Genomic DNA, 109,293 nt, shown 5'->3' with positions numbered 1-109,293 from the left:
GTTTTAGACTACCTAAATACTTCACGATAGTGTGTTCATTTAAAAAAAATTTTTTTTCCTCCAAAATGTTGGTTAGTTTCTCCTCCTCCTTCTCCCCCACATCCCCACTTTTTTTTTTTTTTTGTCCTGGGGTTGAGCCCAGGGGCACTTTACCACTGAGCTACAGCCTTAGTCCTTTTTATTTTTTTATTTTGAGACAAGTTCTCTCTAGGCTGCTGAGACAGGCCTGGAATTTGCAATCCTCCTGCCTCATCTTTCCGAGTTGCTGGGATGACAGGTGTGAAACTCCATGTCCAGCTTCGGTTCTACTCTGTCTTCAAGTTCACTGATGATTTCTTTGGCCATAGCCAACCTACCATTCACCCCATTCCTTGTTTATCTCCTCATTGCCTTTTCATCTTTAGAAAATTGGATTTCACTTTTTTTCTATTTCCCATGTCTCTGCTTACCTTTTGAATGTATGGAAAACAGTTATGATAGCTTTCAACGCCCTTTTCAGTTCATTCTAACACGTGTCACTTGTGGTCAGTTTCAATTGATTCATTTTTCTCCTTTGGGTGTCCCATAATATTATCATTCACTGTGTACCTCATAATCTTTGATTGTATGTCAAACATTGTGATTTTACCTTGTTGGGCATAACCAATTTTTGCATCCCTATGAATACCCATGAGCTTTGTTCCAGGATGTAGTTACTTGGAAACTGTTTCTTTTGGATTTTCCTTTAAAGATTTGTTAGTAGAAACTCAAGCCCAACTTACACCAAAACCAATTATTTCCCACTGTTGATGCCAAGACCTTTTGTGTATCCCAGCCAAGCCCTGAGAATCAGGAAGTTTTCTAGGCTAGCTAGTGAGAATAGGCACTTTCCTCAGCCCCTGGTGGCATGTTTCTTCTTGTTCTTTTTCTTGACTTTTCCCCCAGTCTTGTATATATTTGGCTGTCTGTGAATTCAACCAACCATAGATGAAAAACAGTCAGAGAAAAAAATGCATCTATACTGAACAGGTACAGAATATTTTTCTTGTCATTAGCCCCTAAAAATGCAGTACAGCAAATATTTACCTAGCATGCACATCTGGAGACTTAAAAGCATACAGGAGGATGTGTGTCATATCTGCCAACAGCAGGCCAGCTTATCCAAGGCCCTGGGACATACAGGGATTTGGTCTCCAATGAGGCTTGGAACCAATCCCCATGAGTACCGAGGGACAGGGATGACTGCAGCTTCTTCACATGCAATAGCTGGAAATGGGACCTTCTGCAGATCTCAGGATCTCTTCCTGCAGGCATGCTCCTCCCTGTGGCTCATCTCTCGCTCCCTCACACCCAACTCTCAGCTCTGTCTTCTCAGAATCTTCAAGGCTCTGGATTCTTCTTCTTGATGCTGTGGTCTGAAAATTTTCTAAATCTAGTAAACCAGGGCACTCATAGGACTCAAGAAGAATTCTCCCCTCTCTCATGGATAGCTGTCTACCCAAATAAACTATTTCCTCTAGAATCCTTATTTCAGGGGCTGCTTCTGATGAAGGAAATTGATAAAAAAGAAGGATTCAGAAAAATAACCAAATTGTTTCTAGAACATTCCTAATATCCACACTGGGTCACTTCACTCTTTCTACCTTGTGCCATGAACTCTTTCCTGTGTGTCCCCCTGCCACAGTCATGGCAGAACTGTTCGACGGATCCTGTTACCTAGGCTGCGCTTTGGACGTAGCACATACCAAATGCTACTTCATTTGTTTAATGAGTGATGTTAGTTCTAATCTTCCTCAGAAATTAAGTTATAGAATAGACACAAATCTAAATGACAAAGAAATAGCTCTAAATAGGTAAAATCCCTGTTGATTCTATTACCAGCAATTTATGCAATCATGCAATCCCTAGCACCAGAAAGGTGCACAAGATTTTCCAAGTAAATTACTTAATTTATGTATTTATTTATGGTACCGGGGATTGAACTTAACCACTGAACCACATTCCCAGCCATTTTTATTTTTTTATTTACAGACAGGGTCTCACTGAGCTGCTTAGGGCTTCGCTGAGTTGCTGAGGCTGGCTTTGAACTCACGATCCTCCTGCCTCAGCCTTCCAAGATGCTGAGATTACAGGCGTGTGCTACTGCGACTAGCTCAAATAATGTTTAATGGTTTAAAGTGGACATATTCACTGTAGTGTGAGATATTGATAGTGGACGAAGGAGGTGGGCAGGGGACAAGGAGGATATGAAAACTCTGTACATTGCCCTAAATTTTGTTTTGAACTTAAAAAGTACTTGAGAAATATAATTTATTAATTTTTAAAAATAAATAAATAAATGAAAGATACATATAGCAACACTAATTGAAGTTAGTAGTTGATAACCAGATTTAAAGGGGGAAAACTACAACTTTATACGAAATCACATCAATCTCTTAGTGCCACCTCCTGGTGAGAATTGGTCACTGTTCTAGAAACAATTTTGGTGCTCTTGATTTTGATGGTTGTTCTATGTGAGGATATCTTAAATAAAAATTTGACACAATAGGAAAATATTTATACATGTCATTGCAAGCTGCGTGTGAGGAGCAGTCTCTGGTTTTATACATATATGTCTTAAGCCCAAACTAAAATCAGAAATTATTGATTTAGAGGAAAAAAGTTAAATGAAGTATTTAGAAATGGTATATAATAATCCTTCAAAATTTCTCCTGAATTCAAATTAAGGCGAAATGGTAAAAATAAAAATCAAATATATAGAGTTCATCCATCGTCCTCGGTTGGTGAGCCTTCTGGGTCGTGCGGTGTGGCAGAGGCTGCAGAAACCGGAGCCTGGATGCTAGGCGAGTTTCTGGAAACCTTCAGGGACACTTCAAATCTACAGAGTAGAAACTATCCTGCCTCAGATCCACACGGCTAGATGGGAAGACACACAAACAAAATGAAAAAAACAAGGGAATAAAGTGCTCCAAACAAACCAAGCTGCTCCCATAAGAGAATCCATCGAAGAAATGTCAGAGAAGGAGTTCAGGATGTATTTAGTAAAACTGTTCTACAACTTAAAGAATTATATAAGAGAGCAGGCACAGAAGTTAAGCAGTAAAATAAGAGATTCACTTCAGGAGATGAAAGATCACTTCTGTAAAGATAAATTAGAGGTCCTGAAAAGAAATAAAGAAGAAATCCTTGAAGTGAAGGAATCACTAAATCAACTTAAAAGTTCAATGGAAAGTATCACCAACAGACAAGACCATTTGGAAGATGGAACCTCAGGCAATGAAGACAAAATATATAATAATGAAAATAAAGTTGACCCCACAGAGAAGATGATAAATTGCGTGACATTCCCTCACCCAGACACCATGCCTGAACAGCAACTGCTAAAGCCAACCAAGTGGAGCTACTGTGACTACTTCTGGGCTGATAAGAAGGATCCCCAAGGCAATGGCACGGTGGCTGGGTTCGAACTGCTGCTCCAAAAGCAACTGAAAGGCAAACAAATGCAGAAAGAAACGTCTGCATTCGTCCGAGAGAGGATAAAGATTGAAGATGAATATGCAAAGAACTTGGCTAAGCTCTCTCAGAACTCCTTGGCTGCACAGGAGGAAGGCTCCTTGGGAGAAGCCTGGGCCCAGGTGAAGAAGAGTCTGGCAGATGAAGCAGAGGTTCATCTCAAGTTCTCCGCCAAGCTTCACAGCGAGGTAGAGAAGCCCCTAATGAACTTTCGTGAGAACTTCAAGAAAGACATGAAAAAGTGTGACCACCATATCGCTGACCTCCGCAAGCAGCTCGCCAGCCGCTACGCGTCGGTGGAGAAGGCCCGGAAAGCCCTCACAGAGCGGCAGAGAGACATGGAGATGAAGACCCAGCAGCTGGAGATTAAGCTGAGCAACAAGACAGAGGAGGACATCAAGAGGGCTCGGAGAAAGTCCACACAGGCTGGTGATGACCTCATGCGCTGTGTGGACCTCTACAACCAGGCCCAGTCCAAGTGGTTTGAAGAGATGGTGACCACCACTTTGGAGTTGGAGCGGCTGGAGGTGGAGAGGGTGGAGATGATCCGGCAACATCTGTGTCAGTACACACAGCTGCGGCATGAGACAGACATGTTCAACCAAAGCACAGTCGAGCCTGTGGACCAACTGCTTCGAAAAGTGGACCTGGCCAAAGACAGAGAGCTGTGGGTCAGAGAGCACAAAACGGGCAACATTTGCCCAGTGGACATGGAGATCTAGACACGCCTGTGCAGCCCTGGGGGTCCTGCCCAGGAGAGGGGCTGGGGGGTCCCATGGAGAGAGGGTGGTGGCTCACGCTGGGTGAAGCTGCCCTCCCACCCACTCTCCTGTCCACTGAGGAGAGAGGAGAGAGCTGGCAATTCCAGAAGGGTGATCTGGATGGCTCAGCTGGGGAATCCCAAATATTCCCAGGCCAAGAAGACAGACCTGCAACCCTGCCCTTGTCTCCAAGACTGAAGCCCCCCCAAACCCCTTGCCGTGCTTGTTGCTCTGAGAACAAACTGAGGCTGGAACTTTGTAGTCCCTGCTGAGTTCCATAGGGGTGGCCATCACACACTTGTGTCTTTGGATGCCCCAAAGCCCATCCTCCAGCTGGTCCCTTTTTCTCGGGGGCTTTGGAAGAACAGGGAAGGGCTGTCTCTGCCTCCAAGCCAATGTCAGGATCAGAATCATGGATAGAAGGCGCTGTCAGCTCAGCCTGCACCTAGAATCCTTTACGGCCCTCTCTCTATTTTTCTCATTGCATTCTGGGAGTCCAAATCTGGCTTTTCTTGGCCACTTTTCATCCCTGTGGGTCTTGGGAAGGCCTGTCTTCTGTCTTCCCTGACCAACCCTGCCCAGAGAGGTCAGGATGGAACTACCTCATTCGGCAAATTAGCCCCAAGTCGGAGCATTGATTCACGGTTCCTATCAGACCAGGCATCATCTCTGAAGTCTCTGGAAATCCTGATCCCTCCATTCCTCAGCTGCTTTCTCAAGGCCGTCCCCACCCCCACCCTGCCACCCCTGCCCAGTCTCACTAGAGGGAGCTTTCCAAAGTTCTCTGCCAGGGAGACCACCTCCAGCTGTGTGCATGTCCAAAAGCTTTGAGGGATGGAGATGAGCCAGAAACCACATGGGGTCTGTCTCCTATGGTGTCCTGTCCAACACTGGGCTACCCTGACCCCCGCTCTCTCAGGCTGCCCACCAAGGGCTTAATAGAGCTAGGTCAATCCCACATGAGAGACAGGTTAGGGCAAGTCTTTGTCAGACTCCATCTGCTTATGCAAGATAGGGTTTGGACTGCTGTCCCTTGTATGAGCATTGCAGACTCTCTCTTTGCTATCCAGGCGTGTCCTGCCACCTGGGCCTCCAGCTCCTCTGAACTTTCCAGAGCCCTGCACCGAGCCCTCACTTGGTGCCAGCACCTCTTTTCCCTCTGTCCATCTTCCCTGGAGAAGCCTGAGCCAAGTGTGACTCTGGAAGCTTTTCAGCACTACCCCTGGGTTCAGCCCACCACTTTCTTTCTCTACTACAGCAAACACCATCTACCCAATCTTAGCCTAGAGAATCAGCCTGAGGAGGCTGGGAGGAAAAAATTGACACAGTGAGCAAGGAACAGCTTCTAGCCAGAAACCCCTGCTCTGAGAGCCCATCTTTCCCATTGATGGCTTTTGGCTTGACCCTTCCGTCTCCCATGGCGGCAGAATTCTACGAGCACAATTCAGGGATCTTTCCCTCCATTTTACATTGCTAATAATGGATGTTAATCTTGAATTCTTCAGCATCTCTTCCATTGAATTAGAATGGCTTTCTCATAGTTTATTTTAGAAAGATGTTCAATATACTAAAGCAAACCAGAAAAAAAATCAAATATATAGCTTTGATGAATTCTATCACTTTTCTCCCTGAGTTTTCAACTCTTAATTTTTGTTGCTTATTCACGACCCCTATCATGTTCTTAATTTCTTTCAATGCCTTTTCTTTCAGTTCTTTGGTGGGCATGGTTTTTAGACATGCTTTCATTTTTCTGAAGGAATGTATTCTGTTCCATATTCTCTTTTTAAAAAAATATTGTTTGGGGGGGGCTGGGGTAGTGGAGTAGTGGTAGAGCACTCACCTAGCATGTGTGAGGTCCTGAGTTTGATCCTCAGCACCACATAAAAATAAATAAAGGCATAAGAAAAAAAATATTTTTTTAGTTGTTCCTAGACCTTTCTTTTTTTTTTTTTAATTTATGTATATGTATTGCTGAGAATCGAACAAGTGACTCACACAAGCTGGGCAAGTGCGCTATCACTGAGCCCAGCCCATATTCTCTTTTTTATAGAGATTTTATATATCTTTACTATTGCTTATCTCATGTGAAGCTAGTTTTACTGAACTTGGATGAACGGCCGAGCTGAACACACTCTCTAGCCTCACCCTGCAGTGGTTTAACAGCTTTGAGCCTGCTCAGGTCTCTGGGCTCTGCTCAGGTCTGTTGGCCCCGCTCAGCTCCTGTGCTTGCTGGGTGTGCTCCTTTGCCTTCTCTTCTATTGGCCCTGTCCTGCTGAACTTTAATTCCTCTTCTGATGAACTCTCGGCTGCTGGACTTTGCTTTAGATGGAAACTTCATTTGTCAGGTGAAGAATTTCCAAGGCCCAGGACAATTGGCCCTTTTCTTATGCCCCTCTGTCCTCCCTCCCTGGGTCCCGCTGACTTCCCTCTCCAGGCTCAGGCTGCCGTTTTTTGGATTTCCAGAATATGGGCTGGCAGGCGGGATTCTTCTGTGTTCAGGTCCATCTGATTATTTGTTTCCCCTGATTCTTCCTTTCTAAATGCTGATAGCACCCAATTAGATTTGAGATTTCTTGGGTATATGTTGTCCTGACTGTGAGGAACATACTGTCTATGTTTTTTTTTTTTAATATTTATTTTTTAGTTTTTGGTGGACACAACATCTTTGTTTGTATGTGGTGCTGAGGATCGAACCCGGGCCGCATGCATGCCAGGCGAGCGCGCTACCGCTTGAGCCACATCCCCAGCCCTGTCTATGGGTTTTTGGTTGCACTATCCTGGTGGAGGTTTAAGGGAGAATTCAGGTAGATTAAACACTACACAGTCTGTGTGATAATTTCACACATGTATATAATGTGCATTAGTCAAACCAGTCTAATGAGCATTTCCACCTTCGTAAATATTTTCAGTTATTTGTGTTGGGAACCTTTAAATTCTTCTCTTCTAGTTTTTCATATCCCATTATCCAATCTCCCTTTCTGCCCACTCTTCCCTATGCTTCCCAGCCTCTGGTAACCACTATTATTCTATTTTTATGAGATCAATTTTTTTAGCTTCCATATATGAGTGACAAGACAAGATATTGATCTTTCTATGCCAGATTTATTTTCCTTAATGTCCATCAGTTCCATCCATGTTGCTGCAAACAAAGGATTTCATCCTTAAATTACTGGACTATTCTTACCCAGCCATCCCATTGCCCATCTTAGCACAGGTTTCATATGACAACCAAAATGATTTTTCTGGTCATCTCATCCCTTTTTATCAAAAATCATCATTGCCTTCCCAATATTCTTAGACTAAAGCTCCACCTTTGTGACTTTGTGCAGGGATCCCTGTATGCTACGGTACTTTTAAAGATGCCCAGTCTTGCCCCTCCCATCTAACACCAACTCCAGCCTCCTGGAAGGTCTTTCCATTCCTCCCGCCCTTGGTACAGGCCGTTCTCTCTTCAGTGTAACACATCAAACCTACCACAGGCTCCCAGTTAACTAATCCTGAACTATTCCCACACTTAACTCTTGCTGCAGCCTTAACTTAAATGTTATATTGTCTTCTCTTATTCGAGTTACCTCCTCAGTCTCTAGCGGATGTTCCCATGTGATCCCGTGACTCAGTTTCCCCTGCCAACTTAGAATTGATTGCATTGCTTGCTGGAAGGGCACATGTGCACAGGCAATCTCTAGGATGTGGCAGGTAATTACTGAAAATGACTCTGAGTCTCATCATTACTGAGAGTGATTTGGGTGACTAGTAAGGCAGTCAGTGCTTCTTGACAATAAACAAACCCTACTTTATGTAAATGACAATTGGTAGACCAGGATTCTGTCATCCTACTGGATGTTACTTACATCTGATAATGTATGAGCTAGTTCTCATTGACACCAAGCCAAGAATTCGGTTTTCACAGTAGAAATCCCAGGCAAGGTGCACAATAAGGCAGATCTGAGCCCTGCCGTGCATTTTTTCTATGCTATCCAAATCAATGCTCACAACACAATGGCTTGTGTTCAACTGGCCCCGGCCTCAAAGCAATTTGCTGGTTCTTCCTACATAAATTTCCAAAAGGGTTTGCTTGCCTAGAGCTGAGAGAGTCGGAGCAGGGGCAGGGGAATAGGATGCAAGAGACTGAGACACCTGGAGCAGAACTTGAACCCACACTCCATCCACAGCCCTCCTTGACAGGACAGGAGCGTGGGATCTCTGGCGGGCTCCGCCTCCACACCCCGGTCTTGTCCCCACGACCGTACCGTCTCACACCTCAATCCATGCTCCCGCCCCGCCCCGCCAGCACGCAGGTCCCCGCCCCCCTCCGTCGCCCCGCCCCCACGGCGCGGCCCGCCCCTGCGCTCCTGTCGCCCCGCCCCGTCCGCTCGGGTCGGCCGGAGCCCGCCTCCCCCCTCGTCTTAGCTGCCGGGTTCCTCGCGCTGGCCCGGCCCCGGCCCCGGCCCCGGTCCCGGGCTCGAGCCTCGCCTCCCCACGTCCCGGCCCGAGCCCCGCTTGCCCGCCGCAGGCCCGCCCGCCTGGGGCGGAGCTGCGGCAGGTGCCGGCGCGGGGCGTGGCGGGCGTCCGGGGCGCCAGGTGCGCCCCCGCGCCAAGATGGCCGACCGCCGCCCGCCCGCTGCGGCCCCGCTGCTGCGCGCAGCCCTCTGCCTGCTGTGCTGCGCCCCGGCGGCCGTGCGCGCCGTCCCGGAGCTCGGGCTCTGGACCCAGGCGGTCGACGACGTAAGTGGGCGGTGGGGGCCGCGTCCGGGTCCCGGCCCTCGCGGGGCGCGCTCGCCACGGGCCGGGGCTGCTCCCCTGGCCCCGCCGAGCCCCAGGCGCCCGGGGCCTCTGTCCGCGGCAGCGGCGGCCAGGGGCGCCCGACCCGCGCCCAGGAAGAGCAGGCTGGCCCTGCCGGGCGGTTGTCCCTGCCCAGCGCCCCCAGGCCTGGGGCCACGTCCTGGTTACTCGAACCGGAGCCCGAGTCTCGGCGACCCGGTGCACCTGGGCCACCGACCCGCCGGGCGGGCGCAGTGTCTGCGGCCTGCTTGTTCAGACTGAGCCGAGCGCGCTGGCCGCCGCCTTTCCTTCTCAGATCAGAGAGGGGTCGCGCAGGTCACCCCTCCTCCCCGGCCTTTCCCTGGCTGTCGGGTCAGTTCCGGGACCTTGTGGCGCGGGGCGGGGCCGTGGTTCTGGAGCCTTGGAGGGGCCGGCTGCAGGAATGGGTGGGTGGACACGTCCCTGTTGCAGAACTGGCGTCCTGTGGTTAGGGGAGATGCTGTGGGAGGAAAGCAGGGGTAGAATTATGGAAAATCTTGCAAAAGAGAGACAGAAAGTCGGGAAGAAGCATTATTTCCTTTTCTGGAATCAGATGACTCATCCAGCTCTGTTTGTGATGAGTATTTTCCACATGCATCGAAATGATGTCCAACTAAAGATGAAATTTACATTTTAATTTCCTCAAACCGCCCCCCACCCCCGCCATGAACAAAAGCTACACAGAGGAACAAATGTGGGCATTTTTCTGTCTTTCAGACCCAATGCAACTATTTCTTCCAGGGTTTTTCTAAGTTTGTGCTCTGTGTTGTGCACCTGTATGTATCTGCTTTTTTGAATTTCTCTGGACAGTAAGAAACAAAATTTAGTAGACCACACTTATGGTTTCCTGCTGTTCCTATAGTGGAAGCAATTAAGAAAGTCATCATAAACTGAAGCAAATTTACTGTGCACACTGTTAATCTGCTTGAGCATATCTCCAAAGCTATTTGCCTGTGTGTTGGATGGTGACAATCCAAAGGCCACAGGGGAAGAGTGACTTTGATCCATGAAGAGAAGTTTTGTTTCTTGGATGCCACATAATTCAATTAGGCTAACATTATTCTTATGTAACTGGCAAGTAGTGGTGGGTCCATAGGGCCATCTTTGCAAAAAGTGGGCTGATTTTTTCCCCCATTTTAGGTGGTCAAAATTCTCCCCTCAGAAAAGGAAAAAGGAGTGGGGCTTTCTTTGATTTGTACTGCAAATCCATCAAGAAATGTTCTTTTGATTAAGTTTAGCAAACAGCTAGTGTGCCTTGCACTAGACTGGTCATTGTTGTTACAAAGATGAATTTTACACACTGCCCCATATCTTAAGAAGCTCATGCAATATTAGGGACAACTGATTCATGAGTGGATAATTATGTATGTGGCAGCATGCCCAGGATAGGAACGTCAAGTTTGGGTATGTTGAAATTACAACAGGAAGCCATAACAGTTTGGGAAGGAGATAGTTTATCAAAAGTACATTCACTTTGATGCAGGCTGGGGTTATGGCTCAGTGATAGAGTGCTTGCCTCGCATATGTGAGGTACTGGGTTCAATTCTCAGTACCGCATATAAATACATGATTAAAATAAAGGCCCATCAGCAACTTTCACTTTGAAACCAAGCCAGCAGCATGCAGTTGCATAGACCCTGCATGTCACATCCCAGTCGTACTAATTGCGCAGTGCCCCAGCTCTGCCCCCACCCCAGCAGGGGCACTTCTGATTCTCACTGAGGGCAAGTGCAGAATAGGCTTGCTGGACAGGATTTTAAGCAAGTGAGTGATGTGATCAGACTTAAATTTTAAAAGATTCTCTCTGGTCAGACAAAGGAGTTCAAGGATCAGAGATCTCTACTTTGTAGGGTAAAACTATTCAAACAGTAGAGGAAAAAAATTTAACCAGATCTTTTTATGTTTGTTTTTCATTTTAGAAATCAGGACCCTTGATATTTAGGAAAACTATGTTTAACTCTACTGAGATCAGGTTTTCTGGTAAGCATAACTAAATAATATACTAATATAAACATCTATATTATAAGTTAATCCATTAATTTAATGTAAACTAATGTAACAGCATATATAGAAAGCTAAGCAAATATTTTGTTTTTAAGTGATCCTGACATTTTAGAGTTTGGTTTCAGTCAAGACTTTGGTTATTACTGAATGGTTTTTTCTCATCCTTCAGAAAATGGAATATGAATCATTCTTTAAAAATTATAATTAAGGTCTAATAAAGTAGCCTTCAGCAAAAAAATATTTGTTTTATGTGATATTTGACTGAGTCCCAGATTTCAAAAGATAAAAATCCAGGCTCGGGTTTTGCTCAGTTGGTAGAGTGTTTGCCTTGCATACACAAGGCCCTGGGTTCCAGCACCACCACAAAAAAAAAAAAAAGGTAAAAATCCTTTGAATACGTGAAATGTGATTGTGATAAGCCCTTAATAGTCCTGAAATTTTCTAAGTATGCATGGTTCAGTACAAAAAAAAATAGCTGGACACTACCATTTTAACTATGAGTTCTAGGACTTATGAAAATGAAAATATTTGTTAAGTGCTGTCTTCTCTGTGTAATTGCTGTTGTACCCATATTTTTGTATACTTTTAATGGATCCTATTTACTGTGGTTGAATTCTAGGAAAGTTCGTTACCAGGATAAAGCATATTCTTAGGGTAAAGCAAACTGGCTTCCCCGAGATCCAAAACTAGGCCCCTTTCCTCTATCGTGTGTTAGGGGTGAGTCTGCAACTCGTGGGTGTCTCCCCCGGAAGCTAGGCCAGCCAGCAGACAGGGAACAGAGGTGGTTTAGAGAAGTTCTGGTTTCATAGTCATCCAGGTGACCAGCATGTGAGGAGGAACTTGAAGTCTTGGGCCGGTGAGAAAAAGTTCTGCCCTCTGTTTGCTTCAGTGAATTTATGTCTCCGACTAGACAAACAGGCTTTCAACCTCTGACTGGGGCTGACAGAGACTATATGGGGGAGGAAATAATGTGGTCTACTGCAGGTGTCTTAAAACTTCTCTGCATAATGCCTAAGACAGTTTAAGAATAGACTGTAGTCAAAAAGTGATTTTAGCATATCTGAAGAAGGAATGGGGCAGGACAGAGGATGCAAGAGCAGAGTGTAACCCTGCTGGGATTTAGTCAAACTCTGAGTGACTCTGTCCAGCAGCGCTGTAAGGAGAGAGAGTGCTGGGCTACGGCTAGAGCTATAATGTGGCTGGCCTGTGTGGGGGAAGCACCCACCTGAACCTTTGTCCTGGTGCCACGCTCACCAGGCAGCCTTCCTGTCACCAGGGTGCTTCCAGGGAAGGAATTGGCCATCAATGCATGTCCAGTCTGCAGCTCCTCGTTGTTGAGAGTGAGTAAACGGCAGTCTAGTTTATCCGTTGACAGGATGGGATCCAGTGTTGGTGTTCTCACAGAACAAGTTTTAGTGCCTGCAGAATTAAGTGTGGTCTCAGCTCTTAGATGTGTTCTTGCTGTTATGGGACATCAGACATCTGGCTTTCTCTTAGGTGACTCCTCTTCTGCTACCCAGTTCAGGATGCAGTCATGTGGAGCATGTGTTGAAAATATCTCAGTGCAATTCACCAGCTGTTGACCTCATTATATCTAGAAAAAGCATTTGAAAAAATTCAACACCCATTCATGATAAAAACTCAGAAAACTAGAGATAGAAGGAAACTTCTTCAACCTGATAAAGGGCATCTATGAGAAGCCTGTAGCTAGCATGGCACTGTCAGTTCTCTCCAGATTGATCAATCAAGTCAGTTTAATCCCAATCAAAGCTGAGAAGGCTCTTTTACAGAATTAACTACGTGTTTCTAAAATTTATATTAAAATACAGAAGACCTGGAATGGCCAATACAGTTTTGAAAATGAACCAGGTTGAAGGGCTTTTGTTGTCTGATTTCAAAACTGTAGATTCATGGTGTAATTCTGGAGTAGGAATGGGTGTATAGACCGTGAAACAGACCAGAGAGCCCAGAGACAAACCTGAGCACAAGGGTTTGATTTTCTTCTAAGGTGCAGGGTTGTTCCTAGGAGAAGGGAGCATCTGGTTAACAGTGGCTGCTGCAACGAGTGGACATCCACATGGGAAAAGGCCTCTCCACTCTTCAGACATGGCACCCATCTCTCTCCAGAGCTTCCATTGCACACTACATCACTCTTCATTCAGTGCTTCATTTTGAATATTCTTCTGCTTTCCTCCTGGGTTCCTTTCTGCATCCCGTTCCTTCTCAGCAGTCTATACTTTTCCTTGATATCTTCGAGCTAGTGAAACACTCTGTCACATGCTTGTTTGCTCGTCCCTCATCTTTGTCATTTGGACTGATTTATCCATGAAGGCTACAGGACAGCTCTTCCTGTATTGTGTGTCTAGAGTCTTTGTTTCAATGATGGGTGTTGTGAATTGTACACTTGGAGTGCTGCATGAGGTTGTGGCAGGGTGTAAGAGCTCTCCTGAGCTTCCCCCACCTCTACTCTTCCCTTTTTCCATCTGTGTGCTGATCCTAGCAACCCTTCTTGAGGTGGTCAGGTCATGCTCACGCTCACCTGGGCATTTGCATGTACCGCCTCCCCTCCTCTCTGGGTCTGCTCCAGTTCTCCTCCCCCTCCAGCTCACCTCCACATAACTATACTTCAAGCTTTGTTGAATGGCATCAGGTGCCCTGCCCAGTGCTCCTCCACACCCTTTTGTCAGCCTCTGAGACTGTCCCAAGTACCTGCTTGTTGATCCTTCCCTCCCCAGCACCTCCTAGGTCATGGATAAGAATTATTCTTTTTTACCATTACCACCCTATTGTACAAGTGCCCTGTACAACAAGGCACTTAAGTATATTTTGAATGACTGAGTAATAACATTTTAGACTGATGTAGGTTCTGCCTTCACATAGCAGGCTAGTGGGTTGATTCTGACGTTGGAGTTACAGTGACAGTGGTATAGTAACTTTTGGTTAGCTGTAATAATTCAATGAATGTATCTGTGATTTCACAATGACTTTCTGGGGAAGTTAATGTTTTACTCATTGTTACATTAAAGTCTCCTATTTAAAATCGCATTCTCAAAGCCTTAAGTTTATGCTAGACTATACATTATTAATATAATATGAAACTTTCTTTTTCTAAACAGTTAAGTCATTCAGTTGTCTGAGGCCTGTGAAGTTTACCATAGAGTGGACCTTGAAGTATCATACCTGTCACAACGAGTACCCTGAGCTGGAAGTAAGTAAAGCGCAGTCTCGGTGTGAGCAAAGCTATGAGGGGCTGCCTCTTCCTCTGCAGGTGGCCCACGTACTCCCTGGAATGTGTCTCTACTTTCCTAAGTAAGACTTGCATCTCTGAAAAAAAGCTACAAAAGAAAAATTTTAAGTATAAAAATTTATTAGCTCATCAGGAGGAGGCTAGAAAAAGAGATTGTAATTTTAGAAGTGCCCCAGGTTAATGTTGGGACTTAAGCAACAAGTCGGAAGTGTATGCATTCTGAGAGGACTATATGCCTTATGGTTGCCTTGTCTCTTACCAAAAATGTCAGTAAATGTTGAAGGTAGGCTTGTAGGGGCCATGGATAGAGGGACTGTGGGTTACACACAAGTGAAAATCAACTGACACTTGAGAAAGAAATTTTAAATTTTACTTCTCTTAAAATACTAGCTTTAGGGAACCTAGAACTTTGTGAGAACAAGTAGGTTCAGTGAGTTCAAGTCTATCTCAGAGAAGGGCGAGGAGGAGAAGGAAACATGGGAAGATGGGAGGGAGAGGGAGGAAGAGGCCACACTCAGGAAGGCCTCCGCGCCTGGTTCTTCCCGCCTGAGGGCCCAGGACCCTGGTGTCTCCCTGACGGATGGGTCCTAGGTGGCTCTCTTGATGGTCACCTGGAATCATTTCATTTTAGCTTCATTTTCATTTTCACCTTCTCCAGTATCTGTTTGGCTTGTATCATGAACAATGCTTGTGTTCCCATATTTTATTTGTATTCTCTTTTCATTCAGAATAAATGTCCCTTTCCTTGAATACTGCCTTTTTTACTTTAACTCCCAGTTTTTTATCCCTTCACACTAAACTCTTCAATGTATTTCTTAGGAACAGGTATTCACGTAGATTATACAGTATAATTATTTAATTTGGGAAATTTAACATGGATGTGGTGCCACCTGATGTATTATTAGACCTTGCTTGCACTTCCCCTGTGTCCCAGTCGTGTCTTTGTGGTTTGGGGAGAAGCCGGAAAGGGCCATGTCCAGCATCACAGCGCATCATCCTTCCTTGTTTTTGTTTTTCGTTGCTGATAATCTAGAATGACATTTTATTTTTGAAGCGTGTGAACACATTTATTTTTACAAAATACCCCTTAGTTTGTATATTTCTGATACTACCTTATCAGATTCAGATTATTTACTTGTGGCCAGAATGCCATAGAATCCTGCTTTGTCCATTTTTGGTGATGTTATTTGGTCAGTTGATTAAGGAGGCATCTGCCAGCCTTCTTCAGTATAAAGTTACTACTTTTCTCTTTGTTATTAGCAATAATTTGTAGGGACACTTTTTTCCTTTGGTATTGGGGTGCTTTACCACTGAGCTACATTCCCAGCACTTTTTAAATTTGATTTTGACACAGGGTCTCTCTAAGTTGCTCAGGCTATCTTCAAACTTTGCAGTCCTCTGGTCTTAGCCTCATGAGTTGCTGGAATTACAGGCGTGTACCAGTATGTCTGATTGGGAAAGTGATTTTGACACTGTAAATACCCTATCTTTTCATCAAACATTCGTCATTTACTTTAGCATTCTTTTTACTTGCCTGTCAATAACCCAGTCATCAGAATGTACATAATAATTTTCTTTTGTTATATAGGTTATAATCTATTACTACTTTTTAAAAATTTATTTTCTCAAATTGGCCTATATTTGGTCTGTGAGAACCTTTTTTTTTGTACTGGTGTTTGAACCCTGGAGCACTTTACCACTGAGCTATATCACCAGCCCTTTTGTATTTTTTTTAGTTTGAGACAGGTTCTTGATAAGTTGCTAAGGGGCTCACTGAATTGGTGAGGCTGGCCTCAAACTCTGGATGCATCTGCCTCAAGCTCTGTGATTCTAGGTGAGCACCATGTGCCAGATGAGAACCAGCATTCTCAGTGGCTGAGCGCTGCCATCAGGAGCTTGGCTTATGCCTTTGTTCAGGATGCAGGGAACCTCAGGCTGTTGACTTGTAAGCACCTCCTCTGTGTTCGGTTGGGTTATACCTTTGCTTTGGGTGGCTGTTTGTTTTACCTTTCTTTGTAATTTAGTGCTATTTTCTTTGTAAAATCTCTTATACATAGGATAAGGTAGAAGTTGGCCCAGGACAAATTATGCTCTAGTTTCCTATGAACGATTTCTTTGTGGTGGCATCCTAATCAGTCATTTTCATACAGCAAGATTATGATTATGCAATGAATTCCATCAGTATGTACAACTACAATGTGCCAATAAAAATGGGAAAAAATTGATTATAGTTCTGTGCAGTGGCATGCACCTGTAATCCCAGCTATTTAGGAGGTGAACACAGGGGGATTAAAAGTTCAAGACCAGCTTGGACAATATTGCAAGACTCTATCTGAAAATAAAATAAAAAGGCTGGAGCTCAATAGTAGAGCACTCATTTTCAAGGCCATATGTAATCTATTTATGTAGGTATGTAATGGGATACCCATCACATACCTACATAAATAGGTTACATATTATTGTATCTGAATACATTGGATGGCTAAAATGTTGTGTGTAACCTCAGTTGTACTTAGAATTATATTCAAAACTTTATCTCTTTGGCTTTTTTTTTTTCTCTGCATATTTCCAAGTCTTCCAAACTGAATAAACGCTTGGTATTATGTATATATTAAGTGTTGATTATCTTCTAGGAAAAGAAGCATTGAAATAAATTATAACATAGAATTTTACCTTGGGTAGGAGATGTCCCAAAAACACGAACTTGAAGAAGACTTTTGTGCTTATTTGAAGAACATCAACTGCTGGACAACAAAAAATGAAAACTTAGATTGCAACAGTGATTTACAGGTGTTTCCCTCATTGAACGTGAGTAACAGCTGTGTTAAACAGATTTAGATTACAACAATGATTTACAGGTGTTTCCCTCATTGAATTTGAATATCAGCTGTGTTAAAGCAGAGTCTTATTTGTAGTAAACAGTTTTGTCAGTAATAAGTTCTGTCAGTATCTTGATGGAGGAACTTGATTCTAGTTTTAGACATTCTGTGTGTAGTAGTGTTACGTGGAAAGATCCTGTTCCTTTCTCTGTAGCCCTTTGTAGCAACAGTCTTGCAGAGCCTTTTATGATCCGCTGGATTCAATTTACCTCCCATTTGTTCTTCTCACTGTCATCAGTCCTTTGCGCCTGTCCTTCCATGGGATAAGCCCTCGACAAGGTCACCAGTGACCTCTGTGCTGTTAAATCAGTGATCCGTCATGGCCTGTCAGCAGCACTTCACACACAGGCACCCTCCTCTTCATATCCCCTCTCCTGTGGGGCATTAGAGGGCAAATGTTAATAGTAGTCTTCATGGATCAGGAGGTTATGGGGTAATTTTGTTCTGAAAATCCAAAAATGAAGATGTGTCTTTAGTAAATCTTTGAAGAAGAGTTCTTTTTAAAATGTGTGCAAGAATATAAACAGAGAAAAGTTCACATAAGGACACGTGGATGAATTTTCAAAACTGAATACACCTTTATACTCCCAGATCAAGAACAGAATATTTTAGTACCCAGAACCCGCTTTTATTTTGTGTAGGTTATATGTAAACACCATGTTATTTTATATGAGGGATATACAGATCTGTGGATTTGGTATCCACTGGGTGGGTGGTGAGGTCCTGAACCAGTACCCCCCACGATAACCACTATCCAGCAGTAACCACTCTGTGAAAAAAGTGTTTGTAAAAGCAGAATTTTGTTATTTATTTTCAGAGGATGTTCTCCGATGTTTGGTTTTCAAATCTTTATTCTAACATATTTTTCTTACTTCCTAAAATTACTTTTACCCATAGACGTGCAACAATATATAATGGGGTTATTTTACTTTTTTCCCCTTTTTCCAGAATAAAGAACTAACAGGTATCAGAAATGCTTCAAATCAGGAAGGATCGATGGTAAACCATTTTATTTGTTTTTAAATCAAAAGTGCAAAACTTATAGTAAGATTGAGGAAAAAAAAGATGGTAAACAGATAGTGTTATTAAAATCAGAAAGAAAAGCATCTATATAAATTGGCATATGCTGTTTCTGTCTTTGTTTAAAGATCTCTTTACAGTTGTGATTTAAGATTAACTTCTCTGCAGCCTTTCTTTTCTTGAAGAGTAGAATCCCCCTTCTCAATGTGTAAGACAGCATAGCAGGGGACTGCTGTCCTCATTAAGGACACACAGACAGGAACCACGGACAGACGTGAGGGCTGGGCGCGTGGCTCAGTGGTGGAAAGCTCACCTGTTGATCCCAGGAGGGAGGGAGAGGAGGAGAGACTGTGGAGGGAGTCAGGCAGTGTGGGTATTTTGGGGTGGCCAGGATACTACACAAACCACCTTGCGTGGAGAAGAGAAGGAATAGGAGCTGCTCAGGAGTGGCATGTGTGCGATTGTGTGCAGCCATCGGGAGGTTCCTAGTGAGTACAGTGGGCAGTGTTGTTCCTTAGCAGGCTGCTGACCTCGGAATCCTTTAGCCTACATGTGGTTGGTCCTCACATCAACTGCAGATCAAAAATATTTGTAAAAATGAATTTTGTACTGAATATGTACAGAGTTTTTTTTGTCATTTTCCCCTAAACAATACATTAGAACAACTATTTGCATAGCGTTTACATTTCATTAGGCATCATAAATCATATAGAGATGATTTTTAAGCATGCAGAAAGATGTATGTAGGTTATATGCAAACACCATGCCATTTTATATAAGGGCTATATGGACCCATGGATTTTTGTGTCCCTTGGTTGTGAGGTCCCCCGTAAGGGGCCACAATACTCAGTCTGACTCCTTTTAGACAATGTTATCTGACTTCCTTTCTTCCTCAATTCAGTGTTTAAAGAACACATTTAATTCAAACAATGCTTGATGATACTAGAGCAAAATATGAGAAGTTATATTAAGAAAAAATATTCATGATAATATTAAATAAACAGATCAAATTTTTTTATTTTATTTTATTTTTTTGGTACTGGGAATTGAACTCGGGGGCCCTCCACTGCTGAGCCACATCCCCAGCCCTATTTTATTTAGAGACAGGGTCTCACTGAGTTGCTTAGTGCCTCACTTTTGCTGAGGCTGGCTTTGAATCCTGTCTCAGCCTCCCAAACAGCCGGGATGACAGGCGTGCACCACCACACCTGGCAACAGATCATAATTTAAGGGGAGCCTATAGAAATAAGAGGTAGAGTAGGTTGAAGAGTGAGAAAAGCCTTTTTTTTCCCTCTGCCCCTTTTGAGTCTGGGAAGATAGTGGTTTAAAAAAAAAAAGGGGAGCAATATTTGTCATTTGCTGCCTACCCCTCCTTTTTGCTGTTTTATCTGTTTGTGTTTTTAAAAAGTGAACCAACTTAGTTACCAGGAACTGTTTTAATGTATGGTGAACAACTGTTCAACTCTGTCTTACACAGTAGCTTGTTAAGAATAACCTCAAGGATTTTTTCCCCCCATTTCAGGATATTGTAGCCAGAACACAGAGAGATGGGTTTCACATCTTTATTGTTTCTATTAAAACGGAAAAAGCAGACGCCAGCTGGAATTTGAATGGTAAATTACAGCATACACATTTCTTTACTGTCTGCGTTTTCTGTATTCTTCATCATCACTGATCTGAATCTACATTCTCCGTTAAAAATCTCTCTTTCAGAATTGGATCTGTTAGGCATGCATTTTGAGGATTTAAAATTTCGTACTTAATGTACCTTTTTTTAATGGATTGAAAATTTTATTGTTAACAAAAGATACTTTTTAAAAAAACATTTAGTTTTAGATGGACATAATACCTTTATTTTATTTATTTATGTGGTGCTTAGGGTTCAACCCAGTGCTCCACGCATGTGAGGCAAGCACCCTACAATTGAGCCATAACTCTAGCCCAGGAAATAACTTTTTATAAAATGAATTTTTCTTTAATTGACAAATAATTGTATATATTTCAGGGTTTTTTGTTTGTTTGTTTGTTTGTTGGTGCTAGGGGTTGAACTCAGGTATGCTCCACCACTGAGCCACATCCCCATATCCTTTTTTTATGTTTTATTTAGAGACAAGGTCTTGCTGAGTTGCTTAGGACCTTGTTAGGTTGCTGAGGCTGGCTTTGAACTCACGATCCTCCTGGGATCCCTCCCAAGCCACTGGAATTACAGGCATGCACCACTACTTAGAGCTATTTCAGATAAGAAATTTCAAACTTCAAAGAGCAATATAAATTTTTCCATCCTGTCAGATCAAAAAAAATCTTAACATATGGAAATGGGTATGCAACTTCTAACAGTTGTCATCTGTTATTTGAAAAATGTATTTTAAAGGATCCATTTTCTGGGGGGGGGGTACACACTCTAATCCCACCAACGTGGGAGGCCAAGGCAGGAGGATTGTGGGTTCAAACACAGCCTAGGTAACTTAGTGAGACTTGTGTCAAAAAATAACAAGGGCTGGGGATGTAGCTCAGTGGTGGAGTACTTCCCTAGAGTGCATGAGGCCCTGGGTTTGATCCCCAGTACTGCCAAAAAATAAATGTATCTCAAGAGAGGCTCTGTCTGCAGCCTAAGAGTGGAAGTAGCCTGTCAGCTGTGGCTTCTACAATCTGTGACACCCGCCTTTGCCCCGACCCTGAGTGCCTCTTAAAGCTCTAGTTCCCTGGTGCCCCATGAGAGCAGGCTCACAATAAACTGTTTTCTAGGGAGTGGACACTGGCCAGAATGACCTTGGCTAATGTTCTCCAGAGTGGGTGTCTGCTGGGTCACAATGGTAGCTAATAGCCTGTGGCAGCCCTGGGCACATTACTCTGATTCTGCCACTGGGGACCTGGAAGGGCTTATTCCAGTGGGAAGAGAGGAGCAGGTGAAGTCAGTGAAGCAAAGTGTCCACCAGCACTGAGGAGGCACTCACCCAGAGGCTGGAGCAGTGGCTTCCTGATGGGGACCGCATCCTGGGCAGATAGTCCAGGCAGAAAGAGCAGGGACCTTGACCCTGCCCTGCCCCCCAGCTACAATAGAATACCCAATGTTGGATGATTCACAAAAAATAATAGTGGTTCCTTTCCTCATAGTCTCGGAGGCTGGGAGGCTGGGAAGTCGCAGATCAAGGCCGTAGTAGGTTTGGTGCCTGGTGAGGGTCTACATCTGCGTGTAGGGTGGCATCTTGCTCTGCCCTCATCTGGCAGGAGGGAGCGAATGCCTCCTCCTCTCCTGGAGTGGGCAGAACAGCTAGAGGGGCCTCACCTGTTCCCCCCCCACCCTTTTCCAAGGTGTCAATCCATTGAGTGATGCCTACCCTCTTCTTTTTTGGTGCTGGAGATGGATTCCAGGGCCTTGCGGCTGAACTGCACCTCAGCTCACCACCCCGCTTCTTAGTGTCCCAACAGGGGGGAGTAGGTTTCAGCACATGGATTTTGGGGGGCATTAACACACCAGCCCTTCGCCCCTTTCCCAGGTGTTGTCCCTTTTCCCTGACACCATGGGCAGCATGGAGTCCCCGAAGGCTGGGAGCTGGAACCCCGCCTGGCCCTGGGTCCTGCACTGTACACGGCATGCTGCTCATCTCCTCAGGCAGAACCCAACCCAGGCGCTTGAGCTCAGCAGCTTATGCCACATTGCGTGAAGGGAGGGGTCCTCAGTGAGTTCGGCCATCACGAGGGGCCAGTGGCGGGTCTGGTTTGTAACTAGTACTACTTTGCTTTCTGTATAGGATCAGTTTTAGTTCAAGTTAAAGGTGTTTTGCTTGATAAGATTACATAATCAAATAGTTACTAATTATCCATACATCCAACATATGAGAAGGTAAAAATTGAGCATTTGTTGGCATGGTTTGCGTTTTTAAAGCCTTTTTGGAAGTGATCTTTGTTTGTTTGTTTTTGGCACTGGATATTGAACTCAGGGGAACTCGACCACTGAGCCACATCCCCAGCCCTATTTTGTATTTTACTTAGAGACAGGGTTTCACTGAGTTGCTAAGTGCCTCGCTTTTGCTGAGGCTGGCTTTGAACTCACAATCCTCCTGCCTCAGCCTCTCTAGACACTGGGATTACAGGGGTACGCCACTTCACCCAGCTATCTTTATTTATTTATTTATTTATTATAATTGGTGCATGATTGTATTTTAAGAGTTAAGATTGTTAACTAATTTTTAAATTTCTTCTTCTCTGATCCTATTGTTACCAGTTTCTCTTTCAATGATGGGACCTCATGGATATATCTCTGCATCAGATTGGCCTCTGATGATTGTAAGTATTTCTCTTTTTTTTTCTTTTGAAAAATGAATTTTGTGTCCTAATTGGGAAGTAAAAATTTTAAGAGTGTAGGGATACTATCATTGGTAGCTAATGCTTTTGTTTTGTTTTGTTTTTGTTTTTGGTGCTGGGGATTGAACCCAGGGCCTTATGCATGTGAGGCAAGCACACTACCACTGAGCTCTATCCCCAGCCCTGGTAGCTAATGCTTTGACATATCCTCTATTTCTGGTTCCAAAGTGACTGGAAAGTAAAGGATTGAATATTCAAATGTAGAAACGTCAACTTCCAAGTGGTTAGAAGCTATAACTGACTAAAATTGCTTTTCTTTCTACAGTTTTACATGGTGATGTGTATTGTTTATATATTATATGGTATACTCTGGCTGACGTGGTCTGCCTGTTACTGGAAAGATATATTAAGAATTCAGTTCTGGATTGCAGCTGTGATTTTCCTAGGAATGCTTGAAAAAGCAGTTTTTTATTCGGAATACCAAAACATCAACAGCACCGGACTATCAAGTAAGTTTTGAGGGTTGAGGGTCTCCATACCTATAGTCCTGCCTAGGAGTTGCCCAGCATCTGGGAGCAGAGCCTGGCAGGTGTCCCTTCCTGCAGGGGTGGGGAGGAGCCGTATTGTAGATGAGGAGGAGGGAAGCCAAGAAGAGGCAGTCGCTTGTGGGTCCTTGGTCTGGGCGAGCACGCCTCTTCGTTTTCTGTTTTCCTTCTTAATAGCTTTCCCTCCTGGAAAAAAGAAGATTCCCTTATTCCCTTTCTCTAAGGTTCAGCTTAGATTAAAACAACACCAAGTTCTGGACAGGAGGATTGAGAAAAGAGGCTGGTCCTTTTAAAATAGCCCCTTTTCCCATCCATCTTCTTTTCCCTTTTCTAAAAAAGAACAAAGGACACGTGACCACAGGGAATAAAGTCAGTGACATCAAGGTGGACAATGCCTGGACCTTGCTGTGTCCTTTCCCACTTCTTCACTCCTGCGGGAGTGTCACCATCACTGTGTACACAGTGGGACGTGTGAGGAAGGGATGGCGTGTGCTAGGCTTCCCCAGGTGGCCTCCACGAGGCCAGGGAAATAGAGGCTCAGTTCCCTCACTGAAGCTGTGGAAAGGGGGAAGAGCTCAGGATGGTTGGATGTACTCCAAAATGTACTTCTTTTGTTTGTTTGTTTTGTTTTGTTTTGTAATTGTAGACAGAATGCCTTTATTTTATTTGTTTTATTTTTATGTGGTGCTAAGGATTGAATCCAGTGCCTCACACATGCTAGGCAAGTGCTCTGCCTCTGAACTACAGCCCCAGCCCCGAAATGTACTTCTGTATCAGTTATAAGTGATCCTGGTACAGAGTTTCGTGGACATCATTGTCTGCTGTTTATTTAAAAATACTCCAGGAAAAAAAAACAGATGAAACATTTGTGATAACATTGATAATTACTGAAGCTGAGCTGGGGTTCATGGGAATTCACTCTACTGGTTTTTCCTTTTTGGGAATATGTGAAATTTGCCAAAATATGGCATTTAAAAGGGTTATGGAAGAGAATAAAGAAAGGCCAAGCGTGCAGGGTTGCCTGGTGGGGGAATTGCTGCTGTAGAAGCATTTGTGGTGTGGTGTGGTGTGGTGTGGTGTTCACACGCACATGCTCTAGCTCAGGATGAGGGACCGGTGGGTCTGCTGCTTACGGTGAAGCATTGCAGACTGCCAGAGAGGGCAGGTCAGCTGTGGTCATGCAGAGCTGAGAGTACAAAGGGTGGCCTGAACCTGGATGAGGAGCAGCGGAGGATGGAGGTCCGTGAAGAGATGAGAGGTCATTCGCCATCCTCAGGAATGCCAGGTCCTCCTGTGATGTTGCACCAGAAGGCTTGGAAGAGAAACCCTGTGCTGCCGTTCAGTGTCCTGTCGCATAGCAGAGGTGCCTGGAAATTAGGCATGGGCTGGTGTCCCTTCTGATGTTCCCAAGAGGGGATTCTGTAAAGTGAGCTGTCTTGCTCAGCATTGTTCTGGAAAAGCCACTAACAGGGTAGGAAGCAGTGGTTGTCAGGGCCCCTGAAAATAGGTTGTGTCAGGCTGATTTCTATCTTGTGAGCAGCTGGACTGGCAGCTGAGAAAATGTAATAAACTTAAGATAGCTAGGTTTTCCCAATGTATTTGTGGGGGTCTCTTGTGATTTCTTACAGACAAGATAGGAATATGAACTGAAACTGGTTATCAGAAAAGGTCATGCAGTCAGTCTTGTCCATTCTATTCAGTTCTTTTCAGTTTTGTCACATTCTATTCAGTTTTGTGGATAATGAGAGCCTGGCAGGAGAATAAATACTTAGAGGCCTAGAGAGTCATTTTAAGTAGACCCTTTTCACCTGGAGATACATGATGTGACACAAAGAGACATGACATCTGAACGGGAAAGTGGAATTTAATGGGTAAGATCTTAAATTCGGGGTTGGAGTGCAGATTGCAGAAATATGGATGGCAAAGTTTTTAGAAGGATTTGAAGGTTGAGGCTGACGCAAAACAAACTCGGCATAGGCAGTTGAGAGGGCGGTTGCCTCCCACAAGCTCCTGTGGCCCTAGACTGATGTGAGAGCAGTCACTGGGGCGGAACTGAGAACAAACATGCTATAGGTCAGGCTGTTCCAGGAAGGTGTATCTGCACTGCTTGGGAAGGTGTATCTGCACTACTTCAGAAGGGGCAGACGGTTCCGATGGAGCAGCGGGGGATTTGAAAGCACACCTCTCTTCCAACCTTTGTGTCTAACCCCTTCCTCACATTCTGGCCTCTCCTGGAGGCCTCCTTTCTGGTTTCTTGTAAAGCTGTGTCTCCTATCAGGATCTCTGTCCCCAATATACAGACTGCATGTCACCTACCAACCCCTGAGGGCCTTACCAGCTTGCTAGCCTCTGTGTGCAGAAATGACATTCATCCTGCCTGTGAACCTGCCTTGTCTAATCCCAAGCTCACTGCCCGTCCAGGCTTTTCTCCTGCTGCTGCTAGACCTCGGCCGCCTCCTTGCCTTCTTCCTTGCCCTCCAGTTCCCCACCTATCTGAGATGTTGGAAAGGCTCTTTTTGGGCTTCGTGCAGGACAGAGCTGAAAACACCAAGAGAGAAAGTGTCCGGGGCCTTGTTACTGGCCTTGAGCCCCGGCTGCTCTCTGAACATTTGCCTGCTTCTCTCCATCTTTGCTGCCAGGACTCGCCCTCTCTCGCTGAGGTTTCAGGATTGACCAGTCGAGTGTTTTTCTTGCCCTCAGCCTCTGCCCCGCCCCCTCACCCCAGCCCCTGACCCCTACCCCCGACCCCATTGTGGGCCGAGCATCTTGGGAGGTCAAGCTGTCCCTTTTGTTGCAGTAGTCTGCCGATGTTTTCTGAGTGGCCAAATGAGTACATCGTCTTGGCTCTGCAGCCTGTATCTGTTCTGACTTCTCAGTTCTGCTGTGGAGGGTCAGGCCTCCTCAGAGGACACGCAGGCAAGGGGCGTGGCTTTTCAATAGAACTTTACCAAAATAGACGCAAGGCTGGCTTTGCCCCTCTCACTCCCCGGTCCACTCGCCATTACTGAGTTCCCACTGCCCAAGCCCAGACTCCATAACAGGGCCCAGACCTGCATGAGGGGTCGTGCTTTGTCGCTAGGCTCTTTTCCCGGCATGCACATTCCATGCCTCCTGTCGGCATGCCTGTGTGCTAGCTTCTCCTCCTCCCTCCTGCTCGCCTGGTGCATGCCGTTATCTCTGGGTCACCCTTTCTTTTCCCATCTACTTATGCTTAGCCTTCAAGTCCTATTGTAGATGTCACTTCTGTCACTTTTATCTGAGCTGTTCTGGACCCACTTCTGCCTCCCTGAGAGTGGATCAGATTGGGCTTCCTCCAGTCCCAGGGTTACTGTGTCACGTCCACCATGCAGGAAATAGGGTGAATTCTGTTTACTTGGGCAGAGTACAGGTCCCATGCAGGTAGGGATCAAGGTGTCTGTTCTGTTATAGCCACCCAGTGGGAGCATAACATGCGTATGTGCATGCACACGTGTGTATGTGATGCTGGAGTTCGAACCCAGGGCCTCAACACGGTGGCCAAGTGCTGGACTCCTAACAGATGCATTTTACATTAGTAAGTGATGAAGGCATCCTGAGAAAGAATTCCGGTGGGTGTTATGACTTTCAGGTAGTCACAGGACAGGAAGAGGGAGAGTTGTGGGTAACCTCCAGGGGAAAGAACTGAGGATGCTCAGGAGACAGGCATCGGGTGACAGAAGAGCACTGCCAGCAGAGCTGAGCACATTTGGAGCGAATTCTTCAGGAGACTATGGCTTCTCCATCCCTGAGGTTTCAAACATCAGTTGGCTTGGAGAAGAACTTTTAAAGAAAATCTGGCTAATTGTTCTGAGTTCAGACTGTGGTTGTTCATAGTACACGTCTAACATCTTGGGTGGAAGGCCTTCAAGGTACACACAGTGAAGTACTTTCTTTTTTCCCCCTCAGCCCAAGGCTTATTGATATTCGCCGAGTTGATATCTGCAGTTAAGAGGACGTTGGCCCGCCTCCTGGTGATCATTGTGAGCTTGGGCTATGGTATTGTAAAGTAAGTAGTGGGGCATGGGAAACATACCCTGTCTCTTACCTAGTACACATTATGATCTTGGTAGAACTGGAACCTTCTCTGTATCATTATGCAAATCCCCAAGGGGAAAATCTGCAAGAAAATGGTTTTAAGAGACTTCCTGGACTGGGGCTGTAGCTTAGTGGTAGAACATTTGCCTAGCATACGCAGGATCCTAGGTCCCATCCTCGGCCAAAAAAAGTAAAAAGATTCCCATGTACTAATTATTTTATGTTATTTTCAAATAAGTATTCTGAATTTGAATTCTAATAACTTTATAGTTAGGTTAACAAAGTGTTAACTTGAAGGATGATGGAAAATCTAAAATGATTCTTGAAGTTTAAGCCATTTTGTTTTCTAGCCAGTACAGGAAAGCTTTTAAAATCACATTTGAGTGTTATAGAGTTGATTAGACACCGTGTCAGCAGGATTTCTAATGAACCTGCCCGTTCCCTGAGGACCTCACTAGCCTGGAGCCCCCAACAGGCCTTTCCTCTCCTGTCTGTGACTCCCTGGGTGTGAGTCGGGAGAACTCGTCCTCTTTATCCTCACTGCTGTTTTCAGACCATTGTTCTCCCTGCTTTCCTAAATTCTCTTACTCCCAGAAGCTCACGCCTTCAGATGGTCCCCTGGGTCCCCTTCTGCATCTTCTCAAGGTGCTCTGTGGGCTGCCAGACTCCTGCCCTTCATCTTCCTCCCCAGCGCCTCCCCTGCTGGAGTTCCCTGTGCTTCCTGGTCCTGGGCAGATGGGCTCATGCCCTCCTCTCCTGTCCTTGGTTTCAGCTCCTCCCACTGCTGGTCTCCGTGGTCTTTTTCTAAACTTGACTGTCATGGTTAAGCGCACCCTCTTCATAGTTTTAATTTTAATTTTGAACAATACCTTTTCAACTGCCGTCTCCTCTTTCCTGTCTCTCATAAATTGGCTTCTGTTCTTTCTGTCCCCAGTGTGCCCTCTGACCTTTGGGCCCTAGCACCTTCAGTGTCCCTTTCCCTGTGTGTCCTCACTTGGCTTCTCTGGCTTAGCTTCCTTGGTCCCTCAGGGTTCTTGCCCCTCCTGCTGCCCTTTCTCTTGGTCAGCCTTCTCGACAGCAGCCCAGTCCAGCCGGGTAAGTCCAGTTTTGCGACTGTGTCAGACTCACCCCTGCACAGGGACATCTGCCTGGGACGGCACTGGCCCTCACTGCCCTGTGCACTTGAGCTACTGCTGGGGTCTCTCCTAGACCCCGTTGCAGAGCAGCTTCACCCCTCTTCTCAAGTCTCCACCCTTGCCCACCCCCTCACAGCTGCCCCTGGCTCTCTTCTAGCTGAGAGTCTTCTGACTGTGGTCCTCAGGTCCTGGCTTGCTGGGACACCCACTACACGCTCCTTCTCTTGGCCATGCACACATCTCTGCCCTGTGTCCCTGCAGCAGTTCCAGTTTCCCTGTCTTGATTTTCCTCCCCAGTGGGTAGCTCTGTTTCTACCATTTATAAAAGCAAGGTCCCCAAATCCCCCCATGATCCTCCCTGCTCCTACCTCACTTCTCGTCACCATGTGCGGTGCGACTTCTCCTGTGAGCATCCTGCACTTGTCACTCCAACTTCCCATGTACTCTTGACATCCCCAGGGGAGGTTCTGCCCCCACTGATCCACTGAGACCCCTCTTGTCAGGTCACCATGACCTCCCCTTGCCTGTCCACGTGGCCCTGCTTAGGCTGGTCAGGGGTCCAGCTGTTAGCTTCTGTTCGAGCCCTGGCTTTGCTCAGTTTGCAGAGTGCCTTGGGAGTTCTGTCCTCAGTCACTGGCTGTTCCTTCCTCAGCTCCCTTGCTGAGCCCCAGCCTTGGAGTGCCCACATTGGGCTTCCGACTCCACTCGATTTTGCCTTGGTCGGCCTCTTGACAAAATCCCAGCCTTGACAGGTCCAGCTTTCCCTCTGCACCAGACTCCAGTGCTTCCTCCCCATCCAGACCTGTGCTCCTCCGCCATCTCCCAGGACTCCAGTACTGCATGCTGGGTGGCCCCCGGCCCTTCACCTTTTTTATAAAGCCACCCAGTGTGGCCATTAATATTTATTGCCTGTCCCCCCACACTTAAGTGTGAGTCCCAGGGGGCAGGAGCCTTGCTGGTCTTGGGTCCTTGACCCTGAGCCAAGTGTAGTCCTTAGCAGGTACTCAGTAACCTGCACCGAATGCCTGCTTGTGCGTGTGAGCTTGGGTTTCAGGGAGTTGAAAAGGCTGTAGGCAGGAGGCCTTTTTTTTCACTGGGGTCACTAAGATTCCTTCTCAAATGCTCTGTGTGGCCTGTACGGTAGACAGCATAGACCCCGTGGTCAGGGTCCGGCCCTGCAGTGCAGGTCTGGCTGTGAGCTTCAGCACCATCAGTGTGTTGGAGCTTGGGTGGGGCGGGGCACAGGCCCTTGCTGAATAGCCCTCCACTGCTGGCTTCTCCTGTTGGACTCTCCACTCTGGTTTGCTGGTTATAACTAGAAGATTCACTAAATTAGGTAAATAATTTTAAAGATTAATTATGGACTTTAATCTTTATTTAGATTTTATTTCAAAATGACTGCCTTATTTTTTTCAAAATCAGGTTTTATTCTGGTAGATTCAGAAGAGGGTTTTTTGTATTCTAAATGTATGTACTGCAGTCAATTCTGACTTATAAATGTCATGAAATGTTCTTTATTTTCATATTATTGATTATAAAAAAACACTACCTTTGCATTTCTCTAGTTCATTTGTGTTTTACAAGTCAGAAATGTTATTTTTAACTTCTCAGTTTAAAGAATGAAACTAGATTCTGTTAGTGCTCCTGTTCCAAGTGGCACAGGCAGAGATCAGAGGAAAGCCCTGGAGTCCATCTGTCCTTCAAGTCAGAAGAGCAATGAGTGGCCTCCAGGCAGACCTTTCTCACAACAGTTTGTAGTAGGGGTCCTGCCAGTGGCCATTGGAAGTGGTCACTTAGCTTCTCAGTTTCCATAGCCTTCTGGTCCACTTGACAGAAACAGTATCCGATTGTGGTCATTGTGTTGCTTGAAGTTGAGCAGAGTCCTCTGGCACTCTGCTGTTCTCGAGCTGCGCTTCCCTGGCGCCTGTGCAGCTTCAGGTCCTACAGGAAGGGACCGATAGGAAGACCACTGCATCCTGGGACAGTGCCTCCCAGGCTGGGGCAGAACTGAGCTGCTTAGAGGTGCCCTACCCGTGTGCCATGCTCTCACGGCCTTCCCTTCCTCTGTCTCCCTTGGCTGCAGGCCACGTCTAGGAACCGTCATGCACCGGGTGATTGGACTGGGACTGCTCTACTTCATCTTTGCTGCTCTGGAGGGTGTGATGAGAGTCATTGGGGTAAGAACTGCATGATTCCCACCACCTCTTTTATTCTTTTTAATACTTATTTTGTTTTTTCAGTTGGACACAATAGTTTTTTGTTTTTTGTTTATTTTTATGTGGTGCTGAGGATCAAACCCAGGGCCTCGAATGTGCTAGGCAAGTGCTCTACCGCTGAACCAGAACCCCAGCCCTCCCACCAACCCTTTTTTATTGTTGCTGTGAAACATGTTTTAGCTCCTGAGATGATTTTTTTTTTTTTTTAAAGATCCCAGAAATTTTATTAAGAAAGACCCCAGCAGAGCTTTTTTCCCTGAGATATTTACCTTTTTGGGTACTTCCTAAAGGAGAAGTCTAAACAGAGTCCTTTTTAAGATGACATGATGTTCTCCCCAGAATCAGCTCCATCTCAGACTGTCCAGTGGTTCTTCATAAAGAACATTGTCTGTGCCATTTTCAGTCTGTACACATTCATATCTTCCTTCATTCTGGATTTTAAGATGTGTCAAGTGGACAAAGTCAATGACATCTTCCAGGCATATCAGCATGACATCTCATCACTTCCCTAAGTCTTACTGGTTGTGAGATTTCTCTGTCTCTTGTGGCTATTTTGGGGGTTCAGCAGGCCCCATTGTTAGGCCCAGGAGATACGTTGGGAACAGAGACTTGAGCGACGTGGGCAGCAGTGCTGCTGGTGAGGAAGGGGTGATGTCTTCATCTGTGAGGACCTCTCCATGTCCCGCTTTGGCTTTTCTTAATATTCAACTGGGCTGGGTGATTAAGGTGACTGTACCCTACCTTGTGATGCCACCCAGAGTGACCTTTGGGTTAAATGTGTGAAATCAGATCATTGTGCATAGGGGAGCGTGTGTGTGTCACCACAGAAGCTTCTCTCACATACTGAATCTGACCCCAAAGCAGGACATCTGTCCAGTGAATGTCAAAGCCTCATTTCTCTTCCTCTTATGTGGTACATCCATACCTGTTAAATACACCTGCTCTTTTTTTCTTTTAGTAGATTTATTTTTTCATAATAATAATGAACTCTGAATTTACATTTATGTAATTCACACAAAATTTTTCTTTGCTAAAAAGAAAATAGAGAAGATACCTACTCCACATTTAAGTGGAGCACATAAATTGCATTTCCTTAACCTTCTACCTAACATTTTAGTGACTGTTTTAAATATGGCTCATATTTATGGCTCATATGGCTCAGGGTGAAGTCTCGGTTTGTGTTTGCCTCAGGTGCAGCCCTTCTTGTTTTACTTCCTGTGCCTCTTCACACAGTGGGGGGTCTGGTTCATTAGCAGTCCTGGCCGGAGGTTTGCTGAGAGGGAGGAGATTGGCAGCTGCTCAGGCGAGACTTGGGACTCAGTGCTTTTTATTTGCTAGCCCATAATAGTTTTGCATTGCTATTATCAAGTGAGCTGGTGACCAGTTGATATTTGTTACTGCCAAACAGATCATTTTCACATGCTAAACACAGTTCTCTCAAAAGAGAAAATTTTTTATGTGACATCACACAGTGATAAAATAAACTGGATTGTTTTCCTTTATCAGATAATAATTGCTAAACTGTGATGAAACTTACATTCAGGCTTCCCTGTTTTTATCTTCCAGGGTTCTAACCACTTAGCTGTTGTCTTGGGTGACATTATTTTAGCAGTTATTGACTCCATTTTTGTGTGGTTCATATCCTTTACTGTGTCCTTCTAAAACAGTTTGTTGTATCATTAAAATCAGATTACTTTTAATTCGTAATAATGATAGAATGAAATGTGGTTATGAATTATTGTTATCTTAGTATATAAGTTTAGTTGAAGGTGAAGAAGTAATAACTCCCCAGATAAGGACTGTCTTTGTATTTTCTATTTAATTCCACCAGAATTTAGATGCTTTGTGTGTACCTTGTACTGACGAGACATGGGTGAAGAAGACTGTCCCTGCATCCCTTAAGAGGGGACAGATATATAACTAGCAGCAATACTGCAGTAGCAATGGCCTTTTTAGAGTGGTTAATATGAACAGAGGGAGGAGAAATTAATTCTGGCGTAAAACCAAGGAAGCCTTCACAGGAACGATAACACTGACTTTGAAACCAACAGGACAGGGGCACTTATCAGGAGGACTGGGAAAGGCTTTCAGGAAGAAATGAGGGGAATAGATCGTAGGAAGAGGACAGTGGCAGACTGTCCAGGCAGCTTTCCTGCTGGGCACGTGTGTTGTGAATTGAGCAGGTGGGACAGAGGAAGGACAGCACGGGGTGCAAGTCCCTCTAGCAGCTGCCGTGGAGAGCAGGAAAGTCACGACAAGCGGGTGGCATGACTCGGGAGTGCTGCGAGGTGACCTGGAGGAGGAGACAGGAAGTCTGGTCAGGAGTCACTTGCAGGGCCCTCAAGACCTACTAAGGGTCAGAAAGATGTAAGCCCAGCAGTAGCGTTGCTAGAAATGGGTTCTCAAAGGTCTCACGTGTATCCTTGGGGCTACTGGCAGCAGTGTGGCAGTTCTCGGGGTGGTGAAATTGGAGAATGAGCCAAAATGAAGGTGGTTTGGGCAGCCCAGGGAAGAGAGTTGGCGGTATCAGCCCGGGCTGGACGCAGCTCTGAGGTGGAGTGCTGGGCCTGGTGTGCAGGAAGCCCTGGGTCCCACCCCGGCACTGCCAGAAGTACAAATAAAAACATCACAGCTTTGATTTGCAGAGGGGTCGAGCTGGAGCCAAGGGTCAGATCAGAAGTCGTGTGGTGGGAGAAGGTGGCAGCTGTGACATCACCCAAGGAGAATAGGCGGCCCAGTGAAGTAAGGAGCTGGGCTGGTGCCTCGCTGCAGGGGAAGACAAGGCAAAAAGGGGGAGCAGAGCTGAGGGAGGTGGCAGGGCAGGGGACCACACTGGGGAGACAGACCTGTGCTGTTGAGATTGCCGTGCCACGTGCAGGGCTGGGAAGGGCAGGCATGGAGTAGGCTCTGGTGGAGGGGCTGCGGCGTGTGGCAGTGGGGGCACTGTGGGGACAGTGGCAACTGGGTCCTGCAGGGACCCGAGTCATAGGTTAAGGGTGAAGATCCCTGTCTTTTTTTCCTCTGTGGTGAGACTGGGGGAAATGGGAGGAATTCTAGAGAAAATGTGAGCTGGTCAGAGCAGAGTTGAGGTTGTGCGTACCCTGGACGTGGTCTGTCTCTCCCACCTTACAACCTTGTTGACGCTGTCCTGGTCGATAGGTTTCATGTTTTACCATGTTCTTTTTGTTTCCACTCTGTAACACTTTCATCTTTCGCCATTTAATTTTTTTTTTACTGTTTCCCTTGCATTCTTTTCATTTTCTCATCTGTTTCTCACAGGAAGGCCCAGAGGGCTTGAGCTTGCCTATGTCTCTTCTCTACAGGGAAGACCTCCTTCTCCCAGGTTTGCTGGCAGAGGGAGCCCTGCCCATGGCTTCTCTGAGCCCCATGTGGGATGTTTTCTAAGCCTGGCCTGTCTATTCTTTAAAGTCCCTATTTGTGAACTCTAAGTGTTTTTGTGAACTTTCAAATTGAAAAAAACAGTTATGTATATGTGAACTTCCAAGTTGAAAAAACAACTCTGGACTTAATTCATTATCCTTTCTCTTCAGAGCAGTGGTTCTTGACCTTCTTTGAGTACTGGATCAGAAATGGCTTTGGAAATACATGAAAGCCGTAGGAGGTCCCCCACAGAACATGCCCCACTCCAGGAGCCCTGCCCACAGGGGCTGTTGCAGGCTCCTGAATTATGCTCACAGGCCCTCTGAGGTGCCTCCTTAAGAAGTAGCACCCTCTGGGCTTGGGGCACACTCCTGCTACTCGGGAGGCTGAGACAGGAGCAGTGCAAGTTCCAGGCTACCCTGGGCACTTACTCGAGGCCCTGTCTCAGTCTCTGTCTCAGGCCCTGCCAAAATGTGCTCATGGGTTCAACCCCCAGTACCAGGAAAAAGAAAACAGAAGTCCAGAAATTAGAATTGCCTTGGTGAGAGGAAGGAAATCTAGTATCCATTTCTGCTGGATCCTGAACTTTTGAGGTTCGCCTTCAGATTGCTGTTGGCTAATTTCCACTATTAAAGCAGAAAGTCTGCTGTATGTATAAAACCAAAAACAGAAGAGACCCCAGCGTATGTTCCCAATGATCACAGATGACAAATGAGAAGTAGGGCACGATAGATACAGAACTGAATGCTTCGACCAAAGACTTTGCTTCCTCTGAATCTGAGGAACTTACGTGGATACTCCTGTAAGAACTTGACCCTCAAGGAATACAGGAGAGCCGCGACTCTCCGAAGCCCAGCTTTTCTCATGTGTGCTCCCACTTTCTCTGCTGTTGTGTTTTGCTGTTTTGCTGCAGGCGAGTGATTCTGACCTTGTCCTTCTGGCCAGCCTGCCTCTCTCCCTGCTCGACTCGGGCTTGTGCTGGTGGATATCCTTTCCTAGCACAAGCTGGGACCTTACTGGGGACAAGCCTGTTGCTCTTGCTGCTGCTTTCCTATCACGGGAGGAGTGGTTTAAACTGTACCCAAAATAGCAGTGTGTTGGTAAGTGAAGGCTTAGGCAGCTTCCCTTTTACTTTTGATATTTTTATTCCCTGGCTTTTAAAAAACATTTCCAAATGATTAAACAAGGCCAGGTTTTTTCATCTTGCTGTTTAAGGAATAAAAGCATTTTTGTAAGTTCTGACAGTAGCTCTGGTAGATTGGGTTATGTTACTTTAGAAATTGATGTTCTTTGTAACATTCACCATTCAGGAACACTGAAAAGCAGTTTTGTGGCTTTACCAACTACTTTAGTTTTCATATGAAAACCAAGTTTTTGATTTATGAAATATTTAGAATTTAAAATAGGCATAAACGCTCCCTTCTAGTGCCCAGCTCTGCCCTGGCAATGTTCAGTTCACAAGCAACGCTGGCTGGTCTGCTCCAGAGGGAACCAGGGTCAAGGCAGAGATCTGGCTGCAATCCTTGCTTCTGAAAGGCGACATTACCTGAATCCAGGTTCAGAAATCCCTGCATTTGTGTTCTGGGAAAAGTCTGCTACAGAGAAGCCCCCTCCACACAGGATGTGAATGCCTAGCTGACCTCTTGGTATCCGCTGACCAGTCTGCACCAGATACTGTCTGGACCACACTTTAAGCCCTCTTCTTCCTGACTGCCCTGAACTTTGACCCATAGCCCGAGCCTGCATAGCCCTCTGGAAGGCCTTCTCTCACCTGCTGACCTCAAGGAAATCCCCAGTCAAATCCAGTCCCACACCCACTCCTGTTCCCTTCTTGCTGGCCTCACCCTTCTCTGCCTGACCTTTGTGACTCTTAGAGACCTGTAGTCTTCCTCCTCCCGTACAGTAGCCCTCCCCTCTTTGGTTGTGTGTCCAGGAAGGTCTCCACCTACTGAAGTTCTAGTTTATACTGCATACTTTTTTTAATCTATAGAATGGAGCTGGTAGATGACCTAACTTCCCAATTGTGGTCTTTCAGAAAATAAAAGAATAGACCAGAAAAAAAAAAACAAAACAGGAGAGAAGCAAACAGGCAAGCTTGAGCCAAACAGCACATCCAGGGACATCTGTGGTGTGTCTGACCTGGGGTCTCAGTGTGCACAACTTTCTCCTGCGCTGCACACATTTGGCTTGGAATGAGCATGAACCAGGTGTCTTTGCCAGCGGCTGTCTCTTGAAGTCTGTTCATCCTTCTCAGTTGTGGTGAATTTTAAAGCAAATTCTGTATAATATGTCAGGATTATATACCATTGGTTGCAGTCACATTTTCTGTGATAAAATTTCTTCAAATTAATAGTGTTTAGCACTATTAATTTTGGAATATATAAGATTCTTATTATGGTTTTTAGCTATTCGTTACTATTTAAAATGTTTTCCCTTAACTATTCTCACATTTTTATAAGTTTGGCACAAACGATGAAGACCCTGAGGCTAAGAAAAAACACAGTGAAATTTTCCTTATATAGGCACTTTACAAATACTCTCATATTTGCTGTGTTGGGTAAGTGATTGACTTTTTCTCATTATGATAAAGCATTTCAATATTTCATGTTCTGTCCTCCAAAGGTGACTTTTTAATGTGTGTTTCAGCTTCCATAGTGTTTATGGTGTGGACAACCAAGACATTTAGAATTGCAAAATGCCAATCAGTAAGTAAATCTTCCTAGTTAAATTGCCATTAATTTTAGTTATACTATTTTGTGGAATTTTGAAGAATTTAGTTTGTTTACAAATAAAGGTAATTTTGATGGAAAATTTCCTTTTACTTTGAATGATATTGTATAGAATTACCACGACTTTACCTCTTTTAAATGAATCTGAAAAAGGAATTTCCCCTAAATCTCCTTTTTCTATCATCTAAACTTCTTATATGTTTCAAAAAGAATTTCCTTCCTGTAGTTTAAAATAATAGGAAAGGACTATAGCCGTAACTCAGTGGTAGTGTTTGCCTGGGTTCATCCAAGCACAAAAAGTAATAAATAAATAAAAAGACAGGAAAATTTTTTCTCCTTGCATGCATACCATGAAGTTGGGTGGACTTTTGTCTTTTTTTTTTTTTTTGGTGCTTGGGATTGAATCCAGAGACTTTCGCATGCTAAGCCCACACTCTGCACTGAGTTACACAGCAGCCCAGGTCTGTGTCATGGTGGGCTGGAGTCCTTAAGCCGGGCGTGTGTCTGTGATGGTGTTTTCAATGTGAGCCTTCAGGAGCTGCTCCCGATGAGTGTTTTAGTTGGAAGAAAATGCCTTTCTTAGACTTGCAATGTGAAAGACCCTCTTTTAGGGGTCTCTTGAGATTTGGAGCTAGTCTCTAGTTCTGCATAAATAATCACAAAGTGCCCCCTCAAGTCCTGAGCTGCTGCTGGCTTAAGGACAATGTAATGAAATAAGAGGTAACTTTTTTCTTTCTTCCCTCATCTTAATATTTTATACTCAAAGTTCTAAGTGTATTTTTAGGATCTTTTGTTTTCTAAATCTTTCTGTTCACCCTAAAATTTCATGGAAAGGCATGAAAGAGAAAGTAGCCCTTTATAAACACTTCAAACAATATAGGTTGCTTAAAAAATAGGCACTTGTTTATTTGGAAGACTTACTTGTTGGAGAGATGCCATTAGTCCTCGTCATGGTGCACTGTTTGGATGGGAAATCTGTATGTTTATCAGAAAATTAACTTCTCCTGTTTGACGTGTTCTTCTTGTAGGACTGGATGGAACTCTGGGTGGATGAGGCCTTTTGGAGCTTCCTGTTCTCACTTATCCTTATTGTAATAATGTTTTTGTGGAGACCATCGGCAAATAATCAGAGGTACCTAGCATACGTAGTTGAAGTTGGCAGGCATTTGTTGACCCCTCCTAGAGTCAAAAACACTGAGAAACTGGGGAAGTAGTCTTTGCTTTTAAGCGGTATATAGTCAAGTGGGGCGACAAACATAAAAAATGCGAGACAGTGAAATAAGAGGTGTGTAAACCAGTCCAGAGGGGAGAGGGACGAGGACGATACCAGGAAGAGGCATGCTGCTCCTTTAGGAAAGGAGCAGACGGTGGAGGATTGAGCTGGGGAAGAATGTGCATCTTCTGGGTGGGGGAAGGCGAATCAGACAGTTTGGTCAGAATTGAGGTTGAGTGTCTCCTCTCTCTTTTTTCTGTTTTCACATGGTACTGGGCTTGAACTCAGGCCCTCATGTGTGCTAGGCAAGTGCACTATCACTGAGCTACAGCCCAGATGAAAGGTTGAGTATCTCTTATCCAACACGCTTGGGACAGGAATGTTTCAGATTTTGGATTTTTTCAGTTATTAAGCATTTGCATAGATTTTACCAGTTGAACTTCCCTAACCTGATTATCTGAAATCCAAAATCTGAAACTTTCTGGAGCACTGACATGATGTTCAGAACATTTTTAGATCTTTGGATTTGGGGTGCTCCACCTGTGCTTGTAGGGGAGTAAAGCTGGAAAGGAAGGGTGGGACCAGAGTGGTGCAGGCTTCAGTGCCACGTTCAGAAACTCATGCCTTGGGCTGCAGTGACGGGAAGCCCACTTCCTGCCTCACCTCTCAGCCTAAGGAAACAACTATTATATTCCTTGTCTGTCCTTCAAGGAAAAAAGGAAAAAGTATGTGTGTTGCTCTCCCCCTTTTAAAAATGGCAGTCATACACACATGGCTCTGTTTCACACCTTTTTGTGTAAGACGTGTCTTTCCATGTTGTCATTTGTAGGTCCAGTACTTTTTAAAAACTTTTTGTTACTGGGGATTGAACCCAGAGGTGCTTTACTACTGAGCCACATCCCTAGCCTTTTTTACTTTTTGATACAGGGTCTCACTAAGTTGCTTAGGCTCTCACTGAGTTGCTGAGGCTGGCCTTGAACTTGTGATCCTCCTGCCTCAGCCTCCCAAGCCACTGGGACTGCAGGCATGCGCCATCATAGCTTACCACATTATTTTTTAAAGGCTCTATGGCATTCCACAGTATGCATACAGCAGTTTATATAAGCAGTTCTCGTTATTAGACATTTTGTCTTTAGACTTTTGCTGTTATCAAGAGCAAGAATGCTGTTGGACATCTGTCTGGGTAAACTCTTGTTAGTGGAATGAATGGCAGGTGGAACTGTGATAGCTAGTACCAGAAGGTCTTGGGGAAAGGAGGCTTTGATTAACCCCCATCAGCAGGATGTTTGCGTCCACGAAAGTGTGACTCCACCAGGGGTTTTATTTTCACCAGTCAGACTTTCTCTTCATTAGGGGACAAGCTGGAAAGCTGCGGGCAGGAAGGAGAACCTTGCGGGGAGACAGAAGTACTGCAGGGCATAACCTACTTGAGCACATAGATTGTATAGATTGTGGAATTGCTTTCCAGAAAGATTTTATCCACTTCTACTTTCACCAGCATAGCTTCACGGTGATTCTTGCTGACTCGAGAATAAAATAATTAAAATTTACATTTCTTATTAAAGAACCTTTCAAGATGTAGGGTTTTTTTTTAATTAATTTACTTTTTTTATACTTTTATTTTATTTATTTGTTTGTTTGTTTGTTTATTTATTTATTTATTTTTATGTGGTGCTGAGGATTGAACCCAGGGCCTCCCACATACTAGGCGAATGTTCTACCGCTGAGCCACAACCCCAGTCCCAAGATGTAGGTTTTTATATATAATGACTACTTGAGATATAAACTAAAAATTGAACAGGTTTAAGCACACTAGTGACACTATCCTCCTTCTTTATACAGATATGCATTCATGCCCTTAATAGATGATTCTGATGATGAAGTTGAAGAATTCATGGTAACGTCTGAAAATTTAAGTGAGTGTTATGTTTTCTCTTTAAGTGACGGTTGTACTTGCTGTAGCAGGTCAGATCCTTCCCTGATGTGATACATAGCCACATGCATCATTTTAAATTCTCCTGTAAATATTTGTAAACATTATCTAAAGGAACCCTTTCTTATGATAGGCGCTCATAAAAAGAAAAGTCAGCGATTAAATTTGGGGATTGCCAAATGTAGTTGGAGCCTTTATTCCTTATTTGCACTTAAAGCATTACAGTGGGCACATGGTTCTCACATCGTGTTCCCGACGTGTAGTGCTTAGTCTGGAGAGGTGCTGGTCTTACGTGGTGGCTGGGTTTCTGTGCCTTATCTCTTCTTGCTCTTTTAAAAGCATGCACACCTATCGTTTCCCAGTTATTTCCACAGCATGTCTAATATGGTTCCAGTACCATGTCCATTCTCTCTGTTGGTCTCTGCATCACATTTTGCACTCTGGTTTGTCTGCCATGTGCTCTAATGAAGCCCTCAATAAGGCAGCATCAGGGTGTAATTCAGATACTGAGAGTGACTCTACCTGTTCTGTCTTGCTTTCCTCCTGCTTTGATTTCTCTTATTAGTAACATTCTTTCTCATAATTTATTTTGATTCTTGCCTCATTGTCTAAAATTCTTTGAAAATGCCTGGTCAGCAAACATCATAGCATGACCAGCATGCCTCCAGTGCCCCTTCCTTTACCTCTTCTCATCTTCCTCTCACCAGCAACCCACTCTTTCATGGTTTTTTTTGAGCCTCCTGTTAAGAAAGTTCAGAAACCTGAAAAGCTAATTCACCATTAAATTATTATTATTAGAATTAATTAAATTATTAGTATTAGAATTCCATGCACTGAAGTTCCAGCTTCCGGAATGATGGGGTGAACTGTAGCGACACACCTTTGTGTTGATGTCTGACCAGTATCGACTCAGTGGACACTGGCAACATGGAGCACTGGAGAGCAACCAAACTCAGAGCAGAACCCGGGCAGTGGCCCTCTTCAGAGTCCCCGTTGACAGAACCTGTCCTGACACATGGCCTCTGGGGACGCTGCCCTGCCCACGAAGGGGGAGTGGAGAGTGGAGAGTGGGGCTGTGCAATGCCTGAAGACCGCAGGGGGAACTCTGTGAAGGGGAGAGCACATGTCTTTCAAGCCTCCACTGATGCTGAACTGGGCCTGTGCTGAGCAGGACTCCAGGATGCCAGAGAGGGAGGCCATTTGCCTGAGGAGCAGAGCAGAGATGTGGGGGTTGCCCACTGCGGCTTTCGAAAAGTGAGTCTCAGCAAGTGAAAGGGGTTAGATGAACACCTTGGGCTTTCCTCGAAACCCCTGAACAAACCATGCTCTGGGATCTTCGGTATTCACCTAAAACTAAAGCAGAGCTGGAGAAAACCACCCTACTGAAATCTAGTGAGGTCACCACAGGTCAGTGATCCATGGGAAGTTCAGGAGAGAGGGAACCTGGGAGAAAGGCATAGGAAGGAGAGGAGAAGCGAGAACCAGAGCACTACAACTGAAGATCGAATGTCTGACGTCACTCGCTGGGTTAGATTAACAGGAGATGCGCAGGTTGGACGCACAGAAGGGAAGGGTGAACATTTGGAGACAGATCAAAAGACATAAACTGAAAATTAGAGAGAAAGGCTAGAAACAAAGTGAATGTGACCTGAGTGACCCATGGCCTTATTGAACATTCTGCACGTGCGTAACTGAGCTCCAGAGGAAGAGGGGATGGGGAATAAAAATATTTGCAAAAACACAGAAATGATTAATAACACTAACCCTGGATCGGCAAAGCTCTAATGAGAGGCACAGAGGCAGTGTTCAGAGACCTTAGAGGCAGACTACTGAAAACCAATACAGAGCTTTCAAAAGAAGCCATTGGAAGAAGGTACTTTACACCCAGATACTAGTGACAGCAGACTGGAAGTCTTAAAAAGACAGTGGAATGACATTTTTAAAGTAGTTTTAAAAAATTGCCAACCCAGAATTCTGTATCGACAAAAATATTTTTCAAACATGAGAGTGAAAAAGGGTATTTTCAAGTAAATTAAAGCTCTAAGAATTGGTCATCAGCAGAGCTGGCCTAAGAAAAATGCTAAGGGAAATTCCTTAGATTGAAGAGAAGTAGTATCAATTTAAAAACTAGCTATAAGAGAAACAGAAGGAAAAGTCAATTGATCTTTTGAAGCAAAAATAGTGAAGGTACATTGTGAGGTTTGTAAGATATGCGGAAGTAAAATATATGAATGTCACATGAAGGACAGGCTAGGTGTAAATGAAATCCACAATATGTTACAGTTTCTATGTGCAGAGTAGATTGCGATAGTATGAAACATTTTGGAATCTTTGGAGCATCCAGTTAAAAAGCAGCCAACAGAAGGGATAGAACAGAATATTAAAACAACCCAAAAGAAAATAGGAAGGAAAAGACAGAAGGGACCAACATAAAACAAATTACAGTGTGGTTGATATAAATCTGTTTTAATAATTAAATGCAGGTGGACTGAATATTCAAGTTCAGAGATTGTTAAACTGTTCTTTAAAAAAAAAAAAGTGAAATCAGGTTATGGGATATCTGTAGGAGATGCTTTAAAAATAACACCTGGTTGTGAAAAGTGTATAAAGTGAAAAAAGGTGTACAACGAAAACACTAAGCATAGGAGAGTCAGAGTGGGTTCTGATGAAGTACACCTCAAGGCAGAACCACCAGGATTTTAAAAAGCATCTTTTCAGCCAGGCACAGTAGTGAACCCCTGTAATCCCAGTGACTCAGGAGGCTAAAGCAGGAGTGTTGCAATTTTGATGCCATCATCAGCAACTTAGTGAGGCCCTGTCTCAAAATAAAAAAAATACTGGGGATGTAATTTAGCACCCCTGGGTTCAGTCCCCAGTACCTAAACAAATAAAAGTTTAAAAGCATAATTTCTAAATGGTAAAATGTTGAATTTACCAAGAAGCCATAATAATCAAATTTTATTTCACATATTTTAAAGTTACATAGACAAATTTGGTCATAATTATCTATTTGAACATTCCTTTTTCAGTCACTAATAATGCAAGTGGACATATCAGTTATGAGTTGAACAAAGCCTTAATTGACCTGTTCAAGTCCACATTGAAAAAGATAGACTATATATATGGCTTTGAAAAGTCTTTTCAATATTCCCAGAAGGGCTGGTGGTTTAACTCAGCAGTAGAGCACTTGCCTATCATGTATAACGGCCTGGGTGCAGTCCCCAGCACAGCAAAAGCCGAAAATTCAAAGATTGCATTCCTGCGGAGAGGGAACTGTAACCATGATGGAATTAAACTAAGCACTATTGATAGTAGATATCTAAAAAGAATCCAACATTTGGAAGTTGGTAGCACGCTCCTGAGTAACAGGTAGAAGAAATCACAAGTGCTAATCTAAAATGTTTTCTATTAAATGATAAAAATAGCATATCAAACTTTGTGGGTCTAGCAAGTCCCCAGAGAACGGATGGCTTCAGTGGCTGGCAGTTTTTACTAAGAAAGGAAGCATGTAAGACTAGTGACTTGTATGTCTAAGAACTAAAAAAGTAAAAAAGAAGGGCAGATCAACCTAGAGTAGTTAATGAAAAGGAAAGGAATTTGAAGGTTAAGTGCCTATATCATGAAATGGAAAGCAGGGAGAACAGAGGAAATCAACAGAGCCCTCCAAAGGGGCTTAGTAGAAACCGCATTTACTGCCATCTATTGTCAATGAGAGAGGGGACAATAAATACCAGTGTAGGGAGAGACTTCCAGTGTTGGGAGCAGTATTTGGGGTACACAGGTAATGTCACCACCAGCTCTGTGGTAGTCAGTGGGCACCTTGAATGGAGTAGACAAAGTCCTTGAAAAAGAACACACAACAAAACTACCCTAATCTTAGTTCTAAACTTATGCCACCAATTCTGAGTAGCCCTTTATCAAAGAAATTTGGTTTATAATTTAAAATCTTCCTAAAGAATACTAGATCCCTGGTGAATCTTTCAAATATTTCATTGAGGAAGAAATATTTCAATCCTATACAAACTCTAGGATGTAGAGGAGATGAGAAACTTTCCAATTTGTTTTATAAAGCCAGCACAACTAAGATGCCAAAATCTTTAAAAATATTAACGAATAAAATCTAGCAAAGTATGGAAAGGCAATCATCATCAAGGGATCTTATCCCAGGGTTGTTAGCCTGTTTTAACATTTTGGAAATCACTTAGTGTAATTCATCATATTAAAAGAACGAAGAGGCCAAGTACAGTGTCGCTCACCTGTAATCCCAGCTCCTGAGGAGGCTAGGCAGGAGGATCGCCAAGTTCAAGGCCAGCCTTGGCCACTTAGTGAGGCCCTGTTTCAAAAAAGTGATAAAAGGAGCCAAGGAGTAGCTCAGTGGTAAAATGCCTCTGGGTTCAATCCCCAGCACCAAAAAAGAAAGAAAAGTATCTCATTAGATGCAGATTTTATAAAAACTAACTCAACAAATTAATTTTGAAATGGCATGAAAAGACATATACAGTAGCCATACTCCCAGGCTGGCGAGCACAAGGGTGCTGGAGAGCAGGAAAGGCAGGGGTGCGGGGGGAGTGTTGAGACTCCTTGTTTGTACACTTAGAAAACCCTGCAGCGTCTGTACAGGTAGAGGAGAATCAGTAAGTGACGACACAAAATCTCACCAGTTGTTTTTCTGTATACTGACTGAAAGCAGGAAAGTTAAATCTTCAAAAGTTAATGCTTCAAAAATAAAATATTTAGGAACAAGTTTATTGAAAAAATGCAAAGAATCTCTGCACTGAAGACCACAAAATAATGCAGAAAGAAATTTTAGGATAAAGAAATACAGAGATCTAACACATCTATGAATTGGAACTTTTGATATTAAACTGTCAGTACACCAAACTGATAAGTAGATTCAGGGCAATCTGAGTCATAATTCTAGCTGACAAAAAAATAGACACAAAGGTTAAGCTGAGGGCTGGGGCTGGGGCTCAGTGGCAGAGCGCTTGCCTAGCATGTGTGAGTCACTGGGTTCCATCCCAGCACCACGTAAAAATAAACAAAGGCATTTGTCCATTTACAACTACAAAAATTAAAAAGGGTTAAGCTGATTTTAAAATGCATATGGAAAAGCAAAAGACCTGAAGGAGCTTAAACCTTCTTGAGTCATGATGTGGATACACCTTGAAAACTCATTAAGTGAAAGAGACCAGTGACAGAAGTGAGCCCACCCACGGGTCAGTTGACTGGCCCAGGCATTGGGGCTTTTATTAGGAGAGGCAGTCTTTTCCACAGAAAGTGCTGGAACAACTGTTGGAACATATGGAGAAGTTACCTGGATGGCTCGCACACATCTAACCATAATTAGTTCAAGGTGGATCACAGACCTAAGAGTAAATCCTTAAATTATAAATCTTCCAGATAAAAACAGATGCTGTCTTCATGACCTTGGATGTGGTAATTTCTTAGTACACAAAAGACAGTAACCATAAAATTTTTAAAAATCAATAAAATAAGCTTCATTGAAATTAAAATTTTATGCTCATCAGTAGAAACTTAAGAAAATGAAGACTACCTATAGTGTGTGGGATAAAATATTCTCAATAGATGTGCCTGACAGGACTTACATCTATAAGGTAAGAATTCCTGCAAATCAGTCAAAGAAACCCCACGTTGTAAACAGGGACAGGAGACTTGAATGGACATTTCACCAGAGAAGACAGCAGTAGCGTTAAGGTACAGGTACTCCATGTCCTTGTCACCAGGGAAACAGCTCATGCTGTAATACGATGGCACCACACCTCCCTTAGAGGGCTGAAAATACAAGGCCTGCAGCAGCTGGGTGTCTCCTGCACCACTAAAAGGAAGGGAAGGCGGGAAGAGTGCTCCAGAAGCAGCCCCACAGTTTCTTAAAAGCCCAAACTTAGAGCTGTCAGGCAGTCCAGCCATTCCACTCCAAGAGGAAATGAACCAGGTGTCCACAGAAGGACAGGACTGTTTACAGCCACTTGATTATTCCTCATCATTCAAAGCTGGAAATAACAGACCTCTATCAACAGGTGAATGGATGAAGATACTGGGCTGGGGATGTGGCTCAAGCGGTAATGCGTTCGCCTGGCATGTGCGGGGCGCTGGGTTCGATCCTCAGCACCACATAAAAATAAAATAAAGATGTTGTGTCCACTGAAAACTAAAAAATAAATATTAAAAAATTCTCTCTCTCTCTCTCTTTAAAAAAAAAAAGAAAAAAGAAATTCAGTACTATCCAGTAACAGAAGAAATTCAATACTATCCAGTAATATTCTATACAGGAGTGAATCTAAGAACTTTACACTGCACAAAAATACCCAAATCTAAAAGAGCATAGATGGTAGTTCTGTATATGACATTATAGGAGAGGCAAAAGGAGCCACGTGATCTTCTCAGAACAGGATTGCTAGGATTGATTGGAAAGGAACATAAAGAACCTTTTGTGATGTATTCAATGTCTTGATTGGGATGGTAGTTACATAAGGTTATGTGTTTGTCAAACCTCTTTAGTCTGTACACTTAAAATTTGTGTATTGTTATATAAGTGTACCTCAATTTTTAGGGATTTGCATATTGTACCTCTTAAAGAAATGCTGGAATTTACAGTGCCCCATGGAAACATTTTTTAGATTCTAGAACTTCATCTAATTTCATTATATCATCTTACACTGTTTTTTTATTAATATATTTTTTACTCGTCGATGGACTTTTTTTTTTTTTAACGAGGTACTGAGAATCGAACCTAGTACCTCACACATGCTAGGCAAGTGCTCTACCACTGAGCTACAACGCCCCCATTTTACACTGTAGATCTCACAATAATGTACCAGTTGTCCTAGATTATGGAGAAGCAATATTTGTAAATTACTGTAATAACAAATGTGAATTCTTACTGGGCATAAGTAAGTATTTGTGTGTCAGGTACTTTTTATGTGCTAAGTTGTGTAATGCTCCCAGAACTCTATGAGAGAGAGAGACATTGTAATCCTCATTTTAGAGTTGGAAACACCAAGTCATCAATTTACCCAAGGTTACATAAGAAGCGCCAGATTATAAGTGAGACAGTTTAGTTCAAGATCCAAGCTCTTGACCTTTGCCACACTGAAACTGCTGACATAAAGAAGAATCTAGGTCATATATGAACAAAATGTTTTTCTTCCTCATCTTATTTCTACCATAAGCATGTTCCAACAACTTATTTATCAGCAAAGTAAAAATACCCAAATGTGTGTTTTATTCTTGAACATGATGCTGCAGATTCTACAGACGTCCAAGTCCGGAAACTAAAGTGTATTGACAGGAAATAACGCGAGCGTGTGCGCGTTGCACTCTAAAGCTAGGTTTCAGACTAGCAACTTGTACCTTGTTGTTCTGTTGAACAGTTGTCAAAAAAACCCAGCCTGGAGGACACCGTGAAGTGAAATCCGCCCGGGCAGAGGTCACACCACGAGGCCTCACTCACAGGAGAAAGCTAGAAAGGCTGGTCCTGCAGGGGTGGAGAGTGGGCTGAGGTTGCTGGAGGGGAGGGGAGGTTGTGGACGGCTGGTTAACAGGTGCAAACTACAGGCAGGTGGAGGGAGTTCCGGAGGGACTGCAGTTGGCCACAGTCACTGCGTGTTTCACAGTGGCTAGAAGAGAGGACACCAGTGTGTCCAGCAAAGAAATAGTGACTGTCTGAGAGCATAGATGTACCTGTCACTCTGGCCGATCACAACAAATTATACACGTGTATTGAAATGTCCCTGCCATCCATAAATATACATTATATCAATTATTGAAAACTATTAACTTTTTCCATAACTCTTTCCTATATCTTCAAATGGCATAGTAAAGCTAGCACTCTGCTCAGAGTTTCCACTGTTAACTTTCCTTTAGGGGAAAAAATCCTTTTTCTTAATGGGTTATTAAATGTGAAGTAATAAAGGAAAATATTATTTTATAATTTACATATATGTATAATGTTTCTCTTCACAGCTGAAGGAATAAAATTAAGAGCCTCAAAAACTGTTTCTAATGGAGCAGCTAAACCTGCTACTTCTGATAATTTTGTGAGTATAGTATATATTTAATAGAATCTCAGTCTTTAATGCTTCAGAATCTGTGAGTGTGCTATTCATTGATTCTCAGAACAGTTTCAGCCATGGTTTTTGATGTAACTGTTACCATATGGCAATACTAGTTCAGGCCCATAACTATGATACTTGTCAAAAGTGCTGTCCTGGGGCCAGCAGCAATGAGCATCACCTGGAGCTTTTAGAAATTCAGAGTCTCAGGCCTGCCCCAGACCTGCAATGCTGAATCTGCTTTCTAACAAGATTCCATGACTGATTTTGTGCATTAAAGATTGAGAAGTAGGGGCTGGAGATGTGGCTCAGTCAACAGCGTGCTTGCCTGGCATGCGCGGGGTGGTGGGTTCGATCCTCAGCACCACGTAAAAATAAAAATAAAGATGTTGTGTCCACCGAAAACTAAAAAAAAGATTGAAGCTTTTTATAATTATAGGTTGTGTTGACTTTTCAATGTATTAAAGTGATTCTTGAATCCATCTTTTTTTTTAACATTTATTTTTTAGAAGTAGTTGGACATAATACATTTATTTTGTTTATTTTTTTATGTGGTGCTGAGGATTGAACTCAAGGCCTTGTACGTGCTAGACGATTGCTGTACCACTGAGCCACATTCCTAGCCCCTCTTGAATCCATCTTAATAGCATGTGTTATCTGTTGAGAAAAGAATTGTGTGTTATATGCAGTTAGCAAAATCAATAGATTTTTAAAAAATGAATTATGGAAGTTTGAATAAAATGGTATGATATATAATAGGGATATTTTGTGCATAAAAGTAATGATTTTGAAGATAAGCAGGTTTACACTCTTAGAATTATATCGGCTACAGATAATACTATGTAAAAAAAAGCATATGCATATAAGTTCTAACAGGACAGATGATGTATGAAAATGTTCTCTGTTGGATTTGGTAAATTCTCTGATTTTTATATTTGGTAATTTTTTAATCCTTTAAAATATGTTCTTTGAGTAGTTTCATGGCAATTTAACTAAGCATTCAAAATATACTATAGTTTTCTTTATCTGGTGTTAGAACTACAGAGTGAACATCAGTAAGCCAAACATTCAAAATCTAGAATACTCCAAAGCAACTGTGACACAAATGGAAAAGTCCACACCATCACACTTTGTTTCATGCTCAAAATTGTTAACAAACATTGTATGAAGTTACTTCAGGGCTGGTGTATAAAGTGCATACAAATCGTAAATGAATTTGGTGTTTGGACTTGGTTCCATCTCTAAGCTGTCTTATCATGCATATGCAAGTATCACAAAATCTGAAAAGTCTGAAGTCTGAAACACTTCTGGTCTCAACCATTTTGGATAGGGATACTCAACCTGTATCACAATTTCAAATTTCTTAGTTTTTTTCTATTTTAGTTATGTATCTCAGTGTATTTTTAAATTCATTATTTGCAAACATAGCCAGTCCTGATGGTGCACACCTGTAATCCCAGCAAGTTGGGAGGCTGAGGCAAAAGGATCACTGACTCATTTGAGGCCAGTTTGGGCAACTTAGTGAGATTCTGTCTCAAAATAAAAATTAAAAAGGGTGGGGCTAGGGCTGGGATTGTGGCTCAGCGGTAGAGCGCCCGCCTAGCGCATGCGAGGCCCTGGGTTCGATCCTCAGCACCACATATAAATGAATAAATAAAAACAAAGGTATTGTGTACAACTAAAATAAATAAATATTTTTTAAAAAGGGTGGGGCTAGTTCAGTGGTAGGGTGCCCCTGGGTTCAATCCCCAGTACCACAAAGAAAGAAAGAAAAGTTTTTGCAAATGTGTTAAGAAAATAGTTTTTCATTTCTGTAAGTTAAGTGCGGTCGGGGCTCGATCAGAGATTGTGGGCTTACTCTCACTGGTCTATTTCTGCTCAAGACCCACTCAGAGAACAGGGTTCCTATTCATCCTGGCTATTGCTTTGTCTCTCTGTTGGTAAGCATTTCATGTAGCCAGGTAGATAATGAAGAAAATTTTGATTTGTTTTACATTATAAAATAAAATATTCAGTATTCCTTATATTTTCTCTTCTCTCTGAAATGATTATGAGCAAGTTCCCATTTGGGAAAAATTGTAGCTACCCCAGCCGGCCTGCTTCTTTTCTGGTCTCTCTAGGGATGTGAGCATGTGCACAGTGACACTTAGTCGTTGCTAAGGTAGATTATTTGGCCCATCATCCTTTTCTGTTGAAAAATTATTAGCTCATCAGAACTTTCGGGGGGATGGGGAGTACTGGGGCTCTAACCCAGAGGTGCTTTACCACTGAGCTACATCCCCAGCCCTTTTTATTACTTGAGACGGGGTCTCACTAAGTTTCTGAGACTGGCCTCAAACTTGATATCTTTCTGTCTCTGCCTCCAAGTTGCTGGGAGTACAGCTGTGTACCACAACACCGAGCTAATTCATAAGAACTACAACAAATAAGGAAGCATCAGAGTGTGGAGAAGGAAAAAAAAAAACAATGCAAATCATGCTCTTGCTGTTTTCTATCATATATATCAACTTTGTTGTATTGTGGTTTCTTAGGACAAAACAATAACATGGATATATCTGACTAAAACCAAGAAGTGAAAAAACCTGAAATCAGCATTTTATTTGCCTATTTATGAAACCACTGTCTTAACTTCTGTGTGGCATATGTACCAACTTATTAGGACATGGCAACTAAAAGAATGTCATGGATTTGAACTTGAATATTTACACATTTATCCTTCTAAAATATTCTTTCAAGTGATATTAAGCAAATGCTAAATATAAATATTTATTTCTACAGGATGAAGATTTGAAGTGGGTGGAAGAAAACATCCCCTCTTCATTCACCGATGTGTAAGTATTCTCTGTTACAGTCTTAGTGTAGGCTGTGGTTTAAAGGGTCATTCTGCTGTCTCGTGCTTCTCAAACCTCACCGCTCCATGGGTTTTGTGGGCTCCTCGCCTGGACATGGCTGTTTATTTCTTAAGAAAAATCAACAAAAACAAAGTTCTGGCTTAGTTTCTCTTTCCTTTTTTCACTGAACAGGAAGTTTAATACCAGTGACCTGTGACAAATGCCCACTTTTTCTGATCTAGTTATCAGTATCATTATTTTGACTTAATTTTTGTGATGGAAAAGTTCAAACTCATGTAAAAACTTTTTATGAACATAACTCACAACACCGAGTATCGTGGGGAAGCTTTTGGAGGAATGATGTGACCGTGGAAAAAGTAATCCATAGGAATCCCTTTGGGGAATTTTGAGCTGTTGACATTCCTCTATATCTTTGTCCTGTTAACACGAGAATTCCACATAGCCGTTTCCCCAGTCAAGACAGGACAGCCAAGCATGGGGATGTTTCCTCATACTGTTCTGTCTCCGCTGCTCCCATCTGTCCCTCTCAAACAGTTCTGTCTGGTCTGATATTCCCTTTACCTGAAGAGTGTCCTATTTCTTGTAATGCAGCTGTGCTGGAAGAGAATCTGTCAAATTTTTGTTTATCTGAATAAGTCTTTGTTTCTTTTTTTTTTTAACAGTATTTTTCTAGGTATAGAATTCTTGGTCAATAATGTTTTTCTTTTAACACTTTAAATGTTGTCACTTGCATGTCTTCTAGGTTTCAGAGTTTCAGAAAAAGTCTACTTTAGTTTTTTTCCTTGTTCCTTCATGTTATATGGGTTTTGTTTGGTGGTTTTAGTTTTTGTTTTTGGTAGCCCTAGACTTCCTCTTTAGTGTGTTTTTAGAATATGATGACTCTGTGTGTGTGTGTATGTATATGTGTGTGTACACATAGATTTCATTTGTCTTGGCTATATACCTAGAAGTGAAATTGATGGATCGTGATAAAGTAGTGTTCAGCATTCTGAGAAATGGAAAGCTGCTGTGTTATTTTACATTCCTATTAGGGATATATGAAGGTAACAGTTTGTCTGTGTCCTTGCCAGTGCTTGTTATTGTTCATATTTTTTATGTTATCTCTTTCAGTGGCTATGAAATAGCATTTCATTTTGCTTTGAGAGATTGATGTTATTTAAACTTTGGTAATTGAAATTGATGCATATCAGGTCTATGAAAAATAGGAACTACAACCAACTATTATATTTTTTCTTTTAACAGAAAAGAAAATGTGTATATATTCTTTTATATTTACTTACGTATTTAGTATTTCTTCTTCCTAACATGAAACATGAGCTAAGAGCCTTCTCCTATGGGTCTCTATTATTCCTTACAGTATGGGTTTGCTGGCAAAAATTCTGTTTTATTTATATGAAAATATTTGTTTTGCCTTCCTTTTTAAAGGATGGTTTTGCTGGATATAGAAATCTCTGTTGACTTTTGAGCACCTTCATGACTTTCACATTGTAACTTTAGCATATTGACTTCCTTCATCTTTAAGCTCTACCACACATCAAGGCTTGGTTAAGCTTGCTGAACATTTTTATACATGTGTCTTTTCTTTTTATACATACTGTCTCTCCTAGGCAAAGGATATAGGTCTTTTATTTTTCCTTTTTTTTTTTGGTACCAGAGATTGAACTCAGGGGCACCTGAACACTGAACCACATCCCCAGTCCTATTTTGTATTTTATGTAGAGACAGGGTCTCACTGAGTTGCTTAGTGCCTTGCTTTTGCTGAGGCTGGCTTTGAACTCGCAATCCTCCTGCCTCGGCCTCCCAAGCCGCTGGGATTACAGACGTGTGCCACCACACCCAGCTATTTTTCCATATTTTTTTATCGGCACATTATAGTTGTACGTAATGGTGGGATTCGCTGTTCTATATTCATACATGCACACAATATAACAATATAATTTGGCCAGTATTATTCTCAGTAAGTCCCGTTTCCTCTCCTTCCCCTGCTCCCTTTTCTTTATTGATCTCCCTTGCACCTTTATTTTTTTTTCCTCTCTTGTTTCCTTGTATGAGAGAAAACACACTACCCTTGACTGATTTGTCTTTTGTTGCTTAATATAATCTTCTCAAGTTCCATTCCATTTTCCTGCAAATGACATAATTTTATTTTTATTTATGGCTTAATAAAGCTCCATTGTGTATATATACTACATTTTCTTTATCCATTCATCCATTGAGCAACACCTAGGCGGGTTCCATAGTTCAGCTGTTGTGCTACTATAATATGGGTAAGCACGGATCACTGTAGTATGAACACTTTAATTCTTTAGAATAAATAATGAGGGGGCTGGGGCTGTAGCTCAGTGTAGAGCGCCGGCCTCACATATGTGAGGCCCTGGGTTTGATCCTCAGCACCACATAAAAATAAATAAAGATACTGTATCCAACTTCAACTAAAATATATGTGTGTGTGTGTGTGTGTGTGTGATTTTTTTTAAAGAATAAAAAACAGGAATGGTATAATGAGCTATAATGAGCTCCTGTTTCTCCACATTCTTCCCAGCATTTATTGTTTGTATTCTTGATGGCTGCCATTCTAACTGGAGGGAGATGAAATGCAGTGTAGTTTTGATTGTGTTTCCCTAATTGCTAATGATGTTGAACATTTTTTCATATTTTTGTTGGCCATTTATGTTTCTTTTGAGAAGTGTCTCTTTAGTTCTTTTGCCCATTTATTAATTGGGTTATTTTGGGGGTGTTAAATTTTGAGTTCTTTGTACCATCTGAATATTAATTCTCTATTAGAAGAGCAGCTAGCAAAGATTTTCTCCCATTCAGTAGGTTCTCCTTTGCCACGCAGAAACTTTTTAATTTGATGCCATCCCTTTATTAACTTGGCACTATTTCCTGAGGTTAGGGGTCTTATTGAGAATGTCATTGGCTGTGTCTACACGTCAGTGCTGACCCTACATTTTCTTCTAGGAGTTGCATAGTTTCTGGTCCAGTCCTAGGTCCTTGATCCACTTTGTGTTTTCTTAAGTGCAGGTTAAGTGCCGGTGATCTAGTCTCATTCTTCCACATATGGATAACTAGCGTCCAGCACCCTTGGTTCTTTTCTCCAGTGTATGGTTTGTCAGGAATCAGATGATTTTATCTGTGTGGGTTTGTCTTCTAGTCTGTACCATTGGTCTGTGGCTGTTTGGATGCCAGGACCATGCAGTTTTTGTCACGGTAGCTCTGTTGAATTCAGCTATTTTGATTCCTCTACCATGGCTTAGAATTGTTTGGCTATTCTGTCTCTTATTCTTTCAAATTAATTTTAGGACTTTTTTTCTAGTTCTGTGAAGAAAGCTGGTATTTTAATGAGGATTGCATTGAATTGGTTTATTATTTTTGGTTATATGTCCATTTTAACAATGTTAATTTCTGCCTATCCAAGAACATGGGAGGTATTTCTATCTTCTAAGAACTTCTTCAGTTTCTTTCTTCAATGATAGTTTTTATTGTAGAAGTCCTTCATCTCCATGTTTAGATTTATTCCTAGGTATTTTTTTCCTGATTTCTTTTTCAGCAGATTCATTATTGGTGTTTAGGAAAGCTGTTGATTTTGTATGTTAATTTATACCTGCTACTTTACTGAATTTGTTTGTTAGCTCTAGAAGTCTCTTGGTGGGGCTTTTGGATCTTCTACGTAGAGAATCCTATCATCTGCAAACAGTGGTAATTTTACTTCTTCCTATCTAATTCTTATTCCTTTTATTCTCCTCCCTTGACTAATGCTTCGACTAGAATTTCTAGTGCTATATTGAATAGGAGTGATGAAAGTGGACATCCTTGTCTTGTTCAGATTTTAAAGGAAATGCTTTGATTTTTTCCCCCTTTTACTATGAAGTTAGCTTTAAGGGGGTTTGTATATAGCCTCTGTAATGTTGAGGTCAGTTCTTCTATCCCTAATATCAGTTTGTTGCTTTCTCTGTATCTTTTGAGATGATTGTGATTTTTTTATGTCTTTATTTCTATTCATGTGGTGAATTAATTTGTTGATTTGCATGTATTAAACCATTCTTGCATCCCTGGGGGGAAAAAACTTGAGCATGACACACAATCTTCTTAATATGTTGTTGAATATGATGTGCTAAGACTTTTAAAGGATTTTTGCATCTAAGTTCATTAGGGAAGTTGATCTATAGTTTTCCTTCCTTGATGTGTCCTTATCTGGTTTTGGTATGAGGGTGATCCTGGCTTCATGAAATGAATTTTTGTGTTCCAGCCCTTCCTAGTTTATGGAATAGTGTGAGGAGAATTGGCATTAGTTCTTCCTTAAAGTACTGGTAGAATTCAGCCGAGAATCCATCTGGTTGTTGGCTTTTCTTTGTTGGAAGACTTTTTATTACTCTTCTGTCTTATTTCTAGTTGTGGGTCTGTTTGGGTTTTCTCTGTTCTCCTGATTCACTTTTGGCAGGTTGCATGTGTTTAGAAGTGTATTCATTTCTTCTAGGTTTTCCAATTTATCGGAGTTTTCAAAAGAAATCTCTAATGATCTGAATTTCTATGATGTCTGTAGTGATTTCTTCCTTTTCATCTCTAATTTTATTAATTTCGGTCTTTTGTTTTGATTTTGGTTATTTGGCTAAGGATTTATCAATCTTTTTATCTTTGTTTCACTGATCCTTGTATTTTTCTTAATTTTCAATTTCATCGATTTCAGCTCTGATCTTAATTATTTTCTTTCCTCTACTGGTTTTGGAACGGGTTTATTTTTCTTTTTCTCAAGGACCTTGATTTTCTCACATGGCCCTCATAGCTGTAAACCTGCCTCTTACCAACTGCCTTTGGAGTGTCCCAGGGTTCTGGTGTGTTGAATCAGGATTCTCATTCGAGTCTAGGATTTTTAAATTTTTTAATGTTTCCCCTGATTTCTTCTATCACTGATTCATCATTCAAAAGTGTTTTGTTCAATCTCTGTGTGTTCATGTAGTTTCTATATGGTTTTTTTGGTGTTGATTTCTATTTTCTTTCCATTATCATCAGATAAAATGTAAGGAATTATATCAGGGTTTGTTTTTTTGTTTTTGTTTTTTAATTTCCTTAGTTGCCTATGGCCTAAAATATTATCTGTTTTGGAGACTTTTCCATGAACCCCTGAAAAGAAAGTGTATTTGTCAGATGAACTATTCCATAGATGTCTGTGGAGTCCATTTTACTTCTAATATTTTACTGAGTTTCTGTCTGGATGACTCTGTGTGGTAGTGAGAGGTGTGCTGCAATCACCCAGGATCATATATGCGGGGTCTCACTGAGCCTTAATTTGAGTGGTGTCTGTTTTATGTGATGAGGTGCACCCACCTTGAGGCATAAATGCGTACCATCGAAGTGTTTTCTTGTTAAATGTTTCCTTTGCCAGCGTGGTGTGACTGTGTCTTCTGATTAGCTTGGTCTGTCTGCTGCGTCATGTGAGAGTATCGGCTCCTGCCTGTCTGTAGCTTTCCTGAGCATGTCCAGGCAGCATGGGAGACTCTCTCCAGCACCTTTCCCAACGTGTTGACCCTTTGCCCTAAGAGAGCACTAACACACGTGAGAGGAGTGTTCTGACTAGATGGCAGATCACCACTCGGGTAGTTTCCCAGCTGTTCAGAAAAAAACATAGCAAGGAAGTGACAATAAATCTGAACTTGGATGTCAGTCATGTTTGGAATTACTCATTTGTGTATTTTTAGTCATTGATATTTCTTCACCGTATTAAGCTCTAGGATTGCTTATCTTATATTGAACCCAGGGCCTTGTACAGTTTCCTTTCTGTTTTAGAAATAGCCTGTGGTCCACTTCCTTTCTGAAGTTAAGATTATTCAAATTTTTCAGTTAAACTTTTGACAAAACAGTTTTTTGTTTTGTTTTGTTTTGTTTTTGGTACTGGGGTTGGAACTCAGGGGCACTCAATCACTGAGCCACATCCCAGCCTTCTTTTGTATTTTATTTAGAGACAGGGTCTCACTGAGTTGCTTAGCGCCTTGCTTTTGCTGAGGCTGGCTTTGAACTCGAAATCCTCCTGCCTCAGCCTCCCGAGCCACTGGGATTACATATAGGCATGTGCTACTGTGCCTGGCAACAAAACAGTTTTTAAAGGAACACACATTCCGAAAAGTGCTCATATCCTAAGTAAGTGTATAACCCACTAAATTTTTTAAATGAGTACATTTGAGTAATCAGCATCCAGATCAAAAAGTGGAACATGACTAAGCCCTAGAAGCCCATGTTCCTTTCCACATAGGGGGCCACCTTCCCATAGGTTCTGTCGTCCCAACATCTGAAACTGTAGAGCCTGTTCATTTTTAAAATTTTCTCCCTCAGTAGCTCGTCCATCTTCTTGGCTGTATGGTATTCCATTGTTTGAACATGCCAGTTTCTCCAGCTGGGCTGTTTCTAGCTTAGGGCTGTTGAGCACAGTGCTGCTATGAAAACCCTCCTCCTCGTCTGCTAGGGAACCTGGGTGTCTCCGTGTCTCAGCTGAGCGTCTGCAGTGGGAATTGTGGACCACAGGCTATTTCTATATCATTTTTCTAGATTCATTGGCCTACTTTTAATAACACTGTCACTTTTTTTTTTTTTTAGAGCACTTCCAGTGTTGGTGGATTCAGATGAGGTAAAATATGTTTTTGCTTATTTCCTTAGAGCTGGTATTGTCACAAAATAGAAATGTACTTCTGAAAGTCGCTTTTTAAAATGAGTATGGGTTGAAGAGACAGAAGGACATTACGAATTGACTTATGATGAGGCGTAAAGGACTTCTGGGTGAGGTCCTCCTTTAGCCAGAAGCAAGATTAATGCTTGTTGGTAGGAAAGAAGAGGGGGGTCTCACTTTATGAGACGTTCAGTGAATGATTCACTAAACCCATTTCTAGATAGGGTTGAGAGGATTTGAAGGGGCAGCTTAACCTCTGACGCTGTGCATATTTTGTTGGGGTAGTAAATAGTGTTTCTGTTTGGTCTCCTCATTCTTCACTTACCAAGCAGGAAGTCTGCGTCAGGGGTATGGCCTAGGAAGTTCAGGGGGAGGGTTGGGGTCACAGGATGTTGAAGGTTGCCTCAAGTTTGAAGTGCCAGAATGAAGGCTGGAGGGGGGAGGCCAAGTTCAGGTGGCTGTGGGAGATGAGCTGCTGCTCTGTGTTCACTGAGATGCAGGAAATAACTTTGCATCAGTGTCATTCGGGTTGGCGGCAGGGGAAAGTTTGAGAAGGCTGTAACTTCAGGCCTTAGGACTCTGCTGAAAGACATGCCTAGAATTACTTTAAGAAGATGTTTGAATTATTCACTTGATGGCAACTGATTCGTGATCTCAAAAAGACCTGGATTCCGTGAGGCCAGGCAGATCCAGGCAGATCCCGGTGGGCTGTGCTGCGATCCGCCAGCTCCTGCCTCCTCTCCCGGGGCTCTGAGCTTGTGTTTTCTGGGCAGCCGAGGGCTGGTGCTTTGTGGCCATCAGCAGGTCCCTGGGCATTCTGAGTGTGTGTGGACTGTACTTTCACTATCTACATCTGATACTTTCCCAACATGGAAAATGTAAATCGTGATTTTTGAAAGATTAAAAAATTCCATCACAGTCTTGGAAGCAGCATTTTGACAGTTTTTCTTCTCCCCCCAGGAAATTATGACCAGATCTGAAATAGCTGAAAAAATGTTCTCTTCAGAAAAGATTATGTGATCGGAATGAGTATAAATAAAACCAAGGTCACGGCCTCAGACTGTGATGGGTGGGAGCTTGTTAGGGGGCAGCCAGCAAGCTCTGTTCCTGCTGCCCTGGACATCACACGATAAAGGAAGGACTCAGTGGAGGCTGTGCGTCCTCGACAGCTGACTTCTCTGTGTCTGCCGGAGTGAGTGGCTGGACTTGGAAGTCATCTGAGAAGAGCACGAGGAGGAAGCCGTGTGCACAGACGCCTGCTGGTGACGTGCCAGCATCGGATTGGGGTTCTCTCTTTTCTCTGGAAAAAAGGATCATTCCAGGTTTCTTTAAATTATATAAAGTCTCCTGCTGTTCTTTCTATTCACTTTGAGATAGATAATGTGATTCTTCTGAAGTATAGCGTGTCCGTGTCCCCATCTTTGGGATTTATAATTACTAGAAGCAGTAATGATTTTTTGTTTTACTTTTATACTGAAGTGACTTAACATTGGAATGTGGGCATGTTGATATGTCTCATTTTGCTTTTTTTTTGGTCTGCACAATGCCATTGTTTGTGAATACCACCATGAGCATCAGATCATGGAGTTAGGTAGGTCTTCTCTGAGCTCAGGGGAACACATGTGCACAAAGAGAAAAGTCTTAAGGGTTCCTTCCACAGATTTGCTCTGCCACTGCCCCACCTTGGGCCACGGGTACGCGAGCTACTGCTGAATCTGCTGGGCAGGTGGTGGACAGCTGGCCACGTGGTGCCCCACAGCACCTCCTGCCTGGCAGGTTGGGAGGCCCACTACTGCTGAGCCTGGTGGAAACTAGATCTGTGTCTTGTACACAATCTTGGCATCTTCGTCTTATAATAAAGGCACACTGAACTGCAGAGTACATCACTGCTGATCTGGTAATTGCTTTGTTAATCTTCAGCCATGTTTTGCTGCTTATTTGTCACATTTGTTGGTGACATATGGGTTGGCAGGGGTTTTTTTTAGTGTCTTTCTTTAAAATAGTGTGGACATATGCAGTTGGACATAGTGTGATGAAATTGTGAATGTGCCACTCCTTGCATGACCAAAGATAGAGGGCTGGCGACCTGTGAGGCGGTGATGAGGGGCGCATCTCGCCTGTCCTCTGCAGGAGTCCAGCCTGTGAACTGAGAGTGACTTCAGAGCATTTGAGAAGACAGGAAAATCTTGACCATCGCAAACCTTTTTTCTTCACTGTGAAGCCTCAGAATGGTTTCCTTTCCTCTCAGAAGCCTTTCTGACCTGCCTCCTGTGGTCAGAAAGGAGGTTAGTAAGAAGACTGCCTTCAGGCAGCAGCTTCTCCTGGGAGGCCTCGCCTCACAGCGGTGCTCAGCGGGGACCCTGGCAGGACAGCGTTGCTGGCCCCTCTGGAGACAGGCAGGTTTGCCAAGTGGTGCTCGCTCTGGACACCCTTCCTGGGAGGAGGGGGGCTAGTTGAAGGGTTCTGGTTCCGTCCTTCGCTCAGTTTGTGCCAGGGTGATGGCTGCCCACCGAGTTTCCCAGCACCTGGGTCTGCTCTGGTTTGGGTGCTCTGCCTTTGGCCCAGCTGGTTCAGGACTGGAGGTGTCTGCTGACCTCCTACCCCACGATTTGCGGTGGGTTGACCCCTGACTCGGCACACAGCTGGGGTTGATCTGAGAGGCCGAGTCTTGGGCCTGCAGCCAGGAGGCACGTGAGCATGGTGGGTGGGAGTGGGGGCCGATGGCAGGTGTCACACTGAGGGGAACCAGCCCCCACAGGCCTTGCTGCTGTTCATAGGGACAGTTCTTTCTCCCGCCATGTAGCTCAGCAAGGGCTGAAGGGCAGCCGCTGCTCTGCGCCCTCAGGAGGCAGGTTCCCTCCTGCCGCTGCTGCTGAAGAGCATGTGCAATGTCTGTCCCTCCTGGTGGTGGTGTCATCTGTATTTCTGGGGAGCAGGAGGGGTCTGCTCTGGCACTTGGCTTCCAGGTCCAGGGAGGATGGCGGAATGTCCCCAGGGCGCACAACTCCTTCCTCAGGGCCTCGAGGCCTGGGGCCTGCTCTAGGGGTTACTTTAGGAAGCCTTGGCGAGGCCTAAGGGAAGGGCTCACTTTGGTATGAAGTGTGAAATTTGCCTAAGAGGAAATTTTCATGATTTGAAGTAGATTAAATATCTCCTTTAAAGTGTAGACACTTTATTGCAAAAACTAAGGAAAAATAGCTGATTATTTTATGCCTAGAGGTAATTTTCCCTTACTTTCTTGTAAAGGAAATATTTTTTTCTAATCTTTCATATCCCTTCCTCTCTGTATTACAGAACATTAGATTTGCACTACTATAACGTCGACTCAAAGTATAAAAGTGTATAGATAAGTTTGATTTTATATCTTCCTTTTGAAATCGGTCTGGGGAGCCTCCCTGGCTGTCACGCTAGGGAGGTCTCTGCTCCTAGTCCTTGTCTTTTGTGGCAGCAGCAGGAGGCAGCCCTGCCCAGCACCGCCCTGCACGACAGAAGCTTGACACAGGCACGTTTTGAACATATCAGCTGTATGTATGTAAGTGACAGAAGTCGATTTTTTAAGGAAGTGTATGTTATGCCACAGGAACTCATGGCTGGGTTAAGAATCTTCTTTAGAACTAGGAAAGTGTTTTATTCATATATTTGGGGAGAAAGTTTGGGGGCTTAAAAATTGTATTTTTTATATAAAAAACTTAAATTATTCTATAACTTGAAAGAAATTTATTTGAATATAGGACATGACTATTTGAAGGATTTTTGTTTGAAATATTAATGTATTTTTGTGCCTTAAAATTGGTTCTTTTAATAAAATGCTTTCTGAAAGTTTAGATGATTGATGATTGATAATATTTGAACGATAGACTACATGACTCTATAGGAAAAACAGACTTCAGTAGACGGCAGGACTGAAATCCTTCAAAGAGGAGGGATATTCCATTAAACAAGAAACTATTCAACCTCAGTAGTGATACAGAAATGCAAAACAAAAGGTTGGGGGAATTTCTAAAAATCTGGTTAACCTAAATTTACGTTCTTTATAGACATCTGTAAAATCCCTTTGCTATCAAGGTCTGGTGAACTGAGCAGACTCATTAATGATGGTGAGAAATGACTCATTAATGATGGTCTTTGTGAGAAGAAGTTCATGAAGTTTGGATGGTATCAATTTTGGTGATATTTTAAAGGACGGCTCAAAATATAGAATAAAGTTTCCGCACAAGCGTGTATTGTAGTATTCAAGATGAAACTAGAGGCAAGTTTAAATGTGAACAATAGGAAAATTATTGCATTATGGTTTAACTGGCTACTTTGGGGACACTGTGCAGTCATGAAGTTATCACAAAGAATTTATAACAACAGACGACTACGTGTTACTTACATAAAAACAAAATCAAGGATTGAATAGCAGTGAACCAAAGTGGCACTGTGGTCAGTGCTGTTGGGGTTCTACCCCAAAGTGGTCCCCATGTGATCCCAACCCTTCAGAAGACTGAGATGAAAAGAGGCCAACTCTTGTCCCAGCCCAGATGGGCACAGAGGTGGGGAGGCTGGCCTTCCAGGTGGCACCTCAGGACCCCCAGTTTATTTCCATCCAAGGCCACCATTTGTACCCAGCCAGCGGAAGGAGGAGGGACCGCTCAGAAGGTTCTGGGACTGGAGCAGGAAGTGGCGAGCATTGCTTCTGAGCGGTCCCTTGGCAAAACCTGGTCCTGTGGTCACACCAGACTGCCAGCAGGCAGAGTAGTGCCAGCAGCCCGGCTGCCTCCTTCCTGAGAGGGGGACCCCTGGCCTCCTGCCTTGTGGAGCAGTGGACGGCGGCAGGCCTAGGAGCTTCTCCTGCCTTCGCATTACCTAACTTTCTAAAGCTAAGGTGTGAGCTTTGCCTAGGCTGCATGGGAAAGGCTGTGTGGCTTCAGGTCACAGCTGGATCCCTGAGAGCCCCACCCTGCTGGGACATGTGGTGCAACATGGGGACATTTCTTCAGGGACCTTCTCCCAGCCTGATGTTGGGGGCCAGGACGGGAGCCTGGAGGAGGGCAGGGGCATGTGATGACTCTGGGCCATTCACAGGGCACCAGGCTTAGCCATTGTCCCCACAGGAGAGGCTTAGTAGCCTGCCTTAGGTAACCCACCCAGGAAAGTGACCAGACTGGCCTATTATTAGCAGGAGTCCTCCTTGAAGGATTGTCCTCAAGTCCTGAGGGGAGTGGAGGCTCCATTTACCACGTCCATGTTTGCTTATTGGAGGGTTGATAACGTGTCTGAGGAACCTGGGGCACTGCCCTCCTCGGCCAGCTGACATCAAGGTGGAAGGTGCATGGGAAACCCTCTGAAGTTCAGGTACATCACCTTAAGAATAAGTTGCCCAGAGGTTCCCCATGAGTGATCTGGGCTTACAGCCGAACACCTGGGCTGTGTCACGTAGGCTGGCGTGATAACTCAGATGGGAATAACTTGGGTAGCATTTCCTTAAAATTATTTTGAAGAAAAAGAAACTGCAGTTTATATACAGAAAAAAATTCAAAAGCCATCCAGTAGAGGGTGCCAAAGTCATGTCTCCTAGAATTCCTAATCTCGACTCTTTGTCCTTAAATCTTGCCTTTAAAAAAATAAATACAAATATATTTTTTCTTATAAAATGCCATTAAACAGATTTGGGGAGTAAAGAAAATAAACCTTAAAGACATAACTTTTAGGGGCTGGGGTTGTGGCTCAGAGGTAGAGAGCTTGCCTAGCATGAGGCATTGGGTACAATCCTCAGCACCACATAAAAATAAAATAAAAGATATTGTGTCCACCTATAACTAAAAAGTAAATATAAAAAATAGGCTCAGTGAGGTTGTACGTACATTGACATTTACAAACAATAATATTAAAAAAATAACTTTTGAAATGTTATAAACTAAACATGTGCGTGGGGTCTGGGGGTGTAGCTCTGTGGTGAAGCTCTTGCCTGACCTCTGCAAGGGCCTGCTTCAAACCCCACCATCCTAAGAAAGAAACTTACAAGCAGCCAGAGAGGTGGGACTGCACCCGCAGGACTGAGGCGCGCATTGTGTGCTGGTCATCCTTGCTGCCTCATTTCCTATGACCTCATTGTCATTCTAGCCTCCAAATTCAGCTCTTAATGCTGGTGCTCTGCTTTGAGTCCATCAGTAGGGACCTCCTTGGGGTAGAGTGGAGCCCAGAGGGTTAGCGGCAGTGTCTGTCTTACATTGTCCCTACTGAAAATAAAATATCCAATTCCATGAATTTTGGTATCTTTCTTTTTTAAAAAAATAAAGTCTGGGCATAGATGCATCTGCATCCAAGAAATTATTTTAGATATTTATATCAAGAAGGAAAGAACAGGTTGCCTTTTTCACTACCTGTACACTTGGAAACAATATCCTTATAAAAGGCAGTTGCAGATTTCCCCTTCTGACAATGGAGGAGTGCCTCTGTGGGACCTGCCCTTCCCACAGACTGCTCTAGACAATTAGAGTCACAGCTACCTGGAGACAACTGGACTGAGGAGGCCCAGGGCACCAGAGGGAAGGCAAGGCTTGCGTGAAGGAAACTGCAGGCTCCAGTTCACAGGGAAATGAAATCCAGACTTAAAACCGGGTTCACTGGTTTGAAGAACTGGAAGAGCTCAGGAGCAGCACAGGGGCTGGGAAGTACAAGAGGAATTGCTGAAGAAGAATGCTAGCCATGTCCCCAGGGGATGATGGCATTGGGATGGGAGGTCTGGGGAAGGTGATCAGCTGATGAGGGTGGGGCCCTCAGGAGTAGATTAGTGCCCTTATGAGAGATGCCCCTGAACTCCCTGTTCCTTCTGCCATGTGCGGACACATGGGGAAAAGAGCTGCCTGAGAAGGGAAAGCAGGCCCTCGCCAGACAGCACCTGGACCTCAAGCCTCCTGGCCTCCAGAGCTGTAAGAAACACACGCTTGTTGTGAAGACCCTCTCCTTGTTATAGCAGTACACACTGGTCTAACCAGAGCCAAAGCAGGTAAGCACCAAATTCTGGATATAAAATCTTCCCTCGGCTGCATCACGGGCTCTCCCTCAGCTGTGTGTGTTTGGGGATGACTGCATCCATCTCCGGCTGACAAGTGGAACCTGGAGATCTGTTCACACCACAGGAAACAAAACTAGACCTTGATTCCAACCAAGTAAATTGCCTACTAAACAAGAATGTGAGGATGACATCAGAGAAAATGGCAGAATAAAGACCTGAAAGTTTGCCCCTTTATTAGGAAAAAAAAAAAAAATGCTCACTGAGACCCTGTCTCAAAATTTAATAAAAATAAGAACTGGCAGCTGGGTGAGGTGGTGTATGTCCATAATCCCAGCAGCTTGGGAGGCTGAGGCAGGAGGATTGTGAGTTCAAAGCCAACCTCAGCTGAAGCCATAAGGGACTCTGTGAGAAACTTGTCTCAGAATATTTTAAAAAGGCTGGGGATGTGGCTCGGTGGTTAAGTACTCCTGGATTGAATCATCCTCTGTACCAAAAAAATAACTCTCAGAATCAACGTTTTTCAAAACTTTAGAAATTAACTAATAGCAATCTGAGGAGCATTTACTCAAGAAAAATGGCTGAACCTCAGTAAGAAGAGCAAACACTGTGGTGTTTTAATATGTCGAGTCCAGAGCTCAGTAGCAGCCTTGAAGAATAATAATGTGCTCAGGACCTGAATGGTTTCAGAAAACAAAATCTTCAAAAATGAATATTGGAATATAACCAACAGAACACTGTCAATGAATTGAACAACTTGGGTGAAATAGAAAAATTTCTAGAAGACACAAATAACTGGAACTGACTCAAGAATAAACAGTCTCAATAGACCCATAATAAGTTATGAGATTCAATTAGGAATTGTTTTTATGACTTCACAGAAGTCCAGGCCCAGATGGCTTCACCACTGAACTCTACAGACATATAAAGAAAATTATTATTATTCAAAAACTCTTCCGAAAAACAGAAGGGGGAACACTTTCCAACTTATTCTATAAGGTCAGTATCACTCTGATGCCAAAACTAACCAACGGCAACACAAGAGGGGAAAATAAAAACTGCAGACCAGTGTCTTGCATTAATTACATGGAAACAAATATCAGCGACATATATACAGCAACACATAAAAAGATTTATACACCTAATACAGTTATCGGTAGATCAGGAAAAACATTTACCAAAATCGAACGCCAAATAAATACTCAACAAACCAGCAAGAAGGCAATTTCCTTAGCATGATAAAAGGCATCTACAAAAAAAGAAAAAAAAAAAAACTTCATAGTTAACATGATACTCAAAGAAAAAAGACTGGTGCTCTTCTTCTGCTGAGGTCTGAATGTTTGTGTCTGCAATATTATGATGAAATCTCATCCCCAGTGTAGCAGTATCAAGAGGTGAGGCCTTTACAGGTAATTAGATCCTGAGAGTGGAGCCTCATGAATGGGATTAATGCCCTTGAAAAGAGGCGCCTCTTCCACCGGGGAGGACACAGCAAGCAGGTACCATCCTGGAGGCAGAGTTTGAGCCTCACCAGAGACTGAATCTGCTGGCATCTCGATCATGGAATTCCCAGTCTCTGGAACTGTGAACAGTAAATGTCTGTTATTGATATACCAAGTCCAAGATATTTTGTTACAGCAGCCTGAGTGGACTCAGACACCCCCTCAGCTCTGGAACAAAACAGGATGTCCACTCTCACGTCTATTCAACACTGCACTGGAGCTCCTTGTCAGGACAACCAGATAAGAAAAAGGAAGAAAAGTTATTGAGATTAGAATGGAGAAAGTATCTCTATTTGCAGATTACATTATCTTGTATATAGTAAACAACAAGGAATCTACTAAAAAACTGTTAGAACAATAATGAATTCAGGGAAGGTGCAGGATGTGAGATCAATGTACAAACATCAATTTATATTCATATATTTACAGTTAATAATTCAAAAATGAAAGGTTAAAAACATCCACTTACAGTTGCATCAAAAGAAGACAATACAGGGCTGAAATATAGTCAGTGTTAGAGAGCATGTCAAGCTGTATGAAGCCCTGGGTTCTTTCCCCAGCAGCACACAAAAAAAAGGTTCCTTTAAAGGAATAAAATACTTAGGAATGAATCTGACAAAAGAAGTGCAAAACTGTATAAAACATTTTTGAAAGAAATTGAAAAGATATATGAACTAAAAAGCTTATGGTAAGATGACCTACCATTATTAAGAGGGTAATAGTCCCCAGATTGACCTACAGATATAAGAAGACCCCATCAGAATCTCAGCTGACTTTTGTAGAAACTGAGAAACCAATTCTAAAATTTATATGGAATTTCAAGGAACCCAGTTAGCTAATTCCTAGATACAGTGGTGGAGGACTTGCTTATACGCGCACCCCTTTGATATATAAACAACCAATCCTGAACCCACTCTCCCACCTACCTCCTTTTATGGAACTCCTGCCTCCTTTAATTGAGGACACTATCCTGCCCAAATCACCATAGGAAGTAGACAATTAGGGAATTCCCTGAAGCCCAGACCCCACCACGCTACTCCAACCATCCCATCAGCCTGCTTAGCTTGCTTACCTTGCTGGGCCCATTTCTGCAGAGGTCACTGTAAAGTCTCTGGCCCACAGTTCTCTCTGCCTGCCCCTCTGTCTTGAGCACTTGCCCTTGTGGCCTTTCATCGTGTGCCACGCCTCTTGCATGGGAGACGAGTATAATAAACACTCCTTCCTCCATAGCAATTGTTTTCGTGTCTATGTGTTACCATAACTGTTAAATCCCAGGTCCCATTCAAAGATAAGGGGCAGAAACCAATGAAATTGAAAACAGACAATGGAGAAAGTGAACAACGTCAAAAGTTAGCTCTTTGAAAAGATAAACACCATTGATAAATGACTAGCTATGATCATTAAGAGACCACATAAATCAAGGAATGAAATTGGGGCTATAACTACAGACCCAATAGACAGTAAAAAGATAATAAGGAAATACTACTACTTTATGCCAATAAGCTTGACAAATTAGATAAAATGAGAAAATTCCTTAAAAATAACAATGTGGGGGCTGGGGTTGTGGCTCAATGGTAGAGTGCTTGCCTAGCATGTGTGAGGTACTGGGTTCGATCCTCAGCACCACATAAAAAAATAAATCTATAAAATAAATAAAAATATATTGAAAAAATGATCATTTGTCATAACTGAGATGGAACAATTTATCATGACAGGATGAAAGAAAATATCCAATTATACATATTACTTAGTGATGATTTTAGACTTACAAAAAAGTTGCACATTAGAACAGTGTTCTTCCACTTTTCTTTTTTTAAAGAGAGAGAATCTTTTAATATTTATTTTCTTTTTAGTTTTCGGCAGACACAACATCTTTGTTTGTATGTGGTGCAGAGGATCGAACCCGGGCTGCACACATGCCAGGCGAGCATGCTACCGCTTGAGCCACATCCCCAGCTCCTGTGTTCTTCCACCTTTATCCAGGACCCTTCTGTTCAGCATTCGTTCAAACTTCAGCTTGATATTGGGAAACTCCCTGAAGCACTCTAAGCCTCAGCTTGCCCATCTGTAGAGTGGGAATAAGGGGACCCAATTCACCAGGTTGCCATGAAGACCACGTGGATACTTGTGAAGTGCTTAGCACAGGGATTGGCATGGAATGGGCGCTTGGGAATGTGTGTTCCCTTCTTATACCTGCATGAAAGACCATCAGAGTCAGTGTTGGCAATGGCCCCTTACCTGTGTGCCTACTGTGTGCTGAGGCTTGTTAGGCACTTGATTATTTTGAAATCTCATAATGACTTTTTTTTTCTTTTTTTCTTTTTGGTACTGGGGATTGAACCAGGGCACTTAACCACTGAACCACATCCCCAGAAAGAAAAATATATCTATATTTTATTTAGAGACAGGGTCTCACTAAGTTGCTGAGGCTGGCTTTGAACTCGATCCTCCTGCCTCAGCCTCCTGAGCCACTGGGATTACAGGCGTGCACCACTGTGCCCGCTGATAAGCATTTTTTATTCATTACCTAGATGAGGAAGCTGAGAGTTGCAGGTCCACGCTGGCAGCATGGAGGGAGCGAGGCTCGCCCAGCCAGGTCTGACTTCAAGGATTGTGTTCTCGCCTGCTTCCACCATCTGTCCCTTCCTGAGGCGTTTGGACTTCTATGCACAATGACATTTGTGGATTTTCAAAGTTGTCCTCCTTTTGACAGATATTAACTGATGTTTGGTCTTTAATTATGGCACAGTGAAATCTGTCTTTCTCCAGGCTTTATCTTCTGAATTGGGAGGGTTTTCTGGGGGAGGTTTCTTCTGGCTGTCTTGACATCATGCACAAGCAGACAGTCTCTTCAGTGTTCGCTGTGGGACTGCAAGGTCTCGTTGGCTGGAGCTCCAAAGACAATGCCAGAGCATAATGTAGCGCCTGGCACGGGGCCGCGCCTGGCACAGGGCCATGCCTCGAGTGGGCACTCGGTAAATATTTGTGTAATGAATGAATGGGATGAAGTCACTGCTCTCCTGCTGAATGATCCCTCCCACCCCCTCCCTGCTGTCCCTCGTCTGTTACCCTGGGTTAGCCTAACATGCTGGGCTTTGTTCCTGGGGCCCCTCGTGGGTGTTTGTGGGGCTGATGACATTTACAGCCACAGATACAAGTGGGATAGAGGAGGTAAGAGGAGAAGATCTGCAAACAAGATTCAGCCATAGGGAGGCAAAACAGTAAGAAGTCCCTGAACCCCAAAAGGGTGGACAGCATTAGCAGGGCCACCAAGAGGGACCCAGAGCATGCTGCGGGACTGCTCCAGAGTGGCTGGTTCCCCCGGGATGCCACCTCTGGTCCAGGCTTAAGCCCAGATTTCTACAAATCTTCCCCTGTTGCTTCGCATTCCTGAGCTACCCGGAGAATATGAGTGAATCCGAGAGCTCCTCCCAGGACACGGCAAGGGGTCCTGCCAAAAAACCTTTGGAACTATTTTCTTTGTGCTGATCCCCCTCCCACCACCGCCAAAACCAATCCTCCAGCATTCCAGAATATTCTTCTGAAAGTTAAATAGGAAATAGAAGGAACAGAACAGTTGATAGGTCCATCCAATTAGCTTATATTCACAGACCGTCTACTTTTAGACAGCTGGCCAAGTTTCAACTGTGGAGAGCCTGCCTCAGTCTGCAGATCCAGGGTGGTTGAGGACAGAGACAAAAGAGACATCAGACCTTATGCCAGCCCAAACAGCAAAGCACTAAACAGAAGGCAGTCATAGGGTAACACATGAAGTTAGTAAGTAATAACAACAAATCCCTGTTGAAACTTAGAAACATTTGAAATTTAAAATATAAAATTCCTGAAATCCTATAATCACAGATTTGATATAAGTAATATTACTGCACCCCAATAGTGAAAGAGGGCTAAGGTCTCCCCTGGGAGCAGCATTCTGGGAGGGGCCAAATTTGCATACCTTGGGACATCACTCGATCAGTTCATTCTGATGCAGGAAGCCAAGAGTTTCCTCCAACTTCATGACTGTAGGAAAGGCAGGAGAAGAGAAAAGGAGAATTATCTCCACCAATGTCTGGCTCCCACGGGACAGCGCTGGACCTTCCAGTGGAGCTTTCCATGTAAATACAAGATGGGGTAAAACACAAACAGCCACACTGACCAGAATGGAACCTTTCATTCACAGAGGGAGAGTACTGCCAGGGAGGGGGATGCTGGGCTTTTGGCATGGATGGCATACACATGGGAGAAGGAGGCTCAAAACCACAGTCTCCACAGGCTGCCTTGGATGGGGCCATCGCTGTCCCCTTCTCTCCGTCTGGACAGGGAGAAGCAGTGTTCTGACCAGGACTCTCTTCAGGAATGCAAGACAAGGGAACACAAGCTCTGCTCTGCTTCCCCAAACAGGGGGCAGGAAGGAGAAGCTCAGCAGATTTTCTGGGTAGCCAAGGCTCCGGTGGCCAGCCTGCGCCAGTGAGGTTCCGATTGGTTCCCGAGGACAGGCTATGGGCTGAATGTTTTTGGTCCCCATCCCCACCACCATTCCATATGTTGAAAATCGAATCCCCAACATGATGGTATTAGGAGGTTGGGCTTCTGGGAGATGATTAGTGCTATGGTCCCCAAAGTCCCTATGTTCATTCAGGACTGTTCAGAGGGGAAATGATCAGATCATGAGAGCTATGAACTGATCAGTCCATCCTAGTTTGAATGGATTGGGTGTTAACTCAAGGCACGTGGGTCATGGCTGGAGGAGATGGATCACTGGGGGTGTGCCCTGGAAAGGTTCATTTCCCTACGGTCCCCTCCCCTTTCTCTCTCTGCTTTCTGGTCACCATGAGTGGGGCAGCTTTTCCTGTTTCCCACCCTTCCGCCATGATGTTCTGCCTCATCCCTGGGCCAGAGCAATGGAGTCAGCCTACCAAGGACTAAATCCCCGAAAATGAGAGCCAAAATAAATTTGCCCTCCTCTGAGTTGTTCTTGTCAGGTATTTTGGTCACAGCAATGCAAAGCTGACTAACAGGTCACATGGGCTCCACCTTTATGAGTGGGGTTAGTGCAGTCTGCTTATAAAAGGGGCCCCAGAGAGCTCCTCTGTCTATTCCACCAGGCGAGGATGCCACAAGAAGCTGCCTCTATGGAGCCAGGAAGTGGCCCTCCCCAGCGCAGGACTTTTCCATGCCTTGCTTTTGGACTCCCCAGCCTACAGAACTGAGAGAAATACCAAGACCAGGAGAGGGTGCCAACCTTCCTTTCCGGCTGCCAGTGGGAAATCTTCTGAACCCCTTCCTTGAGCTCTTGAGCTCAATGAAATGTGGAGGAGGAGACAGATTCAGGCCTGGCCAGACTTGGTATGCACCACAAGTGGCATCCTGGGTTGCCTTCTTCCCTAAGAGCTAAATCATGTTTTCTAGGAGCTAAGTGGGAGACATCTGGTTCCCCCACAGCTCTTGGGTGCAGGGGACCTGGGACTGCTCCTGCCTGCCCTTCCCAGCTGTTTCCTTTTCGCCTTTACAAGGTTCTAGAACCCGACTTCTATTTTAAACTGTTTCCCCTTCCCTTGGGAGGTCAGTGGAAACCAGGAGAAGGCTGTAGATTCTTAGTTTCTCTGGGTGCCCTTAAACTCCCAGAGGCGTCATTTAGGGAATTCTAGACTCCTCTCGGTTGGAGAGCTTATTCTAACCTATGCCACGTTTAGGAAGCCCATCACCTGTCCTCACAGTGTCGCGGAGAAAGGTGTCCTTGTTGGGGCTGTGAAGTAGGACCGACCTAGATTTGGATCTTCACTCTGCTCCCTGTCCCTGGGTGACATCAGCCTCTGTCTCCCCGATTGGGAAATGAGGATGGTCTCGCGTGGACCAGCCCAGGATGGGCTACTGGTCTCCGGCACGTGTGCGGGACCCCGGCCGCCCTTTCCCGCGAAGGTCCTGAGGATGCCCGTGCTCGTCCTCGGCGTCGCGCCCGGCCTCCTCGGGGCGCCGCGGCTTGGGCGCGCTCCCAGGCGCATTCCTGGCCGGGCAGCCCCTCCTCCCTCGGTCTTGGCCAAGGGGCTGGCGCCTCCCCGCCTCGCCGGGGCCGTCTCGTGCCGGCGGCTGCGGACGCTGGTGGCCGCGGGGGCTGCAGGGTCCGGCGCGCCGCGCACCTGGCCCCGAGACTGCGCCTCGGCAGCGCGGCGCCGATCCCCGAGGGGCCGCGCTGCTCCCGGCGCCTCCCGGGTCCCCGCGCGCCCGCCTCTCCGGGCCCTGCAGGGGCAGCTGCGGCATCTCCGGGACAGGCTCGGCAGGGAGGGCGCCGAGTGATCTCCCTTCCCAGGCAGCGAGGTTCCGATTGGCAAGATGGTGCCCCACTCTTGGCGCGCGCTCTTCCTTCTCCTGCTGCTCCTCGCCTGCCCTGCGTCGCGGGCTTCCCAGGTCAGTGTCCCTGCAGCCCGCCGCTCCCTGTCCGGCTCACGGGAGAGGCACCGCTGAGGCGGGAGGGACCGGGCTTGCCACATGGCACTCGGACGCTCGGGGCGGGGGCTTGGAGCGAGTATCGGCTGCGCTTCAGTTTTCGGAGAGGCGCAGAGTCCCCCATCTGTCATCTCAGATGCGTCTCGGGCCAGGCGCCTGGGAGGACCCGGGCGGGTCTAGCGGGGCAGTTTGTGCGAAGCGTCGATCCGCGGGGAGAGGGCTCCGCGTGAGAACCGGGGAGGAGGCAGAGGTCTCCCGGACTTCGGAGACCGGGGTCTTTCTGGGTCTCCGTGAGCGCTCCCAGCCACCCTGTAGGTTGGAGGGCGGGAGGCTCTCCAACCCGGCATTCACACTGTGACTGGAGTGTTCCTGGCGCCACACACCTCAAACCCCACAGAACTTTCTTGGCCGGTCAGCTCTTCCCAGGGCGACTGACTGGGGAGCTTCTGAGTCCTTGCGCTCCGAGCCCGCGACCCGCGTTTTCTTCCACACACATACAGGCAGCTTGCTCTCTTTTTGCGGTTTATGTTTGTTCAAGTCCCACTGGGTTTATTTACTCCATCAGATTCACGATCCCATTAACTATTAGGAACTGGTTTTTAAAGCCACAAATGCAGATAAAGATGCATCTTATTGAGGTGGATCTGGAATCGCCAAGTTCAGAGCCAGCATCCAGTAGACGAGACTATCTTGGGCAGTCAGAGATTCCTTCCCTCTGAGAGGGGCCTGGCCCTGGACGGCCCACCAGTTACCCAGACATTCACTGCCACCGTCGGCAAACACAGTGGCTGTATGTGGAGGGGAGGGGACAGATGCCACCAGGATCCTGTAGGCTTCTTCCAGGCACTGCATCCTCCTAGCAGCCGGGAAGCAGGATCCTGGTCACCCCCATGTTGCAGATAAGGAAATTGAGACCCAAGGAGTCTGTGACTTAGTCAAGATTACACCACCAGGAAAGAGAAGTGTAAATCCAGCGGCCCTTGTGAGACTCCAAGCCTCCCTTGCTTGCAGACTCTTACCTGTACTCCTTGCATTGGGACAAAATCCTTGGAACAAAATTGGGACAAAAGCCTGGCAGGCATGCCCCCAGGCTATCTGGAAACCCCCTGGAGTATAAGAAGGGACTCCCGGGAGGGAAAATTAGCTTCAGACCAGACCTGGTGAGGATAGTGCTATCAGTGGTACTTAGGCTTCTAAGGGGCTGCTCAGCAGCTAGGCACTCAGAGGCCCCATTTGGGGCCACAATGAACCCATCCCCAGAGCAATGGAATCTCCCATTAACTTCACAGACACCAAACAAAACAAAATCTGCATCCTGAGCCCATCCCAGCAGCACAGGAGGGTGCATCCTCTAGGGGTTCCCTAGCCCTGGCCGTGGAGGGGGCAGGGTGTGCAATGAGAAGCTTGGAGCCCAGCCTGGCATCACCTGATCTTAGGTGCTCAGGCAAATGCCTGCCTCCTGAGAGCACCTGGGAAACAGGTGAGACTCAGGCAGCTGTCCCCAACATTGGAGCTGCTACACCCAAAATGAGCCTTCTGGGGCACCGTTCTCAGGAGATGGGGATCCACTCCCTGCCTGCCATATCCAGCTGTCTGCAATGCTAAGCTGTAAGAGCACCTGACTCAGGGGCAGGGGAGCAAGAGAGACTGTTCATTGATGCTTATTTCAACGTTCATGTGACTTGCACTCCCCACCCCTCCTCCACTCCAGCCTGCCCGGACAAGCCTGAGGGGTGAACCACAGGGAGGCCTCCGCGCTTTCTGGAGTAAGCATTACCTGGCTTCTTCTCATCTTTCAGATCTCTGCCCAGATAAGCACCCCTCTGCCAAGACCTTCTGGACCTCCTCTGTCCCTGCATTTTCTATTATTAAGGGAAGTGGAAGGTGGCTTCGTGCAGGGTCTGCAGCAGGGACCCTGGGCCTGGCCAGCCTCCCAACGCCCCTGCTGTCTCCAGGGCTTTCCTCTAACTCCCTCTTGTGAGCAGTCTGTCTTGAGTCATTTTTCCAGGTGTTTTGTGACTGGTTGATGGAGAGTGGGTGGTTGCTGGGAGGCAGGGGAGGTCAAACAGCGGGGGACCTTGCAAGGGTGGCTGTTTCTCTCTTTTCCCACAGGAGAAAACTGGCTTCACTGGGGAGACAGGAAACATGTTTACCCACCCCTGGTACCTCCCCCTCTCCAGCCCAGAGGTTCTGGAGGAGAAGCACAGGCTCCCAGCTTCTCCTTGCCTGTGAGGTGGGCAAGGTGTTGGAGGTGGAGGAGTTGGGATGTTTCAGAGGCTTCCCCCCCTCCCCAAACCTCTCTGACCTGAGATGTGTCAGGGTTCCAAATCCCATCATTACAGGGTTATGTTTTGGTCCATCTCCTCCTCCTCTTCCCCCTCCCCCTCCCCCTCTTTTTGGTACTGCGGTTGAACCCAGGGACACTTAACCACAGAGCCACATCCCCAGACCTTTTTTAGAGGCAGGGTCTCGCTAAGTTGCTGAGGCTGGCTTTGAACTAGAGATCCTCCTGCCTCAGCCTCCTGAATTGCTGGGATTACAGGCGTTCAACACCACACCCAGTTAGTCGATCACATTTTACAGTTAAATAAAAACACATGTTTTTAGTGTTCATTTTCATTATTTTAACCATAGATCTGTGGCAACCACACCACTACAATTAGGATACAGAGTGGTTCCACCACCCCCAAAACTACACCATGCCGCTCTGTGAAAAGTCACACCAGACCATCCCCTATAACCATCATCTGTCCTGTGTCACCAAAGTACCATCTTCTCCAGTGTCACAGCAATAGGATCAAGGGGGGGGGGCAAAGCCTTTGAACTTGGCTTCTTTAGCTTAGTACGTCTGAGCATCAGTGTTCCAGGTCCCCCTGTGGGCGTGGGATGCACAGCGCCCTCCCATGGTGTCACCTCCAGTTTGGGGCAGTTATGAGTAGAACTGCTATAAACATTTGCACCCAGCTTTAGTGTGGCTGTAAATTCTCATTTCTCTTGGGAAATACTTAGGAATGGAATTGCTGGGTCATTTGGTCAATGGAAGTTTCATTTTGAAACACCGCTAAGCTGTGTTTGTTTCTTTCTTAATCTTATTTATTTATTTGTTTTGGTAGGGTTCTTTTATTTTTTTTTATTTTTTATTTTTTTGTCTTTTTTGGAACTGGGGGTCAAACCCAGGGCTGTGCGAGTGCAAGGCAGATGCTTTGCCACTGAGCTACACCCCAGCCCAAGCTGTGTTTCTTATCTGATGTCACCTTTTACATTCCCGCCAGCATCGCATGAGACACCCAGTTGCAGGCTGGGGACGTGGCTCCGTGGTAGAGGGTTTGTCTAGTGTGCTAAGGCCCTGGGTTCAATCTTCATTTCCTGTGCTTATTTGCCACGTGACTAGTCTGTTGGGTGAAGCACCCATTCAGGGTCGTGTTGTTGCTCAGGCTGGCCTCTGACCCTTAGCTTCAAGTGATCTCCTGCTCAGTTGCCACGTAGTTGGGACTACAGGGTGCGTCACTGTGCATCATGGGCATCCCTGTGCGTCGGTGTGCGTCGGTGTGCATCCCTGTGCATCACTTGGCATCACTGTGCCAAGCTTGCCCATTCTTGTTGCTGTTGTTTGTTTGTTTGTTTGTTTTGTTTTGTACGGAGACAAAGCCAAGGGCACTTAACCACTGAGCCACATACCCAGCCCTTTTTATATTTTATTTGGATACAAAGTCTTGCTAAGTTGAATAAGGCCTTGCTAAATTGCTGAGGCTGGCTTAGAACTTGTGATCATCCCACCTCAGCCTCCCGAGCCGCTGGGAGTACAGGGGTGTGCCACTGCACCCAGCCAGCTTGCTCATTTTAAAAATGTTTTATTTATCTTCTTGTTGTTCAGCTTTGAGTGCTCTTTACATATTCTGTATACTAGTTCTTTTTTTAAACGTGTGAGTTACAAATATTTTCTCCCAGTTTGTGGCTTATTTTTGTAACTTTTTTTTTTTAAAACAAATGTCTTTTCTAGAATAAAGACTTTCAATTTTAACAAAGTCCTAGTTATTAATATTTTTATTTTTATGGATCAGGTTTTTGGTGGTCAAGTTCAAGAACTGTTGGCCTAAGGTCATGAAATTTTTCTTCTAAAATATTTATAGCTTTACATTTTTACTGTGGTCCATTTTTAGTGACTGTTTTTGGACCAGGGACTAAATTCAGGGGTGCTTAACCACTGAGCCACATCCCCAGCCCTTTTTTTTTTGTATTTTATTTAGAGACAGAGTCTCACTGAGTTGCTTAGGACATCTCTAAGTTGCTGAGGCTGGCCTTGAACACTCGATCCTCCTGCCTCAGTCTCTTGAGCCACTGGGATTACAGGTATGCGCCACCACGCCTGGCTTTTAGTGACTTTTTAAAAAAACTCACAAGTGAGGTGTGTGCGTCCCTGTGCGTCCCTGTGCATCCCTTGTTTATTGTTCCAGTTTGATTTGTAGACAGATTGTTGGATTCCCATTGATTCTTCCCGGCAAGTTGGTCAGAAGTCAATTCGTCGTCCATGTTTGGGATACTTCTGACCTAACTTCATCCATTGAGAAAGTAAGTCCTCCAGCTTTATCTTTCCTTTTCAAAATTGGCTATTCTTGTTTCTCTGCCTTTTCAATGGAAGTCTAGAATCAACTCATCTGTATCTACAAAAAATCCTACTGATTATCAGTATTGCAATAAATATAGATCAATTAGGAGAGACTCAAGATCTTAAAAATATTGCACAGTGGTGAACACAGTTTAGTCTTCACTTCATTTAATCCATTGGAGTTATTTTTTTTTCTTTTTTTTTTAGTTGTAGGTGGACACAATACCTTCATTTTATTTATGTGGTGCTGAGGATCGAACCCAGGGTCTCACACATGCGAGACGAGCGCTCTACCACTGAGCCGCAGCCCCAGCCCCTCTGTCAGAGTTTTTCAGTTTTTAAGTCAAGCATGGCTCATCAGATTTATATGAAATAATGAGTCATTTCATTTTTGAAGCTATTTTAAATGGGACTTAATTTCCAATTGTGTGTTTCTAGAAGATGCAAATCCAGTGGGTTTTCCTGTGTTGTCCTTATGCCTTATGACCTTGTGGAACTCACTTATCCGTTGTAGGGATTTTTTTTTTTTTTTTTAGATTTCCTCATTTTTTAAATACACACAACTGTATTGTCTGTGAATAAGGGTGGTTTTGTGTTCCTTCTACTCTCTTCTGTGTGTTATCTATTTCGTTTTCAGCCTGACAACATGAACTAAAACTCCCAGTACTACATTTAGGAGGAGAGTGGACAGGCTTGTCTGTTTTTTCATCCTGGGGTTGAACCCAGGTTGCTCCACTACTGAGCACATCCTCAGCCATTTGTATTTTATATTTTGAGACAGGGTCTCGCTAAGTGGCCCAGCCTGGTCTTGAACTTGCAGTCCTCCTGCCTCAGCCTCCTGAGTAGCTAGGAATCCAGGCATGTGCCACTGCACCTGGCCATGGCCACTCCATATTTCTAAGCAGCTGGTCTCCTGTGGTGACAGACGGACACTTTCCATTGTTCATTCCCCAGGGTACTAACCTATTTTAGCTTTTTTGCTGCTATAACTAAAGGACCTGACCAGAGCTACTGTAAAGTAGGAAAGGTTTATTTAGGGGCTCACAGTTTCAGAGGTCTCAGTCCATAAGAGGCTGGCTCCATTCCTTGGGCTCGAGGTGAGGCTGAGCATCAGGGCGAAAGAGTGTGGCAGTGGGAAGCAGCTCACGTGACGATCAGAAGCAGAGAGAGACTCTACTCATCAGAGACAAATATATATCTCAAGCCCCACCCCGATGCCCCCTCCTCCACCACACCCACCACCTCAGTTTCCACTCAGTTCATCCCTATCAGGATTAATTCACTGAGTGGGTCAAGCCTCTCACAGCCGAATCATTTCTCCTCCAAACCTACTTGTGTTGTCTCCCACGTGAGCTTTTGGGGGCACCACGTCTAAACCACATCATGAACCTTTCGAGCCGTCTATTGCCTGGTGCTGTAGGTGGGTTCTGCTGAGGCCCAGAAACTGGTGGCTGTAGCCTGCGGTTGGGAGCAAGGCCAGCGGGGAGGGCGAGGGGGGAGATGACCTCGTGTGCTCTCCCCTACTGACTCAACGTCCACTGGCTTCCCGGGAAAACCAGTGGCTCTTGCCAGGGCAGGATTCATGACCTATTCCCCAATCTGAGGACGAATGAGATGAAGAGGGTGGGAGAAGGGGACCCAGAGCATGTCCTTTCCCAGAACGGTGTGGCCTTGGACTTGGCCCTGGACTTGGCCTGTTAGTAGCAACTGATGCCAATGTGGTCAGGCTGCTGGGACCGCCAGGAGTGTCGGTGGGGATAGACTGCTGGTCACTCGGGAGCTCACGCTGATGAGGGGTGTCTGCCGTGGTCGCAGCTCCAGGAGTGTTTGCCGACTCTGCAGGAGCCGGAGCCTAGGAGTCTTGTGCAGAGCCGAGACAGGGGTATGTTGTGAGACACCGATTTGGTGCCCACAGTGGCCCTGGCACCGGGAGCAAAGCAGACAAGGGCAGCCCAGCAGTCCAATGCTGAGAGGCCTGGCAAGGCTGCAGGTGGGCATGAACCTGGACCAGGCAGCAGGAAGTGCCAGGCAAGGTGGCTCCGTGTCAGACGAGCAGAGAGTGTCCTGGCCTCGCGCTCGTTCATCTGTGTGCTCGTTCAAATGAGCACCTAGTGTATACTCGGGTCCCACACTCAGCAACAAGGTCCTGGGTTATCTGAGACTTATTTTGTGCTCAGGAGAGACGCAGGGCAAGGGAGAGGTGGGGTGTGGGACACTCTCTGCAGCAGGTCACATCGGTCCTGGAGCTGATGCCTTGGGGTCCGAGTCCTGGACATGTCACTGTGGCCAAGAGACATTCTGCCACCTCAGATGCAGAGTGGGCAGTCGTGGCACCCACGTCCGGGGCTGCCTTGGGCATGTAATAAAGCATTCATGTGACACATGGTTTAAGTGCCTGCTCTTGGCTCCCACCATGACCGTCATCGCCCCTGTGACTGTTTTAGAACACAGATAAGAAGGGGACAGGGTGTGGGTATAGAAACATGAGCAGCCAGAGGAGGTAGAGCTCAAAAATTCCCAGCACGTGGGGCTCAGAGCCCAGAGGGAGGCTCCGTGGTGGACTTCCTGTCTACCTGTCTAGGCCTTGGTATCCTGGTATTGGTCAACTTGAGTGTGGGTGGTGCTGGGAGGCATTGTTCAGACGCCACTAGCCTTTAATCAGTAGGCTTTAAATAAAAGAGATCACCCTCATGGTAATATAGATCGGCCTCCTGCAAAAGATGGATTCACCCCTCCCCCAGAGGAGGGGATTCTACCTTTGAGGCTGCCCTTGGACTTGAGCTACAGCCTGCAGACTTCCCTGGTCTCCAGCCTGCCAGCCCAGGAGCTGGTTCCTTACAGGCCTCTGTCTTTCTCCATGTGACATGTGGCATGTTAAATATGTGTGCTATGCATTACACATGGATGATACCTGATACATACTAAACACGTGTTCTATGTCACACTTATAGGAAGCAGACATATGTTAAATAAGTTTGTTTTGTGTGTATTCCTACTGCCTGCTTCTCCGGAGCACCCTGCCTTACTCCAGGGCCCTGGGCCGCTCCCCTGGTGAAATCCTCTCACTCCCCCAAGATGTGTCCCCTTTCCCTGCTCTCAGGCAAGGATGCTGGGTGGGGTCCCTGGGATGAGGGAGTTGAGGAGCGGTAACCGGCCTCCAGTTTGGCCTGGAGGAAGCCTTCGCCCACTTGGACGTGACTCCCGCTCCAAGGGCGTCAGGTCCTGGCCAGCAGGCGTACATCTGGCAAGTACATGGTCCCTAGACCTGAAGACATCCAAACATCTGGGTTGCTGTTAGCAACGCGCTGACCTCACACATAGCTGTGGCTTAGGCAGACCAGTGCGAGAGGCAGCCCCTCCAAGTCCGAGGGGTCATTTGTGGCCATCTGGACTCTCCTGCCATAGAGGGGACTCTTGGAGGGTCATCAAACCCAGCCTGACACTGAGAAGGAGACCTTTCAGCCACACCTCAGGGGCCATCTCTCCTTGTGCCCCCACACACCCGGATGGCTTTACCCTGCCCTACAGGGCCTCAGGAGCAGACTCCGGGTCTGTGAGCTCCAACAGCAGGGGCACCTGGCTAGGACGGAAGGTCAGGCCTACCAGGGTGGGGCATGGGGACCAGGAAAGCTGGGGTGTCACAGTGGTCTTTGGCTATGTCCACCCCTGGCCACAGGTGGGGTCTCAGGGTCTAACAGGCCTCTCCTGGGGTGGCCATGAGCTCTGAGGAACCTTCCATGGATGCTCTGGAGTGAATATGGTGAGAAATTGGCCTGGGGAAGATGTCCTGAGGAGGGGTGGTGGCTGGAGTATTCTGTGGGCCTCATTGCTCCAAAGAGCCTTAGACCACCCCCCTCCATAGCTGTTGGCACTGACCTGAATGTTCCAGAACCATCTATGTCACCTCCTCCCAGCTCAGGAAGAGCTGCGTGGGCCGTGCCTGCTGTTACTTCTCTAACTGTTCAAAGAGTCTCACCCCAGAGATGGCAAATCTTGACCTTTTCCTCCTCAGTGATGGAAGTTTCACGGAATGTCTTTTCTTGACCCCATTTCCAATAAGTGACTACTTCAAAGAGGAGGGGATTCTAGTTTTCTTTGCTTACTGTCCACGGCATAAGCCAGGGAAGGAGCCGGGTCTGGAAGGCACGGAAACGTTTTGCGGTGATCTCTTTAGGGAGAAGAGTAGAGGGACCCAGAAGAGGCCGGAGGAGTCAGACCCGATGTGGCAGCTTCAAGCCTTCCAGGTGCAGTCCCCTCCAGGTGTGCAGTCCTCCCTGGCCAGGGGTTGACCTCGGCCTGTCCACAGCCCTGGTGAGCTTTCCCGCCAGGGTAGGGGTGGCACTGAAGGAAGTGACTTGCTCCCATCGCAGCTCTTCTTGGCTCAGAGAGATGGAGGCAGGGGCATGGGAGGGAGGGGAGCAGAATCAAGGCTGAGGGTTGCCCTGCTCTGTGACAGGTACCATGGCCATGCCAGCCTAGAGGAGGAGAGCAGAGGCCAGCCCTGAGTCGCTGGCACATGTGAACAAGAGGACACTGAGCCTTGTGCACGTGCGTCCCACTGAGAGCTGGAACCCAATGAAACGCTCACAGATTGTGGTCCTAGGACACAATCTTTGTTTTGATGTTGCTCCTGTTTTGCACTTGGTTTAGCCAAAAGGCTGAGGTGTGGCATTTTTCTTTGTTTCTGAATTGTTTTGCAGGGAATATGCTGTCATTGTAGGATCTAGCAAGATGATAAAGTTTGAAAGGGGAAACACTTGGATTCTCAGTCCCCCTCCTGCGACCTCATTTTTCTCCCTTGCAGAGGGACTCAGTTCCACCCATGCCCATGCTAAGCTCAGGTGGCAGATTCTGAGCTGGCTCTGATGGCTGGCCCTTGGGGACCAGGGACCTGCCTGTTAGGAGCTGCTGCTGCACAGTCCCCCAGACCCCCTGTGGAAGGCACTCATTCTCTGCTTCCCTGGCGCCTGGCCCTGAGCCTGGCATGCTGGCCTCCCCAGAGCACCAGGGACCTTCCTTATACCACGTTGGCGGTGTTAGCATCGTCCCAGGAGATCCTGAGGCCCTGGACTTCCCTCAGCGAGGTGGCCTGCAGCCCTTCCATCTCCCCGCTCGCCTGGGTGCTGCCCGAGTTTGCTTGGTCATGAAGGTTTTAATATTTTCCAGTTGCAACCAGGGACATGAGTGTGTCTCACCCCTAATGTCCATCTCTGGGAAAGCAGCTGGTTTCCCTAGAAACAGCTGTGCCTGGAGCCAGGGGCACTGAGGTTGCAGACACTGGCTGGCCCCTTCCCTCCACCCGATCCCCTTCTTCGGTCAGGTTTTGGAGCCTACCCCACCACCCAGTCTGGGCAGCTGCCTGCTCTTCCCGGCAGAGCCCTTGGCATTGAGTTCTCTCTGCTTCAAGACGGAGTTCTTCCATGTCCACCAGGACAGCTAAGGCCCACAGAGCCCTCTCCCAGCTGTCAGGGCCCTGGGCAGCTGTGGAATTCATGGTGAAGATGTTTCCTCCACCGCTTCCCTGCCCCCACCGTCCGACCTCAGTGCACACAGGGTTGACCCCGCTGTGGGACACTGAGGTGCAAGCATTTCACTCCCTCGTGCAAATTCATCAATAAGACCATTCATCACACAGGGGCATGTGAGAACCAAAGAGACCGCCCACCGAGCATGGGGACTGGGCTAGAAGTTGCAGGAGCAGGGGACAGCTCTGCTGCTCCTTGGCTACACCCACCTGGGCCAAGTCACTTGATTCTTAGCCTCCCCGTCTTCATCTACAAGAAGGAGACAAACATCATCACAATAACAAACTCCAGTGGAGACTGTCTTCTCCCAGGGTTGCGCCAGCTCGTGGCTGCTGGTGTTTCTGCAAGAACTCAGGTGTTCTCCCCTGTAAGGCACTTCACCAACAGGACTGACACACAGCCATGGAAGCACCTACGAAGCAGTCCTGTTTTCTGTGGGAGGGAGGAGGTGTGGGAACTCGGACTGGGTAGGTCTCCCTGCTGGGCAGGTAGGGATGGCAGGAGGTCCCTGCCAGTGCCCCCAGGCCCGGCGTGGGAAGGACTGGGGGTTGGGGGAGGAAAACAAACACAACTTCAATTCCAGGCAAGGCTGTGGGGCTGTGCCTCTGAGGCCCTGGTGTGGTGGGGCCAGGAGCCCCCGTGGATTAATGAGTTCCAGGGGCAGTTGGCAACACAACTTTGACAAAAGCGTCCATTGAAACCGGCCATGAGTCATCTGCTTGGTGAGAGCAGCGGGGTGCAGGGGCCTGGCAGCCTCGCAGCCTCCCTGGGAAAGCAGACGTGGCTATGTCCACGTGGCCACCGTGGTGGCGTCCAGTGGGCGAGGGTGGCAGCCTCCCAGGCAGCAGAGGCCTCGTGCCTCAGTTTCCCAACGGTGCCGCTGGCTTTGAGACAATTTCCCTCAAATCATAAAACTAATACTCTATGGACAAAAAATCAGTATAAGAAAAATAAAACTCAACACATAAATTTGTCCCTAAGGATATCCTTGATCTTCATCATGACCTAGCTCCTTTCTTCCCAGCAGGTGACACAAGTCAGGTCACATGAAGCTGTGCCCCAGCTGCGTGTGCACAACCTTAGAAGCCACTGGCCCCGGATGCCAGGTCCCCCACCCACTCACCCAACTCGACCTCCCCTCTCCCTCCCACGTCCTGGCACTTAAAGGCAATTGAGATTAGAGACTCTGGGATTTTTATCATTGAACATGATGCTTACCTTGCTTTAGGAGTCTATCGATGACAAGCACAGTTCTCAATTTTTCCTTTTTTTTTGGCCCTTAAAAAATCATCAGAATTGGCCAGAGATGGTGGCTGGCGCATACCTGTAATCACAGAGGCTCAGGAGGCTGAAGCAGGTAGATCCTGAGTTCAAAGCCAGCCCCAGCAACTTAGCAAGGCTCTAAGCAACCCTGCAAGACTCTGTCTCAAAATAAAAATTTTAAAAAGGGCCGGGGATGTGGCTCAGTGGTTAAGTACTTGGGTGCAATCCTGGTACAAAAAGAAAAAGGAAATTATCAGAGCTGGTCGTTGACTTTTCAATACTTTAACTGTATTGAGCTTTTTTCTTATTTTCCCTGGTACACTCGTGTGCATGTACACACACACACAAGCAGATGCATCAATACTGTTTTTGTGGTACTGGAACTTGAACCTAGGGGCTTGCACATGCTAGGCAGGCACTCTACCACTGAGCTACAATCTCAGCCCTTTTCATTGTTTTGAGACAGGGAGGGCCTTGTGAAGTTGCTGAGGCTGGCCTGGAATTTGTGATCCTCCTGCCTCAGCCTCCCCAACCACTGAGATTACAGGTGCGAGAGGGCCCTCATTTGTTTTTTTTTTTTTTTTTTTTTTTTTTTTTTTTTTTTTTTTGAGAGGTGAACTGGACTATGATATACGTGCATGGGGCTGTCCTCTGGTGACATAACCAGGCAGATGTTGCCGTGGGGCTGGAGCGCTGGGCAGAGAGGGCATTTCAGGAGACCACTTCCAAATGGTGCTTAATAAGAGAGGTTTGGACCCTGTGTTTGGGGATGTCTGGAAGCCCAGAGCCAGCGCGTGGGTCTGAGCCCGTCCTGATGCGGGGTGGGCTCTTCTCTCCCCAGAACTGTCTCAGCAAACAGCAGCTCCTCTCGGCCATCCGCCAGCTGCAGCAGCTGCTGAAGGGCCAGGAGACCCGCTTCGCGGAGGGCATCCGCCACATGAAGAGCCGACTGGCCGCGCTGCAGAACTCTGTGAGCAGGGTGGCCTCGGATGCGCCCCCAGGTGGGTCACCGTGTTAGCATTGCTGGGGCCTAAACCCACTCGAGCGGCCCGCAGTTCTGTCCCCAGCCCAGGTCACCCCTGCAGGAAGCCCTGGACGGCCCTCCCTCCTCCCTGCCTCCATTTCCATCAGAGGGCACATGTTAACCCTGGCTGGTGTGCCTCTGTGTGTGAGTGTGTGTGTGTATGTGTGTGTGTGTGTGTGTGTGTGTGTGCGCGCGCGCGCGCGCACGCATTAAAACGGCGCCTACTGTCTCCCCCACCTGTCACCCTCTTTCCTCTTACACCTTCATTCTGGGCTACACAGCCATCATGGTCCCTATGATCCTGCAGAACTGCCATAGCAGTTGCTCAATAAATGTGGGTGGCATCAATGAATGGATTCCAATTAGTTAGAAATCAATCGTCAATCACGTCTCCACTTTCCTGTCCCTACCCAGTGGGACAGCAATGAGCTTGTCATTTAACAAACTTTTTTTTTTTTTTTTAAGTACTCTTAATGGAACTAAGGGCCTTGCACATGCGCGGCAAGCGCTCTACCGCTGAGCTTTACTCCCCATCCTTAAAGGGCTGTTTTTTAGGGCAGTTTTAAGTTCAAGGCAAAACTCCTGGGAAAGCGCCAGAGCGCAGGCGCACGCCCCACCCTGTGCTGGCAGCCCGCAGCCCGTAGGCTCCGCTGCGCTGTGCGGGAGACGGAGGATCGTTCCGTGTGTTCAGGCGTGAAAAGCATCCTCCAGGGATGTTCCAATGCGGGGAGGCGGGGAGAGTCCCGCTTGTCGAGGTTGCAGCGCGGCCCGAGGCCCCTCTGCAGGGGACAGCTCCGACCGCACAGGGGCGCCTTCCCCTGGTTGACCCTGCGGGCGGGCGCGCTGGACGCGGGTGGGTGCTTTCCTCTGGCTCCAGGTCTTGGGGCGGGCGGGGACCGAGCCTAGGGCCTGACCGCACCTGCTCACCGCAGACACACCATCGGGGCGCTCTTTGCAGTGGAGACGGTTTCCTGGGCCGCTACTTTACAGAGGTTGTGGTGGCAAATCCAGAGGCTCAGCGCGGAGCCCCCTCCTTCTTCCCTTGGCTGCGCTCAACCTGCCAATCAAAACACCCTTCCAAGGCAGGTGAGGCCCCAGCCCTCAGTGGGGTTCCACACACCAACTCCAAGGGGCAGGCAGGGCGTCCTTCTCCCTACAGGCCAAGAGAAATGGGTTAGCAGCCTCGGGCCCTTGATCCAGTGATTCTATTTTCTCCTGTTAAAGGCTGGACTCCACAGAGCCTGTTCCACGGGATTGCAGAGAACTGCCCGCAGGGAACCCTATAGCGCGCCCTGCCTGTGTCCCAGGCCCCTGTCCACCAGACTCAAGGAGAGGCAGTGCTCATGATATCACTGGTCCTCTCATCTCCAGCTTGAGGCTTTCTTCCCTGAGCCAGGTTAGGTGTTTTTAAAAGTGGCAAGTTCTCTTTTTAAAAAGTGCCCATCGTGTACTGTGCCTCACAAGAGGTGCTGGACACAGTGCTGGGTGCGTCACAGGGGTCCAGCCCCGGGACAATCCTATCAGGTTGTCGTGAGGTCCCTGGGCCTCGGGAAGGCCAGACATTGCCCCAGGTCAAATGGCCAGTAGTGGGGAAATTATCTTCTGCTTTGTTGTGGGGGCAGGGGCATTTGCTGGGGGTGAGCAAGAATAATTGCTGGTCTTCCTGTTTCTGGCACCAGGCCCTGTGTCTCCCTGTCCCCAAGCTGCTGATCTCATTCCCTACACACTAACCTCATTCCAAAAGGTGCAGGGAATTCATGTGGCCCCAAGTACTCACCAGGACATGCTCATAAAGTGGATCGACCCAGGGGTTCCTCCTCATCCTCCACTAGAGCGTTGGCCTTCAGCTGTCTTTGGGGATGTGATTGACGATTGATTTCTAACTAATTGGAATCCATTCATTCATGCCACCCACATTCATTGAGCAACTGTTATGTGCCAGATACTATTCAAGCTATCTAGGTACAATTACTTGTGTTGCCCCTACAAGTGATTTTTCTTTCTTGAGGGTTTTTGTTTTGCTCTTGGGTTTTTTGTTTGTTTGTTTTTTCAGTACTGGGCATTGAACCCAGAGGCTCTTTACCACTGAGTTACACCTCCACCCATTTTTTAAAATATTTATTTTTAGGTGTAGATGGACACAACACAATGCCTTTATTTTTTTATGTGGTGCTGAGGATCGAACCCGGGTCCTGCCCGTGCTAGGCGAGCGCTCTACCACTGAGCCACCATCCCAGCCCCAACCCCCCACCCATTTTTATTCTTTACTTTGAGACAGAGTCTCAGTAAGTCGCCCAAGCTGGCCTTCAGCCTGAGATTCTCCTGCCTCAGCCTCCCAAGTCACTGGGATGACAGGCGTGTACTATCATGTCTGGCTCTTTCTTGAGGTTTTTAAATATTTCTTCTTCCCAAAGAGACCCTATTCCTTTCCCCCTACAGTATTTTAAACTTTGTCAGCATGATAAAGTTATTTAAAAATAACTATGGAGTCACCTATCTCAGGCTCTGGGCAGCGCCCTGTGGGCCTGCCTGCCTCTGGATGTGAGCTCCCTCCTGCTTCAGGAACTCCCCATTAACAAGAACCCCTGAGAGCTTCAGGGATCAGCTCCTGCCCTCCTGCCCCTCCAGGCTGCCCTGGCTGCCCCATGGAGAACCCTTGCTGAGTCTGGCTGGGGTGGAGTATCAGGGCATAGTGCGGTGGCAAGCATGATGCCCTCTGGGCCTCTTGAGGCTGGGTTTTGTCTGTCTTGGTTGCAAGTGGCAAGTTCTCTTTTTAAAAAGTGCGTTTTACCTGGGGACGCAGGGAGAGCCCAACACATGATATGTCATTCATCTGCTTGTTCAAGAACCATTTATAGGTCATTCACTAAGCGCCAGGTATAGGGCTGGTGCTGGGGACACAGCAGGGCCCAGGCCAGACTGCACCCGACAGAGAATACTAATCCCAAGGTGGAGACAACCCGGCCAGCAAGGATGTTCAAATGGTTGCAAATCTAAGAAGAAAGTCAGGGAGCTGTGGGGCGATGTGCCCTGGAGGTCTCGGCTGGCCATGGTGGCCGGGGAGCACTCACTCTGGGAGGTTCTAGCATTTGAGTAGAGACCTGAAAAGCAAGAAGGGGCCAGCTGGGAGAAGTTCTGGGGAACATTTCAGGCAGAGAAGACAAAAGCCGAGGCCGGGAGATGTCCTGAACCTAGCCTGTTCAGGACACTTAAAGAACCCTAGTGAAGCCAGGGCTGGTGGTGGACACCTGTAATTCCAGTGACTTGGGAGGCTGGGGCAGGAGGATCACAAGTTCAAGGCCAGCCTCAGCAACTTAGCGCGGCTCTAAGCAATTTAGGGAGACCCTGTCTCAAAAATGTCTGGGGATGTGGCTCAGTGGTTAAGCACCCCTGGATTCAATCCTCAGTACCAAAAAGAAAAAAATAAATAAAAGAAAAAGAAAGAAACCCAGGGGGCTAGAGCTCCCAGAAAGCAGAGCCAGTAAGTGGCAGCGAGAGGGCGGGGCAACCACGACAGGGCGGAGTTCGCCCCCTCTGAGGCTCCCACTTGGTGTTGCTGAGCCTTTCATCAAGCAGACACCCCAAGAGCCCCTGAGGACTGGGTGAGAGGTGTGTCCTGCATGGCACAGCCTACAGCGGGACTCACAAAGGTCCACCTCTGTAAGCCAAGAAGCCGACTGTGGCCCGGAGGAGGGCTCCTCACCCTTCCTTTTCTCCTTACAGTTTCCTGCCCAGCGCTGAGCGCCCCACCTGACGGCAGGAAGTTCGGAAGCAAGTACTTGGTCGACCATGAAGTGCATTTTACCTGCAACCCCGGCTTCCGGCTGGTCGGGCCCAGCAGTGTGGTGTGCCTTCCCAATGGCACCTGGACAGGGGAGCAGCCCCGCTGCAGAGGTATGGCCCGCCCAACGCACTGCTGGGGTCTGCTGGGTAGGAAGGGTTGCTCCCTGGGACACTTTGCCTGATTCTTTAATCATTCCTGGACCACAGAACATGGGGAACTTGTCTGATCCATGACCTTGACTCCAGGCCTGGGCTGATCTCTGCATGAGTTTGCTAACCCTCACAACAAGGTTGTGTTCTTGCATAGAGGGAGATTGAGACCTTGTGGTAAGGTCACATAGCTGGGGACACTCTGACCCCAGAGTCTTTGTTCCTCAACACCTTCCTCTCCCCTGGATTCTGGCAACTGGGTCTTATTAGTTGAGGGCAAGAAGCCACCCGTGCTTGAGGAGGGGGACAAGAGGCAGGGCCTGCAGTGGTCACTCTGTTCTGGGGCTGCAGTCTGCTTATGAGCTGCAGGGGTTCCTCAGGATGGAGGGAATCCCTTGGGTGTTCTTTGTGTCTGTAGACAGGCTCAGGGAGAGCGCTTTGAGGTGTGGGGAGGCAGGACACGATTTTTTCTGTATGCTAGTTTGAAAACAGAACTTTATGATGTGGAGTGCCGGGTTTCAGTTCTCGCAACTAAAAGGCTCAGGGGTCATTCCAGTTGAACTGGGCTGACTGGGCTGCACAAAATAACCACACAAGAGACACAAATACCTTTTTCTTTGGGGGGTCTCTGTGACGGCTCCTCTGACCTTAAGGGTCCTCAGGAAGAGAGAGAGCGAGACCACCCGCTGACCCCTTTTATTGAGGAGAAGCTATTCAAATGAGGCAAGAGGTCAGGTTTCAGGGGGCTGAGTCTATCTTCATGATGTCCACTGTCAGCAGGTTGACTGACAACTGGGTAGGCCAATCAGGGAAATTCCTCTGAGACCAGAAGTGTCAAGGCAGCTGCAGTCCACTAACTTGGGAGAGGCCGTGTCCAGCAGCTGCTGAGAGATGGGTAGTGACCTACGGGTACTTCACTGCAGCCACCACAGGGTGACCACCAAGCCCAGTTTATACTTAGATGAAAAATACCCATCTCCAGCCCATTCTAGGACTGGCCTCCTTGCTCCCTATGCCAACCCTTCCCAAATGTTAGTGTACGTGGCCCTGGTACAAGTCCAGGTGGGCTGCACCATGTGGTCCTCTGGTGGGGAAGGACAAATGGCCAGGAAGGAGGCTGCAGAGACAGAGCTCAGGATGAGTCTGGAATGAGCTGGGGAGTTGAAGATCAAGAATCAGGAGAGCACCACGTGGGACCATGGAAGAGGTCAGCAGACTCACTGCCATGGTTGGCAGGCAGGACCGTCCACTCCACACAATGATCTTCCAGGGAGAGTCTGACCTTCCGGGCTCTGACTTCGGTGAGGGGCTACTTAGCTCTCCCAAGACATCAGGCAAGAGGCAGTGAGTCTGTGCGGATGTCCCCCCTGGCCAGTGGGTACGAACCCTCTGTCTAGTGTAGCTTGCTTGTGACTGGCACCACACTGGCTGGTTAGGGCCCCAAATCCATCCATGCTCTGAAACTCTCAGGTTCTTCTCTGCTTCTAGTCATAGCAGGAACAAATACAGGGTGTTTCTCAAAGTTGAGTTAATATCAGTAATAACTAGAGAATATACTAAAAGTGACGATTTCCTTGGTCTCATCTTTAAAGACTCCAGCTGGGCGGGTCTTTGGAGGCCTCAGTGCCTGCTTCCCGTGAGCTGTCTGGGTGGCTCTGGGTGGCTCTGGAGCACACTGCACAGAGTCATGGAGGAGGTCCTGCTCAGCATGGGGAGTCCTCCCTCATGACAAGAGCACCAAGGTGGAAGAATCGGACCGACAGGCCCAGGATCCCTAGAAGACACCCTCGTCAAGTCGCAGAAACGGAGCTCACCTGGGGGGGCGCCGGGGGTCCCACCTCTGTCACACAGTTCTTTTCTATGCCTGGGCTCCTGGTCCCGACGTTTGTAGCTCTCTGCCCGAACACATCCTCCCAGGTCTCTTCTCCGATCCACTCCTCTTGTCATCTGAATCACACGATGCTCACCATAAATGCATGCTCTCGTCAAGGACAGAGAATATGGGTGGTACCCAAAGAGTGAGCCAAAAGCACCAGGCCATAGAATGCCTCTGACTGCACCTCAGATTAGAAATGTGAGCGGGCGTTGTGGTGCACACCTGTCATACCAGCTCAGGAGGCTGAGGCAGGAGGATCACGAGTTCAAAGCCAGACTCAGCAACTTAGCAAGGACCTAAGCAACTTAGCAAGACCCTGTCTCTAAATTAAAAATAAGAAGGCTGGGGATGTGGCTCAGTGGTCAAGCACCCCTGGGCTCAATCCCTGGTACAAAAAAAAAAAAAGATTAGAAATGTGGGGAGTTTGTATGGAGCCTGTCAAGAAATGAGCATCCTGGGCAGATCCAGAGAGGGCGACAGGACGGGTCCAGGGGCACCTGTGTGTGTGTGTGTGTGTGTGTGTGTGTGTGTCTGGCCAGTGAGGCCCCAGTCTCCCTCCCACAGACTCCAGGTGGAGGCCAGGCTCTGTATCTTCCACTGGAGGCCCCCAAAGAGAGGCAGTGGCCCCCTGGCCCTTGGGGTCAGGCTGACACCAGTGTTCACACCTCTTGGCTCTCTGCCCACCTCTCCATGGCCTAGTGGTGGCCCACTCTTGGAGCGGGTTGGTGGCAATGATGGAGCTGGACCACAGGTCCACACAGCAGACCAAGCTCCATGGCATTTGTGAGCAGTTGTTCCAGCCCCAGTCCTGGAAACTGGTCACCTGAGAACAGAATGGCTGGCGGAGGGCACAACCAGGCTGAGGTTACAGAGCCATGGAAATAGGTCCTGTCCCCTGACATCTGCACAGTCTGGACCCTATGGACAAACAGAAGCCCTCAGATAGTCTACATAACAAGGCAGCCCCACAGGAAGCCAAAGTCCTCTTGAATCCCCCCAAACAAGGCTGCGATTCTCCTCAGGCAAAGCACCTCCCTCTTAGAGCAGTGGGTGAGGGGCTCTTACATTGATGAGGGCAAGGGTTCAAGTTCCCATATGCTGCCAGCAGGTCAGCAGGCAGACCTCTTCTTCCTGCGCAGATGACTTGGACCTGGACTGAAACCCGGCTTAGGAAATTCATAAAAAGCACATAGCCTGAGGGCTTTGAAAATCATCTTTACCTAACTAAGATATGCAAATGTGTGTTGGGGAAAGTGGATGCATACTAAAAGCTATAAATAAGCAAAGAACAATCACCTAGCACTCAGAGAAAAATGGAGTGCACCTTTACAATCCGTGTGTCTACCTAGAACTCTTCCATAGACCCGTGGAGGGCATGAGCAGGGAACGGCATTACTGAAAAGTCCATCACTCCCACCTGGTGAAACATAGGAGAGCTTGCGGCTGTGAAACTGGGGGACTCTTTGTTCCCATTCCCAGCATCCTGCTGGGCCATCCCTCCCCTTGACAACACCCTGAATTTCACTCCTGTTTAAAGGTTGTTCCACCTTGACGCTGGCTAATGGGGACAGAGGGAGTGGGCAAGAGGACAGAGGCCTCCGCCTGGAACAACTGTCTAACACTGCAGCTTTGCACACTAAATCAGTATCTCGGGTGGAGCATGGCCGAGTGCCAGGCCCGCTCCTCACAGAGGGCAGGGTTGCTGAGGAGAGGAGCCAGGGCAGCAGTCAGCCCCATGGTGACTCTTGCAGCTCTTGCAGGTGGAGAGGGCAGTCAGGTCAGGTGGGAATAGAGAGCTCTGGAGGAGTCCCGTGACAAAGGGAGTTGGCTCATGATTGCCTTTTGTTTTAGAGCTGGAGTCACATCTGTGTTTGGGAATCCCTTCTCTCCTAGGTACCAGCGAATGCTCCAGTCAGCCTTGTCAAAACGGCGGAACGTGTGTCGAAGGTGTAGGCCAGCACAGGTGCATCTGTCCCCCAGGGAGGACTGGGAGTCGCTGTCAGCATCAGGCTCAGACTGGTATGTAGCTGCTGCCGGCTGGTGGCAATGCTCCACTGCAGGGAGGTGAGGACCTTCGTCACTGTCACCAAACACAGATGTGTCGGGAGCTCAGTGCCCCTCAGTGGAGTGTGTCTGTCCTCTCTGGTGGATATCCTCCCATCCCTAAGGTGGTCACTTGGACGGAACCTAGCTCTTCCATGCAACCCAGTAGCTCGGCCCGTGGGGATGTGGCTGAGAAGCCCCACTGTGGCCCTCTGCTCCATCCGCATCTCAGCCAGCAGAAGCCTTTCCTCCAACCTTCACTTGCTACAAGATGGGCAGTTGCTGATGCACTTCAAAGCATTTGAAAATCTCAACAGCCAGACATTTGAGTAGTGAGTCCCAGTATATTCCTAGCAGAGGTTTAATGGACCACACGGTGGCTCGTTTTGCACACGGCAAGAAAACCTCATAACAAGGGGCCTGTGGAGAATGGACAGGGTTCCCATGCTCTGCTCAATCAAGACTTCTATTAAAAAACAAAAAAAGAAAGAAAAAAAATTCCAACCCAAAGATGTTCTTTTCCTTTGCCAGAAAAGCCTAGTGGGGTCTCTGTGGGGGAAGCGCACTGGTGGATGGTGTCCAGTCAGTACTCGACCCAGCCCAAAGTCAGGTTTGAATAGTGCCCCCGGGGATTTGCCTCTCACTGTGCCTGGACTAGGCTAGTGAGTCAGCCTGCTGGGTGCTTCCTCTAGGGGAGCCCAGGGCCCCCGTAGCTCCTGTCCTGGGGCCGATTTCTGAGGACAGGGCAGAGGCTTCTTGGCAGCCCCACTGCCTCTGTTTACAAACAAGGGGAGAAGAAACGGCCCCCACCCCAGACTTGGTCACTGAATTTTCTACCCATCCACCTCATGTTGAGATTTCTTTTGCTGTAGGACCTTCAGGACACTGTCCCTCGGGTCCAATGGTCACTATGAAATATCTGTATGACCAGAATCCTCACCATGTTAAGGCTCTTAAAGCAGGAGACAGAAATGTTATTCACCAGTTGGTGGTCCAGATTCACCAGCTGGTGGGCCAAGGGGGAGGCTGCAAGTCTAACCTTCTAGAACCTCCTGCGGTTTGAGTCCACCCTTTATAGTCCAAAACCACATTAAAACATAAGTGGCTGTTGCTACGATTCAAAACCATGAGATCTAAAATCATAAGCAGAAAAGGGAGTGGGCCCAAACGTCCCTAGTTGAGTACAAATTAGGGAATGGTTACTAATGTGTAGACAATCAATCTCTTTCAGGGTACATAGACCAAATTTAAAAACCGGGAACCAAAGGCAGAGGACTTTTACATTATATAAGAATTGTCATTTTGTGTTGCCAAACATGCTTTGCTAAGCAACCGCTGATGGGCACAGAGGCAGGGCTTTCCCTGGGAGAAGCATTTCTTACATGACGTGGAGTCTCAGGGCAAAATGGAGTCTGTTTGATTATTGCCCAAGTAGCCTGGCCCATAACAACCAGGAAGGTGAAAGCAGTCCTTAGTAGGTACATCTATCTAATGCCAGCTCTTGTTCTTACAGTGTCTGTGAAAAGCCAGCAGACACCTGAGCTCTTGCTCACCTGCCCGGAGCTAGAACCTTCTTTTCCTTCCCCTCAGGGGGCCTGTGTCCTTGCAGCTGGGGTGGGGGAGCCTGTCTCCAAATGTGTGTGTGTGGTATTTTTTTTTTTTTTAAGACAGGTCTTACTATATTGCCAGCTGGCCTTGAACTCCTGGGCTCAAGTGAGCCTAGCCTCTTGTCTGACTCAGCCTCCCAAGTAGCCAGAACTACAGGCATGTCCCCCAATTTCTTTTTTAAAAAATCAATTCATCTTATTTTAATTGTGATAAAATATAAATGACATTTGCCATTTTAATTGCCACATTCACACCCTATTGCTTGCTACACCAACCAGCCATCTCCAGGGTGCTTTCATCTGCTAGACTTGGAATTCTGTCAGATTCCCCGTACCTCGTTCCTGCCACCAGCCCTGCCCACCTCGTCTGCCCCATGGACTGGACAGCAGGTGCCCCCTGTGAGTGGAGTCACAGGGGACTGTTGTCCTCCTGTGCCTACCAGGAGTCCTCCCACTGATTCCTCTCCAATTTCCCTTAACCACATAAGAGCTCCAAATCCTTTGAAAACTTTGTAAAAATAGTTAGAAAACTAGTTTCTGTTCTTGGTAACACACACACCCACACACACCCCAAAAAATAGAGACCCAAAGTTTTAAACTCAAGGGATTGCTGTTGTCCCTGGAGTTCAAGTGTTTTTTAAAAGGAAGGGAGCAAAAATTTGCTCCCCAAATGTAGGCTCTCGCTTCACTCATTGTTTCTTTTGCTGAGAAGAAGCTTGAATGTTCTCTCTTATAAGTGGATGCTGATCCATAATGGGGGGGACATGGGGAAAATGGAATAGCTTTGATGGGACAAAGGGTAGGGAGGTGGAGGGAGGAGCATGGGGCAGGAAAGGTAGTGGAATGAGATGGACATCATTACCCTAAGGTACATGGATGTCTGCACATACCTTGCGTCGCTATGTTGTGCACAACTAGAGAAATGAGAAGTTGTGCTGCAGTTTTGTACACTGGATCAAAATGCATTCTGCTGTCATACCTAATTTTAAATACATTGATTAAAAAATAAAAAGCGCTGGGGATGTTAAGAAAATAAAATAAAAGGAAGGGAGACTTCGCGCCCTGGCGGGCCTTGGCGGGGACCGTCCGGTGGCCTGCGTCTCCACGCGACATCTCACTCGTGCGCCCCAGGTCCTCGCGGCTTGGGCGCCCTGCCGGGGTCCTGGGGACCTGCGCGTCTTCCTTCTCCACTCCAGGGGCAGCGCTTGGGAAGGGCCGCGCGGGGCTCCCCAGGGCTGGGCCCCCCGCAGGTGCACCCGGCCGGCACTGAGGAGTCCAGTCTTCTCCCCGCAGCGGCCCAAGAGGACGAGGACGAGGGCGACGTGGCCGGTGATCCTGCCTTCAGCCGCGCGCCGCGCTGTGCGCAGGTGGAGCGGGCGCAGCACTGCAGCTGCGAGGCCGGATTCCACCTGAGCGCCGCGGCCGGCCGCAGTGTCTGCCAGGGTAGGCGCGGGCTCGCGGGGACCCGGGGACAAGCGGGGGGAGTGGCGGGGCTCCCACCGCAGCCTGCCCACCTGCAGGGAGTCCGCCCCGCCTCAGGCACACGGGAAAAGAGCGGGTGGGGCGGAGGACGCCTCCTGGGCGTGGTCTCAGAAAGCCCCGCCCACTTTGCGGTTTTGATGTTAAATAAATGGATGTAGCTGCTGGGTAGACCCTGTGGGTGCTTGTCCGAAAGCCAGCTTAGAGAAAGCAGCGGGGCGGGGTGGGGATCCCAGGCGCCTCCCCTTGTCGGATCCCGGCCCCGCCTACGTGCCCAAGCCACGCCCCTTCGTGGCTTGAAGAGCTATGAGCCCTGTTATCCCATCCATCCTGGTTAGTGTCACATGGGCAGGTGGCAACAAAGGACAAGAATCTCTGTGCTGGTAGACGGGGCCCTGGAGCTGCACACGGGTCTGGTTTCGTTCCCTAGTCCTCTCTGGGCTTAGCTTTACTGACCAATCCATCTTTGCTAACCGCACCTGATTACTGAAGTTCCTTCCCCAAACCACTCAAGCCACCAGTTCAAATCTGAGATTTGGTCATCTGGTGCTAACAGGCTCATTTCACAGCAGCAGAAAGGAGACCCTTGTATTCCATTCCCAAAGATGAGGGGAGTGGAGATGGGGCTGTGACTCTTGGGGGTGTGAGGGGTGAGGAGTGATTTGCCACCCAGCAGGGTCTCCCCAGTTAGTCTGCAGCCTTAGAGACGCTGTCCAGGAACTGGCACGTTGGGTGGCTCCCTCTCCTTCCAGCCCCGGGCTCTGGAGAGGGGGGAGGTGGCCTGCTCCTCTTCCAGGTGCTCTACTGCACCTCAGGCTCAGCAGCTACCCTAAGTCCAGCAATAGCCTCAACTGCTAGAGAATGGGGGCACCCTAGTTGGTGGCTGGATGACACCGACTTCGTTGCTCCTGAAGTCAGCGGCCTTTCTCTCCTCAGATGTGAACGAGTGTGAACTCTATGGGCAGGAGGGGCGGCCCCGGCTCTGCATGCATGCCTGCGTGAACACCCCGGGCTCCTACCGCTGCATCTGTCCCAGTGGATACCACACCCTGACTGATGGGAAGACCTGTGAGGGTGAGTGAGCTGCAGCAGGGGCAAGTGGCCCTGGGTCTGGACAGTACCATCTGCACCTGGTCACCAGCTGCTGCCGCCACTCATCCTAGCCCCGACCTCACAATCAGGAGTCTCCGTTAGGGGAGTCAGTGTCTCAGGTCTATTTGATCTTTAAACACAGCAACAAAAGGGCCTCTCAAAACCAGACCATGCCATCTAAATAGGAAATGAGTTGCTTAACCTGTGGGAGTGACTGTTTTCAAGGTCAGATCATTTCCACCCAGCTGGGGCTGGACCCAGAGGCAGTCGGCCACTTCTGATGTACAACCTGGAGAAGCCCATCAGATTCCAAGGCCCTGTATGGGCATCTGCAAGGCCACCCTTAAAAGGGATGATACCTTACAGTCACTGTGCCTCCATGTGGCCAGATACACAATGCTGGCCATGTCCATGGCTAGCTGGGGGCAACAGGAAGGCGGAAGGCCCAGGGACTGGCAAGAGTGAGGCCTGCCACTATCCTTGGGCTTGAGCACTGAGGAGAGGATGGGGTTTATCAGAGCCTCCTAGATGGCTGGGGGGATGCAGATGGCTGGGGCAAGGTGCAGATAGCTGGGGGGCTGGTGGCCACCACCAGATCTGGCCCCAGGCAGGGACCCTTCAGAGGAGCACACACCCACCGTCCTGCCTCCAATCTGCCAGCCCAGCTGAGAGTCCAGAGGGCTGAGAGTCCAGAGAGAGCCCAGGCCAGTGAGCCTCCTAGAACAGAGGGGGTTGGATGGGCACAGGTAAGAAGGACATGACTGGCTTAGGTTCTACCCCGTGCTGAATCCTGTCCCTCAGCAGTGGCCCCCTGGGGGACTGGGTTGAGCTTTCTAAGGCTGGTTCCAGGAATGGTGACAAGGGGCCTTCATGGACAAGTGGGAGTGGGAGGCACCCAGGGGGCAGGGGAAGATGTATAAGTGGGGGTGGCTGGCGGAATGGAGAGGCTGAGAGTTCTTGCAACAGTCACTGTTGTCACCAGCCCCAGGGACAGGGACATACTAACAGCAGGCCTCCTGTGACCCCACCTCTCAAGTGTTGACATTAATAAACAAGAATAGTCCAGTTCTCCACAGCAGCTCATAGTCAGAGCATGGTAGTCCCCGTCATCCATGGAGGGTACGTTCCAAGACCCCCAGTGAATGCCTGCAGCCAAAGCTGGTACCCAGTCCTGTGTACGTACCTATGTTCAGTGCAACTTATAAATTAGGCACAGTAGAAGATTAACAGTGAAAACTAATATTAGAGCAATTATTAAAATACACTCCAATAAAATTTATCTATAACATGAATTATTTCTAGAGTTTTCCATTTCATATTTTTGGACCGTGGTTGACCACTGTTAACTGTAACTGAAGAAAACAAAACTGTGGATAGGGAGGGACTGCTGTAGACAGCCCAGGCTCCTTGGGTGCCAGACCCTGAGCTCTGGTGCTGCAGCAGGCCTCTGGCGAGAACTGAGTCCACTGACGTAGAACCACCACACTCTGGCAGGACCCACAGCTCTGCTCCCCCCCCATGTACCCTCGTGGACACAGCACACTGAGGGCAGTGCTGCCCACTAGGGCAGTGGCAGGGGCCTCCTCCATGGGCACACCTGGGCATGTTCAGGAAGAGGCAGCTCCCTGCTAATCTCTCTTGGGGGTCCCTTGCAGGGCTCAGGGGGTCCGCCTCTGGGACTGAAGTAGCAGGAGCCATCCAAGGAACTGCCCCCCAGCCTATCCCACAGTTCATGGAGGCCCACAGAGGACTGCTTGACGTGGGGAGAGATGGTCTCCAGCGGGGGGACTCCCTGGGTGCTTGGAAGGAGGGCAGAGCAGGGGGTGTCTGCATCTGGCCGGGAAAGAGCCCAGGAGGAAGGTTTTTCTGGAGATTTGAACCTCAGCATGCAAACACCAACACAGAGGCCTTTGGGCTGAGAGGGAGGGAAGGAGGACAGATCCTGGGGAGCGTGCTCCCCAGCATGGTTCTGCAGCACTTCTGCAGGCCCCTGGTCTAGATGGCTGGGGGTGGTTCCTGCCTGAAGATAAGTGCCATTTGAAAGTCCATCTTGTGTGGAGTGCTGCACTCAGAGCCTGTTGGGACCGCTCCTGTGGTTTGGTGATGGAGGGAAAGTCAGGGGCGGGTGGATGTTTACCCTGAGTTCCTATCCTGTATTTCAGATGTTGATGAGTGTGCAGGTCCACAGCCCGTGTGCCCGCAGGGGACCACATGCATCAACACTGGGGGAGGCTTCCAGTGCGTCAGCCCTGAGTGCCCCGAAGGCAGCCACAACGTGAGCTATGTGAAGACTTCTCCCTTGTGAGTACAGCCAGGGCCACCCACAGCTCTTTGCACCCAGGCTCCCACCTGTACTTGTGGCAGGGCTGGACGCCTCCAGGCCTTGGGGGAGGGAGCAGCTGTGTCACAGGAAGGATGAGGGCCAGGGAGCAGGGCCACCAGCTTCTCTGAGCTCCCATTTCCCTTTAGGGGTTTGCATTTAACACTTTGCCATAAGAACCCAGCTTGTCACGGGACATTAATGCACCAAGGGCTCCCCCGCCACAGATGATGGTGGCACTGCAGCCACCAGTGGGCATGGCCAGGGAGGGCAACCAGACAGAAGCAGCTGCTGCTGATGTTACCTTGAATCCCACAGCAGCCAGAGGCAGGTACACATGACACGATTTGGAAGATGGTCATTTTCTCAATTCCACGTAGCTGGTAACTAATGGACCGAGTCATGCTGTGATTCCCTGCACTTTGTGTTAACATCATCTGCTTTTCCAACAGTGCTAGAAGGTTCAACACCCAGTATGCTCCACACTTAAACAGTAGAATTGCCTTTTTATGGGAGATGGACATTTACAGGGAATAACTATCCCTAGCACAAAGCCCCCACACTTCTCAAAAAGTTCCTGAGAGCCCTCACACTATCTTTAAGATGCAGAGAAGTGACTTCATAAGCTTAGTTATTTAAGTTGCTCTTTGGATCAAAGCAGAAATTAGACGCAGCAGGAAAATGTGTAGCACCTAAGAGTGACAGTTATAAAAGAGAATGAGGACTCTAGAACCTTCCTAAAGGAAGGGACCTGTCTGTTGTGGCCTCCAGGGACATGAGATTAATAGGTGGGTGTGATATTTGATCTGCAAAATCATGATGGTCAGAATCACCAGACACTAAGTTTTATTTGTCTTTTGTGTTTGATAAGATAGAGAAATACCGAAAACCTTTCCATGGGACCCTGATTCTAAGTGGGTAAGGAAGACAGAGTTTCCTGCTTTAAGAATAAATGTTGTTGTATCTGGAAAGTTCGTGTGTGCTGCCCCACACTGCAGCTGACTGTGGGGGTCCCTCCATGACAGGGGGAGGTCTTCCCACCTGCAGAAAGGGGACCTGGTTTGAATTCCAGTGTTGCTATCATTATGAATCTTCCCAGGCTTTGTTTTTCTTTAAAAACTATAATAATAGCACTTCAATATAGACGTGTATACACACACACACACACACACACACCCCACATGAGTCAGCAGGGCTCCCAGGACTGGAATACATGCAGAGTCCCTTCCCTGGACATGCCTGACATCAGCCACATTCTCTTGCCTGTAGCTCCGGAGCTCCTGGGTGAGGGACTCAGGGCTGGGGCAGGCCCCCTGGTGATTTTTGCAAGCTGGCAGGTGGGGGGGGGCCTCTAGAGCTTCCCCAAGTCTGACTGCGTCCATCTTACCTCTGCTCCAGCCAGTGTGAGCGAAACCCCTGTCCCATGGACAGCAGGCCCTGCCGCAGCATGCCCAAGACCATCTCCTTCCATTACCTCTCTCTGCCCTCCAACCTGAAGACGCCCATCACGCTCTTCCGCATGGCCACGGCCTCGGCCCCCGGCCGACCTGGGCCCAACAGCCTGCGGTTTGGGATCGTGGGTGGGAACAGCCGTGGCCACTTTGTGATGCAGCGCTCAGACCGACAGACGGGGGAGCTGATCCTCGTCCAGACCCTGGAGGGGCCGCAGACGCTGGAGGTGGACGTTGACATGTCAGAATACCTTGACCGCTCCTTCCAGGCCAACCATGTGTCCAAGGTCACCATCTTTGTGTCCCCCTATGACTTCTAAGGGTGCCTGGGGGTGGGGAGCGGGGGTGGAGATATGGGCTGATTCCTCTTCCCCAAGGACTCAACTGTGGGCACTGACTGTGACAGACGTCTCTCCCCTCTACCTTGCCCCTGCCCTGTCACCCAGGCTCAGGAGGGTGACCATAAAACTCAAACTGCCACATCCCATTTTTGTCCTGCTTTAAGGCTCTTCCCTTAGATGATGCAGTTTCTCAGATCTGTCTTGTTTTGTTTTTCATTTTTTTTTTTTAAGAGGCTGGGCAGCTTTTCAAAATGCTGCGTGAATGGCATTGAGTTTGTACCATCTGGGGAGGGGAACGCTCATGGCGTGTGTCCCAGATAGTGGTCAACCATTCTGCATTATTACAGACCTTGCTAGGAACAAAGTGCGTCTAGCCATGCTGAGGGCCCAGTCGTGCCCTGTGCACTTGGCGGAGGTAGTTTCCTCCCACCCCAGCCTTATGGTATCCCTCTCCCTTCTGTGGCACGCCTGCCAGCCTTTGTACCCGAGAGCCATGGGAGGGCCTGGACCTTGATCCTTCCAGACCAAGGAACTGATGTTAAAGCTGGATTCTGCCTGATTACTTTCCTCTTGAGAAATCACGTCTCAAAAACACAGCCTGGTGTCAGAGCTGAGGAAATAAAATCTATCGCTCCTCCCTGCCCCTCTGACTTCTCGCTGAGCACGCTGAGCACAAGACAGCCCAGTTCCTTCTGGGAGGGGACAGTGGGCTCTCTTCCTGCCTGGGGGTTGGACACACTGGAATAAATGAATAAGAGAGAAAGCACAGGGTAATCCTTGGGTTGGGTCCACCAGTCTCATTTGTCTTGGCTGCATGAGTGACTGGAAGGACATTGGGCCCGGACAGTTTAGGAAAATGCTCACATCGACTGGATTCCGTGGCTTCCTACTTCTGGCAGAAGAACCGAGAGGTGAGACCCTCCAGACGACCGAAGCAGGAAGATTGGCCAGGACCGAGAAGGGGTGGGGAGGGGCCGTTCCAGTGAAAACCCCGAGGCTAGTGGGGCTGGGGCTGGGCCTGGGCGGAAGGTCCATACCCGAGCTCCTGGTAGTCCACTGGTGAGTTTCTCTCATACATATTTTATTTAAAAACTGACCTGGGCATGGTGGGCATGCCTGTAATCCTCCTACAGACTCAGTGAACTCACCGAGATTGAGGCAGGAGAGTTGAAAGTTCAAGGTCAGCCTCGGCTATTTACTGAGATCCTGCCTCAAAAAAGAAAAGATAAGAGCTGGAAGTATTTTATAGAATTGGAAGAAAAAAGCAAAAATTCAAAATGGCAGCTGGGATTATAACTCACTGGTTGGGCACCCCTGGGTTTAACCCCCAGTACTGCAAAAAAGAGAGGGGTGGTGAAACGGCGCCAGAGGAAGTGTGTCCTTAGTTTGCTAACCAAGCTTCTTATGAAGGTGGTTTCTGGCATGGTCTGTCCTTGTTCTCTTTGTGGGACAAAAAAATGAGACATGGTCAAGAGTTGCTTTTGAAATTTTCCTTCTCCCATGGGCTCAGCAATTTAGCTGCTGTCTAACGGCAGAACAGGGATCTGAAAACCTGCTTTTCTGGGTTGATACAAGACTTACTCATCATCATCCACAGCCCTGTACTTCCAATGGTGATGTCAGGGTCCGAAGCCCACACCCCAACCAACCAGCTGTGCAGAATCCAGGCAAGAGAGCCCAAGAGCCCGCCACGCGCCTGCAAGTGAGAGCACTGTGCCGCTCCTTCCTCCGCCAGGGGTGGGGTAGCTGGGAGGGACAAGCCTTTCACCTCCCAGCACACAGGGAGTGGTCTGGGGGTCCACTGAGCAGGTGCCCCCCTAAACCAGTACATGACTAGTTTGACGCCAGCCAGACCCAATGTAAAGCAACATGTTCATCACCAAGATGGGCCTTCATCAAACCTGCTGCCCATTTATGAAATCACATGCTAAGCCCCAGACTCCATAGCACCCAAATATGAATGCCTGACTGCTTGGGGCTCATGGATAATAGCTGAGACTTTCCCTCAGGCAATGTCTTGTTCTTCGTGCTGGGCTAGTCAGCTTTTCATTACTGTAACAAAATCAAGTGGTAAGCAGAAAGGGATTATTTTGGCTCATTTTTGTTTTTTTGGCTTATTTTGGTTTTGGAGGTTTTAGTCCAGATCACTCCATTGTTCTGGGCCTGTGGCGATCGAGGCAGCAAACCATGGCAGCAGTGCATGTCACAGCAGAGCCAGGAATCAAGAAGGGCAGGGGACCAGAGCCCACATCCTCTTCCAGGGCATGTCCCCAGTGATATACAACCTCCTCATTAGGTCCTGCATCTTTAGCTTCCACCAACTCCCAATAGAGTGCCAAGTTTGGGACCAAGTCTTGAGCACATGGACTTTGAGGACAGGCAGATCCAAACTGCAGCAGCACACCTCTCCTCACTCTCCCCAGTGGAAACCTACCGCTCCATCCTCCCTGGCTTCAGTCCAGGCCGGCCAGGGTAGCCAGCCATTAACGGATGTTAATTTTCACCTCTTTCCTGCTGGTAAGTTTCATATCCTCTGGGTTGAACTTTAAAACATTTACATAAACTTGCAAACACATAAAAAAGCAGAGAGAGTAGTATAATGCATGCCATGTGTCAATCACCAGCTTTGACAGTCAACGCGTGACCTCTCACCCCAACTCGGGACGATTTTGAAGTATGATCCTAGACATCAGTTCATTTCATCTGTAGTTTTCAGCACATGTCTCTGAAAGATAAGGACTTTAAAAATAACCTCAATACCATTCATATCTAAAAAATGAATAACGGGGGCTGGGATATAGCTCAGTTGGTAGAGAACTTGGCCTCGCATGCGCAAGGCCCTGGGGGTTCTAATCCCCAGCACCACACAAAAAAATAAATAAATAAAAAATAATGGTTGCTCCACCCCTTCAAATAATCATTCTTCACATTTCCGAGTGATTCAGGTTGTTTTTTCTTTGCTTGAATTAGGTGTCCTTCAGTCTGTAGCAGGGTTCTCACACTGCAGCATGGATAGTTAGAGAGGAGACCACTGGATTGTCCCTTCTGTAGACTCCTCAGTCTGGGTTTTCTAGAATGTGTCTTACAGTGTCTTTTAACATGTTCTCTGTTTTGTATAAACCAGTGGTTATACCTAGAGATCTAACTAGATCCAAGTGAGCTTAGATGTGTCAAACCCATTTCATTGGTGGCAACAGGTCCTTCCAGCAGGAGGCACCCACTGTCCCTCTTTCTGATGTCATCAGCCTTAAGAATTATTGCGCAGCCCTTACTTTAGGGTCCAGTGATGTTCTAGTGCTACTTTCCTCATTTATTAGCTGACGTGATTTGTGAGGAGGGACTTCCTTTCACCAATTCTGTGGTTACCCTGAGATATGATTTGTATGAGAAGGGCAGGACAAACTTTTGATCTCCCCTTTATTTTCCAATTTTCAAAACGAGGTGATTCCCCAGCATCTTTGCAAGGGGACCAGGGCAGCTGTCTTCTTAAGTCACCGTGAATTCGTGTGCTCAGAGCTCGGCTGCTGTGGTCCTTCCTGTTGCCCATATTGTCCCATCTTCTGCTCTGAAGAGCTGCTCTAAGTTGGCTGATTCCTTTTGACAGGACCCTACTCGTCTTGCTTGTTTCCCAGTTATTTTGTAGGAAAAGATGTTTCCAGCACATATCCCGTATTTCCTGTCTGGGCCCTGAAATCAGCCACTGCTTTCCACAAATCCCTGGTTCCTTCTGGAAGGGAATGGGAGACAGAGGTCAAGATCTTTGTTCTGGTGCAGGTCTTTTGGCTTCACTGTGTACAGCTGAGAAATATATTTTATTAGTACTTTTGAAAGACAAAACACTATGTAAGTTAATGCTGATTCTTCCAATTCAATTCACAACTGTTTTTTTAATACAACAAAACCTTTCAATATCACCAAAATAATTTGTAAATTTAAAAAAATCTTCTGAATGACAATGTCATCAATGACATCCTGCAAACATGATTACTGAAGACAGTTAAAATGCTTCTTTTGTGATTTTTTTTTTTTAGCTGTAGTTGTACACAATACCTTTGTTTTATTTATTTATTTTTATGTGGTACTGAGGATCGAACCCAAGGCTTCACACATGCTAGGCAAGCACTCTACCACTGAGCCACAGCCTCGGCCCCTCAACTTGCTGTTTTTATATCACTTGGGATAGTTCCCCTCTCTGTGGTTATGTCCCAAATTACAATCAGGATAGTTTCACTTCATTTTGCTGAATAATTTTAGAAATGGCTTGTAATTTTAATTTTGTCTTATAATTAAGCAAGCTGTTACATTGTTCCAAGGTCAAGTCCACAAAATAAGGAGCATCCAGAGAAGTCCGCCTTCTAACCGAGCCCCTTCCATCCATTTCCTCCTCTTGCTGTAAATAATTTCCCCATATACACTTCTATTTTAAAGTGTATACATAGACAAATGATAAATGTCAGCATATATTTTACATTCTCCTTGATCTTGTTTTTTTTTATTTTTAACTTTTTGGCTGGGGGCTCAAGTGTCCCTCTTCATAGAGGCCACCCCACCCACCCTTGCCAATGCTGCCCACCCCCTCCAATCTCTCTTAATTACCTTACCCTGTCTCATTTTCTTTGAAGGTACTTTTCACTATCTAAAATTATCATAAACACTTTTTCCCAATATCTTGGACCCTGGTGTCACCCAACTAGTATCCGATTCCATTTCCCACCTTCTCAAAGGAAGTCTGATTGGCTAAGGCCCCTCTCGAGCTTACCCTCAAATTCACATGTTGAAGTCTTATTCCCCGGTGCCTCGGAGTGTTCCTGTGTGTGGAGACAGGGTCTTTAAAGAGTAATTAAGATAAGGCATTTAGGGTGGACACTAATCCAAAATGTCTGGTGCCCATGTAAGAAGGGGTTAGGACATAAACACACAGGGAAGACCACAGAGAGACGGAGAAGACAGCCATCTGTGAGCCAAGGAGAAGCCTCAGGGGAAACTAGCCCTGCCAACCCCTTGATCTTAGACGTCTAGGGCCCAGCATTGTGAGAGAACCTATTTTCTGTTGTTTGTATCACCAGGTGTATGGTATTTGTTATGGCAGCTGTAGCTTACTGATACACTCCCCATTTCCATCCTGTATCCTAGGGGGAGGCAACAACCCACATCCCAATCTCCAGGTGTGAGGAGGGGCTGGGGCGGCAACCACTGTGAATCATCCTAGGCCAAAGGGTGGTAGAGACCCAGAACAGAGCAGCCGTGAACAGTGTTCCTAGGGTGATCCTATGGGTGGAGAGGAGGGAAGGGCTGCCTCCTCACAGCGTGACTGGAACAGTCTCTTTCTTTTCCACCAATGAGAATGCTGGAAGCCATTTTTCTTGACAAGGAGGGAAGCTGGGAGAGGGAAAGACTCCTGGTGAAAGGCAAAGCCCAGGAAAACAGAGCTGGGTTCCCGGCTGAAATCCTCCAGGGTCTCTTCCTGGGTTTCCTGTTATGTGAGATAATGCAGGTGTTAGGGTTTGGATGTGAGGTGTCCCCAAAAATCTCACACTTGAGACAGTGCAAGAAGGTTCAGAGGAGAAATGATTGGGCCGTGAGAACCTTAATCCAATCAGTGCATTAATCACCTGATGGAATTGAGTGGTCATTGAAGGCAGGTGGGGTGTGGCAGGAGGAGGTGGGCATGGGGCGTGGCTTTGGGGTACATATTTGTATCTGGCGAGTGGAGTCTCTCTGCTTCCTGATCATCATGTGAGCTGCTTCCCTCTGCCACACTCTCCTGCCATGATGTTCGGCCTCACCGCCAGCCCTGAGGAATGGAGCCGGCCTTCTATGGACTGAGACCTCTGAAACCATGAGCCCTCAATAAACTCTTCCTCCTCTGCAGGTTATGGTCGGGTCTTTAAGTCACAGCAGGGAGAAAGCCGACTGAGACAGTGGGTCTCACCTGGAGCTCTCTTGTCTGCGCCTAGAGCTTCCTTCTGGGTCTCAGCAGCTCCAGAGGGCAGGCCTCCTGTCTGCGAGCTCACAGAGGAGCTCCAGCACCTGCCGCCCCACAGCAGTGAGGATCCACACTCTCCCTGCTCTGGGACTGTGACGGGCAGGCCCTTCTGCCCCCTTGGGTGGATGCAGAGGGGGGGACCAGCCCTGGTTAAGAGGTAGTGCAAGTCTCTCCCAGGCCAAGTTAACCTGTTGCCGGTGTCAGAATCCCCACAGTCCCCTCCTCTGTCATACAGCAGCTGGCTCCTCCGTTGTGGGGCTGCCCTGTCCTCCATGCCCGAAGGATCAGTGACCTGCTGGTGACTCACCGGGGGTGAGCAAAACCTGGTCCTCTGTTGTACATGGCGGAGGTTTTAGGGTTGCTAGCTATCCTGACTCAATCAGGCCAGAAAGGGGAAAATGAAATGGGGGGTTCCCTCCATCACTGATCATACCCCCCGATGGATGGAAGAGTAGCATGCCTTCAGCTTCTATGCCTGCTTTAGCCCTCCAAAAAAGAAATGCCAAGATGACCCGAATCAAAGGCTGCACTGGCCTTCCCAGCATCACGGTGGCCCTCGGGCAGAGCGCTGCTCTCCCCCAGACACCTGCCTTGGGAGCACATCAGGCCTCACGTTGACGGTTGAACTGTGTTCCCCAAGGATCTGTTCAAGTTCCAACATGACACCTGTGAGTGCGAGTGTGTGGAAACAAGGTCTCTGCAGATGCACCTGGTTAAAATGAGGCCACGCTGGATTAGGGTGGCCCTGAGTTCAATGGCTGCTGTCTTCAGTGTCCTTACCAGAGAGAGACACAGATACCCAGGGAAGGCGGGGGCAGAGACGGGAATCCTGCTCTCCTAGCCCAGGAACACCAAGGCTGCTGGTGTTCCACAGAGGCGAGGAAGTGGTAAGGAAGGACCACCCTGGGAGCCAGCAGAGGGACACTGGCCCTGTCGACGCCGTGATTCAGATTCTACCTCCAGGACTTGGGGACTACACCTCTGTTGTTTCCAGCCAGCCACCCACTGACAGTGCTTGTGACGGGGTGACACCAGCACGCTGAGTATCTACCTGCCCTCTGAGCATCAGCTGGGGTCGGTCACCCTGCCTTGCTGGGGGAGGGGCTGCCCCACCCTGGGGCACAGGGACAGCCACCAGCTGTCACCAAGCAGATACTTTCCTCTCTTCAAAAGTCCACTTTGCATCTCGGGCAGCTTTTTTCTGCCAGTCATCTTGAAGCAAGAAGATGACTTTGTTAGGGTGCTGCTGCTCAATTCAGTCAGAAAGGTCAGCCGTGTGCCATGAGCGCAGTCACCAGGACGCCTAGGAGGCTGCTTTCAAACAGTGTGGTCTTTTGACGAGTTTTGTAACTAAGAAGGACATAGTTCTACTTGCTTCGGCAGCAAAGGCTGAAACCCGGGACCCCATCAGCATATTTCATAAGGAGGTTCATGGACTCCAGGGACAGGAAGGAATTTGGACCCTTAATCCCAACCCTGGATTAGCCAGAGGCCCACAAACCCTCCAAAATCCAAATCCTCCTTCCCCAGGGTCTGCAGGACTGAACCCCAAGTCTCCCACCTCTCCAGCCACATTCCTGTGGCAGGTAATGCAGCTCTGTCCCCATGTTGTGGCCTGAATGTTTGTCCCTCTCCAGATTCATACGTTGAAACTTAACCCCAGGGTGGTGGCGTTAGGAAGCAGGGCTTGTGGTGAGTGACCGGGTGATGAGAGTGGCCCTTTCATGAATGCCCTCTAAAGCACCAGCCTCTCTGCCCTTTCACCATGTGAACACCCAGCAGGAGGCACCGCCTAGGAGCCAGGGAGGGGTCTCACTGGACACTGAGAATGCTGCTGGCACCTTGACCTTGACTGCCCACCTCCAGCACCGTGAGAAGTGTGATTCTGTTGTGATCTGCTGTCTACTCTAAGGTGGTTTGTTACAGTAGCCTGCACTCAAGATCCCCCGGACAGCAAGCCGGGGAAGCCTCCCTCCTGTCTTGTCCACTGCGAATGAACCAGCCGGAGCTCCCACCCGTCTCTGCTTCAGACAAAGCTAGTGACAGACAGAGCCCGGGTTCTAGGCCCACGATGAGGACCAGGCTCTGCTCTAGGGCGCAGAAGGCACAGCCACATTTCCTTTTCCAGGCTGCAGGGAGAACAACATATAAACTAGATCAAAAGTCAGACTGCAATAGTCCAGGGTAGGGCCTTCCCCACATCTGCAAAGTCCCTGCGGTGTCCCCTGGAAGTCCACGTACAGCAATCCCTCCCGAAGCTGGTGGGGTCAGCTGTCGGTGGGCAGGCCACTTCCCGGTGTCCCTCCATGGCTCTCATTTGCCACACTCTCCTCAGGATAGGAAAAGCTGCCCTGCTGTGGTGAGGCTGTGGGGAGAGCTGGGGATGGCCACAGACTTCAGAATGGGCTCTCCTGGGGCCATCAGAACACGGACACCACACACCATCCAACATCTAACACCACACACTCACAAATGGCCAAAGGCAAGAAGAGTGACGGGCCACCTCTC

General features: G+C 46.8%; 2 protein-coding genes and 1 pseudogene across 3 annotated transcripts; all 3 read left to right on the top strand.

Moving 5' to 3' along the window:
* The first annotated feature begins 3,305 nt into the window (after positions 1–3,305).
* On the top strand, positions 3,306–4,214 carry LOC114105558 (growth arrest-specific protein 7 pseudogene; annotated as a pseudogene).
* A 4,570-nt stretch (positions 4,215–8,784) lies between these two features.
* Tmem87b (transmembrane protein 87B) lies at positions 8,785–59,172 on the top strand. Of its 2 annotated transcripts, none has more exons than XM_071601818.1 (19): positions 8,785–8,978; positions 10,973–11,033; positions 14,174–14,265; positions 16,987–17,112; positions 18,132–18,182; positions 19,726–19,816; positions 22,429–22,490; positions 22,834–23,017; positions 26,978–27,077; positions 30,326–30,419; positions 34,753–34,826; positions 36,290–36,396; positions 36,486–36,544; positions 37,597–37,700; positions 39,624–39,697; positions 47,698–47,771; positions 50,565–50,617; positions 57,227–57,257; positions 58,257–59,172. In XM_071601818.1, the coding sequence occupies exons 1-19, from the start codon at positions 8,853–8,855 to the stop codon at positions 58,314–58,316; spliced, it is 1,623 nt and encodes a 540-aa protein (XP_071457919.1). In that variant the 5' UTR covers positions 8,785–8,852; the 3' UTR covers positions 58,317–59,172. The 2 variants fall into 2 exon arrangements, with proteins under 2 accessions (XP_071457919.1, XP_071457918.1); XM_071601817.1 differs by lacking the exon at positions 34,753–34,826 and adding an exon at positions 32,025–32,098 and having other exon boundaries at positions 8,791–8,978.
* Positions 59,173–82,515: 23,343 nt separating this feature from the next.
* Fbln7 (fibulin 7) lies at positions 82,516–100,778 on the top strand. Its single transcript, XM_034637346.2, has 8 exons — positions 82,516–82,737; positions 84,475–84,634; positions 88,381–88,551; positions 92,360–92,485; positions 95,410–95,559; positions 96,532–96,669; positions 98,850–98,988; positions 100,406–100,778. The coding sequence occupies exons 1-8, from the start codon at positions 82,516–82,518 to the stop codon at positions 100,776–100,778; spliced, it is 1,479 nt and encodes a 492-aa protein (XP_034493237.1).
* Positions 100,779–109,293: the final 8,515 nt, after the last annotated feature.

The sequence above is a fragment of the Marmota flaviventris genome, chromosome 14 (assembly GCF_047511675.1).
Source record: "Marmota flaviventris isolate mMarFla1 chromosome 14, mMarFla1.hap1, whole genome shotgun sequence".
Classification (NCBI taxonomy): Eukaryota; Metazoa; Chordata; class Mammalia; order Rodentia; family Sciuridae; genus Marmota; species Marmota flaviventris.
This window is presented reverse-complemented; position numbering and strand designations above follow the sequence as displayed.

What these genes read in the sequence shown, in the direction of transcription:
- Fbln7 (XM_034637346.2), top strand. Translation starts at nt 82,516, where the DNA reads ATGGGGACTGGGCTAGAAGTTGCAGGAGCAGGGGACAGCTCTGCTGCT. An exon ending in GGAGCAGCCCCGCTGCAGAG is followed by an intron (nt 88,552 to 92,359) that starts GTATGGCCCGCC and finishes CTTCTCTCCTAG; the next exon opens with GTACCAGCGAATGCTCCAGT. An exon ending in TGATGGGAAGACCTGTGAGG is followed by an intron (nt 96,670 to 98,849) that starts GTGAGTGAGCTG and finishes CCTGTATTTCAG; the next exon opens with ATGTTGATGAGTGTGCAGGT.
- Tmem87b (XM_071601818.1), top strand. Translation starts at nt 8,853, where the DNA reads ATGGCCGACCGCCGCCCGCCCGCTGCGGCCCCGCTGCTGCGCGCAGCC. An exon ending in ACGAGTACCCTGAGCTGGAA is followed by an intron (nt 14,266 to 16,986) that starts GTAAGTAAAGCG and finishes TACCTTGGGTAG; the next exon opens with GAGATGTCCCAAAAACACGA. An exon ending in TCGGGCTTGTGCTGGTGGAT is followed by an intron (nt 34,827 to 36,289) that starts ATCCTTTCCTAG and finishes CTATTCTCACAT; the next exon opens with TTTTATAAGTTTGGCACAAA.